General features: G+C 32.5%; 8 protein-coding genes, 2 long non-coding RNA genes and 1 other non-coding gene across 13 annotated transcripts; 6 read left to right on the top strand and 5 right to left on the bottom strand.

The window, feature by feature from the left end:
• Positions 1–45,026: 45,026 nt before the first annotated feature.
• On the bottom strand, positions 45,027–47,479 carry LOC107909299 (E3 ubiquitin-protein ligase RMA1H1). Its single transcript, XM_016836777.2, has 2 exons — positions 47,086–47,479; positions 45,027–46,014 (listed from the first exon to the last, which is right to left on the bottom strand). Exon 2 carries the CDS (start codon positions 46,012–46,014, stop codon positions 45,229–45,231), a length of 786 nt encoding a protein of 261 aa, XP_016692266.1. The 5' UTR covers positions 47,086–47,479; the 3' UTR covers positions 45,027–45,228.
• A 4,775-nt stretch (positions 47,480–52,254) lies between these two features.
• LOC107907781 (serine/threonine-protein phosphatase 7 long form homolog) lies at positions 52,255–61,636 on the bottom strand. Its single transcript, XM_016835098.2, has 5 exons — positions 61,609–61,636; positions 53,504–53,565; positions 52,682–53,397; positions 52,510–52,591; positions 52,255–52,401 (listed from the first exon to the last, which is right to left on the bottom strand). The coding sequence occupies exons 1-5, from the start codon at positions 61,634–61,636 to the stop codon at positions 52,255–52,257; spliced, it is 1,035 nt and encodes a 344-aa protein (XP_016690587.2).
• Positions 61,637–64,247: 2,611 nt separating this feature from the next.
• On the top strand, positions 64,248–67,149 carry LOC107909298 (serine/threonine-protein kinase SRK2G). Of its 3 annotated transcripts, XM_016836776.2 has the most exons (5): positions 65,546–65,639; positions 65,900–66,285; positions 66,462–66,536; positions 66,616–66,717; positions 66,809–67,149. In XM_016836776.2, exons 2-5 carry the CDS (start codon positions 66,166–66,168, stop codon positions 66,872–66,874), a joined length of 363 nt encoding a protein of 120 aa, XP_016692265.1. In that variant the 5' UTR covers positions 65,546–65,639; positions 65,900–66,165; the 3' UTR covers positions 66,875–67,149. The 3 variants fall into 3 exon arrangements, 1 of the variants encoding a protein (XP_016692265.1); XR_001687211.2 differs by lacking the exons at positions 66,616–66,717; positions 66,809–67,149 and adding an exon at positions 64,248–64,827 and having other exon boundaries at positions 65,919–66,536; XR_005910537.1 differs by lacking the exons at positions 66,616–66,717; positions 66,809–67,149 and adding an exon at positions 64,248–64,827 and having other exon boundaries at positions 65,900–66,536.
• An 8,545-nt stretch (positions 67,150–75,694) lies between these two features.
• Positions 75,695–79,692, top strand: LOC107909297 (uncharacterized). Its single transcript, XM_016836773.2, has 9 exons — positions 75,695–76,067; positions 76,615–76,755; positions 76,871–76,963; positions 77,056–77,182; positions 77,662–77,771; positions 78,345–78,425; positions 78,681–78,763; positions 78,872–79,151; positions 79,431–79,692. The coding sequence occupies exons 1-8, from the start codon at positions 75,744–75,746 to the stop codon at positions 79,089–79,091; spliced, it is 1,179 nt and encodes a 392-aa protein (XP_016692262.2). The 5' UTR covers positions 75,695–75,743; the 3' UTR covers positions 79,092–79,151; positions 79,431–79,692.
• Positions 79,693–82,976: 3,284 nt separating this feature from the next.
• Positions 82,977–85,326, top strand: LOC107909296 (GPI-anchored protein LLG3). The gene is made up of 3 exons (XM_016836772.2): positions 82,977–83,329; positions 83,415–83,471; positions 83,644–85,326. Exons 1-3 carry the CDS (start codon positions 83,248–83,250, stop codon positions 83,988–83,990), a joined length of 486 nt encoding a protein of 161 aa, XP_016692261.1. The 5' UTR covers positions 82,977–83,247; the 3' UTR covers positions 83,991–85,326.
• Positions 85,327–86,705: 1,379 nt separating this feature from the next.
• On the bottom strand, positions 86,706–87,857 carry LOC121214789 (uncharacterized). Its single transcript, XR_005910536.1, has 2 exons — positions 87,681–87,857; positions 86,706–86,926 (listed from the first exon to the last, which is right to left on the bottom strand). It is a non-coding gene; the product is annotated as an uncharacterized lncRNA (long non-coding RNA).
• Positions 87,858–93,726: 5,869 nt separating this feature from the next.
• On the bottom strand, positions 93,727–94,778 carry LOC107908213 (uncharacterized). Its single transcript, XR_001686930.2, has 2 exons — positions 94,406–94,778; positions 93,727–94,032 (listed from the first exon to the last, which is right to left on the bottom strand). It is a non-coding gene; the product is annotated as an uncharacterized lncRNA (long non-coding RNA).
• A 14,252-nt stretch (positions 94,779–109,030) lies between these two features.
• Positions 109,031–112,233, bottom strand: LOC107909295 (uncharacterized). Its single transcript, XM_016836771.2, has 6 exons — positions 112,089–112,233; positions 111,769–111,814; positions 111,274–111,460; positions 109,684–109,763; positions 109,453–109,530; positions 109,031–109,319 (listed from the first exon to the last, which is right to left on the bottom strand). Exons 3-6 carry the CDS (start codon positions 111,404–111,406, stop codon positions 109,218–109,220), a joined length of 393 nt encoding a protein of 130 aa, XP_016692260.1. The 5' UTR covers positions 111,407–111,460; positions 111,769–111,814; positions 112,089–112,233; the 3' UTR covers positions 109,031–109,217.
• A 737-nt stretch (positions 112,234–112,970) lies between these two features.
• LOC107909294 (putative uncharacterized protein DDB_G0290521) lies at positions 112,971–116,730 on the top strand. The gene is made up of 3 exons (XM_016836770.2): positions 112,971–113,355; positions 114,535–114,819; positions 115,324–116,730. Exons 1-3 carry the CDS (start codon positions 113,209–113,211, stop codon positions 116,530–116,532), a joined length of 1,641 nt encoding a protein of 546 aa, XP_016692259.2. The 5' UTR covers positions 112,971–113,208; the 3' UTR covers positions 116,533–116,730.
• A 19,265-nt stretch (positions 116,731–135,995) lies between these two features.
• On the top strand, positions 135,996–143,641 carry LOC107909293 (callose synthase 12). The gene is made up of 2 exons (XM_016836769.2): positions 135,996–141,461; positions 143,244–143,641. Exon 1 carries the CDS (start codon positions 136,143–136,145, stop codon positions 141,453–141,455), a length of 5,313 nt encoding a protein of 1,770 aa, XP_016692258.2. The 5' UTR covers positions 135,996–136,142; the 3' UTR covers positions 141,456–141,461; positions 143,244–143,641.
• Positions 139,096–139,176, top strand: LOC121215208 (small nucleolar RNA J33). Its single transcript, XR_005910937.1, has one exon. It is a non-coding gene; the product is annotated as a small nucleolar RNA J33 (small nucleolar RNA).
• Positions 143,642–144,179: the final 538 nt, after the last annotated feature.

Raw genomic sequence — 144,179 nt, 5'->3', positions numbered from 1 at the left:
GCATTCAGCAAGTTGATAAGGTTCTTAATCTTTATGTACACGTAAGATTAAGAAAATAAAGTTAAAGATTTTCAGAAACCCTTTTAAGGGTTTTGCATGTTTCTAAAAAATTGAGTTTAAAGTTGAAAATGTTGGGTTTAATTTATGACCTTAGTTGTAATGTTTAGCTGCCAAGAAAATGGAAGCTCTAACGTACGAAAAGTTAAGCTGATAAGGCAAAGAAGCATCAGATGAGTTTCTATACTTCATTTTCTAGTGTGTTATATGTTGACATGAATATGTGTAAATCCAAAATTAATTTCATGATGATGCATAATCTATACTATTTGAGAATGCTTGTGTACATAAGGTTGAGTAGGTTTATGGGTGCTCGCCAGTGTGTTGTTATGAAGGAAATAATTATAACCTTATGCTTGAAAGGTAACATATGTCATGATAAAATGTTCATGAATTGCATGTAATGCATATTTGTATATGTTGTGGAATACATATGAGAATTATCGATGGGTTAGATATAGTTAGGGTTGGGAATGACGATTCTGTTAGATACCGTCAAACGGTGTTACTGAGTGCAAATTGTAATGTGCGAAGCTCCGGGCCTTACGGAGGAGAAACTACGGTGTTTGAACATCAAGATTAGGAATGAAGAAATGGAAGAATGAGCAAATGGACAGGGAAATGAAATTTCTATTAGATACCATCAGACGGTGTTGCTGACTGCAAACTGTGATGTGCAAAGCTCTAGGACTTTGGGGGACACTTCAGTGTTCGAGCATCAATGTTAGATATGAGATGAGTCAATATCGATGGATATTAGGTTTCATAAAACAACACTATGACATCAATCAACATGTTCGGTGGGGCAACACCTCAAAAAAGGTTTAACATGTAAAACCATAGCTCGACTATGACAACATATGGAGTCTGCTAGGACAGTATACATAGGGCAGTCCATCAGTATCGTAAACACAAGGTAGTTCGCTAGGACATTAAACATGAGGATTATATTGTGTAAAACCATAACTTGACTGTTGCAACATATGGAGTCTCCTAGGATAGTAAACACGGGGTAGTTCGTTAAGATATTAAATATGGGGTAAAAGAGTGTAAGACCATGACTTGGCTATGAAAACCAACAGAATGCGTTGGGACATTAAACACGGGATAAACTACTAGGACGGTAATTATAGAAAATCACCCATATGGAGAAAGAGTTATTAGAATATGCAATTGTTGGCAAATGGATTTTGAGGAATTCATCAAATGAGGCAAAAGTAGTAGAAAAGAAAACAGTCTGCCAAAATTGCGATTTTGAAAGCTAGTAGGGCATAAAACTAGTAACTCAGCCAAAAATCAAACATGGGGAATGACGTGCCGATAATTATTTGTATATGGGTAAAGAAGAACTTATCTGTAGATCGCGGATAAGGAACCGTTATTGAGAGCCATCAAAGAAGTATTCAAGGAAGTTCTGTATGATAAAAGAAAACCTTGGAAGGTTATTGGGAGTTTTACCTCAATATAATGCTCATTGATGCTTAAGCTATGTGGGGATGATAAATCATCGGTACTCGTAATAGACTAATCGATAAAAAGAGGTTAGGTAAAACCCAATGACAAAAAAGGTACTTGAAAGGATAAATCGAGTGACATATATGTCTGTAAAGCCTATTCCTCATTAAAGGGATTATATTGCGAAGTACCCACCAAAGGGCTAGTTCTATAGGGAACTATCACATAAGAGAAATCATAAACTCATATAGTCACACAGATGACAGTCTGCAGAATATTGTAGGCCCAAACAGTTCCCAGCAAACGAATGTGTTACACTTATAAGCATGACATCTCGAATAAGACAGATTACAAGGAAGTTATCCAACCATTATTCATCCTTAGTGGGACTTAGTTCACTAGAGTGGCAAGGGGACCTCATTAGTTATCCCAACGGGTGGAATATCAGCAAGTCTTTTGGGACTATAGTAAAAAAAAAGTTTGCCAGGGATTAAACAGATTTGGAAAGACCACCAAAGGGGACATACTCGAAGGCCATTATAAGGGTAGGCCGAAAGACCATCTTATAAGGGCATGGTAGAGTGAAGAATTTACACTGAGAATAATTAGAATGAAGAATACATGTTAAGGAAGGACAAAGTTTGTGGATACAGCGATACATCCGATGAATCGTCAAGACTGATCAAGGGTTGACAGGATTGTCCAGGGGAAGATCGCTTAACGATCTATCTATCAATGGACAAGTTCAGAAACAGATTAGAGTCCACCACTTTGAGTTGAGAGATTTTCCAAAAATGATCCGAGAGTTAATAAGGAACTCGGTAAGGGGCTAAGCCAGACCGAAGTAGATCAAAGAGAGATAATTAGTGTGGTGGCATGCACATCGGAAAGGGTACCTTTAGAGGTTTCGCCTTGAGGCCAATGACATTGTATTTAAGTAGATTCCTTAGAGCCCGAAATTTTGAATTAGTAAACTTTTTTTCTAATTAAAGGGTTCTGTTGTAAGAACATTTAATAATAAATTTTAAAGTTAGTCTTTAAATATTGTTAAGTTAAAAAAATTAAGTTTAGTCCAATCTAGTCCATTTTTGGGCTAAAAGATTGTTAGAACAAAAGACCCAATCCATGTCTTTGACGTCAAGATGTAGCACTTTAATGTCTCGACGCAAGGCATCCATTTCCTGTTGCCATGGCTTTGCATGTACTCCATTGCACTCCTCTTGCAAGGGCATGTTGTTAACATAATCACCATAAAGGTCTCCTCATTCTGTTGAGCTGCTCTTGATGAAAAAGTTTTTATTCGTATCTGATATTCTTTTGTACCATCTACTCCTTCAAAACACTTACCTGCTCTTGTAGACTTACAAATTGTTGTTGTGGAGTCTCTTGGTTAAATAGGTTGGAAATCTCTCGATCTGACAGAAAATTGAGGTTGAAATTACTGTGTGTTTCCTGCTGATCTGAGTTGCTCAAGTTTTTGGGCTGATTCGCGAACTAATTCGTGAAGAGGTCAAGTTCATCGGGACGATTACTAGCCTCTCCTCTCACATTCTAGTTTGAAAAGGGATCTCTCGTTTGGGTAAGCCATATCGATCTATCTTCAATCTGAAATTTGGAAGGCTGTCCACGCTCACTGCACCAATTATTGATGATTCCTTTTTTCCCTTATCTCTCATGGGATTACTTCTCGTATTTATAAGGCATGGTTCTTTAATGGGATGTGTTAGGGGATAACTAGGTGTCATGCATGAGGACACATTATCCCCCTTAGACTTAATATGTATCCTTTGAGAGGTTCCTCAGAAAGGTATCATTGCAAGTGTACGAACAGGGAGGTGGTGAGCTAGTGAAAGTGGCGAGTAAACGAAGGTTGTGAACTAGCGGAGGTGGTGAGCTGGATGACATTCCTTCCTTGATCAGGTTGGATTCTGGATCACCCGGGCGAACCGAATTTCAAGTTTGTGAGGTATTATATAATAGTGGGTAAAAGTATTATGGGTTACTTATATTAAGAGGTGGATTGTATTTTGCTTCTTTTATTTAAAAAATATGTAAATTAGTTTCTATACATTAGATTAAAAAGAAAAATAATCATTTTGTTAAATGTTCCATCCATTTATCAAGGTTCATTCTGAAATTATTCCTTACATAATTATTAATAATTATAGCAAATCAATTAAAAGAACTATAAAAAATTATTAAACTATTTAAAAATTAATAATAAAAAATTGTATGAAAGGTTACTATCACATATGTGTATATATATTTGAATTATAAGAAATTATAAAAAAATTATTAAGTATAAAAAAACTATAAAAAAGGACTCATCAATTTCATTAATTAAAAATATAAACTTGATTAAAAAAGATATATATGTGTGCAGATGCAAATCTGAGCAGAGTAGGAAAAGGCCTTGGTCCCTCCCAGAATGAAAAAATTTTCAATTTAGTCCTCTTATAAATAAAGAATTTATAAATTAAAATATAGTAAAATTACATTGTATCCCCCTAAAAATATATATTTAGTCCTTTAAAAAATAATAAATTAATAAATTAATACATAATAAACTTATATTTTGATCTCTATTCAAAAAAAAAGTTATATTTTGATCTATGAAAAATTATAATTAAATTCCGACCCTTGCTAAAAAATTTCTAGATTTGACGATGTATGTGTGTATATATGTATATGTAAATTCTTTAAACACACTACATGTATATTTACGTAGCTTTATAGTTTTTAATATTTTTAAAATATTATTTAATAATTATTTATAATATCTTATAATTCTTAATCTTTTTTAAATACTTTTTTATTTTTATTTAATAGTTATTTAAGAAAGTGCTCCAAACTTGGACAATGGTTGCCTAGGTTCATTCGAGCTTAGAGAAGAGTTTGTCCAAGTTCATTCTAGACATTTGTTTTTAATAATTTTAATAATTTAATAATTTTTATAATTATTTGAATACAAGATAAACTTGGATAAATGGTTGTTTAAGTTCATCCTTTTTTAAATTATTATAAATAATTATTTATTTTAGGATTTTATTTTTAAATATTGGCAAGTCACTATAAGGTACATGTAGCATGTCACGTGTTATTTTTCAGTTACTCCATCAGCCACATAAGCACTTAATAGTAAAAATTGATAGAATTTTCAATAAAAGAATTAGTTTGCTTTTTAATCTAGTGTACAATGATTAATGTACCCATTTTTTAAATTAGGGAGATGCAATCCAACTCTTAATATAGGGTTTCCATAATATATCACATTGGATTATACTCTTTTTCTCAAATAAAAAATCAATTCTACCTTGAAAATTACCTTCAACATCATCATTTTACTCGAAGAGAATGATTAGTTTGCATATATTTTTTAATATATAATGATTAATTTATCTATTTATTAAATAAAAATATAATTTAATTCTTAATATAAAAAATTACACGATTCTTTTAAAAATTAAAGCAAAGCAAACCTATAAATCCATAAATATTATACGACATAAACATGCACGATACAAGTAAAATATCCATTAATAAAAGAAGATTGTGTTGTTAGTTGTTGAAGAAGATAGCATGTGAATGTAGAAGAGAAGAGATGCGTGGCTACAGCTTGAGTCAAATCTAGAAAATAATAGTTTAAATATAAATTAATCCCCATTTGAGTTGGATAGAACTTTGAACATGTTTTTCTTTACAATTCTATTTCATCTATAGTTGTAATACAAAGAATAAAGCAAAAGCTGAAATGGAAGCTGGGTTTCAATTACTTTTAGGATACCTATTTCATGTGTATGAGAAATTGATAGCCGGAAGTGGAGGCAGGCTAGGCTAGGGTGTTACATTTGGTTATACATCATATGAGTTGTTTAGCACATGCCACTTTTTCAACATCTAATAAACTAAATTAATACATAGCTGTTGGAGAACAACTCAATGTGATTCTCCCCTTTAATTTAGGTTTTCCTCTTTTAATAAATTTAGAATGTTTTAATTCCTATCAATTTTAAAAGTGAGCAAATAAAAACAATTAATCACGACGTTACCTAATTTTGATTGATATAATAAAAAATTTAGCCTTCGTTGTTTACATATCTTATGGAAATTTTGCATGTTAAATTTGCTAAATCAAGACTAAGTTGACAGAATGTGTAAATGTTACAGGCTAAATTTGTTAAATTAACACCATATTAACAAAATATGTAAACTTTGAGAGCTGAATTTGTTATTATATCAATAAAAAAATATGTACAATTGATGAAAACATTAACGTCATATTTAATTGTCCTTAATTGTTTACTTTTAAAATTGACACGGGTCAATCTTCTCTAATTTTTTTTTTTGAAAATGAATCAAGTTACTTAATATCGAAATTGAGAGAATAAAAAAAATTATTTACCCATAAAAAATGACTGGCAAAAAAATTTACCACCAAACGCACCTCAAAAACCAAAGTGTTAGGAACACCTCACTCCAATAAATTACGGGGCTACGATCATCACTATTTTAGCCCTATTATTGTTATTATTATGTAGATTAAATATATTTTTAATTATTATTTAATATAACATAATTTTGCATTATCATTTAATATAAATCTGATATAAATTTTTTAATATTTTAATTCTATTATACATAATATTAATTATTAATAAAACTACATTATTATTTAAAATTATACTACATTAATATCATTTCACATGGCATGCTACAAGTCGTTTATTGGTAAATGCTATCAGTCATGCTAATACATTAAATGATTAAATCAATCAACTAACTATTTATGTTAATAAAAATACGTAATTAATTATTTTTTAATTATTAAGAGTTTAATTATTTTTTTTCAAAGGTGTTTTTTACCATTAACTCTTATGAAGCCAACAAATCTTAAAAAAAAAAAGCAATTTCTTTGAACCTTTTCCAGTGAATCAACCGGATATTCTTTTACAATCTGTGAAATAAAATCCTACAAAAATATAAAATTTAACATTAAGTAAATTAAGCCAAATTTTTTACATAAAAATCATAATCATAATTTCATAAAACAATTATAAATTCTTGTTTTGAAAATAAGCTTCAAAATATGTATCACGAGTAAAGTCAGAACTGAAATATAAAAGAGAGAGTGAGTTTAACTACCTAGTAAGCAACTGAATTTTCCCTTGGCTGAGTTAAGTAAATACAAAAACATTTAAGCTAAATATCTTATTGAAAATATGTAATTGCAAAATTGACGAGTAATTTGTGGCAACACAGTTCAAAACATATTTCATGTCAAAGCAATAATAAATACAAATTAATAAATTATAAATATTCCAATAGATGAAAATTAACTCTCTTTTAATAGGTATGGTCAGTGAAAAATGTAAAAAACCACAATTAACCCCAATGCCAATGGGTCGAAACAAAAACCACAATAATCCTAGTGGTAGTTGGTTGAAACAAAAATCACAATTCACCCTAATGACAATGGGTTGAAGAAAAACCACAATTCACCTCCATGGCAATGAGTTAAAAATGTGGCATGGTTGAAACAAGTTTCTAAGCAAAAAATACATGTCAGCATGACCAACATTTCACCCCACTTCAAACATAACTCAATATTATATTTTTTCAACACACACTCGCGCACGCACATATATAGTATACTGAAAGCACAGTCCAATAACATATTTCTCAAAAACAATCATTCAAGCATGCTTAACATGATTTTCATAAAATATGGACAAAATATTATTTATCACCGACATAACATGAAACATTGACGGTTAATTTTTTTTGAAATTAAACACCAAATGAATGTTGAGTCACTTACCTGGCCTACTGAGCCGACACAAAAGCAATTATTTTCACAAATCTCTTAGTAACCTAAATTTAGGAATGGAACTTGAAAAATTAAAATTCAATCAAAAAATCAAAGGCGTAAGAGGTATGACTTTTCGTGGTAATCCTAAGACATTTTAGTTGTTAGCAATCCTTAACAAGTTAAGACACAATTGTACAATTTAATAAATCGAATTTAGAAAAATATTTACATATTGTAAGAAATTTCAATAAATTAGTCAAATCAATTTAATATGTTTCCAACCAAATAATATATGTATTCAAATCGAAGTATTTTTAAAACCAATTTAAAATAAAATTTTTGAAAATTCTAAAATAATTAACATCATAATCGTTTGTCTTACTTGAAGCCATTCAAACACAAAATTTACTTGATATTTCGATAATATGAAAGCATGAATTTAAATAATAAATGTAATACTAAAACTTAGAAACTCATTTCATCAAATTTGGTTACCAAAAGCCTCAAATTTGAAAGCCAAAGCATAAGAAATAATCACAAACTACCCAGAATTTCTAGGTTAACAGCCTAGCCTATTTTGGAGTCTCATACCTTTTAACAAAGGACTCATATGATCAAGATAGCAATATCAAATGAAAGTATAGATTTCATACTATGAAAAACATCTAAATTTCTTTTAACAAAGGACTCATATGATCAAGATAGCAATATCAAATGAAAGTATAAACTTCATTCTATGAAAAACATCTAAATTTCGAAACAAATGAACACCTGAAGGTGGATTTCTAGTGAGTCAAAGTCGTCTATTCAAAAGTGTAAAAAATCCACACATCAAAAACTTCAAAAATTATTCGACCGAAATGGATATCACACAACAATGTTGTCGAAACCTCTGAAATTTAACAAACTATAAAATTAGCCCAAATAAATACATGGATTTTATAAAAAAAATAGTTTAAAGCACAAGCGCTTTAAGAAATCTAAACTAAAACTCACCTTAATCGCTAAAATCCAATATCGATTTGCATTTCCTCTTTGCTAAGGTTAGCTTTTCCCGAATTGATAAAATACCCTCTAAACAAAATAACCATATGATTCTATTTTTTTCCTTATTCTTTTATAATTAAAAAATCCTATAAAAATACACATAAAGCTGGGCTTATAAACAAATAGCTAATGGATCATGAAATTAATTGGGCATTTAAAATAATATCCAATTAAAATTTGTTGCTATTATAGGTTTAAAGGTTAATTTTTTTTAAAATTTTAATTAAGTATTTTTTTCACCAAAAAAAACTAATTAAGTCATTCTACATTAAAACGCATCAAATAAATCCTTTAATTAACGGTTTTCGTCATTAACCATTACTATATCGCAAGAATTAATGGGATCAAATTTAGGAGTTTCGCTATTCCACAAAAGAGTTACTAATTCTACTTTGCAATTTGTGGTTGAAAAGGTTAGAGCCAACCTTTACAATTGGGATGCAAAGCAACTTTCCATGGCAAGCTGATTCACCCTAGCACAGTCAGTTCTTCTATCTATCCTGAATTATTTTATGCAATCCATGAAAATCCCGAAAAGGGTATGTGAAGAGGTTTAACGATTGGCAAGACAATTCATATTGGGGTCCAGGAGACAGAAAATGGCCTTGGTTGACTGGGGACACTTCATTTTTATTCAAATTAGGGTTTAATCTTGTCTCCAAGGAGAATGCCTTATGGGTTCGAGTATTGCGTACAAAATATAGAATGAAAGAAACAATTCCCTAGAGTATAACAAAAGGAAGTTGTTCAGCTATTTAGAGAGGACTTGCGAAAGTATGGCCTTTACTAAAAGAGAACTTATGTTGGTCTATTGGAATAGGAACCGTGGTCCGTCGTTGGGAAGATCCTTGGATTTAAAAAGTAGGACAGCTAAAAACACATGTGCTTCCCATGGAAAGCCCAAATACAGACGGTTTAGTTAGAGATATGGTAAGAAAAGAGGGAGCATGAAATCTGGAGGCGTTTAAAGAACGAGTGCCAGAAGAAGTAGTTAAAAATATTGCAAACATCCCTCCTCCATACCCCATTGCTGGCCCGGACAAAATCTACTGGGTATGTACGTCGAATGGGGACTTTTCAATTAAGAATGCATATCAAATGATAAAAGAAAGCACGTAGAATATGCGAGATACGGGGTGAAAAGTCGTTTGGAAATATCAAGGACTGCATCTTGTTCGCTTCTTCTTATGGCTCACTTACAAGCAACGTTTGTTTACTAATTAACCTTGAACGTGTACGAAGGGGTGTTGGTCAAAATGTGTTATACCAAGTCTACCATCAAGAAACAGAAGACACTTTGCATGTCCTTAGGAATTGTTAGGTTGCTAAATATGTTTGGAGGTATTTTGTGCCAGGAAATTGTCAACCTCAATTCTTCTCTGGTAGTCTCCCAAAGTGGATTAGGTCCAATATGGGGTATCCTGGGTGGCTGCTAAGGATTGATGTTTCGTGGATAACTTTTTTTGGTTTACTAGTTTGTCGCATATGAAAGAATAGAAATCTTTTTGTATTTCAAGGATTATATTGAAGACTGTTAAAAACTATAAAGGTTTCAGTAAGTAAGTTGGGCGAAACAGTACAAATCAGCCCATAGTTGGGACCTGCCTAATAGAAGCAATTTAAATTCTGAGTGTAATAACAGATTTTGCCCGGGTACAAATAATAAAAGGGCCCCAAATAAATACCAGTCCAATTACAACAAATTTACAAACGGGCCACAAAGCCCAAAACCAATTTAAAACAGTGGCCCAAATTCAGTGGCCCAAACCAAACACGGCTCGAAACAGACAGAAACCCTAGGGTTTCCACAGCGCCGCAAGCCTCCAAATCTTCCCCGATCTTCACCTACAAGGAAACAAACAACATATGGAAAGAAAATCATAGATTTGCAAATCAAAGATATCCAAATTTATTCTTTCTTTGATTTATTTTCATTCGATTATAAAAGGACACTGAATACATTGTAATGAGGATCGGATTTTTTTTACAAGAAACCAATAAGAATAACTAGCTATTATTTTTGCAGCAAACAAAAAGGTTCAATACAGAGAGCAAAAAACCGATTAAAAGGTTGATATTTATATTTTTTTATTTTATGTTTTTTTATCATTATGTGTTTTACAAACGAATAACATAAAAGTAAAAAGGAAGGAAACAACCTATTTGCTTTTAAGCGACGCCGTAGAAGGATCGACTCTGAGGATCGGTAGTCAGAAACCGAAGGGTTTCGTGCTTCATTCGCATTTTTGAGGGTTTTCAAGAAACTTCAAACTCAAATCGGGGTTTTAAAAGGTCAGAGGGACCGATTGCGGGATTTTTTTATTCTCCGGCCACCGCAGACGGCGGTGCCGGTGCCGGAGATCGACGGCCGGCGCGATGGCTGGTGATTGGCCATTGCCCAGATCCCTTTGCCGGACTAGAGGGTTGAGAGAAAAGGGGTTGAGAAGTTTCTTTAAGAACTGAAAAAATGATTTTTTTGAACTATTTTGTGGCTTAAATAGCCTCTTCAAAACGACGTCGTTTTGAACTTGGGTTAACCCGAATTCAACCCGACCCTGTTTCAGGGTCCACGTGTTTTATATGGAGGGGTTAATTGCGCTTTAGCCCCTCCGCCTTTGTTAATGTTTTACAATTAGGTTTGTTTAATTTTTTTTTAAAATTAGCCCTTTAATTCGTTTTCGATTTCAATTTAGCCCTGATTGAACGGCGCCGTTTTAGAGGAGAAGGGAAAATTTCCCTTCCAGCCCCTCTATGTAACTTGCTCGTTCAAATTAGTCCTTTTACTTTTATTTATTTGCGGATTTACCCCAGATATTGTAATTGCAATTCAATTTAGGTTTTTTTTATGTTCTTTTTATTTTATTAATTAATAGTGTAATTATTATTTTTATTCTAATTTTTTATCTATATATATTCCTTTTATATGTACATATATATATTTTTTTTAAAAACGAATATTTTCCTATTTTTTATGAATATTTTCATATATATGTATATATTTACGTTTTTAAGTGATTAAATACTCACCTTTTTTTTCTTTTTTTTTAAATATACTTATTTTTTATTATTTTATATATGTATGTATAATTATTTTTTTATTTTTTTTCATAAGTATATTATGTGTTGTATTTATATATAAATTCTATAACCTAAAATTTTATTTGTAAATTATATGTATATTTTTAATCTTCATAATTTCCATGTGTGCATCTTTTGATCCTTATTTATTTGTTTGTCATCCCATCCATTGTATAATTGTGTTTACATGTAATATTTTGCATGTCATGGATTACCTTTTTTTTATTCATTTGCTTATATTATTTTTATGTCGATGATGTATTTATTATTGTTATTATTATAGCATTTGTATGTATAAAATCAAATTACATCATTTTTTACTCAAATTTAAAGATAGAAAATTTTTTAAAATTGAGATAAATGTTTGTATTTAGGATTTTCAAGGGAATTGAGCCCTAACGTATTGGGTTCCGATTTTTCTTCGTTAAATCCGACAATCGAGCATTTCTCTTCAATCAAAAAAATAAAAACTCATTATTGGGAATTCAACACGTTGTGTCCTAACGTATTGGATGTGACGCATTGATTTCTCGAAATGAAGATTTTTTAAAATAATAAAGGAAATATTCCGAGTTTGGGATTTTAAAGGAATTGTGCCCTAACGTATTGGGTGTGATTTCTTAAATCTTGGATAAGTGGACATTCTTTTAAATAATAAAGGAAATATTCCGAGTTTGGGATTTTAAAGGAATTGTGCCCTAACGTATTGGGTGTGATTTCTTAAATCTTGGATAAGTGGACATTCTTTTAAAGTTTTATTGCACAAGTATTTTGGCCCAATTCATCTTTGGGGAAAAATTAGAATGTTGTGCCCTAACGCATTGGGTGTGGTATCTTCTTTCTGTGAAATAATAAGGGTCTTAATACGTAGCCTTTTAAGTTTTGCTAAAGATTACGTTTTTTCAAATTCTCGGCCTTAAGACACTAATCAATTAACTAGGTACCAATTTTTGGGGGTAATGAGGGTGCTAATCCTTTCTCATACATAACCGACTCCCGGACCCGTTTTTCTAAACTCGTAGACCAAAGCTGTTTTTAGGTAATCCAATCACACCTCAATAAAAGATTGGTGGCGACTCCCAATTTTCATTTTTTTAAAGTCGACAACCTAAAATTTTTATTTTTCAAAAAATGGTTTCGACAGCTTAGCGACTCCACTGGGGACCTTTTTTTTAAGATAAGAGAGTCGAGCCACAAAGTTGATTAATTTTTTGTCTTATGGTTGAAAAAATATTTTTTTAACAAAACTCATGACATCCTTTCGTATGCATCATCTTATTGTCTAAATATTGTTTGCATTATACATTTCATGAATTGAACAATATTACCCTTTTAAGTGGGAGTGAGAAATTATGCCTTCGTGAGGTTTTTACCTCCGTGTAATGTAGTGGATTGCTTTCGGGATACATCCGTACCTATGTCTTCGTGAGATTTTTCATCTCCGTGCAGCCATAGGGAAATGTATTCCCTTAAACTGAACTCGGTCCATATGAGCCTATAATGGGTGAGGATTGAGGAATCTGCTGGTTCGGGTACCTTTACTCTAGAAGCCAAACTTCATATAATTAACCTTAGGAATCCACCTTAGGTAGAATCATACTAAACCCTAGTAGATATCTAATTAGGGATCTTTATTATTTCTTGATTATATCTTGTGTTTCTATGTTATACTGACTTTTGGTGTTTTATTTGCATGACATGACATTTCATTTCATCATAAAAGGCGTCAATTCAAATTCAGTTGCTAGATAGAAGGCTTATCATGGAAAGCGGGTTTCTTGATAAAGTGGAGGACAATGCGGCTATTCGAACTTGGTCTGAAACAACGCAGCAAGAAAATGGTGATAGTTTGGCTGATGGGCATGTATCGGAGTTATGGGACTTTACGCATATTAGTGCAACTCAAAACAATTTGCAAGAATTGAAGGAAATCTGGGGTCAGTGGAGTGATGAGGTTAGACAGCTCTTTTATGATAATTATGGGGATCTACCTTATTTTTTTGATGTGAAGGTAGAAAAGCATTTGTTTCAAGCCCTCGCCCAATTCTAGAATCCTGCTTACAACTGCTTTACGTTTGGGAAGGCCGATTTAGTGCCTACGATAGAATAGTATATGGCTTTACTCCGTTGTTCAAAGTTTCAAGTGGACGGGGTCTATTCGAGAGCGGTAAATGTGCCAACCTTTTCCAAGAAGCTGATGAGTGTAACAGGAATGAATGAGCAGTGGGTTGTCGCACGAATTAAGCAAAAGGGGGACAGTAAGTGCGTTCCTTGGAGAGGCTTGAAAGATGCAATTATCACATACCCAGATGTAAGAAAAAGGTTAGATGTTTTTGCTTTAAGTATATACGGCTTGGTTGTCTTCCCTAAAGCCTTGGGGTATGTGGATGAAACAGTCACTGATTTATTCGACCGGCTCGATAAGAAAGTTACACCGATTCCAACAATTTTGGCAGAGACTTTCAGGTCATTGAGTGCATGCCGGAAGACGGGTGAAGGTAGATTTATTGGATGTGCACAGATCCTACTCGCGTGGTTTCACAGTCACTTTTGGAAGGTGGATAAAGTTTCATATCGGGTTTTCTCTGAAAATTATTCACTAGTAAAGGAAATAGTCGCTATGCCTAAGAGAGACGACATTTCGAATGAGAAGTGGATAGCAATTCTTTAAAATCTTTGAGAGGAGGACATTGAGTGGAGAGCTCCTTGGTTACTTCCAGATGAGATCCTGTATAGGTGTGGTAGTTTTGATTGGGTTCCCTTGCTAGGCGTTTGGGGAGCTACTGGATACGCCCCATTATTGGTGCTAAGGCAATATAGGTCAAGGTAATTTGTACCCGCGACCCAAGGGATAGCTGGTTGTGAATTTTCGTACAAGGATGATGGTTATAGAAAGAAGATTCAAGAGATGGCTAATGCATGGAAACAAACTCACCGAATGAAGAGGCTAGCTGTGGGTCCAATGACAACTCCTGAATATCATCAATGGTGGGCTAGGAGGATTAATGACAATACACCTAAGTTAAATCAGGAAGAAATCCAGTCAATAGAAGAGCATTTGTGAGTTATTCCTTCTGAGTTCGAAATCATAAGGCAAGATTTTGAGAGGAGAAATGCGGATTTGGAGAGAAAGATAGAGCAAATGGAGGCGGAAAAGACAAACTTAAGATTGGATATAGACGTTCAGAAGCTTGAAAATGAGAAGTTAAAGAAAGAGAAAAACAAGGCTGAGGAAGAGCTGGGTAGTCTGAAGACGGATTATAAAAAAATGCGTTTGTCAATGAGAACTGCTGGGCTAGGAAAGACTTCAGAACAATGGCGAGCAGAAATCCAAGAAGAAAAAGACAAAGCCGATAGATGGGAACAGAAATGTAAGGAGATGCAGAGACGAAATAAAGTCTTAGAAAAGAGTTTGTCAGAAAGCCAAAGGGAAAAAGGTGAACTAAAGGATAGGGTGGCTGTGTTGGAAGGATGTCTTCGTCAATATCGAAATCAAAATTTGGCAAGAGAGTTGAAAGCTAGCTTGAGCAAGATTGAAGAAATGAAGAAAAGAATTGAAGAATTAGAGACGGAGCTGCAAAATTGTGAGATCCAGATCAAGCACTTGAAAGCAAACGAGAGTCATAGTAATGAACAGCTTCACCATTTTTAGAGTCAAGTTAGAAGTAGAGATCATCTTATCGAGGAAGCTATGGTTTAGATTCGAGAAGTAGCTGACCATATACAGACTTTAGCAGTACAGGCTGACACGCTGAGTGTGAAGTATGAATTAGAATCGGATCGGGGGCAAGAATTAGCTTTGTTACTTAGAAAGATTCGATTTCTGGGTGCTAGGGCAAAGTCTTATTTGTAATTCACTTTATGTAAAGGAATTTAATTTCTAGTAAAGTTTTCTTATATGGAATTGAATCAAAATTGATGTCTTTTCTGCATTCATTTCATGCATTGCATTGTTTAATATGTATTAATAAATACATTAAGGGATTCTAATTAATCTAAATCACTCCTCAGCTAATCTGGAAACCAACCAACCTACCAAGCACTACTACGGTACTCGATCAAAAACCAAGGATATGGATAAAAGAATGGAAAAATTAGAACAAGCCCAAAAGGAAATGCAGGAGCTGCTTCAAAAGTAAATGAATGAGCAGCAAAAGATGATAAACAAAATGATGGAGTCTCAAGGGAGTATGATGGCTCAGTTAACTTAGTGGTTCAATAAAGGAACTGATAAAGGAAAGGGTTCTGTGCTCAATATTAAAGAAGGAGACAATGAGGGACTTGTCTATCCTCCAGACTTTACACCTCAACAAGTTGAGATGTACCCGCGTAGGTCCTCTGTTACCATTAATCCTCCGGGTGACGCTGCAACGCAAATGAATTTCCAGACGGGATCAGGCTCTAACCCCGGTGCTAATTTTGTTAATTCTGTTGTTCCTTATTTTGATGAGACGGCTGGAAAAGAAAAAATGAATGATGAATTATCAAAACAGCTAGAGGGAAAGTACAAATGGTTGAAAGAGAAATTTAGAACGATGGAAAGTGTAGAAGGCTATTATGGAATAGATGCTAAAGAATTGAGTTTGGTTCCGAATTTAGTACTCCCTTATAAATTCAAAATGCCAGAGTTTGAGAAATATAATGGAACCAGTAGCCCCGAAGCTCATATTACCATGTTCTCCAGGCGAATGATCGGTTACGTCAATAATGACCAACTCTTGATTCATTGCTTCCAGGATAGCCTCACAGGGGCAGCATCCAAGTGGTACAACCGATTGAACCGTACCCAGATTAATTCATGGAGAGATTTGGCACAGGCGTTCATAAAGCAGTACAGTCATATGACTAACATGGTACTTGATAGGATTACTCTGCAGAATATGGAAAAGAAACCAGGCGAAAGCTTTAGGCAATATGCGCAAAGATGGAGGGAGGTTGCCGTATAAGTTCAACTGGCTCTTCTAGAAAGAGAGATGACGATGCTTTTTGTCAACACATTGAAGGCACCATTTATTACACATATGTTAGGAAGTGCTACTAAAATTTTTTCCGACATAGTTATGAATGGTGAGATGATAGAAAATTCTATTAGAAACGGGAAAATAGATGGAGAAAGTAGCAGAAGGGCGGCCTCGAAAAAGAAAGAGAACGAGGTCAACAATACAAGTTCATATTCGAAGACAGTTACAGTGAATCAGCAGGAAAAAGTGGCTGTTAACCATCAGGGATCATCAAAGCAGAGATCTGATACAAGACAAAATACAGAGAAAATTTAATTTACGCCAATTCTAATGACGTATAGGGAGCTATATCGGAATCTATTCAATGCACACATGGTTTCCCCTTTCCACTTGAAACCACAGCAGCCTCCATACCCCAAGTGGTACGATGCAAATGCACGGTGCGACTATCACGCGGGAATTGAGGGGCATTCTATAGAACATTGTACGGCGTTCAAAAAGGTGGTGGAAAGACTTATAAGCTTGGGCATGGTAAAATTAGATGATTCACCCAACACAGAAAACCTGTTACCTGATCATAACAGAGTGAACATGATAGGTGGGAACATGGGTAGAAAGATCAAGGAAGACATATAAGAGGTGAAAATTCCTTTGAGGTGGGTCTGGAAAAATATGGTGGAAAGGGGATTAATCATCCCGAGTTCAGAGAAATGTTTCGAAAGGGTGGAAAATTACTGTGAGTTCCATCACGAGGAGAGACATAAAATCCAGGAATGCGCAGAATTCAGATCCTTGGTTCAAGACCTGATAAATAACAAGGAGATAGAATTTTATGAAGAAGTTAAGGAGGAGAGGAGCATTTGCACATCAGAGGCTTCAAAGGTTCCAAGAATAGTGCAGCCTGTGGTCATTATCTCACGACCCAAGAAGGATGAGGTGAGAGGACCACCAATGCCAAGGATCATAATAAAGAAACCTGCAACCTTTCCTTACCAAGATAGTAAAAAGGTCCCATGGAACTACGAGTGCAATACGACTGTCCCAGGAAAAGAGACGGCAAAGAGCCAGTGTGTGAGTACCAATCCAGAGTCTATGAAAGAGGCTATAATAGGGGAGCAAAAAGGGAAAGTAGTTGAGCCAGTGAAAGAGGAAGAAGCTATGGAATTCCTCAAATTTTTAAAGCATAGTGAGTATAATGTCATTGAGCAGTTGCATAAACAACCGGCCCGCATATCTATATTGTCCTTACTCTAGAATTTGGAAATACATCGAAACACGTTGATGAAGATGCTAAATGAGACCTATGTGTCCAAGGATATTTCTGTCAGTAAGCTAGATCGGTTGGTCAATAATATCAGTGCTGATAATTTCATATTTTTCAATGATGATGAAATACCTTCTGGGGGCATGGGATCTACCAAAGCTTTGCATATCACTGCACGATGCAAGGGGCGTATTTTCCCAGGAATACTGATTAACAATGGATCAGCTTTGAACATATTGTCGTTATTCACACTTAATAGGCTACCCGTAAACGGTTCGCACATGAAAACTTGTCAAAATGTAGTGAGGGCATTTGACGGTACAGAAAGGAAGGTCATGGGAAGAATTGAGGTACCCTTACTGATCGGTCTAACAGTTTATGAGGTAGATTTTATTGTGATGGACATCAAACCTTCCTATAATTGCTTATTAGGAAGACCATGGATACATTCGGTAGGGGCAGTACCGTCATCATTACATCAGATGTTGAAGTTAGTGTTAGATGGTCGGTTAGTGACAATAAAAGCCGAAGAGGATATAATAGCAGCTGTATCCAATGAGACGCCGTACGTGGAGACCAATGAGGAGTTAGTTGAATGCTCATTTCGATCTTTGGAGTTTGTAAATGCAATACTTGTTCCTGAAGGGAGCAAAATTTTGGCTCCAAAATTATCCAAAACCATAGAGATGAGTTTACAATTGTTGGAAGGAAAAGGAGCTTTACCTGGAAGAGGGCTAGGGAGATATCTTCAAGGAGGACTGAGATTCCAGTACTGAAAGAAAAGCAGGATCACTTTGGCTTAGGATATAAGCCAGATAGGGGACAGAAAAAGAAAGAAATAAAAAAAAGCAGGAAAAGAGAAGAGCGCATTTGAATGGGGAAGAAGCTAAGTGGGAGCCAATGATAAATCCCTACATATCAAAACTTTTGTATCTGGAGGAGTTATTTACCAGGAGAGAAGGAAATCGGTTGAGAAAAGCATTGAGGAAACGTTAGGAAATATGCACATCAATGCCATTCATGAGCATGAGGATGAGAAAAGAAGCTAGCTGGACATTCGCCCTTATGAGCCCGGAAGTGTTCTAGACAATTGGACTGCGGAAGAAATACCTAAAGTCTTTAGAAATGTCTCAGAGTAATGTTCAGAACAAACTTGTTGTTTTAGCCTAGAAATAACAAGAATTCTTTTGTGAAATAGGCCTATGTTTGAATATCATTATTTTAATAAAACATCTTTGCAATCTTTTTGAACAAATATTCTTTCATTCTTTCCATATATTCTTTCATCATTGCACAAATATTGTACATAAATTCATACATTCTTTTGTAACCCTATTAGGTCCCTATGTATCAATGACGTGAATGACGCTGTTACGAGCTCAGAATGCCCTTTTGAACGAAACGTGTGTTTAGAAGGATCGCATGATTTTGAAGGTGACGAAGATAGTGGTTTATCTTTGGACTTGTTGAGGATGGTAAAACAAGAGGAAAAGAAAATCCTACCTCACAAAGAATCAGTAGAAATTGTGAGCTTGGAGGAAGGAAAAGTGGTGAAAATTGAACTGAGATCTCTGCAAAGACAAGACGAGACCTCATTGAGTTACTTCAAGAATTTAAAGATGTCTTCGCATGGTCCTACCAAGATATGCCCGGATTGAGTGCTGATATTGTAGTGCATCGCCTACCTATAAACGAGGGTTGCAAACCCGTTCAACAGAAGCTCAGAAGGATGAGGCCTGATATTGTGCTCAAAATAAAAGAGGAGGTTAGGAAACAGTTTGATGCTAGGTTTTTGCAGGAGGTCAAATACTCTGAATGGGTAGCCAACATCGTTCTAGTCCCTAAAAAAATGGAAAAGTACGAATGTGCGTAGATTACAAGGATTTGAACAAAGCAAGCCCAAAGGACAACTTCCCATTGCCACATATTGATACTCTGGTGGATAATACAGCGGGATTTTCGTTATTTTCTTTTATGGATGGGTTCTTAGGATATAACCAGATAAAGATGCACCCAGAAGATATGAAGAAGACTACGTTCATTACTTTATGGGGAACATTTTGCTATAAGGTGATGCCATTCGGATTAAAGAATGCGGGAGCAACATATCAGAGAGCCATGGTAGCCTTGTTTCATGATATGATGCACAAAGAAATTAAAGTATATGTTGATGATATGATTGCCAAATCCAGAACAGAGGAGGAACATGTACAGGTCTAGAGAAGATTGTTTTTAAAATTAAGGAAATTTCAGCTCAAGCTTAATCCGACAAAATGCACTTTTGGAGCCAGGTCAGGAAAGCTGTTAGGCTTCATAGTCAGCGAAAAGGGAATTGAGATTGATCCAGACAAAGTCAAGGCAATACGAGATTTATCGCCACCACGTACCCAGAAAGAAGTTCGAGGTTTCTTGGGAAGACTGAATTACATCGTTCGGTCCATTTCACAGTTGACCGAGAAATGTGGTCCCATATTTTGCCTTTTGAAGAAACATAATACTGATGTCTGGAATGAAAAATGTCAGAAAGCCTTTGAGAAGATAAAGCAATACTTATCTAACACTCTAGTGCTGTCACCACCTAGCCTAGACAGACCCTTGATTTTGTATTTATCGGTGTTCGACAACTCTATGGGATACGTACTGGGTCAACATGATGCGACTGGAAAGACGGAAAAGGCGATTTACTATCTCAGCAAGAAATTCACTGATTGTGAAATGAGATATTCGCCTATCGAAAAATTGTGTTGCGCCCTGATTTAGACGACCAAGAGGTTGAGGCAATACTTATTCTATCATACGACTTGGCTAATCTCAAAATTAGACCCTTTGAAGTATATGATGGAGTCGACAGCATTGAATGGAAGAATGGCTAGATGGAAAATCTTGCTTTCTGAGTTTGATATCGTATATGTAAGTCAGAAGGCCATCAAGGGGAGTGCGATAGCAGATTTCTTGGCTAGCAGAGCTCTGGAAGATTATGAGCCTTTGGACTTTGATTTCCTGAATGAAGATTTGTGGTATGTGACAAATGTTGAAGAGGATCCCCAAGGAAATTATTCTTGGAGATTAAACTTTGATGGAGCATCGAATGCACTAGGCAATGGGATTGGGGCAGTCCTGGTGTCTCCAAATGGAGATTATCATCCTTTCACCAGTAAATTAGACTTTAATTGCACTAATAACATGGCTGAGTATGAAGCTTGCATCATGGGTCTACGGGCAGCCATAGAACGGAAAATCAAGACATTAGAGGTGTACGGAGACTCAGCATTGGTAATATACCAGCTAAGAGGGGAATGGGAGACGAGAGATCCTGAATTGATCCGTTACCGGAGATTGGTTTTGGGATTGATCGAAGAGTTTGACAACATTACCTTCTGTTATCTCCCACAAGAAGAAAATCAAATGGCGGATGCTCTTGCTACTTTAGCTTCCATGATTAAAGTGAATCAATTAGATGACATGAAGCCTATTCAAATTAGTATTTATGAGATCCTAGCCCACTGTTACAGCATTGAGGAGGCAGCGAATGATAATCATCCCTGGTACCAAGATATATTGCAATATGTGAAGAATCGCGAATATCCTGATCAGGCAACGGAGAATGATAAGAGGATATTGAGGAGGCTAGCCATTGACTATGTCTTAGATGGGGAGATCCTATACAAAAGGGGAAAAGATCAAGTACTGTTGAGATGCGTGGACGTTGAGGCTAAGGAAATTTTAGAAGAAGTCCATGAGGGTGTTTGTGGAACACACGCTAATGGATTCATCATGGCTAAACAGATTATGAGATTCGGGTATTACTGGTCCACCATGGAGGGAGATTGCATCAATCATGCTAAGAATGCCATAAATGCCAAATTTATGGGGATAAAATGCACGCGCCTCCTTCTCCTCTTCACGTCATGACTTCTCCATGGCCTTTTTCCATGTGGGGTATGGATGTCATTGGACCAATATCACCGAAGGCTTCTAATGGACATCGTTTCATTTTTGTGGTTATTGACTATTTCACTAAGTGGGTAGAAGCAGTCTCATATGCTAATGTCACGAAGTCAGCAGTCAGTAAGTTTTTGAAGAAAGAGATCATATGTCGATATGGAACGCCTGAAAGGATCATATCTGACAATGCGTTGAATTTGAATAATAGCATAATAGCGGAAGTCTGCGATCAGTTCAACATTAGACACCATAATTCATCACCGTATCGCCCGAAAATGAATGGTGCAGTGGAAGCAGCGAATAAAAATATCAAGAAAATAGTGGCAAAAATGGCTGAAACTTATAAAGATTGGCATGAGAAGTTACCTTTCGCTCTTCTTGCTTACCGAACATCTATCAGGACTTCTACTGGGGCAACACCTTTTTCGTTGGTTTATAGAATGGAGGCAGTGTTACCCATTGAGGTTGAAATCTCTTCCCTTCGGGTATTGGCTGAGTTAAAACTGGATGAAGCTGAATGGATCCAATCTCGATATGATCAACTAAACCTGATTAAAGAGAAAAGATTAAAAGCCATTCGTCATGGCCAAATGTATCAGAGGCGAATGATGCGAGCTTACAATAAGAAGGTTCATCCCAGAGAATTTCATGAAGGGGATTTGGTTCTGAAAAAGATCCTTCCTTTACAAAAAGATTTCAGAGGGAAATGGATGCCAAACTGGGAAGGACCTTATGTTGTGAAAAAGGCTTTTTCCGGAGGCGCTTTGATTTTGAATGAAATGGATGGCAAAAATCTTCCGAATCCTGTAAATTCAGACTCGGTTAAGAAATATTTCACTTGAATAAAGGGAGGAATCAAAGTGAAAACCCGTAAAGGGCGCTCTGATTACAAAAAAAAAGAGGAGAGGCCAAAGTGAAAACCCGAAAAGGGCACCTTGAGACCAAAGGGAGTTTGAGTTGAAAACCCGAAAAGGGCGGCTCAAACATTGTCAGATTAGGGCATATGATGATCTTGCTTCGCTAAAGTCAACAATAAAAGGATGGGCGACGTCTTGGAGGCATTGACAAAGTGCTGTAGATCCCCTAAACACATGTTAAATTTAGAATGGTTCTTGGCTTGTATGGAGAAGTTCAAGCGGCGATATCCAAAGTATCTAGTTTTCGTAATATTTGTACCAAGTTTGTTGGTTCTTGTAAAAACTTCATTTTTTCCTGTTCTTAAATATTTTTTCTTTTCAGAACACTTACTATCAATAAATTCTTGAATTAATTCATCTCTTACTCAGTATTTTTGATTATTGTGCCAGTATGTCGCATTAGAATAATGATTGATGGGCTAATTATCTTTCACAAAAGAAATTTTGTATATTACTTTGGGAATTTCTAAATAATTTAGTAACCTGAAACAGAGTTATTGTTTAAGAACACCTCAAGTTCAAAGATTAAAGAGCCTAAGAAGGAGAAGTCCAAATTAAGACTGCTTTTTCAGATTTGGTTGTCTAAATATCGAATGAGACAGCAAGAAGTCCTGATGGGGATGGAAGAAATCCCCTATAGAAAGGAAGTTCCTCATTTGGGCATGAGTATTTGATAGGACACCCTGAGAGTGGTGTAAACAAATTTCATAATCTGTATCCTTAAATTGTGATAGGAGAGAATTGAAGAAAAGCCATATATCCTTGGGTTACAGTGGGAGAACGATGGTATGAACTTTTGTGCCCTAATGGATTAAACTATGAGGTTTACAGTGGGGGCAACCTGGCTAAATGTTTCTTCAGAAATGCCAGTCGAGCAAGAAGGCGTTGTAGCACGTCAGTCACAAAGCGTTAATAAACTTCGAGTAATGACAACCTAAGCGGGATCATTTTCGAAAAAAATAAAATTTTGCATTCATGCAAACACCATTCACACATGTCTAGTTAGGAGCATTTGATACATTTTGATCATGCCATCCTAATCATTTAGGCATAATTATGTTCATTATACAGGTCATGTTCCCCAGATAACAGATCAGTGAAGATGACAGATCGAGTCTTATCCTCCTGAAGTTGCAGTGAGACAGACTAAAGATGGCAAATCTTATCTCCTTGAAGTTGCAGCGGAGCAGATTAAAGCCGACAATCTTATTTCCCTAAAGTTGCAGTGGAGTGGATTAAAACCTCAGATCTTATCTCTCTGAAGTTGTAGAGAGCAGATCGCATCTAGTCTTATCTCCCTAAAGTTGTAGTGGAGCAGACTAAGTAAGTAGGTCTTATCCTCCTGAAGTTGCAGTGGGGCAGACTAAAAATGGCAAATCTTATCTTCCTGAAGTTGTAGCGGAGCAGATTAAAGCCGACAATTCTATCTCCCTGAAGTTGCAGTGGAGCAGATTAAAACCTCAGATCTTATCTCTCTGAAGTTGTAGAGAGCAGACCGCATCTAGTCTTATTTCCCTGAAGTTGCAGTGAGGCAGACTAAAGATGGCAAATCTTATCTCCCTGAAGTTGCAGCGGAGCAGATTAAAGCCGACAATTCTATCTCCCTGAAGTTGTAGTAGAGCGGATTAAAATCTCAGATCTTATCTTTCTGAAGTTGCAGAGAGCAGATCGCGACTAGTCTTATCTCCCTGAAGTTGTAATGGAGTAAGACTAAGTAAGCAGATCTTATCTCCTTAAGCAGCAGAGGAGCAGATCGAAGATGGCAGATTTTACTTCCCTGTGGTTACATTGGAGTACATCGAAGCCAGTAATTCTACTTCCCTGGGCAACAGTGGAATAGATTGAAGATTGTAAGTCTTATTTCCCTGAAGTTGCAGTGTAATAGACTAGTGAAACAAGTCTTATCCTCCTGAAGTGGCAGTGAGGCAGACTGAAGATGGCAAATCTTATCTCCCTGAAGTTGCAGTGGAGCAGATTAAAGTCGATAATCTTATCTCCCTAAACTTACAATGAAGTAGATTGAAGCACTAATTCCTGTACCTCTAAAGATGCAGTAGGAAGGAATACCAAAATCCAGTACGACCGGGCAAAATTGTTTTTGGTCTTTGCTCTGTTCTCGTTACTCGACAACCAGCAAAGAGGGGCAGCTGTAATAACAGATTTTGCCCCGGTACAAATAATAAAAGGGCCCCAAATAAATACCAGTCCAATTACAACAAATTTACAAACGAGCCACAAAGCCCAAAACCAATTTAAAACAGTTGCCCAAACCAAACACGGCTCGAACCAGACAGAAACCCTAGGGTTTCCACAGCGCCGCAAGCCTCCAAATCTTCCCCGATCTTCACCTACAAGGAAACAAACAACATATGGAAAGAAAATCATAGATTTGCAAATCAAAGATATCCAAATTTATTCTTTCTTTGATTTATTTTCATTCGATTATAAAAGGACACTGAATACATTGTAATGAGGATCAGATTTTTTACAAGAAATCAATAAGAAAAACTAGCTATTATTTTTGCAGCAAACAAAAAGGTTCAATACAGAGAGCAAAAAACCGATTAAAAGGTTGATATTTATATTTTTTATTTTATGTTTTTTTATCATTATGTGTTTTACAAACGAATAACATAAAAGTAAAAAGGAAGGAAACAACCTATTTGCTTTTAAGCGGCGCCGTAGGAGGATCGACTCTGAGAATCGGTAGTCGGAAACCGAAGGGTTTCGTGCTTCATTCGCATTTTTTTAGGGTTTTCAAGAAACTTTAAACTCAAATCGGGGTTTAAAAAGGTCAGAGGGACCGATTGCAGGATTTTTTTATTCTCCGGCCACCGCAGACGGCTGTGCCGGTGCCGGAGATCGGCGACCGGCGCGATGGCCGGTGATCGGCCGTTGCCCAGATCCCTTTGCCGGACTAGAGGGTTGAGAGAAAAGGGGTTGAGAAGTTTCTTTAAGAACTGAAAAAATGATTTTTTTGAACTGTTTTGTGGCTTAAATAGCCTCTTCAAAACGACGTCGTTTTGAACTTGGGTTAACCCGAATTCAACCCGACCCTGTTTCAGGGTCCGCGTGTTTTATATGGAGGGGTTAATTACGCTTTAGCCCCTCCACCTTTTTTAATGTTTTACAATTAGGTTTGTTTAATTTTTTTTAAAATTAGCCCTTTAATTCGTTTTCGATTTCAATTTAGCCCTGATTGAACGGCGCCGTTTTAGAGGAGAAGGGAAAATTTCCCTTCCAGCCCCTCTATGTAACTTGCTCGTTAAAATTAGTCCTTTTACTTTTATTTATTTGCGGATTTACCCCAGATATTGTAATTGCAATTCAATTTAGTTTTTTTATGTTCTTTTTATTTTATTAATTAATAGTGTAATTATTATTTTTATTCTAAGTTTTTATCTATATATATTCCTTTTATATGTACATATATATATTTTTAAAAAACGAATATTTTCCTATTTTTTTATGAATATTTTCATATATATGTATATATTTACGTTTTTAAGTGATTAAATACTCACCTTTTTTTTCTTTTTTTTAAAATATACTTATTTTTTATTATTTTATATATGTATGTATAATTATTTTTTTCTTTATTTTCATAAGTATATTATGTGTTGTATTTATATATAAATTCTATAACCTAAAATTTTATTTGTAAATTATATGTATATTTTTAATCTTCATAATTTCCATGTGTCCATCTTTTGATCCTTATTTATTTGTTTGTCATCCCATCCATTGTATAATTGTGTTTACATTTAATATTTTGCCTGTCATGGATTACCTTTTTTATTCATTTGTTTATAGTATTTTTATGTCGATGATGTATTTATTATTGTTATTATTATAGCATTTGTATGTATAAAATCACATTACATCATTTTTTACTCAAATTTAAAGATAGAAAATTTTTTAAAATTGAGATAATGTTCGTATTTAGGATTTTCAAGGGAATTGAGCCCTAACGTATTGGGTTTCGATTTTTCTTCGTTAAATCCGACAATCGAGCATTTCTCTTCAATCAAAAAAATAAAAATTCATTATTGGGAATTCAACACGTTGTGTCCTAACGTATTGGATGTGACGCATTGATTTCTCGAAATGAAGATTTTTTAAAATAATAAAGGAAATATTCCGAGTTTGGGATTTTAAAGGAATTGTGCCCTAACGTATTGGGTGTGATTTCTTAAATCTTGGATAAGTGGACATTCTTTTAAATAATAAAGGAAATATTCCGAGTTTGGGATTTTAAAGGAATTGTGCCCTAACGTATTGGGTGTGATTTCTTAAATCTTGGATAAGTGGATGTTCTTTTAAAGTTTTATTGCACAAGTATTTTGGCCCAATTCATCTTTGGGGAAAAATTAGAATGCTGTGCCCTAACGCATTGGGTGTGGTATCTTCTTTCTCTGAAATAATAAGGGTCTTAATACGTAGCCTTTTAAGTTTTGCTAAAGATTACTTTTTTTCAAATTCTCGGCCTTAAGACACTAATCAATTAACTAGGTACTAATTTTTGGGCGTAATGAGGGTGCTAATCCTTCCTCATACGTAACCGACTCCCGGACCCGTTTTTCTAAACTCGTAGACCAAAGCTGTTTTTAGGTGATCTAATCACACCTCAATAAAAGATTGGTGGCGACTCCCAATTTTCATTTTTTTTAAAGTCGACAACCTAAAATTTTTATTTTTCAAAAAATAGTTTCGACACTGAGCATCTCGTAGGAAGTTGTTGGAATGATAGGGTTGTTGAATGATAGTTTTAGTTGCTTAATTTAGTTAGTTCTTTTCACCCAAAAAAATTTAAGTTCAACAGATAGTATATTATTGTGTGATAGTAAAAGCCAAAATGTGCGGCTAAAAAGCTTTTACATGTCCAGTATGTTATATAACATAATATATAAATTATAACATTATAATTATTATGTAAATATGTGTGTAGAGTAAGGAGAGGGGCAAATGTTTTTGAGTTTAAAAGAGTAACTTCTTACAGGAACGATATGCGTGCGGGCAAAACTGTAGGGGGAGGATAAGAAGAAGAAAGGAGAAAGTAAAGTGGGGGTGGGTGGGTGGCTTTTCTTTCACATTCATCCATCAACTTTCATTTACACAGATCGGCCAAGGTCTTCAAACGAACTCAGTTCATCGAACAGCAGTAACGGAGGCCGACTCGACAGTTGTTGATTGCCCGTCACAGAAGGAGGAAGGACAACAGTTGATCGGCTGCCAAAGAGTAACAACGGCTATACAGAACCTTAGGTTGATTCAAAGTTAAAACAATGAAAGGGTTCTTTATTGTTTTATCACAGTGTCATGCATTCATGGGATTACGTGAATCTTTTGCTCTTTTTTATGGTATAAATCTGAGATGGGTTTCTGTACATTTGATTCATGTTCATTTTAGTCCCCATGTATAGCACTGAATATGAAACTAGTACTATATAATATAACAAACAAGGTACAAAATTATAATATTGTCATTTCTGTCATTTCTATTTAATTTTTGTAATTTTTAATTATTCATTAAATTTGTTTTTATTTCGAAATAAATTTTATGAGGTTGATAAAAATTATGCTAAAATTTAGACTATTAATAAAATCTTCCCTTTTCAATATTTTAAATGGAAGACAAAACATTTTAACTGAATTATCTATTAAAAATTATTAATTATTTTAAAATTTTAACTATTCATTATATTTTAAATTTTAAATTTAATAGGATATATATTATCCAAAAATTTATAATTTTTATTGTCTTTTCTTACTTTAAAATAATTATTAAAATATTCTATAAAAATATTTATTAAAATAAAAATATAAAATTATCCTTTTTTATTTAATTATAAAATACAATTCATCAAAAATTAAATTTTTATTATCTTTTCTACTTTAAAATAGTTATTACATTTTTTTATAAAAATATTTATTAAAAATGTAAATAATTATTTAAAATTCCTCAAATAATAATTTAAAAATAAAAATACTGTTAAAATATATTTAAAACTTTAAGATAATGTTAAGAATTAAGAAATTAAAATTTTTTATTTTTTTATTTTTTTATTTGATTAGAATAAAAATGTTTTAAACATTTCAATGGTTAATACGAACACATGCATATTTACTGTACATATTTTTACTTGATTTCATTATAATTCATGCTTAATGAATTTTTTATTCTAATTGTAATTCATGAATTTTATTAATTATTTATATTAAATATATTTTTTAAAAATTTTAAATTTTGAAAAAAAATTAAAGTTTAATATGTTGTAATTTGCGTTAATTAGATTTTTAATTAAAAGGATTTTACGCTAATTTGATTTTATTATAATAAAGATTATTTATAGGTGAGTTTCTAAAACATTATAACAAATAAAAAATTAAATTATTTATAATAAATATATTTCATAAATAAAAAATTTAATAGATTTCATAAACACATTTTCATTTATGTTTAATCTAGGAAATTGTATATACCATATACATATAATAATTTAAGACATTATTTTTATCAAATAAAATATTGAATTACAAAAAGATAAAATAAAATAAATTATAAAAAATAATATATTTTAATTAATACATATAGTTAAATCCGTGTATGTGTATATATAATTAGAAATTCATTATGAATAGTTATCATTAAAGTATATTTGAGTTATTTATGTTTAGTTAAGTTTCCATTTTTACGACTTAATTGTAATTTATTATGAATATTATTGTTTTGTAATATTTTAATTATTGTGCCATTATTTAGCATTAAAGATGATAACAAAAATCACGTGTGGCATAAATTATGAACATTTCATCCCATCAAATTACGTTTTCTTAAATTTTTAACTTTTTTTTCTTTTAGTTTATTTAGGGTTTTTATCAAAATACTAAAAAATTAATTACGAAATTAACAGATTAATTACAAAGATGAAACTTTCTTAGAGCAACGTGTGAAGCGGCACCACTCTATAACTCTTTCCCGTTTCTACCAATCATTCGTAAAAAAATGTTTTTTTTTTTAAACTCTACTCTTAACCTTGGCAAATCTTCACCCTAACCCTCCCTAAACCGAGGCCTAATCTCAACTTTAACCGTACACATCCATACCGTCAACTTCAACCTCACCAAAACATCACCAGTATCAGCGCCAACTGACCATCACCAACCTTCCCCACCATTCTCTCTCATCTCTAAAGCTCTCGGTTCCCTTTCATTCACTCTCTCGATCTCTCCATCCTCTCCCCTCACCCCAGCAACTCCCAGCAATTGTCACCATCTCCAATCAAAACCAGTCATTGTTAGCATCAACAACCTCACCATTATAAAGCGAGACTTCAGGCTGATAGAATAAGGGTTCAATACACACTCCATGATCTATACATTTGTATATTTTAATGAATCTTTCATTCCAATGCTGAAACCATTTACTGTTCGATCAGCTTTATGCATTGTTTCCAATTTCAAGTCGTCTTTACGTCAACAATGTTTTTTCTCAAATTGTCTGATCAAAATTGTGTTTTATAATATTGTAAAATGTATATATATTACGTAGCTATATCAATAAATCTAAACATAATCAATGATTACAAGTTAATTTAACGCAACTAATTAATTAGTGCACACAAATATTCATATGGTGAAAGTACAACTTCAACACTAAAAATCTCATGAGATCGGCTCTTACCAATACACTAACAATTTATTTGTTTGTTTTTCTTATAGCTAAAAAGTCACACATGAGTCATTAAATTTATTAAAACTAGAATCTTTTGCAGGCTTTCGTTGGCTTTCAATTTTTTTTAATTATTTATTAAAATTGTAATATATATTAAAATAATTTATATGGATTAAATCTTAAACTTTAACAAAGTAGAGGGATCAATACAAAAATTTTATTATTATTTTATAGGGCAAAAAGAAACAAAAAAGACACGATGACAGTTTTTTTTTTTTGAGAATTGATGACAAAATATTTAAGGACCTTTTTTTATATAAATTACTAACGAAATTATAAACGGATAAATTATAAAAATAGTCACTTAATTATGTCTTTAGTTTTATTTTAGACATCTAACTACTAGTTTTTTCGATTTAGTCACTAACTTTTCGAAATCAAATATTTTAGTCGTTCTCCTATTAATTGACATTAAATGAGTGGTGAAAAGCTAACATGGGCATTTTTTATTGGCCTCCAATGTTTACATATTCTATTAGTTTGATCCTAAATCTAAAAAATGTAACAAATTTAGCCCTTAATGTTTACAAAATTTGTCATTTTAGTTCAAATTCTAAAAAATCAATAAAATTAACCCTCAACATTTACAAAATTTGTCAATTTAACTCTAATTCTAAAAATTTCAAAAAAATTATTTAAAAATATTCATTTTTTTAATATTCCTGAACATACCTCCAAAACCTGCTAAATAAGAAGATTATTTAACATCATTTGTAGTATGCTCATTTTAAACTAATGCCACATTCGTGAATATGGTAAAAAAATCAAGTTGACTTAAATCCAACTAACTGTCCTATTTTAAATTAATATCATATTATTTAATTAAATTCATCTAAAAAATTAACAATTTTTTAAACTATTACAAACAATTATTTTGAATTTTTTTTCTTATTTTAAAAATATACAGAGATCTAATTTTCGAGTAGAGAAAACAATGCAAAATCTTGAAAAGTTTTTTTTTCCCTTGTTTTTTTACAACTTGGACATGTCATCAATAACTTCCAAACTTGAGTAATCCAAGTACGCCAATCAAACGATCAAAGTCCCAAAAAATCTAGTCCAAGAATTGAAAATATGAGTTGAACCAAACCAAGATTGATAACTTTGTCGATTCCATGTCTCATGGGGATGTCCAACTTCATCTCTCTCTAATATTAATCAATTTATTTTGTGTCCATTTCTTTTTGAATCATTTGATATATTTTTCTCTTTTTTGTATTTTTTATTTTTAATGCATTTATTTTGGTTTTTTTATTTATTCTTTTTAGTTTTTAAATCATTTTTATATTTTTTTATCCAAAAATGAGAGCTTTTAAAATATTTTTCTTTTTTTAAACTTTTAGAATTAGAACTAAATTGACAACTTTAGTAAATGTTGAGGGCTATATTTATTGATTTTTTTAATTACAACTAAAATGATAAATTTTGTAAAAATTAAGGGTTAAATTTGTTAAATTTTTAGAGTTAGGATCAATTGATAGAAGGTGTAAACACTGAAGAGCTAAATTTGTTCTTAGGCTAATAAAAAAGGCCAATGTCAGCTTTTCGTCACTTACTTAACGACAACTCATAGGAGGTGATTAAAATATTTGATCTTGAAAAGTTGAGTGGCTAAATATAAAAAGTACTAGTTGGGTGACCATAATAGAATTAAAGGCATAATTGGGTGGTTATTTTTGTAGTTTACCTTTTATAAACATTGAGGTACCAAAAATCATATAAAAAAATAAAGCATGAAGATTAAATCTTAAGTTCGAGCGTAATATAGGACCAAAATTAAAATTTAACCATTTTTATGTAATCTAAATAAAATAAAGGGACCTTAATCAAAATTTAACCATTTATATTTATAAAGATTAAAAAAGGGAATAGCTTGGAAAGACTTCAAAGAAGGAAGGAATCAGTGCCTTCATTTTATTTAAAATCATTTTTTTTACAGATTAATTTATTATACTCTTTTTCTTAAGGTATCTATGCCAATAATAATTTGTATGGATCAAGTAATTGGATAAAATTTCATCTAACCCCTTTGTGATTCTTAGGTTGTCTTTGGATGGATAGTGATATTGGTTTCGGTAAAAGTTAAAACTAACATAAGTAATGAGATTGATTATTGCACCATTGAGATTAATACCATAGAAGTAAAGTTAAAATTAACGATTGAATATATGTTTGAATCTAAACGCAGCGGTGGTGATGAGGTGAATTATTTTAAAAGTACAAAATAATCATTAAGTACATTAATTTTTTAACATAATTGTACTTATAGCTTATTTAAAAATGTAATAAATCATGCCGGTTGAGTGTTAACTTGATCGGTGTCAGCATTATTGCCAGTACAGGAGAACGTGAGTTTAAGTGCGCTGGAGCACATTATCTTCTTATTTAAGAGTTGAGAAAGGACTATGAATAGTTTTACGAATTATATAAAAAAGAACAGATATGGTCAAAACCTATAATTAGCACACATAAATGAAATTTTTTAACATTTTCAAATCAAAATAATCTAAAAAGTTGTTAATTCAACAAATGGTAAACTAAAAATTGGGTTGATAATAAGGTATATTAGTTTATTATAGAATAATAATAATAAATTATTATTTAAAATTATTAGAGATTGAAATTGAGAGAATTTGTGTATATTGATACTTCAACACATTGTAATACAAGAAAATGTTTTATATATACAGAAAATTGAAGGCGGCTAACAGAATAACTTACCGCTAACTAACACTAAATAAAATAACTAATTGTATACTTAATAACCCCCTCGAGATGAAGCATGGATGTCAAGTAGGCCCATCTTGGACATGAGTAATAGACGACTTCAGTAAACACATCAGCTAGTTGATCAGAAGATCGGACGGCAAAAAGCTTGAGGAAACCAGCCTTGACTTTTTCGCGCACAAACTGACAATCAATGTCAGTGTGCTTGGTACGCTCATGGAAGACTGGATTGGGCAGCCTTATTGTCACACTAAAGAGCAATAGTAGAAATATTAGCATGAAGATCACAAAGAAGAGTAGCAAGCCATGTAAGTTCACAAGTGGCTGAAGCCATGACGTGGTACTCAGCTTCAGCAGAAGATCGACTGACCATAGGCTGTTTCTTAGACTTCCAAGAGATCAGAGCATCACCAAGGTAAGTACAAAAGCCGATGTTGTAATGACGAGTGTCAGAACAAGAACCCCAATCAGCATCGACAAAACCACGCAACGCCGAGGAGGAAGACTTAGGGAAAAAAGACCAAGGCCAGAAGTTTGCTTGAGATAAGCAAGAAGATGATATGCTGCCTTGAAATAAGATGTTAAAGGATCAAAAACGAATTGAGATAAACAATAAAAAGCAAAAGTAGTTTCACCATGTTATTAGGTTTGATCTAAGCACGAAGAAGATCACCAGAATCAGCAATTGGACGAGTAAGACAACCATCAATTTGTTTTGGGCTGAAAGAGCCATTAGCATTGATCTTCTCTAAGTGTTGTAAAGGACCATATTATTGGGTTTGATCCAAGCACGAAGAAGATCATCAAAATCAACAGCTGGATGAGTAAGAGAACCATCAATAAATCAAGTTTTGCTCTTAGCAGAAAGAGCCATTAGCATCGATCTTCTCCAAGTGTTGTATTTATCGCTGGAAAGAGGCTGGGACACAAGAAGCAAGGCGGGACTATCAGACTGATGAATGTAATATGGATTATTGCCATTAGAAAACTGATCAGAAAGATTGGCAGCATTGACACTAAAGGATTAACCATGATGAACTAACAATAAAAGAGAGAGAGAGAATGTTTGGAGAATAAGAAAACAAGAAGAGGAAAAAGAAAAATTATACCCTCTCATGCCATATTAGAGATTGAAATTGAGAGAATTTGGTGTATATTGATACTTGAACACATTGTAATACAAGAAATGGTATATGTGTTCATAAAACTGAACGCTGCCTAACTAAAATAACTAATTAATTTAATAAAAATATTTTACATTTGAAAATATAAAGTTCTTGAGTACTACGGTAAAGCATGCTATACTTTTAATAAGAATATACGAGTTTGAATTTTAAAGATAACATTGTTAGAAGAAGTAATCATAAACCCCTAAATATGAAAGATAAAACGAAATACCAAAAAATATAAAATGGAAACCAAGATAAAAGCGAGGGTGTAAACAGAAAAATGACTACCAATAAGATGTTGAAACATTTGACTGGAGCAAAAAGCTCCAGTGCAGAAAGTAACCCTCAGTGCGTTGAGTGAAGCTTCACTCGCGCTGATCTTTACAATCCAAACTGATGGGTATTGTGCGATTGAGCTAAAAAGTGTTCAAAACGTACCGAATTGGAACCAAACAGGCATCCTTACATATATTTCCTCCAAACAAATATATTTTGTATTTTACCTATTCAACAATCACAGCTAGCGTACACTGGTTTGCTAATTGTGCACGGTGCAAATTGATTTAATGGTCAGTATCGGATATTAAAGAAGAAAATCGTTTGAATTTTGGTTTACAAATTTATAACATTTAAAGCTATTTTATGAAAAAAAAATTAAATTGTAGAAGATGAGAAGAAGTTTACCATTTTGATTGGCAATAGAGGTGAGAACGATGTCATACAAAAACGATTTTAACTGTCAAATAACTTAAATGAAAATTATGAATAGTTTAATAACTATTTTATAATTTTTTTAAAAAAGTGAAATAACCAAAAGATAAACTTGGTAACAGTTCAACCAAAAGAAAAATATTTTAAATTTGATGATTGTTTTTTTGGGATCCAATAGTTTGGTAGGGATTCTACGAAGGGGTGGTGGCATTATATTTAGGTTGTCAAACGGCCAATGGCCATGATTAGTAAAAGGTGGCGTCATTGAAGCTTCCAACATGAAGGCTTTTGTTTATTTACAAATTAAAGACAAATGTTGCATAGAAAATCCCTTTCTCTTGCTTTTGTTTCCCGCATTTGCCTCAGTTCTCAGGATCTCATTCCCACCTAATGAATATACCAAAAGGGACTCTATATGGTCCACTTCTATTGGATTCACAAAAGTTGTCCAAAATTCTATTATTAAACTAACTATAATAAAATAATCCCAATTTCAGCTGCCTCCCATCTTTCTATTTTTAATTTTTTAAAAATATAAATATATATATATAGGATTTGGCTTATAAATTATTTTTTATCATTACAATATTAAAAAAATAAAATAAAACTGTAATACACATAATAAAAATGGAGATTTCCTTTTAAAGCCTTTTTAGCCAAGTCCAGCTGATGAATAGAGTATGAGCTGTGCCAGCGGTTTGTTTGATCAATGACTACTACTGCTACTAATCAGGCAACAATCTGAAAGAGTTTAAATTTTAAACCACTTGGGGCGCCTTTAATTACTAAACTAATTGTCTGTCTGTTATAGTGCTGTGCTCAATAAAGGTAAAAGCCAGCTAGCTGCTCCTTCATGTGTTAATGGGATGGGACCCCTTGGTTTACCCCTTTTATCAAACAAACTATTAAACTTCATTTAATTAATTTCATAGTTTTTTATATTAAAATTAGTTAACTAAGGCTCCCTTTGGATACAAAAAATCTCCCGTTTCAGTGCGTTTAGACCATTTTTTTGAAATCAATCGCACTGATATTGGTGTTTGGATTTTACCCATTGCCGCACTGGAGTCTTCTCATCATGCTGTAGTATCAGTGGCGCCACTGGAGGTTCTACATGCAGTGAGAATTTGCAACTCCATTTGAAAGATGGAAAGTACCTTTTCATCCATGTTTTTTACTTTTTCTTTTATCCTTTTACATCTAATTTTCTATTTAAGAATTTCAAATAATATTATTAATTTAATATATACAATCTTCATATTAAATTTAATAAGTATTTTTATAATTAAAAATTAAAAATTATTTATTATTTTAAATTATTTATAATTAAAAATTTCTAGTAATAATGAAACTTGTTATGTCTTATGTTATTATATTTTTTTAATTAAAAATCATCTATTTAGATACTTCAAAATTTGATCTAAGTATAATGTTACTATTTATGAAAATAATATTTATCATTGTTATAAAAAATATTTAACTTTAAAAAATTAAAAATAATTATCATTTTATCTAATAAATAATTTAAATTAATTATATAATTCATTAAAATATTGGAAGATACATTTTAATATTTTATTAATTTAATTTATAAATTCACATATTTTAATAATTTTAAAAAAGTAAAATAATTTAAAAACTTCTATTATATATCAATTCTAATCTGATGTCCTTAATAGTCATTTTTTATTCTTATCTCACCGTTACAGCTGCGTTTGAATCCAAACACACACTCCACCATTGTTTCTAATCTCACCGCTACAATATCCAATCTCACCGCTACAGTAACTAATCTCACCGCCACCGCTATTTTTAACCTCACCGGAGGTAAACACACCGCCCATCCAAACTAAGCCTAATTAAGGTTGTATCAAATAATTGCTCTTAAATTTTAAAAATTAGACATCTAAATTTATAGCCTCTTGAGCCCATAAATGGTTCCATTGTGGGGTCCAAGGATCACTTCCTACACTTCACTGTCATCGACTTTACTTCCAAGTCCAGAAAGAATTTTAAATACTCCTAATCGCTTCTTTTTCCTTTCTTTTTCTTGGTTAAAATATGTTGCCAGTCCCTATATTTTGACACAATTACAGATTAAGTTCCTATTTTACTCTTACCTTTTCAATTTAAAAATCTCAATCCAATCATTATTTTCGTTGATATTCGGTTAAATTTTTTCAACTTAATATGTTTATTTTTTGTCAATCATATGTTGTATCATATGAGGACAATCTAATCAAAAATCTAAATTGACAAATTTTGACAAAAAAATACTTATAATTTTTGTTATAATCAGTAATCACCGACTCGTGACCTGGATAGGTCCCACCAGAAGATCGAGTATAAGGCGAACCATGAGAGAACAGCAAAGCAAGCTCGCGGACCTAGCTCGCAAGGTAAGGCTGCAGATCCAGCTCGCGGGAACCTAAGGAAAGCATCGGTCTCAACTCCCATACACCCAAGGAGCTCGCATAAAGGACCGCGTGCTCCGTAGGCCGTCCAAACACATGTCCAACAGGCACAGAACCCGTCCAAAATGTTAATCCTAGGAACAAAAAGGACCGCGTGCTTCGTAGAAACATACCCAGTAGACCTGGAATTCGTAGAGAATGTCAATGCTAGAGATAGAGAATGTCGATACTAGAAGCAACGAAGTCAAAACAAAATAGTAGGGCCCAATCATGAATTGTAATAGCATCTGTAGCAACATGTATAAATACCCAAACACTCATATCAATAACACACGAGAAAAATATTACTCAACAATTTTAATTATTAAATTGATGTTTTCAAATAAAAGAATACTGAGAATTGATTTTATTTTAAATTTTAAAGTATAGAAACTAAACATAAAATTTTATCAAAATATAGGGACTAAAAGTGTATTTTAACTTTTTCTTTACTTCCAAATATAACTTCAAATTTTAAAAAAGTTGTACAGGAAATGGGACCATCGAAAACGGAAAACAACATCCCACGTATCTCTTTATCTCAAAGCGTAGCCCGCAATCAACGTGTTGATCACCAATGACATTACCCATCAGATTTAGGCCACGTGTCTCATGATGCGTTGGATCCCACGAGGCCTAACCCCTTCTCCCCCTGCTTAAAAGCGGCTCAGGGTTTCCCTTCCACCACTCTCCACCAACGCAGCAACCAAACTCTGAAATATACTAACCTTCTTTTTTTACATTTTGTTCGATTAGTCTTCTTCTCGGTATCGCTGTCATGGCTGGGTTCGAGCAGCGAATAAAGGAGAGAGCCAAGGAGCTCAAGGTTTTCTTCAAGAAGGGTGTGAAGATCGTGGGAGAATCATGCAAGAAAGGTTGGTACAAAGTCAAGCACATCAGAGGCTGATTCTTTTGCCTTCCATCATCTTGTTTTCTTTTCGTTTTCCATGTAGAGATCTTTGTCAGTCATCTTGATTTGGAGGGTTTTCTTTAATTTATTGAAGGATTTTATCCTGTTTTCTGCTTATTTTTTGTGCTTTTTTTTAGCATCTTATGAGTTGATTTGATTTTGAGATTATAGTTAACTGTTTCCGTTTGGCTTTTTTTTTTTTTGTTCCAACATCTGTTTTATGAAGGTGATCCCTGGAAAAATGTCTATTCTGTGAAGTTATTAATTTTTATTTGAAACAGATTATCGAATAATTACTGTATTTATTGCTATTAAAATAGAAAGCAACCATTTCTGGCATGGTCTTGGATCCGATTGGCAAATAACAAGGACCATATGCATGTAATTGACTCCTTTAGCTGGAATTAGCCATACTAGACACCTTCGTCAAACTTGTAAATTGTCCAGATTTTATAATTATTGGAAAATATTAGCAATTCTAAATTATAGACGGGATTTTTTTATTTCCAATTACACCGCCATGGATGCATGTACAATGTACTTGTGCAAACTTCATCGCAGTTAAATAAAAGTTAAAATATACTCTATTTTCCATAAATTTAGAATTTAATTCTATAGTTTTATTTATAAAAAAATTAGTCAATTTTCAAATTTTAAATTTAAAATGTAGTTATAATTTGAGTGTTAATAAATTCTTAATATAAAATGAGTAACATAAAAAATATATTAAATTTTAACTGATTTATATAATTATTTTTGAGAAGTGATATTTTAGATTTGAACCCAAATATGTAATGAACACTCTTTATTAATTGGAGTGCGGCATTCAGTTTTCCTCCTGCGCCTAAAATGAGAAAGACGTCTTCCACTTTAATCAGCCATTACTAGTCAGTAGTCACTCACTTCAACAACACCTGGGCGAGGCTGTTCTTGACTCAAACAGAGTATTTGTCAACTTAAATCCCTATTGGCATGAGTCCTACTAACGATGGCCACTTCCTATGATACAACTTCTGCCTCTCCTTCGAATTGCATGGAACAAAGTTGATTGGGGAAGTGTTTGAAATCTCAACATTGTACCAAATACAATGTCATGCCCTCTAACAACACCCTTTTCACCCAATATCAAATCTTTTCTACTAGTTGTTTTAGGCGGGGACTAGGGGTGATATCAGTTTGATTTAGTCGGATTTGTTTTTTAATGTTTCAAATCACCATCATAATTTGATTAGATTTAATTTTTGAACTTTTTCATATCAATTTTTAGTTTTGGATTTTTAATTTGGTTTTGACAAAATGAGATTTGTTTTATGATTTTTTAAATATTATTTGAGCGAAAGTATAAAAAAATTTTATATGACATTTTTAAAATATATATTTATATAAAACTTTTAAGTTATTTTAACTATTTTTTTATATAATGAAAATCAAAACTAATTATAAATTAAATAAAATTCCATAAACTGCCCAAATAACCTCAATTTGAGTTTTTTTTTTTCTTTTTTTTCTTACTCGACCCAAGTCGGGATGTGAAACTTTGGAACACATTCTTTTCTTGTCCCTTGGCCCTTCCTACTTGGAGAGCTTTGAACTTCGATGGTATAGCTTTCATGGATCCAACTTCTTGAATCGCCCACCCCATCTTAGAGACCTCAAGCTTCGACTCCTTGGTCCCCGAATGCCATCAAGATCAACTGTGATATGGCATTCCAGGTCTCAACCTCCAAGGCATAGCCCTAGCCCGTGACAGTCAAGGAAATCTACTGACTGGAGCCAACGCCCAAATGTACTTATCCTCTGCATTAGCGGTTGCCGCCTCAGGTATCAAACTTGGCTCCTCCCTTATTTAACTTCACCATGGCAATACATCTTTATTGATGGATGCTCTCTCAAGGAAGATTGATATTCCTTAAGACACCTTAGCAATTGTTGACGATATTCACTCATCTCTTCCTAACAATTGTAATGTGTCCTTTTGCTTTACCCCTCGTGACGAAAACTTATGATTAGATAGCTAGGAAATCTTTGTATGAGGCTTGTCCCCAGGATTGAGTCGTATGTCGACCAATAAGCTCCAACCTCTTCTGTTGTCACTCTTTCTTTATAATTAATACTATTGGAATATTGAAAAACAAAATACCCAACTTCTAGAAATCTGAAGTTTTTAAGCAGGAAAAAAAATAATATAACTAATACTGATATGAGGATCTTCCAAACATCTAAAATCTTATATATATATATAACCAATTCACTAATCCAAGTCCTAACCCCTCTACTTCGCTAATAGTACAAGAAGAAGCATCAAAAGATAAAATAGGTGTAACAAAAGAAGAGGTAATGATGGTTTGCATGTAATAAAGCCACCATAATAAAATGGCGAGTCGCTTTATTGGCATCCCATCTATTTTAGTGAGAGGGTAGATGTTGAAATTGAGATTTTAACATAAGATAATCGTGTAAGAGTACCCATACTCAAATTTAATGGATTTCTTCGAAATTAAAACATTAATAGCTTCCTAACAATCCGACTCCAGACCCACTTTCTCCATCCTCAAAGCTTTTAGCCATGACAAAAGCCTCCTATATAGCGATCGCTTCAACCACTTTTTGTTGGCCCGATGTACACTTTGAATAGCCACTTAAAAATAAGCCGGTCTCATTGCGAACTAAAGCAGCAAAGGAAGTTACATCGGCAATGCTATCACTCCAGCATCTACGTTACATAACCAGTCGTGGGTGCTGACCAATGTATAATAATCGAGAGATGGGAGGAGAGCTATCATTAACTCGGTCCAACAATCTCTTAGCTGCTTTCCAATCATGCAAATATTTACTTGCAAATGCGAGTATAATAAATCAATTATAATTATTTTTAATATTAAATTAAAAATAATGAATGAATGACATTAGTGAAGTAAATATGAATATAATCGACAGTTATGAACTATAAAGCTTTTAGTAATAGTTCAACATTAATATGAAAAATGAAACAAATGCGGACAAAATAATTCTCGTCCATCCACCTATAAATTATTTTCCTAATAATGTAACCAAGATTAACAATCACACAATTAAACACCATAGGTTTAACAGTCTGAGGCTACAGCCCGCACCCGCAGACAGGCTTTACCATCCATTATCGGCCTTGAAAACTTCAAGGCCTACGCCCTCCTCCTCCCAAACCCTCTCTAAACTAGACTGGATCACTCGATCCGACTCAAAGACTCGTCCGAAATATTAGAGGGTTTGGGTAAAAATTTAAGCTTGAAAAATAGAATTGGGTTTAGGAATGAGACTCGTTTTAAAACCGGACTGAGCTTCGGGTAAGGATTCTCCTTTCCCTTTCCCTTTCCAATCCCTATTTTCCCTTAATTCCTATCCCCTAAATTTTTCCTTTTTTATCGTTGCCGCCATTGCTGCTTCTCTTCATTTTGTTGCTTTTCGCTGATTTTAATTTCTTTATTTTTTCTGAAAATATAGAACGCGAAAATCTTTGATCTTTCACCCATTGTTCCCTTTAATTTCCTTTTCACAATCCTTCCTTTCCCTTTAAATATACGATTCCTTATTTGAACCCAAATTTATTCTCTTTTTACTACTTTTGAAAGTTTGGGTGTTTTTGGGTGTTTTGCTTTTTATTCATTTTGATTCCATTTGGATTCAATTCAGTCGAGGGAAAATTTATTTGGATTCTCTCTTTTGATACTCTAGACTTTGTTATTATTATTAGTTTCAGATTGTATATTTTTATTTATTTATTATGAGTTATTTTTAAATGCATATACGTGTTTTAAATATGTGATTTCCACGTAAAATTTCTAATATAATTTATAATATAAGGCTCCGTTTATTTCACTGAAAATGGCTTCCGGAAAATGATTTCTAGAAAACGACTTACTTTTCTGGAAAAGCTAATATTTTCTGGTGTTTGGATGAATCTGTGTAAAATATTTTCTTTTGTTTGGCAGGTTCTTTAAAAATATTTCATAAAAGTCGTTTTCAATTAAACAAACATACATTTGAGATTTTTTTTATTTTTCATTGTTTAATTGAGTTTATTTTATATCTATAATTTTATATTTTACATTGTTGTTAACATATATTAAAAATATTTTGTTAAATTTAGGTTCATTGCAACGATCATTTTTTAGTTACATGATTACCAATTGAGTATTTTTTTTATTTAAAAATGTGACATTAACAAAATTGACAAAAAAAAATCAACAATGTCAACAGTTGGACTTGATTTTCAAATCTGGAAAGTAAAGGGAATAAATTCTTGAAAATAAAAGTACAGAAACTAAATTGTAAATTTGTGAATAGTATATAGACTTATGACATATTTTAACATTTATACTACAAAACATTTATTATTAATATATTTATAATTGTAATAAATATTTCATATTAAAATATTAATATTGATATTTTCAATAATATGTGAATAATATTATTTAAAATTATTATTTTTAAAATTTACTATTAAAATAAAATTTAAATATTAAATAATTTATTAAAAATAATTAATTATATTAATTATATTAATAATTTATTATATGACTAAATATAAATAATTAAATATGTATGTTTAATAATATTAAAAAATATAATATTTTAATAATTTTAAATATTTTTAAAAATAAAATTAAAATTTATTTATCGATATAATAATATTAAACTTGATTTAAGTTAATTTTTATATAAAAGTAAAATTATCTATTGAGGAGCTCTTTTCCGGAAAATAACTTACGCTTCTCAAAAGGGTAAGTCATTTTACAAGAAAAAAAGTTTATCTTCTGTTGACCTGTAAATCATTTTCCGTTGATCAAGCTGTTTTCTGTGAAACAAACAAAGGAAAATGCAGAAAATATTTTCCGTAAAACCTTTTACATGTAAACAAACGGACCCTAAAACTTAGGAATATGTAAAACTATTTATATCTTAAATTTTAATAAAAATACTTTTTCAAAAAGAATATTTATTTACTTTTTTTTTACAAACTTTATGTTATTTACTTGTAAGGAATCTAAAATACTTATTTTGAAGAAATTTTAAAATCATATATCAGATCAGAGCAATACAATACCAATATTTAAGTCAATTTCAAATTATTTATAATTTAAGTCTGATATGTATTGATATCGGCATGTTTTGACGTACAATTTTGAGTTTATCGATGTTTTTAAATAATTTTCACATATATTTTTATAATCTAACTTTTAGTTTTTTTTTTAAATTATATATACATTTAAATATTTCCATATATATATATTACAGTCTATTTTTTAATGATTATATATTATATATGCACAAAAATATATCTTAAATACATTCATATGAATACATTTACATGTAAATATAAATTTTAAAAGTATTAATGAGATTCAATAACTTAAGTTAATAACCATCAATATTAAATGCAATCATAGAAAATTAAAATGATTTAAGATAAATTATTTAAAATATGATTTAAAATATCAAAATTTTATGTCAATCGGTACGAAATCGAGACATTCTAAAACCATTGAAAAGAAATATATCAATTTAGGATCGAATATGGGATTTTAAAAAAAAAAAGGTTAAATTAAGTTTAAAGCTTTTAAAAAATTATAAAAATGCGGTCATCGCTATACGTTACTTTTTTTTATTTTGGAAAACTTATACGTTGGCTTTCACATTCGATAGATTGTGATGGATACTTCTAATTCACGTTTTGTGGTGTTGAAACGTAAATGCAAATCCTTATATTAGTTATTGTAAGAAAATGAAAGGCCAGCAACCCCCTGCACGGAAGATGTCATTCTCATTAATCATCTCACCTCACCTCACCTCCATCATGATGATGATGACAATTGGGAAAAGAAAAAAAAGTACTGTGTTTCTGTAATATGTTGTGGGCAGGCAAACCAAGCTGAGCATCTTATTTCATTTTGTTCAATTAAAAGGAAAGCAATGACGTTGCCTGTGTGAAACAGACTGAACGCAGCAACCCTGTTTTGGCCCCTTCCCTACTCTTAGCCTTAGGCGTCAAAATTGACAGCCCCCAAACCCCCTTCTATTCAACTAACTATATTATATAATTATATATAGAAGAAACAAAAAAGAAAAACCAGCGGATCTCTCTTTCTTCGAAGTTTCTTACTCCACTCATGATTATCGATGGTCTACAAACGCGACCTATAGGCATTAGTTGCCGCTACCCAATCCTACCCTTAAACTACAGCATAGTAGTTAGCGTTTAGTAGCAGCAATTTAATATTACTTCTCATAATCATTTTTTAGATATAAAAAATATTTTTGAAATAAAAAAGAGTTTAGTAATGCTTTCATTTCAAAGTGGTTATTATAAATAATGCTAAACTAACCCTAAATAACATTGATGAATTACGTAGGCAAATTTTATTTAGAAGGGAATTACATAATCAACTTTTTTGAATAGGTATTGTAAGCTTGTAATTTTGTACCAATATGAATGAGACACGCGGCTGGTATTCTATATGGCATTCTATCTAAAATTTTGTACAAATTTAAAGTATTTACTGGATTAATATTATCATAATCAATCTCATGCTAAAATTCCTCAAAAAGGTAAAAGAAAGCTATTCATACAATTTGTATTAAAATATTAACCGAAAGGTGCAATTTGAAGTGAAAATGATGTGACAACTACATCATTTAAAACCTGAATCCTTTTATTAGGTAAAGCGTCAACAATAATTCTTCAAGGCTACAACTTATCCAAGTCTAAGCTATGAATGAAGATACAAATTTGTACAATCTCTCTTCAGTTATCCAACAGCCAAAAACTTTACCATATTATTGATTTTCTTTATATATAATTATTGTTGTTCTTCAACATTTTACAGTCTTGAAAATAACCCTAAAACATACTAACAGGAGATGGCCTCATTTATACGTCCGGCTGAAATTTTGTATATTTTTGGTCTCCTATACAGGTATACTTTGCCAACCAAAGCAGAGTATACAAAATCAGAACAAAAGAAGACAGAAGAAAATGCAGCAGCAGAGGAAAAAACTTATTCTGCTTAGTGACTTATCGGCTTGCATTAATTGCCTTCTGATCCTACGACTAGTAGTCCCCCCGAGATTGTATGAATTCGGATATGTATGTAAATCTGTTATCGAGTTCCCAAATACCCTTGTGTATACCATCTCACTGAACATTCGGGTCACCGGATCTAGTACATTTATCATCGTGCCACCTGGACTAAGCATCGATGAATCAGGATAACTGCCCTGTTGAGCATAGTAGATTTGTGGTTGATATGAATAACCATGGTGCTGTACCGGCTGCTGAAACCGTAGATTATCAGAACTATTAGGCGACCTTATTGAGCCAACACCGTAAGTAGGAGCAAGAGGTCTCTGTGGTATGACTATACCGAATTCGGGAGTGTTGTCTGTTGATGCCTTAGTTGTTTGGCCCCTGCCATAAAGAGGAATCAGTGTGGTATTTGAAAGTTCAGCTTTGCACACAGGGCATTGCTGCTGTTTCTGGTCTAGGTTATCAGTGGAGATGGTCGGACAATGAAGCCATTTGTAAATGCAGGGCCAACAATAGAGGTGACCGCATAGAGTAACCACCGGATCCTGCACCGAGTCTAGGCAGATGTTGCAGTCAAAACCAGCAGAGGGATCATCATCGGAACCTGTGAACGGACCTGGTGAATTCTCCCACTTGTCCAAGGATCTTTTCCCTTCTGTACTTGGAGGGTCATAAGCTTCATTATCTTCAAAGTACTGTTCAACGTCCATCTACAATACATATATATATGCAAAAGAAATACCATATTAGAATCATTAAAGTATGATAGTTCCAACTACCAAGTTTGATTAACAATTATTTCAAGTTCCTTTGTTATTATCCTCAAGCAAAACTAGAACATTAGATTATGCAAGACGACATCTTTGTTCTATAATGAGAAATAGAGGCACGGCAGGTGATAGTTGGTAAGAAATGGCTTATGCATAATTTGGGAAAAACCAATGTCCACAAAATGCTACCGTATCTTTATGTGCTCAACAACCCCCTTTAACTACATGAATACTACTACTCTTCCAATGGTGGGTCACCAAATCTACTCAATTTTTTTCTATATTTGTTCTATAAGAAATAATAGCACAAAACATTTATTTTTTCAAAACAACTCAATGCAGAAAGTATGCTAAATTTTATAAAAGATTAATTCTGGTTGTGAAATTTCCCCATTTTGGTGCCTAAAGAATGAATGACCTTGCATGCTGTTTACAACTTTCTTCTCTTCTAAAATACTCAAAAAAAAGAAAAAAGAAAAACTTTATTCAAACCAATTTCCATCAAACCTTGAGATTCTAAGGACTTCACGTTTTTCCCTAACGATGATTTACCAGAAATTTTAGTAGATTGTTAAAGCATTAAGCTAGATCCATTCTAAAATCCGAATACAGGACAATAAGCAAATAGAGATAAGATAAGAAAGTTGAAAAAGATAAAACACCCAATTTCAGATTTTTTAAGCTACTCTTTTTTTTTTTTTGAAGCGGGTGAGGATTTCAAAGAAACTTAAAATTCAGCTTTCAATGGCCTAACCCCAAGAATGCAAGTTCAGCCAAAAACCAGAAAAATCTCTCCAAAGTTGTGAAAATATTATCAAAAGGAATTCAACTTGGAAAACCAGAAAAATCTTCCTCAAGCTTAAATATAGAATTAAGCTCTTTTTCAACTCTTGATAATGACAGAAACAAGAAAGAACCCAGAAAAGAAAAAAGGAGAAACGGTGAGGAATTGATATGGAGTTATGGATAAACTTGAAAACAAAATGCTGCCCAGAGAATAAAAAAACATACCAGCTAGTTGACAAGTCTCTTTTACGTGAACTTTGATCAACAGAGAGAACTTTCTGTTCTTTTTTTTTCCGAATGGAGAATCTAGCAAAACTCTTGTTTGAAAGAAACCCAAAACCACAACACACAAATATAATCCGAAAAACAAAAAGAGATTGAATAGTTGAGTTGAGAAGGAATACGAGTTTTTAAAGGCTTTTAAACAAATGAAAGCAAGAGAGAACATGCAAGCTTAGAGGAATCGATTCGGCTCTGCTTTATAGATGGAGGCAAATGCATATCATCATAAAATAATGATAATTTTTTTTTCTCTTTTTAAATAATAAGTGGATTAAACAGTCATAAAAAACAATTAAAAATGACTTTGCTATTGTCGCACGGCGAGTTTGATGGCTCATGATTCCCGCTATCTTACGTGGCACTCTTTCTTTATATATTAATATTTTATTGAACATATCTTGTTTTGCATGTGGTCAAAGGTTATATATATTATACATATGATACGCGTATTTTACTTTTAACATGTCAAATAACTGTACTGAAAAATTACATTAATCATCCATGACCCTTATTAATATTTCATTTAGGTCCAATCGTAAATATTAAAAACATGTGATTTAGGTCCTATTTCAGTTTATTGAATAAGATGGAGGGTCCAATGAATATTGTCTCACGCTACAGTATCTAATCTCACCGCCATCGCTGTTTTTACTCTAATCGCAGGTAAACGCACCGCCCATCCAAACTCACCCTAAGGGGGTTTTTTATTTACCAAAATATATATAATTTTTTTATTTACCAAAATATATAAAAAAATAAAAAACAGAAAAAAAAACCTGAACTGATTTGACAACTCCCTGGGTGGAGGGAAGCAGGTTGGCGGCACCAAACAAGGGAACCCTGTTGGCGGCACCAAACAAGGGATCCCTGTTGGCGGCACCAGTCCTGCCAACCAGATTGGCGGCACTACTCGTGTTATAAACACGAACTCTGTCCAGCTGAAACAAGAAAAATCAGAAGAAAAAGAAAAGAAAGAAGAGGTGCTGCGGAAAAAAAGAGAGAAAGAGAAGAGAAAAATAAGGTATTTTTTTTAAAATAATTGATTATGTTATTGTTATTGTTTTGTATAATTTGTATTTTTTTTTGTTTTAGTTTAGTTATTAAGATTAAAATCAATAAAACTCAAATTGATAGTTTTAGTTAGGGTTTTATTATCAAAATATTACAAAAAATAAAAATTTTATAGTATTATTATTATTATTATTATTAAGATGTTACTTAGTATTATTGTTAGTAAAAAACTAATATTATTTTTATAGTTAGTTATTAATAATTTTAGTTAGTATTATTTTGTATATAAAATTATTAATATTATTATTGTGTTAGTTATTAGGATTAGTGGTTAAATGGCTTTCATGTACAAAATTGAATATTGAAACATTAATTTTTTTATTTAAGTTATTTATTATCCATGCGAGATGTTTTACGAGATTTTGTTTATTTTTTGACAGATTAAATATTGAAGATGGATGCTAAGTTTTTTGTATGCGTTTATTTCGACAGAGTCATCTTGACAACAAGTGTTGGATGTGTATGTGAATGTCAGCAACAAATAGCAATGAGATTTAATAGAAATGTCTCGTTTGATGAAATGAAGGCAAGGATTAATGCAAAAATTTTAAGACGTTGTGGGAGAAGGATAGTAAAAATTTTCTACAAGTTTCCAGTTTCGACAAATCCAGTCAAATTCGTCGAAATGGAACTTGCATACGACGAAGACGTTGAGACAATGGTCGATCTCTACTGTGGGAATGGGAGTGACAAGAATGCACCGATTCACTTATTTGCTGAGTTAGTCGGTATGGAGCAAAATGCATCTGGTGAAGAAGATGGGGCTGAAGAACCGCGGATGGTGGCTCCAATACCATACGTTGATAGTGAATCAACTATGGGTGGGATCGGTATAGACCTGAATATTACACCCGATGTTGATATGGTTGGTGGTGAAGAAGAATGTGCTTGCGAAGAAGGTGGTCGCGATCATTGGGATGAAGAGGTCGATAGTGACGGTGATCCCGATGTGGACGATGTACCTGATGATATCGACAATGAAGATATTAACGCTTCTTCGATCGGGGAGCAGATGCGGCATATTTTGATACACAATAATCCTGGGCCACACATGTCGCTCATAAACCCCGACGCAGTGTATGTAGCTGAGTTCCCAGAGTACCCTGAAATAGTTCATCGTCACAGGCTGGCCGTAACATCTGATGATGAGGAGTTATTCATAGGCCAAAGATTCAGCTGTAAAGAAGAGTGCGTATAGGCCAGAGATTATAAAGTCACAGTGTTTACTCCGACAATATATGTTGGGGAGTGTTGGAAGGCAGCGGAAGGCTGCAATTGGAGGGTGGGAGCTGCATTCATTAAAAGTTCTCAGATGTGGGAGATACGAAAATTTGTTGGTTCTCATACATGCACATCAACACGTATGACAGAAGATCATGGAAAACTTGATTCAAAAACAATCTGTACGTGTATCATGCCAATGGTGAAAGACATGCCGACCATTAAAGTTTCGGTACTGATTGCCGAAATGCAAGCACAATTTCAGTATCGAGTCTCATATCGGAAGGCATGGATTGCTAAACAGATGGCGATGGAGTAACTGTATGGAGATTATGATTCATCATATAACGAGCTTCAAGGTTGGATAGCTGCTATGCGGGAGTATGTACCGGGGACTGTGATTGAGTTACAGGGAAGACCATATTACGGCCCGGACGGCCAGTTACAGTCAGTAAAAATGATTTTCCATAAGATGTTCTGGACGTTCGATCCATGTGTGCGGGCATTTGCCCACTGCAAGCTACTTGTGCAGGTAAATGAGACCTGGCTGTATGGAAAATATACACAGATCCTACTTATTGCGGTTGCTCAAGACGGCAACAAAAACGTGCTCCCGATAGCATTTGCTATCGTAGATAAAGAGAACATGGAGTCTTGGGAATTCTTCCTCACAAACCTGCGGAGGTATATTATTAGCAACGATAACATTTGCATCATCTCTGATAGAGGGAAGGGTTTAATTGCAGCAATTAGGCATTCCGGTGTGCCGTGGAGATCCGTTTACTGCATCCGTCACATTGCGGCTAACTTACACAAAGATTACAAGAACGCAGATTGGAAGAGACAAGTCGTGGCAATGGGTAAATGATAACCTTATATTTTCAATATAAGTTGTAATGTTTCATGTTATCGAGTTACTAGAACTTATTTTTTTAATACGTATGCAGCGTACGAGTTAGAGCCACATATGTTCCGGCAAAAAATGATTCGACTTGAGAGTGACATGGAGGGTCAAACAAACACATCTTTCCGATAATGGTTGGGCACAATGGAGCCATGGCAATGGGCTCAAAGTTTTGACGAGGGCTTTCGTTATGGCCAAATGACCACAAACTTAGTCGAGGGGATCAACGTTGTTTTGTTAAAAACACGTCATCTTCCGATTGCATCTGTATTTTCTGCTACTTTCTACAGGCTGGCTACTTTGATGCCAAGAATGGGTCAGCAGCAAGTCGACCAGATTGAGGCGGGACACGTGTTTGTCGAACATGTCAGGGATACAATGGTCGCAAACCGTCGGTTGGCGAGGTCAATGAATGTAGAAATATATTCACGACAACTGGAAACATTTCGAGTTACTGAGAGCATCAGTCGTCGACCTGGTATACCAACTAGGTTATACAGAGTTGATCTCCGGAACCGACGGTGCGAGTGTAGAAGGTTCGACACACTTCATTATCCCTGTGTGCATGTCGTGGCAGCATGTGCTAAAGTTAACGTCAATGTTGAACAATATGTCGATGATGTGTACACGCTGGAGTGCACATTGCGTGTCTGGGAAAATGAGTTCCCCGTCTTGCCTGACCTATCAACGTGGGAGGTACCTCTGACGACTTTCGAGCTTCTCCCAGACAGAGGGCTGCGGAGGAATCCGAGAGGTCGTCCGCAGTCAAGTAGAATCCGTAATGAAATGGACATCAGGGAGAAGTCTGACGGAAAGCGTTATGGAATATGCAGGTTAAGTGGTCATAGTCGGAATAAATGCCCTAACCGAAACTTTCATGTTGGACAGTCGTCCGGATCGGGTCGTAATTGACCTAATATTGTAAAATTTTTATGTGTAATGATAAATAACTATACAAATTATTATGATTACATTGTATCCAAATTAAGTTATAAAATAGTATATGGCGTTTGGAATTATTAATATTATATCGAAAATGGAGGCATATAACCTTAAATTAAGCTTTAATATAATGCAACTTTAAAATAATTAAATTGGTAAAAAGAAATTGAACAATAACCACAATAACTAAAACTAGAATAATTAAATTAGAATTATTAAATTGATACAAAAAAGTACAAACGTGTTAATGTACAAACATGTGCCATACACCCCTAAAATTGATGGTTCGATAGTGTAGTCCTAGCGGTATACCTATTCGGAGGTCGACGGTCACATTCTGGGTGCCCGCGACGACAGACATTCTCATTTGGCGCAGATGGTGGTGTAGTAAAAATAGGGAGGAAATAATTTTGAGCAGGTCCCTCGTTCGGCAGCGACGAACGTGATGCACCTGAGGGAGTCCCATAATGCTGCGGATATGGGTCGGATGAGTAGGATCCGAATAGTTCAAAGTCGTATGCATATTCTGGCCCTGAGAGGCTCGGCAAATTGTCAGTGCCTGACAATTTCGAATGATAGCTATTTGAACCGACAAATCCAGATTGTTCCGGATCTGGCTGGGGCTCCTACTCGAGCTCCGGTGGTTCCGAAGAATAATATGCCATGGGATCTGCATCATGCTGGGCCACTGTGGCCGATCCCCCATGTAGCTGCATGTGTGGGGGGATAACAACCGACTGGCCTCCGTATAAATATGGCTTCCCACAACTAAAGTACCATTGCATATACTCTTCTGATGGTTGCGAGTCGGTAGCCATAACCATCTGAGGACTTCGATGAAATCGATCGTTCCACAACGCCACAAATTTCCGATGCTTAATTCCTCAATCTATTATGGACTTTCCTCTCTTATTCTTGCCGTGAACTTCTCCTACCTCACACGGCGGATCCAGGATAGGTTGGATGAAGCCAAACTACCGTAGCACCCGATCCTCGTGATACCACTCGACCATGTTAAAATTTATAATTGGTGCGCTAGTGCACCATATGTACGAATGTACGTACGCAGACGAGGGTACCACGGTGGTAATTTCTGGCGTTCGGTACGGCGTCCATATAAACTGCATGATTAATAACATGGTTATAATTAGCCATAACGTGTGCGTAAGATATAGAAAGTAAGATGTCATGAATATGACTATAGCATGAATATTATAATAGCATCTTACCCCATCCCGAGCATACTGTTCAATCATGAGGCGATATAGCGGGACATTATACGACTGCCCGATCCCCGGACGACCACTCCACCTACAAAAAACAAATATAGCGTTTAGAGTTGGTTGGTAACATTGGTCAATATATTATGACTACAAATAACGAGAAGTTATATTTTATTACCTGTTCAGCAGTGGATAAACATACGGTTGGTGTCTAACCGATGCCAAAAATGGCATTCGATACAGTGCCCAGAACTGCAACAGTGAGAGGCATCCGCCAATGTCGCGAACTTTCGGATCTGTCGCCCGACAAAGCTCTCGATACAAGGCTGCTAACACAGCTGAGCCCCAGCTATAGGAGCTAACACTGGACAAGTCAGCTAATAGGGGCAAGTACATCAAATGCACCTTGTCATTGCTTGCATCAGGCATGATTTCTCCCCCTATGATATGCATGATATACGCTCGAGCAGCGCACATCAACTCGCCTTTAGTGGCTGTCGCTGATAATTGTCCATACTTGGCTTTCAGCCATGTAAATTGTACGCCCGAAAAATATGACTCACCGTCCCCTGGTGAGTCTCCTAGAAGCTGATAGCAAAGTGCATCCGGATCGGTAAATGCAGATAATCCCGTTACGGGACTACAGTCAATTGGGAGCCCAAGCTGCAACGCTACATCCTCCAATGTCACTGTGCACTCCCCGCACGAAAAATGAAAAGTGTGGGTCTCCGGGTGCCACCGCTCCACTAGCGCAGATAATAAATCAAAGCGCAAGATGGTGTACCGGATCTGTGCTACGGACCCAAATCTGGCTAGCTCTAAGTACGGCATCAACCGTGCATCCGGAGTATTCTTCAAAACACTCACACGGCCCTTTAAAACTCGGTACGAGTCCTGATAGTGTTAAATTACAGAAAAAAATTTACGATAACATTATTTCTTTGTACGTCTATCCTTTTTAAATAAATAGAACCCATGATTAATAAATAATAACTCATACCGCGTTATTAACCGCATCAGATATGTGGCTTTTGCTGCTAATCAATGAAGCCATTGCGATGCCTGCAAGTTGAAAAAAAAGTTAGTTAAAAACTCTTACTTCGGCCATTTGTTCGTATTTTTTTCTCCGCATTTTATTACTTTAAAATATCTTCATTTCTAATTTTATAATTTTATATAATGTTTGAAATTTATTAATTTAGTGTGTTTTTAAAATTAATTTAGTGAAAAAAAACCATTATCCCTGCCATTTACTCGTATTATTTAGTTTATTTAGTGTAAAATTAATTTATAAATTTAGTGTGTTTTTTTTCTTCTGTTTTTTTATTTTTTTTGTTTTTTACTTTTTTTATATATTTTGGTAAATAAAAAAAATTATATATATTTTGGTAAATAAAAAAGTTATAATATTTTGGTTATTTTGGTTATTTTTTATATTATTTTTTTATAAAACCCATAATAAAACATTAAAAAAATAATAAAATATTAAAAAAATACCAAAATATTATATATATTTTTTATTTACCAAAATAAAGAAATACTAAAAACGGGTTTTTTATTTGGTGTAAGAAAAAAATCCTTATCCCTGCCATTTGCTCGTATTTTTTCCCGATTTTTATTACTTTCAATAATTTTTTTTTTATTTTATTACTTTATATTATTTCATTACATTTTTTTAAAATATTTGTATTAACTATTTCTCAATTTTTTAAAAAGTTAGTAATACACTATTATTTTGGCCATTTGTTCGTATTTTTCTCTACTCATTTTATTATTTTAAAAAATATCGTCATTTTAAATTTTATAATTTTATACTTTTTCAGTGCATTATGTTTAAAATTTATTAAAGATATAATTTTTTTCGCATTTTCTTACTTTCGGTGAATATATAATTTTTGTTTTTTCTTTTCGTATTTTATGTTTTCTTAAATATATTTCTTTATGATTTTACTTTTAATGTCATTTTCCTAACAAAACTAATTTCAACATCCTAAGTCAATTTCATAAAAAAAAATTCCTAATCAACATATAATGTACATACCATGAATTTTTTCATGCTAAATATATCTCAAAAATTATATATCCTAAATAAATTAATAAAATACGTAAAATATACTTAACATTATTTTTTAACACACAAATATTACAAAAATCTTAAATTAATAATAAAAATTTCCTTATTTTCTTTTTTTTCCTTCCTTCCCTCTTCTTCTTCGTTCTTTTTTTTTTCTCTTCTCTTTTCCTTTTCTTTCCTTATTTTTCTTTCTTTCCTCCCCTCCCCTTTCCTTTTCTTTCCTTCTTTTTCTTTCTTTCCTCTCCTTTCCTTTTCCTTCTTTTTCTTTCTTCCTTTCTTTCTTCTTCTTCCACTCTCCTTCTTCCCCCCACCAACCGACCACCCTTAAATTCAAGGGTGGTGCCGCCAACAGGGATCCCTTGTTTGGTGCTGCCAACCTGCTTCCCTCCACCGAGGGAGTTGTCAAATCAGTCCAGGTTTTTTTTTCTTTTTCTGTTTTTTTTTCTTTTTTTTATTTTTTTATATATTTTGGTAAATAAAAAAATTATATATTTTTTAATAAATAAAAAAAAGTTATAACATTTTGGTAATTTTTTATTTTTTTATATTATTTTTGTAAAAAACCCCACCCTAAGGTAACTTCGCTTTGAAAGTGATATTTACTTTTTCAATTTCTTCCTTTCCTGGACAAATTATTAATATTAGTAAAAGTAACCGTAGTAAGAATATTTTACTATGTTTTGGTAAAAGTTAAGAATTTTGATGACTGTTTTTTTAATGGTGGGTTGAGGTGTAGAGCTGCTCATGGGCCGGGCCGGGCCTAGAAAAAATTTTAGCCCGAAATATGGGCCTAGAATTTTGCCCAAGCCTGGCCCGGGAAAAAATTCATAAGCCGGGACCCGGCCCGGCCCGGCCCATTTTTTTAAATAAATACCAAAAAATTATTTTGAAAATTAAAAAAATTTATTTTAAAAATATTTTAAAATTAAAAAAAATTAAAAAAGCATTTTAAAAATATTTTAAAAATATTTTAAAATTAAAAAAAATTTTAAAAAAGTATTTTAAAGTATTTTAAAATTAAAAAATAAAAAAATAAAAATATTTATTATATTTGGGCCGGGCCCAGGCCAAAAAAGTGGTGCCCGAGGCCCGGCCCGTTTTTTAATCGGGCCTCATTTTTTTGCCCAAGCCCATATTTCGGACCTATATTTTTACCCAAACCCTCCCATATTTTGGGCGGGCCGTCGGGCCGGGCCGGGCCGCCCGGCCCATGAGCACCTCTATTGAGGTGTCAAATGGTGTGTTTTACCTTTTACAACGCTAAACATCCGGTGGAAAAAGCAAAGGACATTGAAGTACTTTTCACACCTATTTTAGTGTTTAAATAATAACAATGCCCTATAATTTTTTTATTATAAAAAATTCAATCATTTTTACTGGTAAAAACTGGCAAAGACCGGTTTTAACAATAGGAATGGATGAAACTTTTAACAGAATGACTAATTTGCTATTTGATTTAATGTTTAAGGACTAACTTGCTCATTTTTTGTGTGAAGGAGGCTCCTAATACAAAGCCTTCCTAAACGAATAAAGTAAAAATCTTGGCACATACTATATGATTGAGTTTAATCCCACTATTAAAGCAAGAAGCGTTGATGGGTTAAAAATTTTGAGATTATTTCTTTAAATCCGAACATTAAACAATCAGTCTGTTTTGAAAGAGCCCCTCCAACTTCTTTATAATTTTCTTTTTCAGTATACTTGTATTAGCAGACATAATAAAATACGAAAATGAAGCTAAGTATTTACGCAATTTTAGGCTTAGACGGTTAGACTCATCAACCTTTTTTTTAATACACACATCATCATATGAATTAAATATTTAAGTTATAAAAGTATAATATTATTATATGATATTTAAAATTTTAAAGTATTCAAATTATTTTGAAATTATTTTGTCTACAAAAATTAGTAAAAACTTCTTGGTCCTTTTGATACGCTATCATTCTAAATATTTTTAATCGGTTTATCCGTGATTAAAAGAAAACAATGTGTTTAATTTTCTTTTTCTCTTATATTATATAATGTCTAATTTCATCGTTACTGGAATCTAAAGAAAAACACACCCAATTGTCTCCCTTGACCAGGTAGCCGTACCCTCAAAACTAAAAAAAGGAGAAGAGAGAGCCGTAAAGAGCCATCCCTCATTTATACAATAATTAATTTAATATGGCAATTAAAAAAAACACCCGATCTCATCATTCGCACTTATTTTTTATTTGGACTTTGTTTATTGACAACCTTTAGGTTTTTAAAATGTTAGGGTTTGTTTAAATAATTGTATTATACCTGTATCGTACTTTACCTCATCACTTTTCTATTTTTGCTAGTCTATCTCTTATTACAACCCTCATGGGAGATAAGAGTTGAAGATTTAATGAACTCAAGATTCACATTTGATATGGATAGAATACATGTCACTCGTACATTCTATATATGTTGTTCTACCATGACAGACTATACCTAAAAGGTGACATCTCAAAAATAACCAAATAGATGGACTATCTCTCTTCTTACTCTTGAACCCCAATCTCTTCAAACAACTCATATTTTAACCACCTTCACTCACATGTATATGACCTTCCACACCATATATATAATAGATGGAATAACTAAACAATATATATAGTTGATGTATAGAGACAAACTATAATAATAAAATTTTAATTGAAAGACTAATTTATTCTTTATTTTAAGTACATAGATTAATTTATTTATTTTTTATTAATACGGCATAGATACCGTATAATTTAATGCATGTTAAAAAGGATAAAGCTTTTCCAGAATAAAGCACAGTAATCGATGCAATGGTTGAACCTTGTTGTCAAGCCAATGGTTTCCAACATTCTACATGCGGCACTCAGTAAACTTTTAGGTCTTCCCACAGCCATGATCTGATGTAATTGTTTCTCTCTTTATTTTTATTTTGAACAAATTACTCTTCTTAACCTATATTTTATTCTTGAACACAAAACAAACAAATACGAAACCAAAGGAAAATACTAATAAGACTAGGCCCGACGTTGACTATGAGCAAATCTTTAGCCAATTGGTTAGAGGTGCCCCATGCTCCTGCTGTTGCCTTTGCATTCACATTTGTCCAATTTTAACTATTGAGTTCGCATCTCGAGGTCGAGAGCCAGATTCTAACAAACCAAGGCAAGGGGGCTCCACTACTCTGACTCAATATGAGCTTTTCTACCAAATTACCCCAAAAATTAAGTATTTACAAAAATAACTCAATTTCAAAATCAACGAAAAGAATAGTGGTGGAGGGAGGTGTCGGCACACCATGGCCGACACCCAAGTAAATCGTTCCCCCATCATTGGTTGTTGATTGTTGGGGGTTTAAAAATTATTATTTTTGGTACCAACACTATAATGATCGACATCCGTATGTATTTTTTGACATACCTTAAAAAATATAGATATTCTATGATTTTACAATTATATATATTTTTTAATAGGTGCCGGTGTGTTAGAACTTGAAGTGACCCGAATCAGCTCAAAATGTTAAAAAAAAATTCATCTTTTTTTGCCTGAAGAAATGAGGAGCCCTGGAACTTTTAAATGTAAGTCCACACTTTTGATAACATTGCTCTCCTCTGTTTTTCTATTCTTTCTTTTTGGCTTAGGGCGAAAGGTTAGCAAGGAATAGTGAAGGTAGGTTTTGATGGTCTCTATAAAATATATCATATATATATGTTAAAATCATAGGTGACATATATATATATTTGGTTTAAGGAGTTAATGTATGAAGCTTTTCATTTAAGTTTCTGTATCCTACAAAAAAATTGTTTTGTTTCCCAGGCAATTTAGTCGAATGTATTTGTTGTTTTGATGAAAAAACCCTGCTGCTATTGTTAAAATTTTGAACTGGTGCTGGCCACTTCTATGTCAATATCTATTAAAATAATATTTTTTAAAATCATAAAATATTTATATCTTTTAAAGGTGTTTACAAATTTTACATACAGGGCCAACACCAAAAAATATATTTTTTTTTAAATCTCCCAACAATAAGCAGCTAATGATAGGGAAATGATTGACTCCACTGTTCAATTTCAACTAATTCTTATTACTGTTTTTAAAGTTGGATATTTTTATAAATATTTAATTTTTTATTAATTTGTTTAAAAAAACAAATGGTTTGAAGTAGCGCTCCACAACTCACATTTTTAAGGTTTGTCACTTCAAGAGAGAGTCACCGTGTCAGAAAGGGGAGTGGCTGGTTGGGGCGGTGACAAGCGCAGCAACACGCTCTACGATGCACCGTTATGCTACTACGCGCATCACAATATCTGGAAATCTTCAGCTTGCCCCGTAACTGACCTCCACGTGTCTTGGAATGTAAAAAGGAATTGTCAATATGAGTACCGCGTGTTCTATTTTTATTAGCTACTAATGTCAATAATAACGTATGATTGTTCCAACTCACATTATTTTAAACATGTTGACTTTTTTTTATTCCATGGATCACCTGGTCAAAGTTATTGTTCTTCGTTTTAAATAAGAAAAATTTGGAAAAAGGTGTTATCTACTTTACACACCCACACTTGGAATCTGCTTGCCAAAAGGTCATTAAAAGATTGTATAAAATCCAAAATATATCTAATTCCGTCACTCTTATGAGGACACTTCCAATAAATTTTGTATTTAAATCTAAAAATATTAGGAAAAAGGAACTTAGACTTTTAAGTAGTTTAAAATATGTAGACCAATAATTGATAATTAAAAAAATCCCAATTGTTTTTCCATTCAATTTGTTCAAATGAGATGGAAATATTGGTCATGTATGTTGAATTTGAATAGCAGCCCTTAAACTTATCAAATAATAACCATAATGAATCAAACTTCGAAAGTTGAAGGGCAATGGTGGGTGCAACATATATTTAGAGAAGATAATATTATTGCAGATTATCTGGCCAAGTTGGGTCTTACTTGAAAATCAAGCCTACAAATCTTTGATGCGATCCCTAATGAAGTATCGGGCATCTTTCAACAAGATAAAACGAGGGATACTTTTTATCCTTTCAATTTGATGTGGTTTTATTATTTTATTTTTCACAAAAAAAAGAATAGAAAATTTAATCACCAGAAATTAAGCTACACCACTCAACTTAATGGATGAATATTCACGCCAAACTTATATATTTTTGGGAGGAGTTTTTAAATATAATTAAAACCATATATTCCATCAATTAAAATTACAATTAATTTGAAATAAATTTTGTTGGTGTGTTGGTTTCATCCTTTTGTGACTAATTATGGGTTTTTGATTTTTTAAAAACTTACATGAATTTTAAATAGAATTTAATTTTTAATATAAGAAATTCATAAATTAATGAAGATGTGAAGTCCAATAATTATATTAATATTATAATAGAGTGAGATGCTACACTTTGGGAGTATCCCTTGGTCATAAATCTATAATGTGACATAAAATATTTCTTAATTTGCTTGTATACCTTTATAATATATAATATATATAGCTCAACAAAAAATTTATACGATAAAACACAATAGGTCAAGTTCTAGTTATATACATTGAAAAAATGGCACAGTTTAATTCAACGATGAAAATTCCGTAGACTGGTCGATCAATTACAAGATATTTGTGTAGTTCGGTTCTATATAAAATATCTAGCATTGTTTGAATTGGTCTAACTTGTAAAAGTAGATTACATAGTGAGTGAAAATATTATGTAATAAATATTTTTAAAATTTTTATATAATAATTAAATATGATTTTGGTTAAATTGTGATTAAAAATTATAATGTTTTCAGTTTAAATATCATCTTGCATCATTTTTAAAAAAATTTATATGAAATTATAAAATTGTCTTAAAAATAATATAGATTGTTTTGTAAAAATAATGGGCTTTTAGTAAACTTTTCATTGAGTTGGAGTCAGGTTGAAGCGTGATACTAACTCAATAGTAAATATCAAAATAAAGCTTTGATTGTCGAAGTGGTAAAAAAAAAACTATATATGTTAGTACTTAGTGGCATGAATTAAAATATTCACATTTATAATTTTTTATTGTTTTTTAATAACAAAAGAGACAAAAGTATAATCATAATAATATAATTTTGTTAAAATAGGTAACATTATTTTAGTAATTTCATTAACTGAGTTGATGTCGAATTGACTTGAGTTCATACCCATTTAGGTGTTATTTGATAAATTAAAATTTGAATGTTGAATTTTAGTATTGAACTTAATTTATATGTTAATAAAATCAAGTATGGAATGTAATTATGTTATTTGATAAAATTAATCTTAATTATTTATTTTTTAAAAATTTAATCTTATTAATATTAGCATATAAGATTAACTTCTACCATTTTCATAAAAATTAAATATCTCAATTCTAACCAAATAAATTAAAATAAAAACATTTATAACATCAAACGCACTTAAAAGGACAAGACGGCCCACAACACAAAAGTACAGAGCGTAGGCAATCTAGAATGGTATATTTGGATTTGACAGCCAATTGCCTTTTTTTCATACATACTTGTATAATTGTATTACAGATTTACATATACACAAGCTAAGATTTACATTTTTCTTGACCTTGAAAATTTTTAGAATAAGTGAATGAAACCTAGAAATTTAGAAATGAAATGAAGAAAATCTTAAACTAATTTAGGTGAAAGTAGAAAAATCTGACAATGAAAAACAATACATTTATTTAATTTTTTATTTTCCTATTTTTTTAGATATTTCATTATTACGTTATCAATGACACGTGGCACAATCACATGTTACCTGTCAAAGACTTAAAGAACATACAAAATAGTACCAAATTAGTTGACAAAATCAAAATCATAGGTATCAATTTATAAAAAAGTGACAAGTTCAGGGATTAAATGAATATTTAAGTCTATGAAAGAAAAGATTTTCCTCATGCTAACATTGGCACACATCATCATGCTTTTTTTTTTGTCATTTTATTAAAATAATTAAATTTTAGTTTTCGTCTTTCTAATATGCTTAAATTTGAGATTGAGTCTTTACAACCTACCTGTTGACACGTTGCACACACTCGCCATGCTCTTCCTTTTTTTCATTTTATAAAATGGTTAAATTTCAATTTTAGTCCTTTTAATACGCTTAAATTTGAGATTTAATTATTATACTTTAATTTCTAATAAAATTTAATCTTCTATATTTTTATAATATTATTAGTTAGTTCTAATGGTTAATATCATTAACTTTTTAATTAAAGTGTTACGTGGATATATATAATCTAAAAGTGAAATTTTAAATTTTAAAAGTACAGGGATTAAATTCTTGAAAGTAAAAGTAGGAGGATTAAATTCCACATGTATGAAGTATAGAGACTTAGAGTCATGGTTGTTTGAATCCGGCTAGCAAGTTAGACTGGGAACTAGCTAGGGTATTGGTTCGAAGAGAGGCATCAAACTAGTTGAATTAGGTTAAAAGAAATAATTGAACAAGGTTTTTTTTAATATTTTTTATTTTATGATTTTTAATGATTTATTTAATTCAACTATATTAACCAATAGCCTAATCAATTCAACTATCGGTCCAATTTTGAAAACATCACCTAAAATATATTTTAATCTATAATTTGACACAAGCATATAATCAACTCCACACGAATCATAGTGTAGATGATAATCTATATAACTATATGAAAGGAAGATGATTTACATTCCTCCATCTTACACGTGGCAAACCATGCGGTTTTTTCATTGCATTTTATCAAAATGGTTAAATTTTAGCTTTGGTACCTCTAATATGTTTAAACTTGAGATTTAATTATATACTTTAATTTCTAGTTTGATCTTTATAGTTTTAAATATTATAAATTAGTCCAAATAATTAATATCATTAATACTTCAATTAAAAATTATGTGGTTATATATAATTTAAATATCCTAAGTCTTTGACATTAACAACCACTACACCAAAACAGGCTTTTAGCGGCATTTTTAGCGGCGTTTGGATAAAAAACGCCGTTAAAGATCGAGCATTAGCGGCGCTTTTTGGAAAACGCCGCTAAAGATCGAGTATTAGTGGCGCTTTATGAAAAACGCCGCTAAAAACAAGCATTAGTGGAGTTTTCCAGAAAGCGCCGCAAAAAACCTAAGCCTGACGACGCCGTTTTCTGAGCTTTCGGGGCTTTAACGGCGTTTTTGGGGAAGCGCCGCTAATGCTCATGGTTTTAGCGGCGTTTTTGGGTAAGCGCCGCTAATGCTCAGGGCTTTAGCAGCATTTTTGGGGAAGTGCCGCTAATGCTCAGGGCTTTAGCGGCGTTTTTGATAAAGCGCCGCGAATGCTCTATTTTTAGTGACGTTTTTTAAAAAGCGCCGCTAATGCTCAGGGATTTAAAATAATTTAAAATATTTTTTAGAAATGGAAAAAATTAAAATACTATTATTTAAAATTATTTTAAAGTTTTTTGGATACAATACTGATTTTTTAATTTATATATTAAATAATTTCTTATATAATCGTAAAAGAGATAGTATTAATTTTAAAATATTGAATTAATTATCACTCTAGTTTAGAGTTAAGGTTTAGGTGTTACCATTTTAAGGTTTGTGGATTATGGGTTTAGAGGTTATGGTTTATGGTTTACGGTTTATGGTTTATGATTTAAAGGCTGGGGTTTAAGGTTTAGAGGTTATGTGTTAAGGGTTTATGGTTTTAGGGTTTAAGTTTATGGTTTAGGATTTAGATTAACTAGTGTTTTCTAATTTATATATTAATTAATTTCTTATATAATTGAAAAAGAGATAATATTAATTTGGTTCTTCAAAATCGTGTGAAGATTTGGTTCTTCAAAATCGATATAAGCTATATCTGGCCAAGGATATCCCCATCTTATCCCATCCCGGTTCAGTATTTTTAGTGCTTGGTTCAATTTTTTTTATCCAGTTCAGTTTTTTGCGTGTTTTGCCTTGCCCCCGCCGTGATCAAATAATTATATATGGATTTGGGGATTATGGTTTAAGGGTTGGGATTTAAGGTTTAAGGGTTAAGAGTTAAGAGTTAGTGATTTAGGGTTTAGAATTTAGGGATTTAAGGGTCGGGTTAGGATTTAGGGTTTAAATTAATTAGTTTTTTAATTTATATATTAAATATGTTCTTATATAATTGTAAAAGAGATAATAATAAATTTAATATATTAAAATTATGAGTATAGTTTATATTATTTAAGAGATATATAATAGATAGACTTTATGTATATTGAATGGCTAATTTAGGGTTTAAAGTTTATTTGAGATTTGTTAAATGATACAATTTTATACAATCAATTAATACTTTTATATTTAAAAATATTCAATCTAAACCATTTGATATATTTGATATGGATATATAGGTAATTATTTAATTTGGATAGGACCAAATTATAAGAAAAAATACAAAAATAAAAATGAGATAAAAATAATATGGATATATAGGTAATTATTTAATTTAGATAATTCTAACTTAATAATTAATTACAACCATTTTATCATTTATTTTCTTATTAAAATATATAATATTTATTTTAAGTGTACTTGATTTTTTATTAATTTTTAAGGGGTTTAAGCAATAGCGGTGTTTTTATAAAAAACGCCGCAAAAAATTCACTTTTAAAAATGGCGCCGTTTTTATAAAATCCCTTCTTTTTCCCTTAAGCGATAGCGGCGTTTTTGTAAAAAATGCCACAAAAGAATTTCGCTTTTAAAAATGGCGCATAAAATCCTTCTTCTTTCCCCTTTTTTTTCCCAAAATTTCAAATGAAATCCCACCTGAAATCTTTCTTTCTTTTTTCCCTATTTTATTTTTCCCAAACCATTTCTCCTTTATTTTTTGCCCCCAATTTCCCCAAATCGACAGCCCTCTGCATCTCCGTTGGTCCTGCCCATTTTTGCAGCCTCGACTTAGGTGAACAAAATGACTACCTCAAAGGCATCGTCACCGATGTTATCCATGACCCAGGCCGCGGTGCGCCCTTAGCTCGCTCATGTTCCGTCACCCATTCCGTTACAAGAAGCAGAAGGAAGGATCTGTTCGTCGCCGCTGAGGGTATGTACACCGGACAGTTCGTGTACTGTGGTAAGAAGGCCACCCTTATGGTCGGAAACGTGTTGCCTCTTAGATCTATCCCCGAAGGAGCTGTTGTTTGCAACGTCGAACACCATGTTGGTGATCGTGGGGTTTTCGCTCGGGCTTCTGGTGATTATGCCATTGTTATTAGTCACAACCCTGATAACGACACTATCAGGTCTCTAATTTCATATTCATATTTTAATTTTAATTTTGATTTCGATTTATTTGCTTTAATTATATGCCTTGTTTATACCCTGATAACTCTTGTTTTAACTTTGTGCTTCCATTTTTACAACATGGACTCAACTAGTAGGGAGAACTAGAGAAGACATTATAGACAATGTTTGAGTATTTTAGCTATGTATTTAGTCCATCTTGGAAAAGCTAAAACGTCTTATAGACAATGTTTAGTTTTGAATGCTAATGGACTTAAATTGAATGCATCTTTCATGACTTTCTGATCTCATCCTACACGGAGTTCGGATTCATAGAGATGATACATTATTTTGTTTTTGCACATAGCTTATGGCATCTTCTTTTGAAACAAAAACCGAGTATTTACCTTAATTATCTTATCCTTTATTTCTGTCGATAACTGCATGTTATGTCAATGGAAGCCAATATTGTTCATTGGGAATTTAAAAACAGAAATTGTCTATATTCTAATGCTTGTAAAACCATTTGCTCAGTCTATCTTTGCTAAGTTACTAGCCTTGAGTTAGCCTGCTAATGGACTCACATCAAAGTCCTCTCGGTACTCTTGTTTTGTGCTTTTTATTCACGGAGTTACAGAGTTATCGGAGAAGATACATAAAAAAACTGCCTTTGCATATTCTATAATCTCATAGACGGATAATATTTGATATTTGACAATTGCAATTATTATTTTGCAGCTGAATTGTTTGTTAATGGGGAGATTGTTCAACGATCACCAGAAAGACAAAGGAGGGTGGAACTACAACCGCAAAGGGCCCAAGACAGACCAAGGTGCAAGTTTATGCCTTTGTATGTGTTCCAATAAAAATTGGACAAAAATGTATAACCCGATTCATTACTGCTCATCTTCTCATATTGGAGGCAATGCACTTTATTTTTGTTAGTTTGTGAATATAAAGTTGGTTCTAAAATCAATAACTGACTGCATTTCACGTTACTATCAAATTCATTAATTTTTCTTTGATATATGGGTTTTTGTGCATCTCGATGATCGTACAACTTATTTGTAGTAACGTGCTTTATTGATGTAGGATTGCTGACAAATCATAGGTTTACACTCAACATGCTTATATGAGACCTCTTGGAGTTGGTATGTCTATGATTTCTTTAAAATCTTATGAATATGATTTTGTTTTAATTACTTGTATTTGCAACAGTAGATTTTTTTTATAATTTTTCAGTTAGATATATGCTAATGTATTTCTAAGTAACTTTCTCTAATATGTAATGACAAAAATGGAAGCAATATCGTTCTACTAGTAGTAGTAGTAGTCATAGTAGTAGTTATTGATGTAAAATGGAGAAATATGAGGTGGTCAAAGATTTGGGAGCCGGTAATTTTGGGGTTGCTCGACTTCTCAGACACAAGGGTACCAAAGAGCTTGTTGCTATGAAATATATTGAGAAAGGTCACAAGGTTTGTTTCTTTAATGTCTATTATCTCTCACTTGTTCTTGCATTTTTTGGGGTATTATTAATCCTGTTCATTACTTCATTACTTCATCACTTCAAATTACGTTCTTCTTTCTGTCTCTTTCTTTTGAATGCCAAATCGGTTGATTGAAAGCTTAGCTTAGCTGTGTTTGTTTGCAGATAGATGAGAATGTGGCAAGAGAGATTATCAATCACAGATCTCTTAGACACCCTAATATAATCCGGTTCAAGGAGGCAAGTATCGTCTCTTGCTTCATTTCCCTTTTAAAAAATTTAGGATGTTTCTATTTTTGATGGGATATGAATGCTGTAGGTGGTCTTGATGCCTACCCATTTAGCAATTGTGATAGAGTATGCTGGTGGTGGTGAGCTCTTTGATCGAATTTGCAGTGCTGGTAGATTCAGTGAAGATGAGGTCCTTTTTCTATTTCTATTTATATTCTTTTCATTCCCACTTTTTATTTTGGAAACAAAATTTATTTTAGTGCTTACTTGTATTTCTTCAGGCTAGATATTTTTTTCAACAGTTGATCTCTAGTGTTAATTACTGTCACTCCATGGTGTTAAGATGAAAGCAGCTGAGGAAGCCTTGGAAGCAAAACAAAAAGTAACAAATAGCTTGTCTTCTACCTGTTCTTTTTTTATTATTATCATGTTTTATAATTTTGTGACAAATTGTTCTTGGTACTCTGAAGATATTTATGCAAAATTACCCTACGATTCTATTGTATTTATACTGCATGGCTGCACCATGTATTTTTTAACTAGTTTGATAAATTTTATGTGTGGGTGTTTTATTTTTTGTTATTGTCTGTGTAACTTGCATCAAAAACCTACATTTGAGCTATCTTTCCATTGTTTATTTTAGTTTTGATTCTAAATTTTTATTTTTACTTTAATATTTACGACAACTTGAGTTTTAACTTTTGGATTTTAATTGTGTTATTAATTTACAGCCCTAAATTCTAAAACTAAATTCATTAATTTTTATATTTAGTTTTAAAGTTAAAATTTTCATAGAAAATTTAATTTAAATAATATTTTTATTTATCCTTAAAAAGTATATTTAAAGTTAAAATTTTAAAAATAAAACATAATATAATATTTATCATAAAAATAAATATTATTGGATTAAAATAATTATTTTTAAAGATTATGTTTTTAGCGGCGTTTTTGCTAGAAGCGTCGCTAAAGGTTTGTTCTTTAGCGGCGTTTTTGGGAAAAAGCGCCGCTAAAGGTCATGGTCTATAGCGGCGTTTATGGAAATAGTGCCGCTAAAGGTCTTGGTCTTTAGCGGTGTTTGTGGGAGAAGTGCCGCTAAAGGTCGTGGTCTTTAGCGGCGTTTGTGGGAAAAGCGCCGCTAAAGGTCTTGGTCTTTAGCGGCATTTCTAGAAAAAAACGCCGCTAAAGTTAACGACATGTTCTTTAGCGGCGCTTTTTCCGGCGCTTCTCAAAGCGCCGCAAATACTTTTAGCGGCGCTAAAAAGTGCCGTTAAAGACCTAAAAAAGCGCCGCTAAAAGCCTGTTTTGGTGTAGTGACGTGGCTTCTCATTTCTTTTATATTTATATTGTTTTTTTTTACATTATAAACAACGAGCAAGTTTCAATTTTGACCCGTAAACTATACTAAAACTTGAGATTTAATTTATATATTTTATTTCTTTTATAATTTAATCATTCTACTTTTATAACCTTATTAATTAGTGTAATAATTAATATAGAATGCTCGGGTAAATTTTAAAAACATTATTCTAATAGTCTCGGGTTGTGTGACAGTGTCTTATCCTGAGTGGGTTGTTGGTTGGGTTCTTCGCCAGGGGGATAGATGGATGGTTGAAAGGGAACTTTGAGACGTCGTTTATTCACAACACTCACCAATTTAGTTGGAGCCCCTTGTTCCCAGTGACCTGTTGGTTATTGTGGAAGGGTCGCAATGACTTCGTCTTCTACAGTTCTAGTAGTAGTATGGATTTGGTGGTAGCAAGTATACCATGGGCTACGAGCTTCGAGGTTGCTTCGATCCTTAATCGATTTTCAGGTTGTCGTCAATCTCGCCTGTGTTGGCAACCATCGTGTGAGGGCCGGGTCAAGCTTAATTTTGACGGATCGTTGTCCGAACGCCTACGCAGAGCTAAAGTGGGCGGAGTTGTACGCTGCAGTTGTGGGGAATGGATAAAGGGATTAACAATGACAGTTGGGTTTCTTCTGTGTTCCATATCGAGGCAAGAGCATTGTATGAGGGGTTAAAGTTAGCATGGGATCTGGGGTTCCGGAATATTGAGGTGAAGAGTGACAATGCTCTTCTCATTGACATTGTTCGGAGTGGCGGCGCGGTGGACAGCAGCTTCACTGAGCTACGTTGGTACATGAGTTGTGTGGGCGTCCTTGGACTGTGTATTTGCGGCATGTTGGCAGAAACCTGAACCAAGTTGCTGACCGTTTGTCGAGGATCGATTCTGCTAGGCTTAATGATTTGCATGTATTCCGTGTGCCTCCAGTATCGGTTAGGCCTTTGTTGACTCTATATATGAATGGTTATCTGCATGAAGTAAGCAAGGACCAAACTGGTGTGTTGTAGTTTGCTCTGGTATTTGTTGTGACCGAAAAAAAAACATATATAATTTCCAATGGGTATTTTTAGAAAAATACTAGTAAGTATTTTTAATGATTTTTTAGTTACATTGCTACTAAATGATTATATTTTTAAAAAAAATTTAAAATATCACATCAAATAATTTAATAAAAGAATTTTAACCATGATATTAATTAGACCTAAATTTTTAAGTCCAAAAAATAAAAGATTATATTCTCAAAAATAAGAATAAAATAACTAAATTTAAATATACAAAGTATATAAGGATTTAGAACATATTTTAACACTCAACTTTTTTACCCTATAATTTAACACAAACATATAATCAAGCCTAAAAGGGGAGTATCCATACTATATATATAAGGCTCTAAATGATATTGTGTAGCGTTCTTTTTTTCTTTTTTCTTTTTACTTCTTTTGGGTATTATCTTTTTCATTCCTTAATTATAATTACATTTAAGATTTAATTATTATATTTTAATTTGACATAGTTTAGTTTATTTTTATAATAATATTAGTGTAATGACTCAAAATTTAGTGATGTTAGATATTGTAGTTTTGAGATATCGTTCTTGTAAACTGAGTTCATAAATATTAAATAAGGATATTACCGAAGTTAATATAAAGATGAATTGAAATTTGGTTAAGTAAATTAGTTGAAACTATGGTTAATTAAGGCCTAGGAACTAAATTATGAAAGTTTCATCGCTATAAATTTTTAATTAAGATAAAGCTTGAGGACTTAATAGCAATTATCCAAAAGACTAAAATGGTTAATAAACCAAATATTAACATATTTTAGTGGATGATAATGATGATAAGTATTATTTAAATTAACAATAAATTAACTAAATAAACCTTAATTAAATTTATTAATTAAAATTAATTAAAAGTTAAGTAATAAATAATTAACAAATGAAGTGGGAAGAGAGATGAAATATCATTTGACCATACTTCTTCCCCAAGCCGTAGAAACCAAAGAAAATAAAAGAAGAAAGTTTTAAGTTCTCAACCATTTGACCATATAATTTCAAGCAAGTCCCTAGTAATTTTTTTTATGGAAATTGAATCATGAGAGCTTACTTTAGCTAGTCCATGTATCAATTTGTGAAATTGTTAAAAGTTTTTGAAAGTTATCGTTGTTGAGAAATGAATGAAATTGGTGTGAATTTGATAGAAATTAAGCTTATATTATGAAAAGGACTAAATTGTAAAGCTTAATTGTTAGTTTTGTACATTAGAGACCAAATTGAATAAAATGTAAAACTATTATGAAATTTTGGTAGGAATAGAAAATAGAAGTTCCCTAATGAATATATATGAAATTGGATTTTAATCTGAAGCTTTAAATTGAAAGTTATGCTTGTCTTGGGTTGAGTGACTAAATTGAATAAATTACAAAATATGTTTGGCTTTGTATTTGAATGTGATTTGGATGGATGGAAATAAATGTTGTGTCATTGTTGAATTATTATTCGTAGATAAAGACGACACCAAGTTGTCGAGAAGGAAAGAAAAGACAAGAGCCGACGACAAGTGAGGCGAGCTTTCAGTTTGTATTTTTATGGTTTAGGATCAATATAATTATTGCATACTCATGTTAAATTTCATGATTTAGTGATTAGGTGAGTATATAATGATTTAATTGATATACGATATTTTATATGAAATTGAGTTGAAACATGTTATATGTGATGAAATTAGAAAATTTGGGTACACTATTAATTGTTCGGACTGAGTTGAATATAGTTGGCTTGTCGTAGGATTAGATTGTGTACGGATCTATACTTCGATTTAGCCGATAATGCACTTATGTGCCAATATATTTGTTTTGGTTTATCCGTGGTGCACTTATTTGTCAATTTATTTGCTTCGATTTATCTGATGATACACTATGTGTGCCAATATGATTGCTTCGGTTTATCTGAAGATGCACTATGTGTGCTAGTATGATTGTTTTGGTTTATTCGATGATGCACTATGTGTGCCAATATATTTCCTTCGGTATATGTTATGGTGCACTACGGTGCCAGATTGGTGTGTTGGTTGGTTAATTTGTGCATTTGTCTTGAGTCCAACTCCGGTTAATAGGGAATATAGAGCATGAATCAGATGAATGATATTGGTTAATTGAATTGATAATACAATTTGGTATTATAAAAGAAAAATAGATGGGCTCTATGGTAATTTATATGAAATGTGATTGAATTTGATATATTTGACTACATATGAAATGTGATATAGGACAACACATGAATAATTGTGTGGGTTGATTTATATGAGCCCTGAGGGCCGCATTGAAATTGAACAAGTCGATAGACTCAAGAAATATAATTGAATTGTAAAACGAATGATTAAATAACATGGAATGAAAATTGAGATTGAATGTCATATTAATGCTATATGAGTATACGTAAATGAAAATGGATATGGTTGCATCTTATTTTAGAATGCATGATATCACATGTTTATTTAGGTTATTAATTGGAATGGTGTGTAAGAATGACATTTGAGTATTGAATTTGTAAATTGATTTAGTTGAGTTGTAGCATATTTGAATTGAATTTTTATATTGACTAGGTTCATTTTGTGACTTGAATCATGGAAATGTCATCAAGCTTTATTGCTCAACGTACGGTTTGTTTTCTCCGTGCGCAAGTTTAGGTTAATCCCGTGGTTTCAAGAAGTGAATCCAACATCCAGCCAGAGATTCTCAACTCAACAATGTTTGTATAATCTTCTTTTTGTTTAAAGTATGGCATGTACCTAAATTGAGTCGATTTTTGATATAATAGGTGATTATGTTTATATTGAAGCTTAAAATGGTAACTTAGAAATGGTCAAATGATGGATTTGTATATGTGAATATGGTATTTGTTTTGGTATGTATGTATATACCATATTCGAATATATGAATATATGCCTATATAAGTCTTTGAATTAATTGTAAGTACGAATGGTATATAGAAAAATATATATACATTGTTTGAATACTAAACATGAATCAATATGTTTATGTTATAGAAAATATTTGATGATATGCGGATTATAAATGTAAACACAAAATTCGAATATATATGTACATTCATGTATAATCTTTGAGTTTGATTAAAAGTATGTATATTGCATTTGCATAGATAATTTCGAATAAGTATATATATATGTGTGAGTTGAAACATATACGTATATATGTTTGAATAGGTTTTGAACATATTTCAAGGTGTGAATGTTAAATATATATATGGGTAGTACTGCATATGTACGGATATACATGTAAAAGTTAATTTCGAATAGGTGGATATATATATAAATATAAATATATATGTTAAGTTCTTGTATTGAATTTAGTTAAGTAATAATATATAAATATATATGTGTGTTTATAAATTTATAAGTGTTTGAATTGAATTGAAGACATGATTTATAAGCTTTTAATTTATTGGACATGAACTACAATGAACATGTGTTTGTTATAAAGCATTATTTGAGGAAATATTTTGTATATGTGAAATTGAAATTTGTGATCTGAATCGGGCTATAAGCCTAGCAGGCTAAGTGCCGGTGATCTGAATCAGGCTATAAGCTTAGCAGGCTAAGTGCCGGTGATCTGAATCAAAGGAACGAAGTTATTAGCTTAGATTATTTTAATATGTTCGAATGTGAAATATATATTATTTAAGTATAATGGAAGTTAAATATTATGATGGTAGTAGTTGAATCTATAATATAAAGATATATATATAAATGTATTCGGTTCAATCATTGAATTATCAAGTTTGGAATTGGTGATCTGAATCAGGCTATAAGCCTAGCAGGCTAAGTGCCGGTGATCTGAATCAGGCTATAAGCCTAGTAGGCTAAATGTCGGTGATATGAATCAGGTTATAAACCTAACAGGCTAAGTGCCGGTGATCTGAATATGTTAAATTAAGTGAATATATACATTTGATATATATATAAATATACAAATGATTTTGGTTTATTTTAACTTAATGATGGAATAAGTATAAGTATATATATATATGAATTTTTGCTCATGATTTACTAAGCTTAAATAGCTTAACGTGTGTTGTATTTGTTTACCTCTGTTTTATAGATTTTGAAGTCACGTTACGAGTTCGGGGATCGTCAGCTTAGTCTATCACACTATCGACCGTCTTTTGTATTTTATATATTTTGAATTCGAACCTATGGCATGTATAGTCTAGTTAATATGTTTAATTTTGGGATATGTGAATATGAGCCATGTGAAAATGGCTTACTTTGTTTTGACCTATTTTGGTGTTTATGCATATAGTTTTAAAGGTCATTAAAATGGAGATTTTAATTATACATATTTGATTTTAGTATAAGCTATGATAGATAAGTAAGTGTTATTTAATCTGTTGAACTCCATACTTTAAAATTTTATTTAGTTTGATGTTCATTCATTATTGCTTTCGATGTATATATAAAAAAAATTGAAGTTAACTTACATGCTGTTCGGTTTGTACTGCATGAGGGAGTTAAAGTTGAACTTAAGACAAATTATTAGCTAATTAATATGCTGCTGTTATATTATGAAGCATTGACTGTCCAAATTAGGGCATAATTATGGTATTTAGATAATTAATATGCTAAGGTTGTGATGTGAATCATTGGTTGTCCGATTTAAGACACTTATTGTATTTTAGTTGTTAAATGTTGCCGTTAGGAGGAGGATTATTGCTGTCCAAAAAAGTGGCATTGTTGTGTCTATTAATGTTTTAATATCTGGTCCAATTTTGAAAATAAATTGTTGACTAATTTTGGTAATAATTATTTTGGGTCGGATTTTGATTGGTAATGCCTCGTAACTCTAATCCGGTGACGGACTCGGGTCGAGGTGTTATAAACATCCAGCCAGAGATTCTCAACTCAACAATGTTTGTATAATCTTCTTTTTGTTTAAAGTATGACATGTACCTAAATTGAGTCGATTTTTGATATAATAGGTGATCATGTTTATATTGAAGCTTGAAATAGTAACTTAGAAATGGTCAAATGTTGGATTTGTATATATGAATATGGTATTTGTTTTGGTATGTATTAAAGGTCGCAATATTGGAAATTATATACGTGAATGCTGAATGCATATGCCAACTTGAAATATCAATGGTAATTGTCATAAGTGTTTAAGTTAATATATATGATTAGGTAATATAAAGAGATATATGATGAGATATACTAGGAATGAATATTTGAGATCGACATATTTGGTTGAAATGGTGATTGTTATCTACGTGAACCTTGTGGGTATCATTTAGAAATAGGCGGTTACTCGCGATGTTGGGTCCTTGTCATCGCAACGAGACCAAGTCAGTATATCGTGTCGCGACGAGGAACCCTCGAAGTCGCAACGTAAACCCAAGATTTTGAAAACGTTACAATTTGGTTCTAATTCGACCTCAAGTTTGCAATAGAGCTTTTGTAAGTTTGTATAAAACCCGAAAATGATTGCATATCATATTATATGCATGTATTGCTCGTAATTGAATATATTTGATTGTAGTTGCCCTGACAACGAGTGTGACATCCTGTAGCTCAAAACCAATGATCGAGCCAAATATGGGGTCTATATATTAAAAAGAATGTGTTTTAAAAAAATTATGTACCTATATATTAAAAAGAAAGCCTTTTTTAAGAATTGTTTTTTGTTGATGACATGTGTACAACTTTTTTTTTCTCTTTCTTTATCACTATTGGTCAAGTTGTAAATTTAATCCATCTAATATGTTCATTTTTTAAATTTAGTATTTATATTTTAATTTGAAATAATTTGGTCATTTACTATTACAATAACATCAATTAGTTCAAATTAACTTTAATTGTTCCAATAATAATGTTGACTTTAATTTTTTAAAAAGAATATTTTTAACACAAAATCTATTTCAACATGATAAGTTGGCATGAGTATTTTGAGAAAAAAAATTGATTTTAATATTTTAACCAAAATAATTAGGGTGCCATCTATTTGTAATAACTGTTGATATTAAAAAAGTATAGGAACTAAATTATGTCAAATTAAATTATAGATACTAAATTTTAAATTTAAAAACAATTGTAAGAGTATACCCATAATTTAAAGTGATTCAACAAATAGTGTAAGCTAAAATTTAAAAAAATAAAAAAATTATAAAAATTATTTTAGAAAATTAAAAATCATTATAAGTATTAAATTTTTTAAATCTTTTTAATTTTTTTAAAAATACACGTGAACTGTCACATGGATGCCACATTAACAAAGCTACTAAACGTTAACTTTTTCATCCAGTTGAGGTAATCTAAAAAACAGTGCAAGTTTAATGGCTAAAAGAGACAAAAAATTAAATGAATTGTTAAAATAATATTTTTGTAAAGTTGGAGGGGCAAATAAATTATTATGCCTTAAATTATTGATTCGTTGGATGCTTCAAATTTTATTTTAAATTAAGTGGATTTTTTTAATATTAATCTCATTATAGGTTCTTTAACATATCTGCTCTTTTTGATACAATATCTAAAACTACCAATAGCCCTCCTCCAACCCTTAAATAGGAGTATAATGCGCTTTAGCACACTCGAATCCATACCCTCCTATACTTACAATAATATTGTTGCGAAAAGAATTATGAATATAAGTAAGTTGTATAAATAAATAAATAAAATTAACGAATTCAACTTGATGGATTTGATGTATGAATCTCTAGAATTTCTACTAGGCCCAGCTCACATTTTCTTCATAGAAGGCCCGAGTTCTTAGGGCCAATAAACAATTCCCAATTATTAAAAAATTAAAAAAAAAGGAAAAAAGAAAAGAAAAACCCTGAGAAAACTCAGCCGAAGTAACAATGCTGAGCAGCGCCAGCAATAGGGTATTGACATTTACATTGCAATTCTCCTCATCTCTCAAATTCTCACCCAAAACCCATATCGACTATCGACCCGGGAGCCTTCATAGCTCAATCATGAGCTCTGCTTCTCGTTCCTCTCCAAGAGAAGCCCTATTCGATGATAGTGGTTGCGGTGGCCCCATCACGTTGGAGGAATGGCAGCGATGGGGCTGCGTATCTCCAGTACCAGCAATGGTAAATGCTGTCATTCAGGATTTGAAGCTTCTGGAGAATAATATTGATGCCCACATGGTTTTTGGTGGTAATGGTGGTAAATTACAGGTTCGCCATTCAACCTCTCTCCCCGCCCCCCGGCATTAACAATATATATTTTTCCTTTGGCATTTGCTTTTGATTTATTCATTTTTTTTATATGCAAGGGAAACGTTTGTTCATTTGCTATTTCACTTTTGATATCTGAAACGAGAGAAAATTGGTTGAAGTGTGTTTCAAGGACTATAGCATTAGGATTACACAGGGCGTTTCTTTTACAGATTTTCTACCTTTCGATATGTCTTTGTATTTGGATCATTGATATTATTGCATCTAGAAGACAATTTATATTTGCCAAGTTTCATGGATGTCAAATGGGTTGAAGTCAATGTACTGAGTCTGAGATTTAAATTACACATATGTTAATAACGCAGATAGACTAATGGTTATCTGTTTGCCAATAATTCATTCCCTTTGCTACATTGTTGTTCTTTTTAATCATCATATATTTCCAGTATTGCTTCTCTTCTAGTCTTTTTATTAGTGATCATTTAACCATTCAGTGGTAGGTTGTTATTGCTTTTTCTTACTTATGGTCTATGGCGATGACAATCAGGGGGATTTTAAAATCCAGGAGGATAAGAAGCACAGAGCAAAATATGAGACATTGGCTGACTCAGACAAAAAGTTCCAGTTCTATTCTGCTCGGCAAATAGCATGCAGGTTGCTCGGAAGTCGGGGCTATCTCTGCCAGAAGGTATGTGCTGCTTTTCAGAGCTTTCATTGATATGTTTCAGAGAAGAAGAGCAACCTTTAGAAGTATTTTCCTTTTTTTTTTTTTCCATATTTGATGATGAATTAACAATTTTCAGTGTTGGCTTCCTATGGAAGATTGCATGTGTTCAAAAGTCAAGCCTTCCTCACTATGGCATGGCATAAAATTTTGGGTGTATATGCACCCAAAGGTTAGGATTTTGTTTTACCATTTGATATTGACGCTTCTGATTGATGGTATATTTGTATTTATATCATCAAATGTATAATCTTCCTTTTCCAGGATTTTCTACGGCAGAACAACACTGGCAAGTTGTTATGGCAAGTATTTGGTGTTCAAGCTGCAACTTTGTGTCTTTATGGAATTTCTGAAGATGAGGAGATCATGTGGAATGCATTTAAGGATGCAGGTTTCTTTTAGCCTTCTTCTAAAAAAAGGGAAATATTGCAGTATTGATGGGGTAAATTATTTATGGATAATGTGGTTGTGTTTTAAGCTTATTTAGGAACAGATGGAATTACTTTTGGTCCATTAGGTGTGTAATATAGTAAAATCTTTATTCTTTTCATTGTACTTATGTATCCAAATTCTTGTCTTTGCAACATAATCATCTTTTATTGCATGTAATATAAACTATCATCTGCGCTTTTTGACTGAGGGTAACATATATATGGGTTTGCCTTTCTCATATTGTTCATTTGTTATTATGAATCAAAGACTATTAGCAAACTATTTGTCAAAACATGATCATGAATTTTTGATCCAATATTATGTGTGAGCTCTTATATCTTGTCTTGTTGATGCTCTGTGTCTAAAGTTTGTTTTATGTACATTTTGGTGTTAAAGAAAGGTCTTCCTAGTAAGTTTTGGTTTTCTTTGAAACCTCAGGAAAAGCCAAGGTTTGGTGCCTTTATCCAAACCACAACAATGCACCAAAGACAGTTCAGGATGCCTTTAGCCATCAATCTTCAGCAGATATGGAATGTGCATATTCGTTGGTACTCTCCTCTTACATGATAAATCACTCTTTATACAACTTTCTTGCTTTGCATTTTACTTGATGATATTTGAAGAGTACTTTGTTGATTTTGAAAGGGCGGTGATTACTTCATTACTAAAGGTCATATTTCACCAAACATTACAAAAAATTTGCATGGAAATGCTGCTTGATGATAAGCTATTTCAGATATAATTTTGTTTTTTTTTTTTGGATTCTAATTGAACTTTTATATACTTGTCTTATCCCATTTCCAAAAACAATTTGGCTTGCAGTTACTGTGTTGGTTCTTTGAATTCTTCATGACAATATGCTTTGTCTGAAGTATCTTTTCTCCATATGCTTAAAGCATTGGAGGAAGCCATTTGGAATTGGTTAAAGTAACTATGACAATAGTAATATCTGAACCTTACTGAGATTGTATTTTACAAGTGACTGAAACAACTTAATTGATAAAGAAATGGTAGCCAAGTGCGGAACGCTCTTGCATTACAGCACATCTCAGGTAAAATACAACTTGTAATATTTAACTTTCATTTCTTTTTGTAATTGTTATGTTGATTTTGTTCCACAGACAAATAAAGATAGACCTCTGAATTTTGTTTTGATTGATGGTACATGGAGCAATTCTGCAGCAATGTTCAGGCGTGTAAAGGTAATTTGATTAAGCATTTTATTTTACATTTGCTTTTGTCAATAGATTGCTCATTGAGTTATGGGTTATGCCTCATTGGTTTAGCCTTCATGATTGACCTATAGTACTAAACTTGTAATGCATGGAGCTTATAGGTGCTTGTTTCAGGTGTAAATAAGGGATGGTTCTCTCATTGTCTAATTAAAGCCTGAACCTATATTCTTAATAACTTTCCTGGACTGCTATTTGAGAGCTTGATGGAAATGTTATTTGTAGGAGCAAGCAAAGTTGGCCTGGGGAGAGGAAGACATCCCTTGCATATCTCTTGCCACAGGTGCATCTGCAATGCATAAGCTTCGGTAAATTGCAAACCACTTGCTTTTCACAGGCATCTGCTTTTTTTTATTCCTGAACCCCTTTGGATCTGTCGAAGTATATACTAACAGTTTATGTTGTTTTGAGAGCAGTCCTCAACCATCATGGGACCGTACTTGTACAGCCGCAGCAGCTATTAGTGTTCTTGCTGAGCTGCAGCTTCTTCCAGAGTGCAGCACCCATGGATTGGATAAACAGGCTGAAGCAGTTGAAGATGCTCTAGTTGTCTTGTTAGAAGTACTGACGACTCGACGCCTTCGGATGGGCAGGTCCATCACTCGTAAAGTAAGACACTCTAGGGACATTTGTTAACAGCCAACCAATTGAATGAGATACCTGAGGGTGATCAGAAGCAAGCTTACTCCAATTTAGGTATGGATTTGTATTTTGATTTTGATGATTTCAATTTTTTTTTCCTCCGATTGACTGTTCACCAAAGACCAAGTCCAAGTGCTAATAGACTAGGTAGAGATGCTAGGAATAAACAAATACAGTCTCTGTTTGAGCTATTCATTTTTCCATTAGATGGGTAACCATCATTTAAAGTTATGGATCAATAGTCAGTTGTTATCCCCTGTCCTTTTTATGGCCAAGTTCTTTCTACAAATAAACAAATTATTGAACATTAGCATTGTTTCTTGTTTCTTACAGGGTTCCTATAATCGGATTCAATTGCATCAACAACTACTGATAGATATGTAGGGAGGTGTCAAGTAACAAGCTGTGCATTGACTGCTAAGCTCTTCAAATTGTATTTTGATATATAGAGGTAGGTATCTCTATTTCATTGTAAACTTTGCCTACAAGGCTTTTTATTCACAATCTAGTATTTACTGCTGATTGCAAACTGGATAGAACTTGCTTTATTTGAAATTTACCACAGTTACCAAGCAAAGAGTTCACTTTTTTTCTATCTGTGTCCATGTGTAATAACATAATTTAGATGTGGGTAGGAAATGTGATCTTCTAAATATATGGGGAAAAAAATTAAGAAAGTGTATACTCATATCAGCAATTACCTACTTTTTCTGATTCCACAAACATTAATTAGAGCTAGTAAGGTTAAAAAAATTTAACCTAAGGGGAAAGTATCTTGGCTTTGTAAAAAATTAATCTTTGTTATAGCCTAAAGAAAGTTATTATTGTAAAAATCTAGTAAGTCTAACATATATTTGCAATTAATCAGGTGGTGGGAATTGATAAAAAAAAGTTATTGTAAAACTTTGAAATAGAAGTTGTGTATATATAGATATGTTTACTTACTACATTTTTCATAGTAGTTAAAAAGTACTTTAATTAAAAAAAATTATAGGATGAAAATATTTAATAAATTGATTAGGTAGTTTTTAATGTTGTGTGTGGCATGTGATTTGATACACTTATTTTTTAATTCATAAAATAATATATTTGTAATTTCAACAAATATATTTATACTAATTAAATTAGAAGTAATTTAATTTATAATAAAAGTTGATAAAAAATAATTGAGAGAAGAAAAAAGCAACCAATAGTAAAATATTAGTTGAATAGATACAATAAAATAAAAACATAAAATTAATTTATAAAATTAAAACAAATAAAAATCTAACCATATAAAATAAAACAATTAATTACCCACCAATCATTTTCGTTTAAAAAAAAATTAAAAGTTGATTTGGCATTAACAACCACATCAACAAAAGCTAAGATAGCTAATCTAAAATAATGTGTAATTTAATATGAATTTCAACTCTAATTTATACCTATATATTAAAGGAATGTGAAAAGGAACTTCCTCGTTATTACATGTTGCACACACCAGCTCATCTTTTCTTTTTTTAATCATTATATTTTAATTTTTAATATAATTTAGTCTCTATTTTTATAATTTTATTAGCTAGTTTAAATAGTTAATATTGTTGGCTTTTCAATTAAAATATTATGTGGTTATATATGATTTGAAAGCGGAGTTTTAAATCATAAAGTTGAAATATTAAATTCTTGAAAATAAAAGTTGAAGGACTAAATTCCAAATATACGAAGTATAGAGACTTAGAACCATGATTGTTTGAACTGATTAAATCGATCGAGGTACTGATTCGGAGAGAGGCATTAGACTGGTTGATTTGTGAATCGATACGAGTTGGTAGAACTAGACTAAAAAATTGATTAAATTGTTTTTTTTAAATACTTTATTTTTATGTTTTTAATGATTCATTTATTCGAACTATAAGGACAAGTGGTTTGATCAGTTCGACCACCGTTTTAGTTCTAAAAATTTTGCTTAAAATATATTTAGTCTTCGAATCATTACTCTATAATTTAACACAAATAAATAATCAACCTAATGTAAAGCGTGAGTAGACGATACTAGTTAAGTGATAATAATTTTAAAAATGGTTAATATAATTATAATTATTTGACATTTTTATACTAATATTATAATCAATAAAAATTATAAAATCTATCTATTAGTCTTATATTAAATATTGATAATAGAAATATTATTAATAAAATAATAACAATTATTTTAATTTTATATAATATTAATTTGTTTTGTAGGTTTAAAAATAATGGAAACATAGTTAACACAAAATACTAGTTTTTAATGAATCAATTGTCATTATTTTAATTTCTCAATTAGATTCGAGTCTGAGTTATTTGGGGAGCCAAAATTTTTATTGAATCAAATTAATTAGATAGCATCTATCCATAAAAAAAACAAATTTTAATTTAATTATAAAATATAGAATTAAATATAATTACATTTATTTTCTTTTAGGTTTTCACATATAAATTCAATTCATACATTATAGATGCTATAAAAATATTAATATTATATATTTTTACGTTCGACAAAAAAATTATATAAATTTTACAATGTTAATGTGACACCTTATACACGATCCAGTCACTAGATATGAATATGCGAGTAACTTAAATTATCTCAATTCATTTCATAAATAATTTGGTGTTCAATCTTATTAAATTTCATTCGTTCTCAATTAAGTGCATAAATATGATTAATTAATTAATGTTAAATAATCTCAAATAAAGTGTTTCAAAGTTAAATGGGACTAAATACAGAGCTAGGATTCGAATTTGAACTCAATCCATTAAATTTAATAGTGCGTCCCGAGACATTGAATTGTTCATATCTTGAGACTTAGTCTTTTATGTCATGGAACATAACGCTCCTGTTCCAAACTCCTAACTTTGATGTTTGGATGTCTCGAGACAAAGAGATTTTGTCCCGAGATATGACAACGTATGTCTTGAGACATACTTAACATATTTCGGAACCATTACCCAGAAATACTTAAAATAGTCATTTTATTTTTAGGTATCTCGAGACAATGATATCCTTATTTTGAGACCAAATGTTAAAATGCGAAAAGTGTAATATCTAAAGCATGGAAATGATGTCTAAATGCCATATAATTCACACCTATTTAACATATATAAAAACATATCCGAACATCTTAACATCAAGGCAATCAATGCGTTTCAACTTAGCCTAATTGAACCAACCACCAACTTGTGCAAAACTAGTCATTTAACCAAATATACTTATATATGTATGCCATGGGATATGTAATGCCAAAATCACGCAACCATTCAACCATGCATCATTATAAATATTAAAAATCGAACATCATAAGGAATCCAAAAATACTATCTGACAATTTAAGTACAAAGGATTGTTGAACTGAGAGAGTTGATGCCATGGATGTTGTCACACTCATGATCGCTTCTAGTACTATCATAATTTGAGGCATGTGCACGGAAACAAACAAATCCACATGTTGAGTATAGTGATACTATCATAATTTGAATTCAAACCTAACAACATTAACCTCGTAAACATACTATAAATACTTTATTTCATATCATTAAATCAATTCTACCATCTAGCATTTGATCAACATCATGAAACCATATTCCTTTCATGATCAAAATCAGAATTATATTTGATTATCAGGATCAAAATAACATTTCATTATCAGGATATATCATTATTTACTTTTAGACCCTATTAACATTTCATTTTCATTTTTTTTACCGAGTAAAATAAAATAGTCAAAAATCTCTAAAAAATCGATGGTGAATTTTAATGGTGTTTGCATTTTTAAATACAAATATATATAAGTAAATAATCCATAATAATATTATTTTATGGCCCTAACATTCTAAAAACAAATTATAACAATATCTTCCCAAAACAATTACGGTTAAATGTTTTAAAACTAAAAACCAACACATACATTGGAAGCGAGCACCGGTAGCTTAAATTGCATTGGATTTGTATCCTGAATTTTCCAACTTTTTTGCAACATTTTCCTCTCCTCCCCTCTTCCTTTCCCAAAACCATCCCCAGAAGGAAAGAGAGTCGAGAGGAAAAGAAGAAAGGGAGATTTGGGCTTGCTCGCGAGAGATCTTTAAAAATATATTATTTTAGGTCTCCCAGATTCTGAAAGAAAAGCAAATAATGGGTCTAAATTCATTGAATCTAAGCTTTTGGTTTCTTGTTTGCGTTTTCCGATTTGCTTCTGCATCCACCCACGTTTCATGTAATCATTTCTTCCCTTTTTCATTTCCCATGTATGTATTTTAGGTTGATTAATTCTTATAAACCACATAAACATTTACATGCAGATGATGCCTTGGTAGCTCATGAAACTACTGGGCGTAACCTACTTCAGGCTACAAAGTGTACGTTCCCTTTTCCTTGGAAAAAGAAACGAAAAAACTAAAAATATTCATGTCTATATTCATCAAAATCATATTAAATGTCCTGCATTGTCTTTATTATGGATGTGAAACAAAATAATTTATCAATTTTCCACGTTAACCTTGGTATAGCATTTATGGTTTTGATGCGCAGCATGCGATGAAGACTTTACAAAGAAGAATTACACGATCATAACAAGCCGTTGCAAAGGACCCGAATACCCAAAGAAAAACTGTTGCGGAGCGCTCACGGATTTCGCTTGCCCTTTCAGCGTAAAAGTCAATGATTTGAACAGTGACTGTGCTCGAACCATGTTCAGTTACATCAACTTGTACGGCAAATACCCACCAGGACTGTTCGCCCATTTATGCCAAGGGGGGCAAAAAGGTCTGTCTTGCGATGCTGATCCCCCTGCCAGTCCTGCTACCCCCCTCTCTACCCTTCCTGCTTTCCTCTTCCTCACCTCTGCTTCCCTTACCATTTTCTCTCTCTTCCTTTGAAAGTTCTTCGTATTAATTATTTAATTAAAATATTCCAACTGTACGCTTCTATATATCTATTCCCTCTGTCATCAATCTAATTTCTCCATTTTCTTCTTCTGTAAGGATATCCCACACAAATTCTTTACTATTTCATCTATGCTTCACTTGATCCTTGGCTTAATTTAATAAAAAAACATAGTCCAATTATTTAGATAAGCATGATCGTTTCCTCAGTCCCTCTCCATTTGTTTCCTTTTTCTTACAATAAGATGAACAGTGAACACAACATCAAAATAAAAAATTATCATTCAACCTACCATTTTTCCATCTAGAAGATCTGAAAACAATAAATTACCTCATTCTAGGCAAACGAAACAAGAGTGTCTTCAAGGAAATTTCGGCTAATATTCAATATCTTAAAGCACAAAGCTTTGATTTCAATGTCCCAAACTTAAGAGAAAAAGATTTAAAAAAACGTTGTTAGCTTGGACATGGGAATTCGCTTTTCTTGAGCTTAGCAGAACAAGTGTACACAAAAAGGCCCTCTCCTAACTTCTTCCCCAATTTCCAATTTACTCCTCAACTCCTTCAAAAATCCAAATCCTTTATCCGGTTCAACCCCATCCTCATCCTCCTCCGTCTCTGCAATTCCCACCTTAGGCTTTCGCCGTCTCAACACCACCTGGATGTGTTTTGCCGGAGAAGGAGGCGGCAACGAGCCAACGATTTCTTAAGAAATCTCAATGGCATCAAAGGAGTTTTGGTTTTGGTTGGGTGAGCCGAACTCGGAGTGTAAGTGGGAAGAAAAGGGGTGGTCGGAGGCAGGAGCGACAGAGAAGATTTGGGTGGCTGAGGAAGGGTAGGATAGTCATTCCGGTAGTTTTCTTTGGGTTTTGAATGCTTGGAAGCAGGGATTTAAATTGCGGTCGCGGTCGCGTTTTCGGTCGCATTGCGTTTATCGCGGTTGCGTACATAACGGATGCTATTGCGGTCATTGCAGGTATCGGTCGTGAATTTTACATTACTTATTGTGTATTGCGAGTATAACGGGTTTCGACATTAACGGTTTCGGACGGTGCCGCTACCGCTATATAACGACCACTATTTCAATAACGGACCACTATTTAAATCCCTGCCTCCCATTGTGAAAGGAAGAAGAAGAAAACACTCAACAAGAAACTGTTGATGTTTAAATTTTTGCAGAGATCTTTTATGATGTGTTTAGCTTATTGTAAGAAAAAAAAAAAACAAATGGAGAGGAACCGACAAAACAAACAAATATATTTGTAAAAGATCCACGTCAGATTTCCCTATCCCATTTTAACTGCAGGACCAAAATGATTTGACCGTCAAACTTGATGCTTAAATTGTCGATGTGTCGAGTACAGTAAAAAATTTAGGCTATTTTTTTTAGATTTAGGTCCAATCTAAAAAATAAACTTAATTTTTTTTTTTAAATTCGATCTGAATAAAAATGTTAAGATCCAAATACGGCTCTGCTCGCTCATAATTAAAAGTTTTTATATTACTTTTTTATATAAAAATAAATTTAAAAAATATAATACATCAAATACACTAAAAACATTTAAATAAATGTTTCTCAATCAATGGATTTTTTTTTAAATATACTTAAATAGTATTAAGATAAGTCTAACTTAACAAGCAAATACCTCTATATTAGTAGCAAAATCAATAATAAAATAAAATTTATACAATATTCAAATAATAGCAACAAAATAGTAATAATATAATAGTGAAATGATAGAAAAATAATGAAAAAAAGTGACAACCCAATAAAAAACAGTAGCATTTTTTTTCTTCTAAATTTGGGTCAGGATAAGCTCGAACCAAAAAAATCTTATCCAATGCCTGGTCCATTTTAAAAATGAGTCTTGTTTTACATAAGATTATATTATTTGATGATATTTTTATCTTTTTATTTAAATAATTATGTAACAATTCAATAGTCAGGAGTGTCGGAAAGTACATTTTCGGGACTCCGTTCCCGTAAATTAGACTCGTAAATATTTTTAATAAATATTTACGAAATTAGTTGTATAGTTAATTAGATTTTGGTTAAGTGAATTTGCATGACTTATAAGTTGTTAAGGTGTAGAGATCAAATTGTATAAGTATTAAAAGTTGAATTATAAATTAAAAATAATTAAGGGACTAAACAAGCAATTATACTTTTGTTTCTTTAAGTGGATGGCATTAATGATGATTTTATTTTATATACGTTAAGTTATTATATATATAGGTTATAATATGTTATAAGAAATATATATGTTATAATTAATAAAATGAAATAAAATGTATAAAGATAATAGTTATAATAATATAATCGTAAGCGGAAGCATGCAAATTAATAGTGTAACACCTCCTAACCTCAAACCGTCGCCAAAACAGGGTTATGAGGCATTACCAGACATATCAAACAATTTACAAATAATTCTTAAATAAATAACCAACATATTAAAATAATTTATAAATACATATAAATTTCACTAATTGACTCCATTTATTTTTTTTATAAAAATTTCGGCAGCATTTCTGCTTATTTTTACATAAAACCCCCTGCAAAATTTCAAAACATAAGCAACCCAATTCCAGTATTTTAATCAAGGCATTTATATACTTAAATCTTACTTAACATATTGACATAACAACTTAATTAATAAAAATCCTATTATCATTTCTAATTAACACATAAAACTAATTAAGCCATTTCAATTTGATACCAATGCCATAAAGGACTTCTACCATTTTACTAATATAATCATCAAAACACATAATATCTTACTTTACAACAAAACTATATAACATACCAAAATAACCATCATAATTCTTATGTACATGCCACTTTCATTTAAGGAATAAATCATCACCAAAATCTCTATGCAGGAGTCGGGATTGTCCTGGATGCTGAACCAAAACTCTGACCCCTTTTCAACCTGCGCACGGAAACAACCGTACGCTGAGTATTGTATACTCAGTGGTATTACCATAATTCAAATTATAATAGAAATAAAGAATTATAATTACCAAGCATGTAACTCTCCAATTTCTTAAATATCAATTTATTCATACATTTTCATTATTTGACAATAACAATACAATATTAAGCTATTCTTCAATCTCAATCACCTATCATAATTTTAAATTTTCTCATATTCAATACGGCTATCGATCAAATTCATTTGATTTTCTCATTTCAATTATTCACCCTATTAACAATCTGGACTTTGACGGATACACGGATTCCAACCCAAACACACCAGTACGACACATTGTGCCTAAAACGGTACATAGTACCTGATCAGTATACGACACATAAGTGCCTGTAACGACACACGGGGTGCTTGAAACGACACATAAAGTGCCTAATCGGCAAAACCGATAAATCCCGTACTCTTCTAAATCCTATGGCATGCCAATTATATCCGACTCAGCCCGACTAGTTAATAGGGTATATAAATTTCACAATCTAATTTTTACTTTTATTTCAAGAATTCATTTTCAATATCAATTATACTTTTTCCATTCACTAACTAAAACACAGTTCAATACCAACACATATTTTCCTTATTCAATTTAATTTTTCCAAATTCAATTCAATAAAGTTACTTACCTTATTATATGCTTACCATACACATAATTTAAATTTAACATCAAATAATAAATAATTTGAATTATAGTAATACAAACCGAAATTCTCTTCGGATTTAATCATCGACGATCTTTTCTTTTCCTTTTGGGGCCGATGCTTCAGGCTCAATATTAACTATTAAACTCCAAGCTTCAAATCCCTAGTTTTCCCTTTTATTTTTCTTTCCCCTTCCCTTTCTTTCTTTTTCGTCTGTTCTCTGTTTCTTTTTAGCTATTCTGTTTTTTCTTTTCTTTTATTTCATTTGTTCTTTTATGCATTAGTTAATAATAAGAAAATGTTTTATTCACAAATATCTTTTACTTAAATTATAAGAAAATGTTTTATTTTATTACAAGTGTGTTTTTATATATTTTACACATGTATTATTTTATCACCACACAATTGTCTTTATCTTATTTGTTTCCTATAATATATTATCTTAATTTTAATTAATATAATTTATAATATTTTTATAATATAAATCAAGAAAAAAAATCTAAGATTTTTCCATCTATTGCCGCCTAAAGTTAAGCCGTTGGCTTATTTACCTATTTAATCCCTCTTATTTTATTTTAATCCATAATTAAACTTTCACTTCTATTGTAATTTAATCCTTTTTACCAATTACTCTTAATTAAGCTAAATTCACCTATCTAAAACCTAATTAAACACACAACTAGTCTAGTAAATATTTCTAATAATTATTTTTGAACTCAATTTACTAAGACGGGCCCGATAATGTACTTTTCCGATGCCCGTGAATTTTTGGGTCATTACATTTCTCCCCCTTAATAAATTTCGTCCTCGAAATTTACCTGAAAAGAGATGAGGATATTGTGCTCTCATCGTCTCTTCTGGTTCCCAAGTCGCTTCTTCCACACTATGAATTCTCCATAAAACTTTGACTAAAGGAACCCATTTATTTCTTAATTCTTTCACTTCTCGAGCTAGTATCTGAACCGGTTCTTCTTCATAAGTTAAATCAGATTGAATTTCAATGTCTCCAGTGGGAATGATATGGGAAGGATCCAATCTATATCTCCGAAGCATCGAAACATGAAAAACATCATGAATTTTCTGTAATTTTAGAGGTAAGGCTAATCGATACGCAACAGGCCCAATTCTTTCTACAATCTCGTACGGCCTAATAAAACGTGGACTCAATTTTCCTTTCCGACCAAATCTCAAAATTTTCTTCCATGGCGAAACTTTGAAGAATACTTTATCACCAACGGAATATTCAATATCTCGTTGTTTCAAATCTGCGTAAGATTTTTGTCTGTCGAATGCGGCTTTCAGTCTATCTTTAATCATTTTAACTGTTTCCTCCGTCTCTTGAATCAATTCCGGCCCAATCACTTTTCTTTCTTTTAATCCTGTACAACATACTGGTGATCGACATCTTCGACCGTATAGTGCTTTATATGGAGTCATCTGAATGCTAGATTGGAAACTATTATTATAAACAAATTCTGATAATGGCAAATATCGTTCCCAACCTGACGCAAAATCGATGATACAAGCTCTCAACATATCTTCCAAAATCTAAATTACCCGCTCAGACTGTCCGTGAGTTTGCTGATGAAATGCAGTGCTAAAATTAAGCCGCGTACCTAACGACTCATGTAACTGTTTCCAAAATCTTGATGTAAATCGAGGATCCCGATCTGAAATTGGTGATACAAGAATACCATGTAATCTAACAATCTCTCGGACATAAACCTCGACAAGCTTCTATAGTGACCAGTCTGTTCTAACTACTATAAAATGAGCTGACTTTGTGAGTCGATCAACTATTACCCAAATGGTATTCTTTTTACTCACTAACAATGGCAATCCAGTAGCAAAATCTATGGTAATGCAATCCCATTTCCACTCGGGAATAGTAATGGACTGTAACAAACCTGTCGGTACCTGATGTTATGCTTTTACCTGCTGACAAGTCAGACATTTACCAACATACTCGACTATATCTTTCTTCATTCCTGGCCACCAATACAGTTCTCGTAGATCACGATACATCTTCGTTCCACCAAGGTGTAAAGCAAAAGTACTATCATGTGCTTCTCGGAGAATCAAATTTTTAATCTCAGAAGTAGCTAGGATACAAATACGGTTCTGAAATCTCAAACAATCATACTCATCAATACTAAAATTTTCCACCGTACCATGCTGTACCATTTCTTTTTTCTTCATCAACTTTTCATCTTTTGGCTGTGCTGCTCTGATTTGATCAAACATTACTGGCTTAACTCTTAACTCAGCTAACAAACTTCCATCATCATTAATACTAAGCTGAACAAACATTGCCCGTAATTCAACCACTATTTTTCTGCTCAATGCATCTGCTACCACATTTGCCTTTCCTGGATGATAATCTATAACACAATCATAATCTTTCAGAAGTTCTATCCTCATCTCTGTTTCAGATTCAACTCCTTTTGTGACAGAAGATATTTGAGACTTTTATGATCGGTATATATATAACAATTTTCACCATAAAGATAATGCCTCCAAATCTTTAATGCAAAAATAACAACTGCTAGCTCTAAATCGTGTATCGAATAGTTGCGTTCATGTGGCTTCAACTGTCGAGATACATAAGCTATTACTTTTTCGTCTTGCATCAATACGCAACCCAAACCATTCAAAGAAGCATCACTGTACATTATGAAATCTTCCCCCGACTCTGATAATGTTAGAACTGGTGCCTTTGTCAACATTTGTTTCAATGTCTCAAAACTTCTTTGACACAGACCATCCCAGATAAAAGGAAAATTCTTCTGTACTAACTTGGTCATCGGTAATGCTATCTTCGAAAATCCATTTACAAATCTTCTGTAATACCCAGCCAAACCAAGAAAACTGCATACCTCAGATACATTCTTTAGTGCATTCCATTGAACAATTGCTTCAATCTTCTTCGGATCAACTCTGATTCCATCTGCCGATACTACATGTCCCAAAAATACCACCTCTGATAACTAGAATTCACATTTGCTGAGCTTTCCATGCAACTGTTTTTCTCGCAAAATCTGTAACACAGTTCTGAGATGTTGATCATGCTCTAACTCTGACTTCGAATAAACTAATATATCATCAATGAAAACCACCACAAACTGATCTAAATACGGTTGAAAAATACGGTTCATCAAATCCATGAAAGCAGCTGGAGTATTAGTCAACCCAAACGGCATCACCAAAAACTCATAATGACCATATCGAGTACGGAAAGCAGTCTTTGGCACATCACTTTCCTTTACCTTTAGTTGATAATACCCGGACCTCAAATCAATCTTTGAAAATAATGATACTTCATTCAACTGATCAAACAAATCATCTATACGAGGCAATGGATACCGATTTTTGATTGTCACTTTGTTCAACTGCCGGTAATCAATACAAAGCCGCATTGATCCATATTTCTTTTTAACAAACAATACCGGAGCTCCCCAAGTTGAAATGCTCGGTCTAATAAATCCACAATCTAGCAAGTCCTGTAATTGCACCTTCAACTCTTTTAATTCAGTGGGCGACATTCGGTACGGAGGTATAAAGATTGGTGTTGTACCCGGGTACACTTCTATAGCAAATTCAACCTCTCTGTCAGGTGGTACGTCCGGTAGTTCTTCAGGAAATACATCTAGAAACTCACATACAGTTCTGATCTGACTACACTGACTTCCAACTGAATCAGAATTAATAACATATGCCAAATACGCTGAACAACCCTGCTGAAGTAATTTATTAGCTTTCATCGCTGAAATGATACGTGTCATGCCACTGGTACGGATGCCATTCACCTCAATTCTGTCTCCATCCTCTGTCTGAATACTGAACCTCTTTTTGTAACAATCCAAAATCACCCTGTATTCGGATAACCAATCCATACCCAATATTATATCAAAATCACCGAAAGGCATAATTAACAAGTCAACGGAAAACATTTTATCATGTATCATCAACGGGCATCTCCGGCATACTCTATCTACAGACACAGTTTGTCTCAAAGGGCTAGAGACTTCTATTAAAACTCTAGACATTTCAGATTTCAACTTGCCCAACTCAACCAATTTTGAATTAATATATGAATGTGACGACCCTGGATCAATTAAAGCATAAACAAATTTATCCAATGAGGCACTAGGTGCCAAACTGGTTTGTTGGTTGGATCTGTATATTCGTCTGAGTCTGAGTCCGAATTGTGTTAATAGGGGTAATTAAAGTTCTATTATCGATATTGAATGGCATGGTATGTTGAATGGAAATGAGATAATGATTTGAAACATGAAAAATGAAAAATGAGATATGTTGTGATTAAATGAAATACATGAGTTATGTACTCATGAATTGAATATGGAATAAATAATGCCATTGTATAAACAAATGTGGATTGATATGTGAAAAGCTATTTATATAAAAAGTGATGTGAATTGAGATATTTGTTAAATAAATCAAATATGATAGCATGCGAAAATAGAGTATAGTACGAAATGATATGGTAATATGCATGAATTTGAAATGATGGCATAATGGCATACAATAGTTGTGAGCTTAGACAATAGTATGTTTTTATAATTCAAATTATGCATTCTTGTATCATTATGTATTTAATTGTTCGGATTATAGAAATATCACTGAGTTTTACTCAGCGTATGATTTTGCTTTCCATGCGCAAGTTAGGTACTTCTCTTTTGATCGCCGACTCAGCATCCAACAACGATCCCGATCTCAAATGTGGTGATGTTTACCTTTTGTGATGACATGTACCTAGGATGTCTTAAATTGATAGTTATTTTATGAATGGTTTGTAATAAAGTTATAAGTATAATGTTAGGCTGAGCATATGTTTATGTTTGGAGCCATAATTTGACATGTTATTTTGAACAAATGCTTGTTAGGTGTATGTGAGTTTAAGTTGATGCTTTAGGTAGTTACAAGCTAGGTTAAAATGATTGGTTTTGGCATGTTTAAAACTTTGATTTGAATGATGCATGGATGAAATGTTTTGATGGTATAACTTGAGGTACCAATGATGGTACATTGGTTAGACACCTAGAACAATTGTTTTGGCATGTTTGATCATGTTTTGAATAGGTTAAATGATTGATAATTGAGTTGCTTAGTGCCCAAGTAAGTAGGAAATGGTAAACTTGAGTTTTAAGGTACTTTTGGGTGCACACGGCTTGGCCACATGGGCGTGTATAACACACGGACAACACACATGGGCGTGTGACCCAAGTTAGAGAGTTACACGGCTTGAGACATGGGTGTGTGTCTAAGCTGTATGAGGCACATGGCCTGGCCACACGGGTGTATGACCCCTATAGTTGAATTTTTTAACTTTTTCCTCAAATTTTCAAATGTTCTCGATTTAGTCCTGAATCGTTTCTAAAGTGATTCTAAGGCCACGAAGGCCTAAATAAGGGACAATATGCATGCTTAATAATAGATTATGTTGTAATTATTGAAATGTTTTGAAATTAATAATTTAGGTAACTTTTATTTGATAATGCTTTGAAACCTTATTCCAGTGACGGATACGGGTTAAGGGCGTTACAAACTTTTTTACATAAGGTTAGATTTGATCCAATGCTATGTACATTAATAAAACATTGATTTTACCATCAAATTAAAATTTTATTTTAATATAATACTTACATTTTAATTGTATTATTCATACTTCATTACTTTCATAAATTGCATATATTGAAGATGTTGTTAATTAGTTGGGGTCTTAAGTCAACTCAATACTAACTCAATATTGATCACAACATCATAATAAACAATTGTAACATATTTAATATTATTAATATGATACCACGATAAATATGATAAACAATTACAATGCATTTATTATTTTTAATAATATATATTTATATGTTTAAATGTCACTTTATTCATACTTTAATCTATTTTTTTATTTTAATATTGTATATATTTAATGTATTGTTCTTAATTGATTTCAAACCATACATTTTATTAATTATTATTTTTTTTAAAATTAATTTTTATGTTCTAAGTATGCGTTAATTTTTATGTATTATAAATTATATAAAAAAAGAATATGTTATAAAAATAGAAAATAAATTACGCCAAAGCTCATATTTCAAAACTCATAAATTTAGGAAGGGCATCCAAATTAAATAACATGGATTGTAGTTTCATCTCTTTCTCCTCTTAACAATCTACGAAAAAGCCAAATAGGTCACACACAAAAAGAAGAAGAAGAAGAAGAAGAAGAAAGCTTCTGAATAAAGGTAAAATTTGAAGCTTGTGGTGATGGGAATTTTTCCTTTATCTATGAGCAGTGATCAAAGTCTCAATGAACTTTAACCCATCAAACCTCGGAGCAAATTTCTCGGTTAAGGTTGATTTCTTGATTGTAGAATTTTCATTTTCTGTCTCCTTCTGCAATATTAACCAACTTCAACCATCATCTTTAATTTTTAGAAATTAATGAAGTACAGTAAAAATATAGACTGATTTTATTTTCTAAGGACTAAAAGGAAACAGGGGAAAATTGATGTCAAAATAATCGTGTAAAAATATTTGAAAGATTTCATGAGACGGGGAAAAGATAAAAAACCAGAAAGATCAAATGTTCAATTTGAGATTATGGAAATCAAAGAATCAAAACTATATATATATATATATACAAACACACACAAAAAAAGAATTCTTGGTCATTATTTTCTTGGACAATTTTGTTTCCGGAAAAAAGAAGAGAAACCCAGTTTTCAGAGAGTAAAAGAAACGCAACATAAAGTGGAAAGATTTTTACCTCGCTTGTAAACGGAAAATTGGAAGTAAAAGCAGAGATTGTAGCAGCGAGAGAAGCAGAGAAGAGGGCTGACTTCTTCATAGTTGGGAATAAGCAATCAGGTTCAAAAGACCTCGGTAGAAGCGAAAACAAGAAGGTTATTTTCTTGGGTGGGAAGTTAAACGAGTGAAGAAAAATGGTGAGAAAATATTGGGCGCTTGCTTGACGGCTTTGATATAAAAGTGGGGAGATTCCAAGTTGGTTAATGGTAATTTGGAATATTTACGCGGCAACCATACGCATCTTGGTATTTTTGCCTCTTGCATTTACCTCTTTGCCCATCCAATGCTTCTATTGCTTTGACAATTATTTCTACTACCATTTTCTTATTGGATTCCCTTGCTGTTACATCTCATCTCAACTTAATATCGATTCGGTCAAAATTTTATAAAAAAAAATAAAAATTTAAAATATGCATATTAACTCAATTTTAAAATATATTAAAAACACGAAAATTAAAACATATCTAAAATTTATAAAAGATAATTTAAATTAAAAACTCATTAAGCCATTTCAATAAACATCTCATTGTTATATTATATATTTTTTAAAAATTTATTTTTTACTAACACTGGATAAGCAATAATATAATGATTGATGAAGATTTCTTTTCACTTTTCAAGTACTGCCCATGAGTAATGCAGAAAGAGCAGATTATGGGTGGATCCAATTTTCCATTCAAAATATAATCTCAAATTTTTTTAAGAAATTTAGAAACATACCAATTATGAAACTGATTAATATATTACCCATACAATATAAAAATATATATGCAAGCTTGATGTGGCAAGCCCCATACCTCAAAAAAATACGTTGAATCTCCTTACCAATTTAAATTTTACTTGTTAAATCCAATATCAACGATGCTGAGATAGAATATTTTCACCATTCTTAAAAAATATAGAAATAAATCATGAATTAAAATTAATGTAGATAGAAAATATTTTAACAAAACATCTTACAAATCCCTGCATCTTGCATCTTGCATCTTAAGATCTAATCAGATATAAATAGGGTTTTATAAAAGCTTTGCATATAAGGCATTAAAGGCTTGAAGTGCATCTACTTAAAAGTAAAATATTTATAATAAAAAAAAATCAAAATGAAAGAATATGTTGTTAACCTTTTATAAAATGGAAAATTTTCAACTATGTGGTTAATTTATGACCTCATTTTTAAATAAAGATTTCATAATATAATCGAAAATCCATCTGTTTGTGGTGTTTTGAACTGTTCTTTTTGTTATTAATTTAATTTAATTTAATTTTTAAATTTTATGACGAAGAAAATAAATATTTTATATATTTTTTAGAAACACTACATAAAGTTATAAATTATTTTTACTTAATTACTTTATTTTATCACAATAAAATCTAAAATTAGTATAAAAAATGAAAACTATCGAAATCAATTTATGTTTAGAATAGAGAATAAAAGCTTTTTCTTTTGCATTTGAAAAACGTGGAAATTTTCGTAATAGAAATTACATAAGGTAATTTTTGGCGGCACGTAGATGAATTCAAAGTAAAACTCAATGATTGGGAGGCACGTGTACGGTCCAAATCAGACCATTCCATCAACACGTTATTCCCATGGGAAAAGTTCTCCGATATGTTCATATTGGATCGTTAGCAGTGTTTAAATTTAAATGGTTTGAACCGAGTTACAATTAATTAAATTAATTGATTTTTTTTATTTTTTAATCGTTAATTAAATTAAAATTTTTTTAAAAAAATTAATAGAATCGAAATATTTCGATTAATTTGATTGGTTCATTGAATTAACTAAAATTTATATGTTTTTGTTTTTGTTAAAACGAGTATAAAACATATCAAACAAAATTGATAATTTTTATTTAATTGAATTAACCAAATTAAAACTACAAATAATTTGTATTATTAATTATTAAATTCGGTTAATTATCCGATTTCGAACTGAATTAACCGATAACCGAACTTTCTTAACTAACTTTCGACTGAATTAGATCAATTGACCAACTGATCAATTAAATTAAATTAATTCAATTTTATCAAAATTTGAACACCCGTATTTTCACCACAGTTACCTAAAAATATCCTTATTTTTATTTCAAGTTGAAGACACACACAAAAAAAAGACCAGTTGAAAATGAATATATGCATTAATAAATAATTATTTATTGACTTTTAAGAAAACTATCTAATATTTTTTTAAGCAAAAAAATAAATTAAAACGTATTGTGACGGGTGAATTTCTGGTGATCAAATTCTGCTATTAGGTTTTGTATTTTTTGTAAATTATAGATTAGTATATGTATTTTAAGTTGATTAACTTCAATTTTTATATTTTTTGAAATTTAAAATTTTAGTTTTGACTCAATGATAATAGTTGAATTTGTTTGGTTAAATTATGTTATTAATCCTATATTACGCACGTTCATCGATTGGATTATTCTTAGTCGTTATATTTTTTTGAATTTCAAAATTTTAGTCTTAATACTAACGATGATCGTTAAATCTATTAACTGATTTTTTGTGAGTAATATGTGAAAATAACATATAGCATTACACATGTGATATTATATGTTTGACATATTGAATTTTAAAAATAACATAATTGAACTTAATGAATTTAATAGTTATCATTTGGTTAGGACAAGAGTTTTCAAATTCTAAAAGTATAGGGATTGAAAATGACCAAATTAAAGAACACGTACTAAATTCATAATTTATGCAAAGTATAAGGTCTAATAGTAGAATTTTACCATTTCTAGTAGTTAAAATGTTATAAATATAAGGGTGCGTTGGGTGCGGAATTTGTACGAGGAGTTTCATTTGTATTAAGGTTTTCAAAATTCTAAAAATAAAAATACTTATTTAAGTAAATATATTAAAGAATTTCAAATTTTCTGGGTAATTTTAATAGCTCAAATTCCTTTTTCAAATCCGACCTAAATAGGTGGTTTTTCAAAATTCCTCTTAATTTTATTTGATTTAATACAAATTATCCCATTTTAAGATAAAAACTTAAACATCAAAAATTATTTTATTTAATTATGATATATATTTTTTAAAATCTTATTTTATCAAACCTATTTATAATTTTTTACATATTGAATTTTCTTATTTTATTTATTTTATATATAATTATTTTTAGTTTGTAAAATTTCATTAACCTATTTTTTTCTAAATCAATTATTTATAGCAAATCCTAGCTTTTTAAATTTATGAATTCTAAAATGCTAGCATTTTAAAATTTTCCAAAAAAAATTAAACACACTCTAAAATTGTGTTTTGATAAGGGATATGAAGGAAGAATTTTATTTTTATCAAGGTTTTAAAAAATAAAAAATTCTGAAAAATGAATTACTTGTTTTTTTAATTATATTATTACTTTAAATTCAGAAATAAAACTAAAAATCCCCCTTCCGTGACCTTTTTTGTTTACAAAATAGACAAGCTTTTCCAACATGATATACATAAAAGCAAGAGAATATAATACCTTCTCTGACATTTTTTGCTTTTTATAACTTGTACATTGTCATAAAAAATCACTTTTTCTAACTGTTGACACCATTTTTTTATGAAAACGGGATCAATTTGGGTTTTGAAAAATGAAACGGGAAAAACGGGAGTCGCCACCAATCATTTTTGATAAGGTGTGATCGGGTCACCTTGAAAAGTAGTTGTTTTTAATAAACGATTTGATTTTATTAAAATAACTATTTTGGTCCACGAAATTCAGAAAAACAGGTTCGGGAGTCAGTTACGCACGAGGAAGGATTAGCACCCTCGATACGCCCAAAATTGGTACCTAGTTGATTACTTAATGCCTTAGTGTCGAAAAACTGAAAACTTTAAAGAGATTTAAAATACGATCCTAAAAAAAAAACTTGAATGACATGGATTAAAATTTAAGAGGATATTTGGCTATTTGGTTAAACAAGAAATCGAAACCCAGCACATTAGGGCACGTTCCTCGAATTTCCAAACGCAAAACATTGCCTTATTTTGAAATTTTTGAAAGGATATTTGGCTATTTGGTTAAATGAGAAAAATCGAAACCCAGCACATTAGGACACGTTTTCTCGAATTTCCAAACGCAAAACATTGCCTTATTTTGAAATTTTTAAAAGGATACTTAGCTATTTGGTTGAACGAGAAAAATCAAAACCCAACACATTAGGGCACGTTTTCTCGAATTTTCAAACGCAAAACATTGTCTTATTTTGAAATTTTTAAAAGGATACTTAGCTATTTGGTTGAATGAGAAAAATCGAAACCCAGCACATTAGGACACGTTTTCTCGAATTTCCAAACGCTAAATATTGCCTCATTTAGAAAAATTTTCCTTTTGAAGTATGGTGTTAATATGCATAATGGAATAATAAATATGATAATGTGAACGAAAATGATATGAGCAAAAACGAATAATAAAAACAAATCAATCATGTATATATCATAACAAATAAATAAATAAATAAACTAAAACATGAAAAATTGACATATAAATAAATACATAAATGAACATAAAAAAAATAAAGGAAGATAGATGGAACTTATAAAATATGAACATGTGTATGTACATATAAGGGAAGTATATATGTATGTATATACATAAAATTATAAAAATATTGTAGAAACCCAAATTTGCCCGGCCCACCAGAGAAAATAAAACAAATCAAACAACCCAAAAACAGCAAGCCCAATGGGCCAATCACCTAAAACATTTTAGCAAAAAACCTAATCCCCAACCCTAGGGCGCCGCATCCCTTGCTGCTCCCATGTGCGCCGTACGCTGCTGCCATACCTGCCCTCTGACTCCCTGCAAGATGAAAGAACACGCAAAGCAAAGACCAAGCATTAGAAAATAACATTTTATTGTATCATTTTGAGGGATAAAAAGGGCCAAATATCATCTCAAAGGGAGGGGGGCTTTTGTTTTTTATTTTCGGTACAAAAACCGACTGAAAGAAGAAAATGAGATTTTTCTTTTTACTTTTCGGCAAAAGCCGAGTTTGCTGTAAAAGAAGAAGAGTTTTCTCTTCTTTCGTTTTGCTACGAACGTTTGAAATAAAAAAACAAAAAAGCAAGTTTAAAGTTTTTTTTCTTCTTAGATTCACATTTTTATCTCTTATTTTTTTTATTTATTTTAGATATCAATAATATAAAATAAAAGAGAAAAAAAGGAGAGAAAAATTTTACCTTTGAATTTTTCGGCCACCGTGTACGTGCCCTAAGGTGTTGGGTTTCGATTTCTCATTTAACCAAATTGCCAAATATCCTCTTGAATTTTAATCTATGCTATTCGAGTTTTTTTTAAGGATCGTATTTTAAATTTCTTTAAAGGTTTTAGTTTTTCGACACTAAGACATTAAGTAATCAACTAGGTACAAATTTTTGGGCATATCGAGGGTGCTAATCCTTCCTCGTGCGTAACCGACTCCCGAACCCATTTTTTCTAAATTTCGTAGACCAAAATCGTTGTTTTAATAAAATTAAATTGTTTATTAAAAACGACCACTTTTCAAGGTGATCCGATCACACCTTATCAAAAAAGGATTGGTGGCGACTCCCGTTTTTGCTTTCATTTTTCAAAACCCAAGTCGACCCCGTTTTTCATCAAAAAAATGGTGTCAACAAATATGAAAATATATATATGAATTATAAGATATAAAAATATAAGTATTTACATGTATATGTATATAGATTATAAAATCCAAAAATATATAAAATATAAGTATGTGTGTTATAAAAACATGAGTATGTACATAAATTTATAATAAGATGAAAAATACATGTATATATGTATTTTTAAAATTATTATATAAAAAATATATATATACAAGTAAGCATATACATATATATGTATGTAACTATCATAAAATATAAAAAGTATATATAGGTATACAAATATATGAATCATAAAATACAAAGAGCATATACAAAATATATATTTTGAAAGTATAAAGGATGTGTAAGTAGATATGTGTAAAAATTATACAATATACATAAAAATGTAAGTATGTATATATACATATATATTAATAAATTATAAAAATAGGTAGGTGGATATGCATACATATATATTACAAAAAATGTATATATGTAAGTATATATAAATAAGTTATAAAAATAAAAATATATATACGTATATATAAAAGAGCAATTATAATAATAACAATAATAATAACAACATCAAATTTGTCAATTTTAATAATAAACTAACCAAAATAAAGGAAAAGGACTAATTAGCACTCCAAAACAAGCTTTGGGTCGAATCAGAAATAAATAAAAGAAATAGGACCTATTTGAACGCGCGAAAAACTTAAGGGGGCAAATGGGAAATAATCCCATCCCCCAAAGCACATAATTCGAAAAAGGACAGAGTTGAATACGCAAAGAAAATCATGGGGCCAAATTAAAAATATGTAGATTTGATTGCAAAACAATTAAAAAGAGGAAGGGCTAAAATAGCAAATTTCCCTTCTGCACAAAACGCGCAGATCCTTGGCGGAACAGGTTGGGTCGCCCGCTGGTCCTCCTCACCAAAACGGCGTCGTTTTAAAAAGTTTATTTAAACTAATTTTTTTAACAAAATTTCATTTGGAAGCAGAAATAAAAAAAGTTTTGCTTATCTGTTTCTGAAAAAAAAATGGAGTCCCCTCTCGAATCCGGCCAGATGCGCCACCGTCGCCACGTGCGGTGGTCGGAGGCGCACAAAACGGGCTTTTCAGCCCTTGCCTCACGGTGTATCAAAAGGCCGAACCCCTTTACCCTAGACCCAAAAAAAATCACAAAACTGTGTGAGAGAGAGAAAGAAGGGTTTTAACACCAAATATATATTTTAAATAAAAATCTGTTAGATTCGCGGATTGCTCAAATCAAGTATTAAGGTACTCAAGCTTGACTTGATCGATAACTCAAGCTCTTGAGCTTTACATAACAATAACCATATCAAATTTAATTTTTTTTTCGAATTGAACTCGAGTAGTTTGCAAATACAAATGTCTCATTTACACCCGTAATTGCAAAGTGACGAAAGAGGTTTGGACCGACAATGATGAATATACAAAATGTGTCAAATATTTGTAGCCAAGTATCTAAAAACTTATATTATGACCAAGTTCCCACTACCAACCTACCACCATAGATGAAGAACATGAAGAAGAGAACATTGAGACATGAAAAAAAGGGAAAAGAAAATATTAAAAGAAAATAAAAATAATTTACTTGAAAAAGTACATGGACTAGTTGTACAATCTAACCTAAACCCTAAAATCATATAAGTGAAGCTAACCTTCCACATCATATTGTTTTCACACTATTAATCATGTTAATCGCTCCATAATTATAGCTTAAAAAATAGATATTGTTAATCAATGAAGTGAAAAAAAGGGGAAGTAGATAAATGTTTTGTGAAAAAGGAAGGAACGAAGGTTGGGAGGAAGTCTCAATTCTCTTTAGGGAGAAGGAGATTTGGTAGGTTGTCTACTTGAACTTGTGAGCTATTTGCATTGCACTTTTATAGTAGAGGACAATTTTGGCTACGTGTCCTAAATTTGTTGACGTAGAAATTTGATTTAATACCTTCGGTAGTGACGTGATGTGATGCTCTAGGATGGAACATGTTAGGGTATTAAGGTATGAGAGCGTGGTTTAGCTAACTGAAGCCTTGAGCAATAACTTCAATTGTTAGTTAGGTAATTCTGTTAGTAGTTAGGTATTGCAGTAGTTGGTTAGGTATCAGTTAAGTCAATTGTAATCAATTCATTTTCAGTTAGTGCATCAACTGAGAAGTTAGGCCGATTGTTAGACTGAATTTCTTAGCTGATACATTAGCTAAACTTGTATAAATGTGATGCTTAGTCCTCTTGAATTATTAGAGCTTATGAAATAAAAAATGTAGACTCTTTCCTCCTTTTCTCTCTTTTTTGTTTTCTGTGTACATTCAAACATAGTGTAACTAACGGTTAATTACTTTGAGTTTTCACGTGACCCTCATATAGTTTTAGTGTTAACAAATATACATAATTCGTTAGATTGAAGTTTACGAACTAACCATTGATAAGATGTAAGATCCGTTATACAAAACATAACAACTATAATCCTCACATTAGTAACTTTACAATAATTTTTAAAACTTCAATAACTAAATATATATTTTTAACAGATATAAGGCACTAAACTTATAATTTACCTAAGGTATAATTATATTTATAGAAAAATGGTACAAGCAAACTGTCATCGATGGGGGTTGAAATGATCAATGATGAAAGCAAAGAAATCGTGAGAATTGAAGCCGACAAAGAAAAACAAAATCATGCCCACAAACTGGGTCGGGACGAAGACAACTAAAAAAACATACAAGTAGCTGTGATGTTGGGATTTACTCGTTCTCTGCTGTATGCATTATGTAATTTTTGTGGACAATAATTTAAGCTGCGGTTTAATCATCATCATCATCATTCATGGATGGATTGAATGTTTTGATGTGATTTGATTATTGACGAATAAAAACTAACCGTTTCAATCATGATCTTAGTCTTCATCCTCATCTGTTAAACTGTTGTTTTTTCTTTCCATTTGTTCAAAAGCTATCAATTATTTTTGGTTGACATAGCTTGTAGTATATGCATTGGCAGAATCATTGTCCTATAAAATTATGATGTGCTTTCTTTTCCTTACATTATTACATACAGCAGCATGTGAGGGTATCGCCAAAGCAATCAGTAATGTTGCTTTTCCTTATTTTACTCCAAGTTTTCTCCAAATGGAAATTGATTTTTATATACTACATTTTATTATATTTAAAAGCAGGTGAGTGAGTTAAAATAGTTTATATTAAAAATATTTTAATAAATAATTATTACTGAAGTAGCGAGAGTTTTTTTTTTATAAAAAATTGTTAATCTTGCGTTGAAGTTTTAAATCATATTTTTTTCAATTGCTTTATTTGAAGATTATATAAAGTAAAGGTATTTTAATAATTTCACAATTGAGTTTGTGTCGAGTTGAGCTATAAATTGGCGTCTAATTGACCTATGATACTTGTTCAATCAAATGCTCAATATACAATAGGGTCAGATAAATGAAATACAATAAGATTTAATATTTTCTTTATTTATTCAGAAAGAATGAATTATTTTTTGAGAGTTTGATGGACAACTATAACATAGAATCAAACTATTACAAAACATACATCGCAATTATAAATAATGAGATTCGAACATGATTATTCAAGAAACTATAATCTTCGCTTTAACCAACAATGCTAATACATCATTGACGAAAAAGAACGAGTTATTATTTGAAAGGAAAAATTTTCATTAAATTTAATATCATACTTAATTATATTTATATAAAATTTTAAATATTAATAATTTATATCCTACAAAAGTTGATAAATTTTGTTTTTGTTTTTTTTTTATATATATTATTCTATCATGTTATGTGGGGTGATGAGTAGAGGGAAGGTGGAGATGGTATTTGAGTGGGAAGCTGAAGCAAAATTATTGTCTGGTTTGTACATCAGATGCCACTATTAAGAAGAGGGAGTAAAAAAACCACGTACACCAACATAGCTTTCAAGTCAGAATATAATGGGTGTGATGTGAGAAACATTATCGAATATAAATGCCCTTTCTTATGACCTAATAACCTCAACACTACCATTTACTTTTGCAAATGAAAAATGCATGGCGTCACTTAGCTTCCTTTCCCCATTGTGGATGAATGAGTGGTTCGTGGAATATACTACTTGCCCATCTATGTATAATATTCACAAACCCTCCAACTTTATAAACCTCATTTCAACTCTTCATTTAGTTTTTCTTTTAACTTTTAAATTCGTGTTATTTGTTAAATAATTCTAAAATAAATGAAAAACTTATCGACTACTCACTGTGCTGATATGATAATAATTAATTTTTAAAAATTATAAAATTCAAAAAAAGTTATAAAATTTATTTAAAATTTAATTAATTACTAACATGATATATACGTGGATATCACATCATCAAAGATAATGGATGTGAATTTTTTCATCCATTTTAAATAATTTGATAAATAATACAAGATGTTAGTTTAATATCTGAAAAATAAAAAACTAAATAAATTATTATAAATTTTTTTTATATTTAGTATTTCGAAACTTACGCATCCACATTCTTGAACATCAAAAGATGTGGAATCTTGAAAACAAATAAATTATAATCATCCGCATACAAAATTATAATCATGGGATAAAGGCAAGTTTTACCTCTGTTCTTTGATAAAATTATGAATGTGGTACTTATACTTTTAATTTGTTATTTTGGTACCTGTACTTATATTTTGTACCCTACTCTGATGATATTAAAGTTTTGGGCTCGGGTTTTAGCATTTTTATCCGGATCGGGTTTGGACAAAATTTTAGACCCATTTTTTGGGTTGGCTCGAGCCTAGCAAACGGGCCTAAATTTTTAGTTGAACCCGGCCCAGCTCGGCCCATGCACACCTTTAATTGCTATTTATGGAAAAGATGGAATTGATCAGGGACAGTATGGGTGAACAAAATTCGATTCAATTTGAAAACTTGATAAAAAATTCAAATTTTGAATTAAATAGTTAGAGTTAATCAAGTTATTCGGATCAACTTGAATAAAAAGTTAAGTTTTTCGGTGTAACTCGAATATGAATTACACAATTCGAGTTATCCGAAAATCCAAATAAGAAAAAACAAAACTACGTCGTTTTGATAAATGCTTACCTTGCTAAAGTTAAAAGTCAAAATCATGAAGTTAAAAGGCAAAATTATGTCATTTTAATAAATGTTTACTTATAAAGTTAAAAGGTAAAACCATTATGTTATTTATGTAGTTTAATAATCTTGTACTTCGTCTATTAGTTAAATAATCGGTCCATGTAAACGCAACATTGAGTATAAATAATAGGATTCGTTAACTCGACTCGACTTAACTCAATTCTATTTGAAAAAAAATTAAATTGAATTCGGTTGTTAAAATAACATTCGTCAACTCAACTAACTCAAAAAATTTGGCTCAATCCGACTTAACTAGATTGAATACTCATCCCTGGGGACTGACAGGTGAAAATTTTTCCCATTCATTTTTCTAGGGTTCAAAAAAAAAAAAAAGGTTAAAAATTATTTTGCCTTCCTTTCTATTCGCAGATCATTTTTCCATCTCTCTATCACTGCTTTGATCTCCATGCTTCCATACCTCAACAGAACAAGAAATTAGTGCTTTGACATCATTGCCTTGTAGTAAATCCGATTCATCCAAAGCCAAATAAATAAATAAATAAATAAGGAAGGCAAGACAAAAGAAGAAGAAACCGATCTTGGCCTTGTCTGGTTCTGTTGCTTGAACTTTAATACCAAAAAAACAGTGATGTGCTTTTCTTATAAAAACACCACCGATTTTTCACCTCCAAACCCTAACTAGAGAATCAACATGAAACCCAACCATTGAAAAAAGAACAGAAGACAGAAGAGGAAGAGAAAGAAGGATCCAGGCCATGCAAGATTCACCCAAATATAAGTAACATAGTTAGCAAATATACTTTGTTTGGGTGCTTACAAGATTCTTCTGTCAATCATTTGTTTAGTTTCGGCTACGACAGTCCATTCAACTCAACACTAGTTTATGCATCAAGGTGGATTTCCGAGTTCCATAATGTATAGTTATTAGGTGTGGATTTTAGTCCAATTTAATTAGTTTAGTTTATAGTATGTTATATTTGTAATTGTTTGGTTCTATTTTAGTTATAATTTGATGAGTCCCAACATACTTATAAATATAAGGATAATTGTTAACCCAAGCCCTGTTAAATATTGTCCCAGTCATCCAATCAATAGAAGTTTTGGTCACCCCTATAAGCCCAAACCTCCTTTAACACAATTTGGGCACTCCAAACATAGAACTGAAATCCTTTTTAAGTTTTAACCTAGATTAGTTCACTTTTTATATTTTTTTTTTCAGAAATTTATTTTTCAGATTTAAAAATATAAATTCAATTGTTAAATTTTTTCATATTATCACATCATTTTATTGTTACATGGTTGCAAGAGATTGTTTTTTATTTATTTCAAAATCACAATTGGATCCAAATAGCAGAGGGACTAAATTTATAGAAATAAAATAAAGAGACTAAATTCTAAATACAAACAAAAAATAAGGGTTTGGATCCTATTTTAACCCCTTTTTTTTATACAAAGTGGGTATAAACTAATTTGTTGATATTAAATATTTCGCATTTCTGGGCATAGCTATTTGAAAGTTTTTATTACACACACAACTTGAGACTTTCAAAAATTTTAGTGCTTTTTTTATTGTTATTATTAAAATTTGGTAAGAGAATAAACAGGGGGCTGTGAATTTCTTGATTGACTTGAGAAATTTTGTATATTATTAAAATGATATTTTATTTTATTATTAGAAAAACAATAATTACTTCTACTTATCACAATTTTTCTAATTTTTAACCATGCACAAACCATTACAACGATATGAATTGAACTAAGATTTAATTGGTAAAAAATATTTTATTAAAATCGAACAATATTAAATTGCAATTTCAAAATGATTTAATTTATTTACGTATGAGTTACATATTTCTGAAATTAGAATAATGTTTTTTTATTAAGAAAAATAATTTTATTAAAACTAATACAATTTTTTTTGTATTTATGTTAAATTACATTTTTAAATTAATTGATTTACTTGTTGAAGACAGTATAATTACTTTTTGACAAAGTAAAGTTCATCATGAAAAATGATAAATTATTTGTGAGAGATTTTTTTAATATAAAATTCAAATATTCTGATTTCCTTTTTGACAAACAACACATGATTTGTTCACATTTTACTTTGCCTTAAAAGTTCAAATCGTTTTCTTTCCTGCAACTTAAAAATTTTATTTCAGCTTCTCATTTAATTTTTTTTTAATTTTTTTGTTTTTGAATTTCAACTTTTTATCATATCACCTTAAACTAAATGAAAAGATTAATATTAATTAATTTTATTAGCGTGATATACACGTAAATTGTGATATAAATGACATTTTAACATTTAATTAATTTTTAAAATTTAAAAAAATATATATCTTTTATAATTTTTAATAATTTTAGCCATTCTTAATTTTTAAAAATTAGGTTTTATAACTTTTACTGAAATTTTTAAAATTTTAAATATTAATTAAAGATTGATGTGTCATCCACTTGTATGCAACAAAGTTAAAAAAAAATTAACTTTTTCATTCATTTTGGGGTGATTTGATAAATATCGTAAGTTTAAAGGCTAAAAATAGTAACAAAAAAAAATTAAATGGAGGGTTAATATGACCTTTTTTTTCTTTTGTAAAGTTAGAGACCCAAATAAATCATTATGCCTTTAAACTAATATGATTTTTGACCCAAGTTGGCATCGGGTTAATTGTTATTTAGAGCTTAATTATTTCTATAATTAATATGTTCTTTATAAATATTAATTATTTAAAAATCTTATAGAAAATTATAGAAATAATTGTTATTTAGAGCTTAATTATTTCTAAATACAAACTAAATTTAGAACTAAAATATGTTCTTTATCCGATTAATATATTGGAATTTAGTTTGTTTACTTATTTGAATTTAAAAATTCAAGTCTAATTGTTACCTCTATTAAAATTCTTCTATTAAATTCACCTGTGTGACATTTTAAAATTAATTTTTTTTAATTTAGTAGTGAAAAAAATAACACTAAAAATGTTGATATGGATTTTTTATTAAAAAAACTCATCATGATAACATAATTTTTTTGTTAGAATAATACTATTGAGACAAATTAATATTGATATTTTAATTGAAATAATTAAAAATATTAATTATTTAAACTAAAAAATGATATCATAAAAGTATATAAATTATATTAGAAATTAAAGTATATAGATTAAATATCAAGTTTTAGTAAATTGTAAGGACCAAAACTGAAATTTAGGGTCTGTTTGATTGGCAGTAAAATGTTTTCCGTAAAATGATTTCTGGAAAATGTTTTACTTTTCTGTAAAATGATTTACTGGAAAATATTTTCTAGTGTTTGATTGAATCTGTGTAAAATATTTTCTGTTGTTTGACAGATTTCCTGAAAATATTTTCCGGAAAAGTTGTTTTTACATATACTAATAAATTTATATACATATTAATAAATTTTTATATTTTAAATTATTTTTACATATATTGCAATGATTTATTTATAAATAAATTTTTTATTAATAAAAGTTTTTTATCTAATTAAATTCCAAATGTTCATCTATTTGTAGATTATACCGATTTGATTTTACTTCTTCATTATTAAAACATTTATTTGTATTTAAATTTTATATTAATTTGATTCTACTTTTATCCAATCTGATTCTTGTGATACATATATTTAACATGGGATTTAAATTAAAATAAAAAATACTGTAATTATTAGAAAATTTCATTTTTTTAAAAACTAGTATATTGTATTAACTCGTACTAAATGATATGTCAAACTTAAATTGCTACATTAATATATATTGGGTAACTAATGCAAGTGTAATATGCAATTAAAAGCTAGAATTTAAATGTTACCAACACAAAAAATAAAGACGAGATAATAAAAATTATTGAAAAAGAAAAGCAAAACAGTAATCCATAGCACAACAAGAAACTAGTTATATTGTTGTTCTCTTTTTTCTATCCAAACCCAAAACAAAACATCAAAACCGCATTTAGTACTACCAAAGTCTTTTATGGTTCCATCTAAGATTTGCAATAAATGAATTTGAAACTACTTAGGACCAATGTCTTTGAGAGCACATATCTGCTCTTCCCCCATTGCAGACATAACAGACACAACCAGGTCTTTCCCCTCAGCAAAACCATCCATGATCTGCAATCACACCAAAACACATGAATGTAAAATTATATAACTACCATCTTCATGATATGTAAATTGGAACCAACATTTTTTTTTGTTCTAGTATTAGATACACTTGAATTAGTATGCCAAGAGATTAACTTACCTCCTTACATTCTTGTTCCATTTCCTCATACGTCAATGCTAGCTTCTTTACCACATTTTCTTTTGTTTGTTCAATTGTCTGTAAAAGATCACAGAAATAGTAGTTAAAACCATCCACTATAGTTACCATATCTGGACTACAAACAGCAGCGACATACTTTTGCAAAGACTTTCGCTCATGTTTCACATTTTTATCAAAGACAGTTAAGGGCAAAGTAAGCAACCAACTAACCTTACTCAGTAAATCAGAGAGTTTTTTCATCTTGGCCTCCATCAATGCAATATGTTTCAGACTGTTAATGTCTTGTGAAACTGCAGTAGACCCATTTTGTCAAGGTCCTTGTGAGCCTTTTGCAAAATGTTAGCAAATAATTCATTTTTAACTTTTAGGCTGTTAGCAAAATATTTCAAGTACATATCAAATAATTCCGTCAAAAATCTCAAACAATAATGCCTTTGGGGTTCTGGCAAAGTGAAAAGCTTGACATGTAATTGCAATGGATCTTAAAACCCACATTACAACAATTAAAACAGAAGAGTACTCTGAGGTTACAAATGAATTCCAAATCCAAATTTTCAAATTAATGTTTCCAAACATAGCATAAATGAACACAATCACAGCATAAGAATTTATAGCCAGAACCTCATAATATTTTTCATTCTCAAAATAACTAATTACTTTGAAAGTAACCAGCAAGATAAGATGTTTACAGTGACAACATCAGATGATACAATAGCAACATGTTTCTTCATTTTTCACTCTTGAATTCAACTTGGTCATGCATTTGCCTAAAAGAAATGGAAAACACACATTTCTAAGCACTGAACTGAAGAGGTTGGAGTCACTACAACAAAAAAAATGTCTAGCAATGATGAACATAATCAAAGAGGTACAAGTCGTGTGAGTTAAGATAATGTCTAACAACCTGGTAAAATTATAGCAGCACATATATAAAAGAACAATACAGTTCAGCTAGTACAACATGAGAAAAATGACTATATTTTCCTAAAAGAATATGGGGTTCAATAAGGTTCCCCGCATCATAAGGCCAGGAAATTATAGAAGAAAAAGACAGAAATCGATGAAATATAAACCTCTCATTTGCTTTATTATTATATAAAAAAAAGACAAAAATCATTCACAAAAGGAGTGTGAGGAAGATTTTCATATTTGTATGCTACAAGGCGATTTTGTGTGATTTGCTCAGTTGAAACTTTGTTTTCAGCACAATGTGACAAGTCAACATGTATTGTTTTGCTTAGTGATAAATAATATGTTTTTTTTAAGTAACATCAAGGAATGAGCATGATTTCTTGAAAACCAAGTCCTGCAAACAAGTGAAGCCAGAGAAAAGACCTTATGTAACACCATTAGACCACAGTCCATGCACAAGAAAACCAAACAGTCTAAAAAGAAAGGAAATATTAATAAAGGAACTCAAAACGGACATTGACTTCTCTAAAAAAGGATCTCAGCTCGTCCAATGACTTCTCAAAACTTCCATACATTCTAATGGATAACCTTAGCCACTTCGAAATATGTGCTCTATTCTAATGACTGAGATGATTAATTGGGATAAATTTGTATCCGAATTCGAAGCCATACTCATACAGCCATTCATCTTGAATGAGGCACACCCTTACTCTATTTGCCTATGGTAATAATTTCATAGTGCTAAAATCAAAATGGACAATTCAAGCAAAGCAAATCACTGATACAGAAATCAAAGTTAACATACTGAAAAATAAAAAGAAAGAGGACTGTCTATGGTTAAGGAAATTAAAATAAGCATCAATTTTATTATGACTAGTGAGGACTTACATGCCATCAATATGACATTCACCATTGGGGAAGGAGCAATTGCAGGTGACAGTACTGTTGTTAATGGCCTCAGGCACATTTGGCGGCGGCGGTGGAGTAAACCAACTTGACTTATTGTTGCAAGGGTTTTCATTGTAATTCCAATCCTTCTTCCCAAGTTCTGTTGCTATCTCACGAAGAGCTCTTACTGCAAACCCAGAAAGAAAAGAACAAATATTTGAGAAGCAATTGGAGGAACTAGTATTGGGTTGGTACAAATTTACAAGCAAATCACAGGATAATTCTAAACACTCAAGTACATACTCAAATGAACCAAACCTGCAATTTACTGTTTGGTTGAGATTAGTTAAGAAACAATGAAAGAAAAGTGGACTGGAACAGAGTAAAGTCTTGGAATATGAAGAGGAAATTTCCAATATCAGCTAGTAAAGAAATACTGTTAATCTTTAACACAACCTGAAGCAAGAAAGAAGTTGCAAAGCTGTGCTAACTTACCTTCATAATCTGGAGGATAGGGCGGCTCCACTTGGGCTTCAACCATCTGTATATAACCAAAATATAACCAAAACATCATCCAGCAAGAAAAGTCGCCCAAATAGGAGGCGAATAGCCCAATAGATAATCTGTAATCTTCATCGCCTACTATACTTTCTCTCAATTTGATGACAATCAATATAATTTATTAAAATAAAAATGTTAGAAATCAAAGAACGAGAGAGGAAGAGAGGAAACAAAACAGAATATGCTGAGAAGAGAAGATGAAGAACAGAAGAAGAAAAAGGAATGAAAAACGGAAGAAGAAGAAGGAGCCTTACCTGGATTAAGGAGGAACCGGAAGAGGTCCTTGACCAAACTGATTTGCAATCCAAGGGGAAGGGAAAAGGGAAGGGGAAGGGAAAGGGGAAAGGGTAGAAGAAGGCATCATTTTCCGGAAAATGTCTTACCGACTTCAAAAGCGTAAGACATTTTTTTCAAATTTGTAATAGGTTTTCCCGCGTTGCGGAATTGGTTTTACAAAAGGAAAATATTTTCCTGCTATCAAACACTGGAAAACGTGTAAAACCAATTCCGGAATTGGTTTTCCCCTATCAAACACAGCCTTAGTTAATATCTTATAATGCAAAAAAAGTAAGACAAGCCTAAAAGAACTAAAAAACCATGTATCAAATCTCTAAACTCTAAACTATTTAAATTATTTCTAACTACGTAATATTTTAATAAAAATAATTATATTAATTATTTAAATTAGTTAATAACATTATAAAAAATATAAAAATCAAATTACATTATAAATTAAATATAAAAATTAAACCATAGATCAAAAAATAAAATTTAATATTTTTTTTATAATGTTAAAAAGAAAACACCAAATGTATTGGTGCACCCAGGGGTCGATGGAGAGGCCTTATTATAGGTGTTGCATTTCTATGATCACGTAAGAGTTTAGACATTGTAAAAGAATATCAATAATTTGTAAGATAAAGTGAAGCTCAAAATTAACTCACTAAATCATCTTATGTATGATTGGAGGTATGGGAAGCAAATTAATAAATCATTTAAAATGAAAACAGAAACAAAAATAAATTAAAATAAAGTGACATTATATGAATAATACAAAAAATTAGTGTAAAAAATGAGAATAGGAATAAAATAGAGGACTAAATGTGAAATAAATAAGAAAAAGAAAGTCAGGGAAAGGATCATCATTCATCCTTATCTAATTGCAACAAACAAAAAACGTTTCTCCACTTTCTCTCTGTTTACCTATAAATTTAAAAAAAAAAAAAACTTTCGAAAGAAAATTCCTGCCTTGCAGAAAAGCTCATTAAAGCCTTCCATTTATTTAAAAAAAAAATTGTTATCTCTTCCAGAAATAGAAATAGAAATAGAGAGAGAAAACTAATTTTACCGTTCGGATCTGTGTTTCTGGGGGAAATGGCATCTGGATCATCGGGTCGGGGAAACACGGGTAATTCCAAAGGGTTCGATTTTGGGTCCGATGATATTCTTTGCTCCTATGAGGATTACGGCAACCAGGAATCGTCTAATGGCAACCACACCGAACCCAACAGCTCCAATAAGGTATAACTGCAATTTTATTTCTAGGGTTTTCTTTTGTTGTTGTTGTTGTTGTTGTTGGGGGTAGAAAATTTCATATGATTTGGGTTTAATCGAGCATTGTTTTGTGATGAATTTTGGATTTCTTTTCCCTTTAATTCTGTCAACATGATAGACTGTTTGACCTTAAATTAGTAAAGATTAGAACTTTTCTTGTTCTTTTTTTTTTAATTGTAAATATTTGTAATGAATTTCGACATTCTAGGTTCTTTTTTCCCCTTTTATTGCTTTTTTTATTATTTTTTGGAATGATTGTTGGGCTTTTCGTTTGTTTTTAGAAACCTAAAATATATATTTGAGAATTTTCTCGCTTTTATTACGACTCTCATGGTGACATAAGGAGCTGAGATTAATATGAGATGAAGTTAATTATCTAGTTAATAATTTTATCAGGTTATTTTTCTCCTAGATACAAAACTTTTACATGATATTTGAATGCATACTTCATTTTTATGAAATGAAGAAACTGTTTCACAGTTGCATAAAGTACAATCATTCTGTTGGCTGAAGTCCATTGCAAGTTATCTTTGGTAGAACATATTGCAAGTTATGTCACAACTTTTGGTTTGGTAGAACATATTTTGATCCAATATCGAGTTATCTTTCATCTTTCGATGAAATAAGTCCTCACATCTTAAGAACACGCTAGGGTTATTGAATAATGAGCTACAGATATGTGGTTTGATATCTGTCGTTGGAGAGGGAGGTCAAGGTCCACTATTTTTTAGGTTTTTGTTTACTCGTATTAGTGTGTGTGTATTTATTAGAGCATTCAATTCTTGATCCTAAGCCTTTTTCTTTGTTGTTTTATATGTAAAGCTTGACCAAGAACAGGTAACATGCAGTTCCATCAAAGTTCCAAAATCTGTAATTTAGGCCTGGAAAGTTGTCATACTTCATGTTATTCAGTTTATTCAATCCTCGCATGATATTGGATTGAGCCTATGATGAATTCCTTTGTGATATTATAGAAGAATCGAGACATGTTGTCTTTAGGGTTGCATTGCATTTCAATCTATTATGGGGAAAAATCATCCACACTTTCCTTTTTCCATTCTGCCCATTGTGTTTCTGAGCTAGTGGCATAGTGGCCCTTTTGCTTAAGAGTAAATAATTAATCTTGTTATGGTACCAACTCTGCAGGAGTTTCACAAAGGAAGAGTGGCACGTTCAATGTTTCCACCTAGTGGATACAGTCAGCCGGAAGACTCTTTCTCCTCAGATGTGGCTGCTACTGTTGAAAAAACCATGAAAAGATACACAGATAATCTCATGCGCTTTCTTGAAGGAATAAGTTCTCGATTATCACAGTTGGAGCTATATTGCTACAATCTTGATAGATCAATTGGAGATATGCGAGCTGATTTAGTTCATGGGAATGGAGATGCAGATTCAAAGCTTAAATCTATTGAGAAACATCTACAAGAGGTGAGTTCCCCTAGAACATCCTATATTTTCAGATAAGGTGGCTTAATCTATTAATTGGCTATAAGATGCACCACATCTATACGCTCAATCCTGATAATCAATCGGGTCTGCTTTCTCTCCCTTTGTAGCAGTGAGATGCTTATATGATCCTTATTTTTCTTTAAAGCAAACATGTATTTGTCTTTGCTTACAAAGGTACCGATCTATCGTCTAAATTGGAGCTAGCATAAAGGAGAAGTTTGATAATATGATTGGAAAAAGAACTGTATTTTATATTGAGTGCCACCTATTATTATAATTTATAAATTTCAGTTTCTTCAATTGTTGACATTAAATTATTCTTCATAAAAATGTTTTTCGGGACAATGATTAATTTAGGCTCTGGTTAGGTTCATTCTACATAGATCTGCATGGAGAGAAGATACTCATAGTACGATATCATGCATGTGTTGAGTTCCATTTCACTCAAGCTATTTACTTTTCGAGTATCAATGCACATTGTAGGTCCACAGGTCTGTGCAGATCCTAAGAGATAAGCAGGAGCTTGCGGAGACTCAGAAGGAGTTGGCTAAGCTACAACTTGCACAGAAGGAGTCTTCTTCCAGCCATTCACAATCTACTGAGGAGAGAGTATCACCACCTGCCTCTGATCCTAAAAAGACTGACCTCACATCTGAGATGCAAAACCAACAATTAGCTCTTTCCCTACCTCATCAAGTAGCATCACAACAACAGCCCGTGGCGGCACACTCTCAAGCCCCACCTCAAAATTTGACCCAACAATCCTACTACATGCCTTCAAATCAATTATCCAACCCTCAAGCTCCAGCTGCTGCTCCTTCTCCAGCCCCCGCCCCTAACCCTAACCCTCCCCCTGCCCCAGCACAAAATCAGCACCCCCCGAGTCAATATTTGACTTCTGATCCTCAGTACCGACCGCCTCAGATACAAGACATCTCTAGGATGCCAACACAGCCTACACAAGCCCAAGGTAATCAGGTCCAATCATTCCCTCAGTATCAGCAGCAATGGCCTCAACAATTATCACAGCAAGTGCAACCGCAGCAGCAGTCCTCTATGCAACCACAGATGAGGGCCCCATCAACACCAGCTTACTCTCCCTACCCTCCAACTCAATCAACAAATCAATCTCAACCAGAGGCGTTGCCAAACAGCATGGCCATGCAGGTCTCATATTCTGGACTTCCTCAACCCGTGTCTAGCCGTGCTGATACCATTACTTATGGGTACGGAGTACCTGGCAGAACAGCTCCCCAACAACCTCCTCAACAAATCAAAGGCACTTTTGGAGCACAACCGACTGATAGGTACACAGGACCTGGCTCCAATCCCACCTTTCCTCCAGGAAGTGCATACATGGTATATGATAGTGAAGGGGGTAGAACACATCACCCGTCCCAGCAGCCTAACTTCACACAGGGTGGGTATCCCCCAGCAGCAAATGTCTCTCTTCAGACTCAACCAGGTGCTGGCCCTAATGTTATGGTTAGGAACACCAACCATCCGCAGTTTGTTCGCAATCATCCCTACAGTGAGCTGATTGAAAAGTTGGTGAGCATGGGTTTCAGAGGTGATCATGTTGCCAGTGTGATCCAGAGGATGGAAGAGAGCGGGCAGCCTCCGGATTTCAATGCTGTGCTTGATAGATTAAATGCACATTCCTCTGGTGGTTCTCAAAGAGGAGGATGGTAAAGCGCAATCGCATACCTGAGTTGGGCTTTGGATATTATTCGAATAAAGGGTGGTAGAGTTCTCGTTTATATGTTGGGAGGGATATGAATATTTGTATGTTACCTCATAATTAAAACTTCTACTGGGAAATGTTTGCTTTTATTTGGGTTAATTTCAGTTTTATTATCTAATGCAATAACCCCTGCAACTTATCTTAAATGCCTGTTGCGATGTTGTGTTGGGTTTGGTTATTTAATAATTGAATGCAAGTGGTAACAATTTCAGTGTAAATTTTGGAAGATTGTTCTTCAAACTTGAGTGAATCAAATCCTGAAACGAATATATGAAAACTTACAATCAAACCTTGAATCAAAGATATGAAAAGTTCGAGCAAAAAAATTTTGGATAAATTTTGCTATTAGTCTTTATACTCTACAAAAGTTATGAATTTAGTCTTTATATATTAATTTGATCATTTTTAGTATATGTATTTCTCAAAATTTTAAAATTTCAATTCTCACCAAACAATATCTATTAAATTCATTAAGTTATATTATTTTCAAATATTAATGGGACAAACAAATTATCATATGTTCAATATCATGTTAGCTTATTATTTCTAGATATTACTCACTAAGAATCATGTTAATAGGTTAACTATTATTATTCGTGTGAAAATTGAAATTTTAAAATTCAAAAAGTACAGAGATTTAAAATGATTCAATTGAAAAATATGAACTAAATGTCCAATTGTAAGCATAGTATAGGACTAGCAATTGAATTTAATCAGATGGATTTAACTGATACTGCTTGGATCAAGACTAAAAATTTAAAATTTTAAAAATATTGGGACTAAAATCGACCAATTTTCAAAAAGGTACGGGGACTAATGCCTGTCCATCTCTCAATGCCCAAAGTTCCACTTCTACACTAGTTGGATTAAGGATGTGACAGAAAGAACCAATCACCCATCGCCCTAGTGATCACGAATAATTGCGCGCACCTGCTTTACCCGGATTCCTGAAAGGTGATCCATCATAAATTTATTTGAAAGATCCCATTGGAGGAGTTTCCATTGCACTAGAACAAATTCTAGAAAGTTAAGATTATTCATAGGGGGAATGAGCAGAAAATTCCCCCGCACCAAGGATTATTCGTTACACAAAACCCTGTAGAAGTTTAGGTTTTGAAAAAAAACTAATGCATTACAACTCAAGCAAATTTTCCATAGGGCGAAAACAAAGACAATGAACCAATGAATTGATGGATGATAGACCTACTCTTTTGAGGTGACATTATCTTGAATCCATTCCTCCCAATTTCTTAGTTAAAGAGGCCTAATCCGATAGTGAGAATAAACAAAATTCCATAGCTACTAGACAACATGACATTCTCGAAACAGATGGATAATAGATTCTTGTTCACTTGAGCAAAAATGGCAAAGATCTACTATATTCACACCTCGACAAAGCATAAAAGATCGGGTTGAGAGAGGTATCCATCCATATTTCCAAAGGAAGAACTTAGCTTTGAAGGGAGATAAGCTTTCTAGATTAAATTCCAAAGAGTTATATTGTAATCAGAAAAGGTGACATGGAAGGGGCACTATGTGCCTGGATGAAAGAATATGTACTTGCAAGAGTAAAATATCCAAATTTTGAATGACCCCAACAAACATATCCAAGCCTAACTCATGAGGTGAAATAGGGGTGTTTGTGCTCATTAAGATCCCAGCTATTGCGGACTTGTTCGAAAGACCAAATCTCCTCAAAAGAAGTTAGAAGTTCTTGTGCTAGATGATGGAAGGGGCTCTCCTCGACCAATTATCACTCCAAAATTTCACAAATCTACTGCCTTAATAACCCATCTTATCCCTGATTCAAGGAAGTGGCTAATCTTTCTCAAGGAAGACCATATCAGAGATGTTATCCTTAATAGGGGCGGATTTCTAAGGTCAATGAGATATTTTTATATAAGGATTCTGTCCCAAATACTATCTTTTTCCTGAATGAGCCTCCAATCAAGTTTAACTAACAAAGCTTGATTTTTTCTTTTAGGATACCCAAACCTCTTTAAGCTTTAGATTGTGAGACTAAATCCTACTTGATAAGGTTGTCATGATTTGTTAGAGCATCGCTTCTCCAAATAAAATTTTTGTTGATTTGATCCAGGTGACTATGAATACTAGTAGGAAGCATGCAACATTGCATGTAATAATTCGAAATAAAAGCCAATATCGAATGGATGGGAATCAACTGTTGGCTTTCTAAGCATTAAGCTTATTCCGAACTTTATCAACAATAACTTCGTAGTCGAGTTTAGAAACTCTCTTCATGTGCATAGGAAATCCAATATATTTCCCCAAATCCAGAGTTTCTTCTATACCTAAAGCAGGAGATATACTTTCCTTTCTAGAGTTGGCGTACTTGGGAGAAAAAGGCACCATGATTTTTCAAAATTAATGGTTTGGCTAGATTCAACCATGAATTGCTGGAGAATTCGTCAAATAGAGGATATCGTATTGTCATCAGTTTTTTCTAATAATATGACATCATCTGCAAATGATAGATGAGAAAGCCAGGGTACACTTTTAGAGGCTCGAATGGGAGACCAATCCTAAAGATCCATCGCTCTTTGGATCATCAAGCTAAGGAACCCATACAAAGGATAAATAAGTAGAGGGATAGAGGACCACCCTGACAAATTCTTCTAGACTGTTTGAAACTATTCAATTTAGACTTGTTCGAAAGTATCGAAGTGGATGTTGTCAAAATATAGTTCATCATTAACTTTACCCAACTAGGTGAGAACCTAAAGTAAGTAAGGACCTTTTGAATAAAGCTTCATTCAAGTTTGTTATAGGCCTTTTCTAAAACAACTTAATACTCATCATTCCTTTCTTCCACTTATATTGTGAAAGAGAATGGCAAATGTCGTGTACTATCATTGCATTATTCGAAGACTGACGCCTAGGGAGAAAACTGTCTTGAAATGGAAATACAATTTTATTGAGCATAGGTCGGAGACGCATAACAAGAATCTTCTTAATAATCTTATAGGAAGTATTGCATAAACTAATAGGTCTAAATTGAGAGATCGATGCAGCATCTCTAGATTTAGGAATAATAGCAATTAAAGTTTCATTTAGCCCGTCAGGGATTGAAGAGGTCTGAAACACCTCTAAAATTAATTTAATCATTTTATGTCGAACCGTTTGCCAACAACATTAATAAAAGAATAGGTGTAAACCATCTAGTCTAGGAGCTTTAATAAGCTTAAACAACCAAACCGCCTTAGCTATCTTAACCTCAGAAACCTCCTCACATAAATGCAGTTTATGTAACACCCTTAACTCGAATTCGTTGCCAGAACAAGGTTACAAAGCATTACCAAAATTTACAAATTAAATAAACAGGTATTTCAAACATTTCATATCATATAGCATTCATGTCAAAAACCAATCAAAATCATACATATTGTCCCTTATACGAGCCATTGAGGCCCAAAATACACATTAGAAACAAGTCGGGACTAAATCGGATACTCAAATTTTTTTTTAGAAATATTGAAAATTTTCAAAGCTGTAGGGGTCACACGGCCAAAAGACACGCCCGTGTGGACATTCAAAATAAGGACACACGGCCATGTCCCAGCCCGTGTCTGTGCTCATGAAACTCCCTAACATGGGTCAGACGGCCAAGCCACACTCCCGTGTGCTAGGCCGTGTGAGCATACTGACTTGCACCCTTAAGAAGATACAAGGGACACACGGCCGTGTCACCTGGCCGTGTGTCACACATAGCTAAGACACATGCCCGTGTCTCTAGCCGTATAGACGAAAATAACTCATTTTCCAAGCCACATTTCTCATCCAATTCAGTATCAACCTAAACACAACAATTTGCATGTAACCAAGTTATAAATAGACATTCAAAACAAGCCAAAATCAAGTCTTAAACATGAAATATCACCATATACAACCTATATGCCCTTAGACACCTCAAATGACAACTTAAAAACATATCAACCAAGTATCCAAACTTACCTAAATGACCAAATACATATATGCATATTCAAACCACATTTTACTTTCTTTCATTCTACCATATCAACATACATCAAATATGATAAGGCCACATATATATATACATCAAAATATACCAAACACAAGCTATATAAATGGCTAGCCTCAACAAAATATTTATATGCCAACAATGGTCAAATTAATCTATACATGCCATTATAACTGGAATTAATTAACCAAAAGTACCAAAAGAGCCGATGGATAGTGTGAAATAACTCCGACAAGCTTCCAACCCGAACGAGCTTTCGAATTATTATAAAACACGAAAAATAACATAGAGTAAGCATTTAAGCTTAGTAAGTTCGTATAACAAATAAATTAACTTACCATTCAATCACATTTAAGGTAAGCATACAAAACATATCCAAACCAATTTAACCAAAAACCTGAACACATATCTTTAACATGTTAGCCATGTAAAACACATATAATAGCCAATAAACATGGATGGACATAACCACTAAGCAAGTTTCATATGCATGTATTATCCATTTCATGTTTCAATATATCATGTAATATTATTCCCATGTATTTCATGTATTTACTTGTAATAGTTCGTATCGAACTCATATTGTCTCATAATAGAACATTGCCTGTTAAACCATTTGAAATATCATTGGATACTCCGGTAGCACACACGAGGTGTATTGGACTGAAATCTGTCAATTCATGTACATGTATACTCATAATCGGTAAGCTTTCACGAGCTGCAAATCGGTAAGCTTATACGAGTTGTAGTGTGTCCGCAACACATACAGGACCTCAACCAAATCGGTAACTCTAATGACATGTCATTTGTATCCTATGAATTCCTAAGGTTCAATTAGGACTCAGTAATCTTCAGATATGCGATCAGTATTTATACATGGCAATTATACAAATCACATACATATAATTCAATTTAAAACATATAAATATATAATTTAATTACACGAACTTACCTCGATAAGTGTACGTAGATACGGAGACAACTAATCTAATATTTTCTCTTTGCCTCGATCTAACTTTGTACGAGGTTTGACAGGATCTATACGAATGAATTTAACTCATTTCAATATAATTTTCATTAAATTTAATCCAACATGAAATTTTGGCAAAATTACCATTTTGCCTTATACTTTTAATTCCTTTGTAATTTAGTCTTTAAGCTAAAAAATGAATTTCATGCAATTTAATCATTACTCAAGCCTAGTCAATTTTTATACATATTAATAGTGGCCCATATGTTTCACAAAATCCACAAATTTTACCATAAATTTATCACATTTTTAATTTAGCCACTAATTGATGTTTTCATCAAAATTCTCTTTGTAACTCCCTGAATTTGGGCCTAGAAGGAATGGGCCTTAAGCGTAGGATCAGCTAGGAGACTGCACATAAATGTTTATGTGTGCAAGAAAATGACACAAATTTCTTGTTTGCTTTAGTGGCTAAGTGATTTAGGAAGAGTTGAGAGTGTTGGAGAAGTCATGTGTTCAAACTTGGGCTTTAACAAATTTTTTGATTTTTGCTCTTAAGTGAATCTTGGCCTTAGCTTGAAGGCTTTCTAAATATTTTTGGTGAAATCATGACACTAAAAGAGCTTGTGGTCTAGTGGCAAGATGGTGTGCTGAGGAACTGTGAGGTCTGATTTTTGTCCTTCATTCCCTTTTATTCAATTGGTATTCCCCTCTTTAGCCGAGTAGCACTTGTTTTTCCTTTCATAAACCCTTTTCGGTTGCTAGGATTGACTCATATCTTCTTCTCCTCTTTTTCTCTCAACTCTTCTATCCTTCTTGTTTGGCCGAATCTTGTCAAGGCCTGACCATCTTCCTTCTCTTCTCTTCTTTTCTGATCCTTGGCCGTTTCTTGCTGAAGGTTTGCCTAAAACCCCTTGGTCTATTGGCAAGTGTTACGGTTTGTTCTCCCTAGCCGAACCTTATTAGGTTCTCCTCTCAAAGGTTTGACTTATGTATCTCTTAGGCTGATCGTTGGTGTCTCCTCTTTTCCACCATGGGGAATATTCCATTAACACTTCTTTGTTGTAAGAATGATGCTAGGGACTCAAGTTTATAACAAGGTGTTAGACCAACTACTTATCCCTACAAAGGATATCTCTTTTATTGGTAAGTGCTTTAAGTCCTAGATGTATTCATATGGGATTGTAGATTTTTTTGCATCGGTTTACGATTTCGTGTGAAGGGAAAGCATTGGAGAGAATACGTAGTTTTGGAACAAGAAGGGTACTGCGATAGGTTGTTTGGTAAGTAGTTATGATTTGATTAAACGTTCCAATGTTATGATTATAGATTAACGATGGTTTTAGACTAATAAAGGGTTGTGTTTTAACCATAGACTCTCAACTTTAGAAGCATCTCGGCCACAACTCCTTATAAGTGTGTAATTGTACACACACATTGATTAAACTATAATTCGATAAAAGCCAAAAAGCCAGAAAATGCGACACTTGATGCCACACGGGTAGGCAATCGTACGTATGATAATCCGAACCCACGAAACATGAGCGTTTGGCTGTAGAGGTCACCATGAGCGATCTCATAGGCCTAGGCCGTTTTGGGCCACGTTGGGCTGAATATTAGGCATTGGGCCCATTTACACCGTTATGACCATTTAGGTTATTTGGGTCACTCGAGGCAACTGTAGACCTTTGAAAAGGTTGTAAAATGACTATAATACCCTTGTAGGGTAAAATGACCGTAATGTCCCTGTAGGGTAAAATGACCGTATTACCCTTGTAGGGTAAAATAACCATAATACCTCTATAAGGTAAAATAATCGTAATACCCCTGTAGGGTAGAATGACCGTAATACCTATGTAAGGTAAAATGATCGTAATGCCCTAGTGAGTAAATGACTATTTTGCCCCTCGAGGTCAAATGATTGATTTGCCTGTGGTTAAATGACTGATTCGTCTGTGTTTGGTATGATTGATTTGTCTGTGATTTGAATGACTGATTCTGAGCATGGCATTCTGCATACATGACATGCTGTATGGGGTTGGGATACTGTTATGGAGGAAGTATTATATTGGTGGCTCTGCCACAATTACTGTTACTGGTGGCTTGACCACATATACTATTACTGGCAGCTTTGTTGCGATACTGCCGCTGGCAGCTTTGCTGGGATGCTACTGATGGCTTTGTGCCGATCATATTATCGTTACTGATGGCTTTGTACTAATCATATTACCGTTACTTATAGCTTTGTGCCGATCATATTACCATTACTGATGGCTTTGTACCGATCATATTACCGTTACTGATGGTTGTGTACCGGCCATATCATTGCTACTGATGGCTTTGTGCCAATCATACTACTGTACTGATGGCTTGTAGCCATTCTGTTTATAGCTTATAGCTATCCTGTTTACGGCTCTTAGCCATTCTGACTACTGGCAGCTATGCTGCGATATTGGTGTGAGGGTTGCGTGGGTCGACTCTGTCCCCACATGGTGTGTTGGGTTGGTAAGGGTGGTGTGTTGGCTGTATTAGAATGGGTTTGCATACTTGCACCATACTGATACTGTATTGGGCTTAGGTCACACTGTTTCTGTATTGGGCTAAGGCCCACACTGTACTGTTACTGTTAAAGGGCTCTGGCCTAGACTGATTCTATTTTGTATGTCAATTGTTTGATAAGGGATTACACACTTAGTTTTCACAAACTCACCCTTCTGTCTAATTGTGCAGGTAATTCCCAGCCTTAGGCGATTCGGTGCTGCGAGAGACTTGAAAGTGGCCACACAACTGCTGTTGTTTAAATTTGCTTCTATTTTTATTAAATTTTATGCTAGGTTTTATTTTTGTAATAAGGCCTCTAAAATTTCTAGATTATAAATTCGGGATTTTATTAATTGTGATTCTTATCTGCTAGATGTAGAACCCGATTTTCCAAAACAATAATTATTTTTAAACGCTGCGTTTCCGTAACTCATTTTTTTTAAATATCACATTTTCGTAAATCATTTGTTTTAAATTAAGCTTCAGCAACAATAAGGTTTTGAAGGTAACAACTTTTCTTTAATAAACCTCGATTGGAAATAAACTAACGTAAACTGAGGTTTTGTACAAGTTTTAAATGGCAAGAAGGTTGAAATTTCAAGAAAGATTTTCAATGGAAACTCGGTTTTCGAAAAACACTTCAATGTGACCCGCCAGATTCGTGCCTAACTTCTAGGCTAGATTTGGGGTGTTACACTCTTTACAAAAGTTGTTTATCTAACAACAACCATTCATTTTATATCATCAAACTTCAAAACTCAAGTATGCTTATCAATAGCAAAACCCTCATACTTTAACAGTTTTACAAATTAACCCCCGAGTTAGCTAGATTAAGCTACAACGATCTCAGAAACATAGAAATCGTCAAAAATGGGACAAAAATACATACCTAATTGAGCAAAATAAGCTTGCCTAAATTTCAAGCTTCCATGGCTAAGTTTTCTTTTTTTTCTTTTTTAAAATTTTGATGGAAGATGATGATAATAGTTTATTTTATTTTATTTATTACAACTTTAATCACTAATTTCCAAAATTAACCTTAATAATTCATTCAATTTCCAATGATGACTACTCATGCTTATCCACTAACAACTTTATGGCTAATTACTATATAAAGACCTCCAATTTAAAATTCTATAGCTATTTAATACCTTTAGTTATTAAAACATAACGTTTGTACTTTACGCAATTTAGTCATTTTTATCAAATTAAGCATGTAAACGGTAAAATTTCTTAACAAAATTTTTTACAGTGTTTCTATCATATTGTAGACCATAAAATAAAATAAAATTGAAATTGGATTTGTACTCTCGAAATCACTGTTCCAATTTCACTAAAAATGGGTTGTTACAGTTTATCCGAGTTAGGGATTTGCGACTAAACAATATCTCCACTACTGATTTGACCGGAAGAAGCAATGTTAGAGGTAGTAAACAACTTAGAGTAGTTCATGACAAGAGATTCCAGGCCAGGCCTATCAGTAACCCATCTACTAATGAAGTCATTCAATCCTACAATTTTATTCGAATTCCTTTAAACTAAAATAAATAGATTGAAAAATCTAGTATTTCGTTCCCCATCAATAATCCAATTGACTCAAGATTTCGAAGCCCAAAGGAATTTCTTTTCTTTAAGAACATAACCCACTTCCTTAAACAGAGAATTATGGAGATCTATAAGAAAATTTGAGGGGGATTTAGTTAAAGCTTTCTCAGCCCCTAATAAATGGGCCAAAAGTAGGCTCTTCTTCCTAAAAACGTTACCAAACGTAGATCTATTTTACTAGGCCAAATAATTCATGAAAGGGGAAATAGTGTCTAATAGAGAATAATATGAGTTAGACAAAGAACTATCAAGAGTGTGACTAAATTCAGGATGATCAAACCACATTAATTGGAAACGGAAAGGCCCATTTCGTTTTTTCCAAGTACGATTGTTAAGACAAATAAGCAAAGGACAATGATCTGAGCGAACCTGAGGGAGATGCGTAACCAAATCATTTGGGTACTGTAACCTCTAGTTAGGATTCGCAAAAGCGTAATCGGTTCTTTCTTAGATAATATCAGAAAGATTACGGAGATTTTACCAAATGAATCTTGGGCCCTCATAATACTAACTTCCTTAATAATTTGTTCAACAATTTGGGGTGTATTGGCATCAACTTCCTCATCCATTTCTTTCAAACTATCCAAAGGAATTGCTGATAATCACCAAACTCACTCCCAAGGAGTGTTTCTTTATAAGAAACGATACGGTGAGGATTTGAGATCCCATGGTCTAGAACCTAAACTTTCTTGGTGCTTTAGAGAAGTTCCTCCTTTTCCTCAGTTAATAAATCGGCAGCAGGTGCAACAGAAGAATGAACGGTCGTCATCTTATCTTATCTTCCTACCAAACTATTATCTGCGCCTAAATTAACTTCTTACTAATTTTAAATCCTAACAAAAGACACCGCTGCGTGTTTGTGTGTGTGAACTCATAATACGATTATCCCTATCCTAACCTTCTTCAACTTTAGGTAATTGGTGGCATGTCTTAATAGGATTTTAATTAACTAATTATTGTGGCATTAGGTTGGTAACCCTTGACCCTGTATGGGTTTTCAAATTTCAATATAGTCAAATCCATCCTACCTACCCACCCATTTCATATAATCACCATGAAAATAGAAAAAAGTGAATAATAATGAAAATGGAAAAAAGTAAAGTCGTTACATGACACGATACCATACCCCTTCTCTTTTCCCTCAGCTTTTTCAAAATTTTATACAAAAACGTGATCCCATGAGAATAATTTAATCAAAATTGGCCAACCCACCCCCATGGATCTAATTGAATACGGCATGGAATGGAACTTCACGTGCTAATCCTGCCTGGACCTCTTCCTCAACACATGCTCATGCTGCTTCTTTCTTCTCAATTCATAATGCTCTCGAATTTTATGCTGTTAAGGGAGAAATCTAAGGAAGGGTCTTGTTTATTTTCTTTAAAATTAAACTAGTTTCTAGAAACAATTTTTTTAATTTAATAATATTTGTGTATTAATATAAGTTTTTGAAAAAAAATAATTATCAAATAATATTTTAAAATTAAAAATTATAAACATTTTCGATGTTTTGCTTTTTAAAAAAATTGTATTTACACAAAAAATAATTTTGCTTTGACTTCTGCTCTTAAAGATCAATTCCAGATATGAATATATTATGTTCAACTTGTAAACAAATGGGATTGCTGGGTTCTTCCTAACCTTGGTATCTGATATTGATTTAGGGATATTTTCACTTTTTGTCTTCTATTTCTATGCCTTGTGTTCTCATTCTCCATGAGCTAACTAATCACATTTTACCAAACAAAAAAAAATTCAGTGTCTGCACTTTTGTGCTTTGATTTAATGCAATACAAATATATGTTGAAGCATTTATAAAATAAAATTAAATCCCATAAAAAAATTTTGAACAATCTTAATCTTTAACAATAATATCAATGTCTACTATCGTATATATAAAATAAGGTTTTACCTGAGATATATTTTAGAAAGGAATATCAAAATTTAGGGAAACAATAACTTAAAAAAAATAAAATCATTTAAAATTATATTTTTTTAAAAAATTAATTATTTTTTTCTAAAAAACTCTTAAATTAAAATTAAAATATAATGGTTTTTCTTTTAGTAATCACATCCCATCAAATTGAACAACGAACATATATTATGAATGGAAATTTGGATACTGAAATAGTCTAAATTACATGGAGCACATTAAAATAATCCATAGATTTGAGAGGCTACTACCCCCAAAATAAAGCCATATATCCTTTAACACCTTGGAACTTCGATTCTGTCTCTATATGGAAGACATGTGAGCCCCAATTTCCATCCATTTTCTCTTTTTTAAGGCTTTAACCACAGTTATTATACAAGATTCCTAAATATTGCTTCAAAGTTTAAAGCATATAATCAGAGGTAAAATTAAAATTTTTTTAGAGGGTTCAAAATTAAGTTATATTTTTTATAATAGTGAAAATATAATTTTACCATTTTAATGGCTTATATCTTTATAATTTTTAAAGTATTAAATCAATGTAGAAACTTAAGTACAATTTTATCATTATAAATTTAAAAATTTAAGAATCCTAAAGGAAAAGTTTCTATTTTAGGGAGGTAAACCCCTGCCAACCCCTGAATTTGCTACTGCATGTAATCACATTGTATTATAAATGAAAAAAAATTGAATTTAAAAAATTAAAATTAAATATAAAATGATTATCTAATACATAAATATTTCTTCTTATTATATAAAAAAAAGAAAGTTAAAAAGCATTTGATCTCTGTGTCTCCCTTTCTTTTCTTTTTTTTTCAATTTAAAATTTCTATAAATAATATATCTTCATTTATCAATCAATAAATTGTAGGGGTTTTTTACAAAAATATTATAAAAAAATAAAAATTTACCAAAATATTATAACTTTTTTTATTTACCAAAATAGATATAAATTTTTTATTTACCAAAATATATAAAAAAAACTGCAAAAAAAAATCTGACAGATGTGACGGCACCTTTGTCACGCCAATGGCATTGGCGGCACCAAAGGTGCCAAAACCATTGGCGGCACCAATGGTGTCAATGTCATTGGCGGCACCAATGGTGCCATACTCATTGGCGACACTATTCGTATTATAAAACCGGGATCTGTTCAGCTGAAGGGAGAAAAATCAAAAGAAGAAGAAAAGTTGCTGCGGAAAAGAAGAGAAAAAGAGAGAAAAAGAAGGTATTTTTTTTAAAAATAATTGATTATATTGTTGTTATTATTTTCTATATTTTGTAAAAATTTTTGTTTTAGTTTAGTTATTAAGATTAATAAAACTCAAAACAATAGTATTAGTTAGTATTATTATTATTGTTGTTGTTGTTATTGTTGTTGTTGTTGTTAGTATTAAGATGTTATTAATGTATTAAGATGTAACTTAGTAATATTATTGTTAGCAAAAAACTAGTATTAGTATTATGGTTACTTATTATTTTTATTTACGAAAATAAACTAGTTAGTAAAAAACTAGTATTATTATTATAGTTAGTTAGTTAGTTATTATTTTTAGTAAAATTAATAATTTTAGTGTGTATTATTTTGAGTATAAAATTTTTTTAAGTAATTTAGTTACCGTTCGAGAATTTTTATGAGATTTTGTTTTTTTTTACAGATTAAATATTGAAGATGGATGCTAAGTTTCTTGTATGCGTTTATTTCGATGGAGTCATCTTGACAACAAGTGTTGGATGTGTATTTGAATGTCGACAACAAATAGCAATGAGATTTAATAGAAATGTATCGTTCGATGAAATGAAGGCAAGGATTAATGCAAAAATTCATAGACGTTGTGGGAGAAGGATATTAAAAATTTTCTACAAGTTTCCAGTTTCGACAAATCCGGTCAAATTCGTCGAAATAGAACTTGTAGACGACGAAGACGTGGAGACAATGGTCGATCTTTACTGTGGGAATGGGAGTGAGAAGAATGCACCGATTCACTTATTTGCTGAGTTTGTCGGTATGGAGCAAAATGAAGATGTTAATGCATCTGATGAAGAAGACGGGGCTGAAGAACCGCGGATGGTGGCTCCAATATCATACGTTGATAGTGAATCAACTATGGGTGGGATCGGTATCGACCTGAATATTACACCCGATGTTGACATGGTTGGTGGTGAAAAAGAAGGTGCCGGCGAATAAGAAGGTGGTGGCGATCATTGGGATGAAGAGGTCGATAGTGACGCTGATCCCGATGTGGACGATGTACCTGATGATATTGACGATGAAAATGTCAACAACGATGAAGGCATTAACGCTTCTTCGGTCAGAGAGCAGATGCGGCGTATTGTGATACACAATAATCCTAGGCCACATATGTCGCTCATAGATCCCGACGCAACGTATGTATCTAAGTTTCCGAAGTACCCTGAAATAGTTCATTCTCACGGGCTGGCCGTAGCATCTGATGATGATGAGTTATTCATAGGCCAGAGATTCAGCTGTAAAGAAGAGTGCGTATATGCCATTAAACGGTACAACATGAAGATATCGGTAGATTATAAAGTCTCCGTGTCTACTCCGACAATATATGTTGGGGAGTGTTGGAAGGCAGCGGAAAGCTGCAATTGGCGGGTACGAGCTGCATTCATTGGAAGTTCTCAGATGTGGGAGATACGAAAATTTGTTGGTCCTCATACATGCACATCAACACGTATGACAGAAGATCATGGAAAACTTGATTCGAAAATTATTTGTACGTGTATCATGCCAATGGTGAAGGACATGCCGACCATTAAAGTTTCGGTACTCATTGCGGAAATGCAAGCACGATTCCAGTATCGAGTCTCATATCGGAAGGCATGGATAGCTAAACAGATGGCGATGGAGCAACTGTATGGGGATTACGATTCGTCGTATAACGAGCTTCAAGGTTGGTGACTAACGCGTGCCAAAAACGGCATCCGATAAAGCGCCCATGACTACAGCAGTATGAGGCATCCGCCGATGTCTTTAACTTGCGGCTCTGTCCCCGACAAAGCTCTCGGTACAGCGTTGCTAGAACGACGGAACCCCAGCTATACGACCTAGCAGTGGAGAAATTAGCTAGCAGGGCAAGTATAACAAATGCACCCGTACGCTCGAGCAACGCACATCAGCTCACCTTCACTGGCGGTCGCTGATAATCCACATATTTTGGCTTTTAGCCATGTAAATTTTATGCCGGAAAAATATTTATCACCATCCTCTGGTGACTCTCCTAGGAGTTGATAGCAAACTGCAGCCGGATCGGTGAATGAAGATACTCCCGTTACGGGACTCCCGTCAATTGGGAGCCCAAGCTGCACTGCAACATTCTCCAAGGTCACCGTGCACTCCTCGCACAAAAAATGGAAAGTATGGGTCTCCGGACGCCACCGTTCCACTAGCGCAGATAATAAATCAAACCGCAAGTCAGAGGACCGAATCAATGCTACTGACCCAAATCCGGCTAGCTCCAGGTACGTCATAAATCGTGCATCCGGAGCTATCTTTAAAACACTCACACGGCCCCTTAGTACTCGGAACGAGTCCTGATAGTGTAAAATTACAGAAAAAATATTACGATAACATAATTTTTTGTATATACTGCCTATATCGTTTTTAAATAAATAGAACTCCTGATTAACAAATAATAAATCATACCGCGTTATTAGCCGCATCAGATATGTGTCTAATATCGCTTCGTATCAATCGAGCCATTGCGATGCCTGCAAGTTGAAAAAAAAGTTAGTAAATAAATCTTACTTCGGTCATTTATTCCTATTTTTTCTCCGCATTTTATTACTTTAAAAAATCATAATTTCTAATTTTATAATTTTACATTATTTCAGTGCATAATGTTTTAAATTTATTACTCTAGTGTGTTATTTAAATTAATTTGGTGTAAAAAAACAACCCTTACCCCTGCCCTTTGCTCGTATTATTTTCTCGATTTTTATTACTTTAAATAAAAATATATTATTCTCGTATTTTATTGTTTTATATTATTTCAGTACATTTTCTTTGAAATATTTTGTATTAATTATTTCTGAATTTTATAAAAGTTAGTAATACACTCTTACTTCTGCCATTTGTTCGTATTTTTTTCTCCGTATTTTATTACTTTAAAAAATATCATAAACTTAGTCTTTTATAATTTTACATTATTTCAGTGCATCATGTTTGAAATTTATTAATTTAGTGTGTTAAGGGGGAATAAAAGAAAATAATAAATAAGCAGGGATTAAAAGGTAATTAGCCACATATTTGTGCCGCCTTTTTTTCCCCTCCATCACCCCTTTTTTTTCTCTATTATTTTGGTAAATAAAGAAAAAGTTTATAAAATTTTGGTTTTTTTTTTGTAATATTTTGCTAAAAAACCCGCAATAAACCATTTCCTCTGCCCTTTGGTCGTATTATTATTTTCCTGATTTTTATTACTTTCAATAAAACTATATTATTTTCGTATTTTATAATTTTATATTATTTCAGTACATTTTGTTTCAATTATTTGTATAAATTATTTCTGAATTTTTAAAAAAAATTTACTAATACACTCTTACTGCGGCCATTTGTTCGTATTTTTTATCCGTATTTTATTTTTTTTAAATATCGTAATTTTTTATTTTATAATTTTACATTATTTCAATTTATTATGTTTGAAATCTATTACATGTGCATTTTTCACATTTTTTTCCGCATTTTATTATTTTCGATAAATATACAATTCTCGTTTTTTCTTTTCGTATTTTATGTTTTCTTAAACATACTTCTTTGTCATTTTACTTTTAGTGCTATTTTCCTAAAATTTTAATTTCAAATTCCTAAGTAAATTTCATAAAAAAAATCCCTAATCAACATACAATGTACATACTATTATTTTTTCATTCTAAATATATTTCATAAAATATATATGCTAAATAAAATAATAAAATAACTATAATGAAATAACATAAATTTTAAATACACAAATGTTACAAAAAAAATTAAATTTATACAAAAAAAATTAAATTTATAAATAAAATTACCTTTTTTTTTTCCTTCCTTCCCTCTTCTTCTCCTTTCCTTTTCTTTCCTTCTTTCTTTCTTTTTTCTTCTCTTTTCATTTTCTTCTTCTTCTTTATTTCTTTTTTTCTCTTATCCTTTCCTTTTCTTTCCTCTCCTTTTTTTCTTTCCCTCTCCTTCTGCCCCCCACCACCGAACCCCCTATTATTAACTGGTGCCGCCAATGGTTTTGACACCTTTGGTGCCGCCAATCCCATTGGCGTGACCAGGGTCCGTCACATCAGTCAGATTTTTTTTACAAGTTTTTTTTATTTTTTTGATATATTTTGATAAATAAAAAAATTATATATATTTTGGTAAATAAAAAAAATTATAATATTTTGATAAATTTTTATTTTTTATAATATTTTTGTAAAAAACCCAAATTGTAGTGTATAATCAAGAGAGTGCAAATCCCCCATTTTTGACCTTTCATGGGCGATAAACTATATATGTTTTTAACCTAATTTTCAAAAGAAGTTTTTTATACGTTATTTTTTTATCCTTTATTTCTATATACTATAAGACAGCTCTTATGCAAATGTGATCTAAATAATATTTTTTAATAATATAAAAAAAAGTAGTGGATCTTTCTAAGTTTTCTTTGTACCCATTAGTGGAAAAAAAATTATTCCAAGAATAAATAAAACTATTTAATAATTCACTTTAATTAAATCCCTGTACTTTTTAGACTTTTAAAATTTAATCTCTCTATTCTTAAATTTAAGAATTTAGTCACTTTACTTATTTAATTTAAAAAATTAAAGACCAATTGATAACATTATTAACGAGTTCTAGTTAAATTTAGTTATGCTTCATTTTAATTATGTTGTTTAAATTGGATCAATTTAGAGATAGATAAAAAGTCGATTAACTAATGAATCAATATAGACCAATTGAATTGGATTAAAAACTTATTAAATCAAATTTTATAATTTTATAATAAATTATATATTTTGAAATTTTTTGATAAAAAAACTCTAGACATAAATAGATTTTTATTTACATTTTTGAAATCGTGGTTGCTTATAAATGAATTTAGCGCGTAAAATTGATGTGGGACATGGAAACTGCTTGCAATGGAAGAGAGCAACTCGTCAACTATTGTTTGTTATCTTTTGAAAATGTCCTCGTGATTCGTACACTTGTGGCGGACAAAGTCTCGGGGGAATTTCGAAAAGCTCTGGTCCCAAAAAAAAAAAGTATTTACTGTTTGGTATATGATTTCAGATAAACATGAATTTGAATGTGTAAGAAAAAGAAGAAGTTCAATTTTACTTTTATGACATCAATATTCAATGTATTAATTCAACTAAACAATTAACAAGAAAAATCTGTGCCATTTAACGGGAAAGATATAGGTGCAACCAATTTTAACTACAATTTCTATTCTTAATTTTAAAATGTATATTATATTGAATCTCATGTGATGGTGTTCATTGTCTTAGATATGATTTGGATTTCAGTCGCGTTAGTTGTGTTGGTTATTCGAACTTTCTTTATTATTGTAATTCACCAAAAAAACAAATTGTTTTCTAATTTTTCACTTAAAATTTTACTTATTTTAAGAATAGTTTTTTTTTAATTATATAGATTAAAAAACTATCTATATTAAAATTTTCAAGTTGATATTTTTTGATACAAATTGGATTAAAACATATTATAACTTTAATTGAATTATTGTGAAGTCATCTTCAGATCTACCTATTGACATGCTCCTTTAACTAATTTAAAACACAATTTAAATAATAAGAGTATTAAAAATAATTTTAAACATAGATTAATTGCACCAAGTATCTTTAAATTACGGTCTAAATTTTAAAATATTATAATTAAATCATTAAATGATTAATATTACATTTAATGTCAATTTAAATCTAGCGTGTACTTATCACTTAAATTACTTTGATTTGAATTTGTAATAATAAATTTTACTTTGTTTACATTTCAGATCTAATGTATATATTTCCAATTTAAACTAAGTGTTTTTGAAAAAGTTGAATTTTAAATTTAAAATTTAAACTGATGTGTAATGCCTAAACAAATTGTTGATGTTAATTAATATAATACTAGTATTAATTTAATGACTTAATCAAAATATTGGATGATAGTTTAAGGTGGTGGGGGCAGTTCAAACTTGTTCATGTGCTTAAACCCCAAAAGCGCTCCGCTTCATCTCCCAACTTTCAATGAGATAATTTGGTTATTCACTTTCTCTTCCCCTTTCCCTGTTAAAAGAGGGTGTTTGACCTTAGTCACTATGTGCTCTTTTTTATTTAATAAAAACTACATAGTAAATGAATGCATGATTTTTTTAGACAACTTTATTGAATTTTACTAACTTGTAGTGTACATAACATTAAAGAAGATTTTGAAAGCAATAAATACTAGAAAATGATATATAGGTGTAAACATAAGATTATTAACATGAACCCCCACGAAATGAATCACATTATTACTCGTTTTGTGGTTACTCATTTTAGAGATTGATTAGGTGAGTTCCTAATCTAATATCTGGTTGAATTTAGTAGTATATCGATCAATTTTTTTTTAAAAAATATTAGTACAATAAATCCATCTTATAAGCTTTTTTTTTTGGATAAGGATGAATTATAATTTGATGGTAAACAAAAATAATTTTCATTGTAATAAGCTTTTAGGTCATTTTTTGGGAAAAATATTAGTAATTTGATTTTTATATAAATATAAATTTAAATAATACTAAATATTACTATATTGATAAAAAAATTATTTTTAAGTATTAAAAACATTTAAAAATATTAAATATTAAAATCAAACATTATAATTTTCAATATTATCAAACATATACATTAAATAGTATTAAATATATATTTTTAGCAAAAAAAGTATTTAATCATATAATAAATTAATATTTTATAGTATAAAATATTGAAAAATTATGTTACTATTTTAATAATATAAAAATGAAACTTTGTTTAAATCCTATTTAGTTTCATTTATCTATTTTAATTTTATTGTTGCATTATCCATTCTCATATATAAATATAAATATAAAAATTAAAATTTAATTATATATTAATTATTTTTGAATTTATATAAGATACTATTTATTATAAAAATAATCTTATTATCAAATAAATTTTCGTTCCCAATATTTTTTTTAGAAAATATCATCTTATTCTAATTTCCCAATATTTCTAAAACTATTAAGAAAATAAAAAATTCCCATTAGACTCTGGAAATATAGGAAAACGCCAAAAGAACAAAAAAAAGAAGCTATCGGTTAAAGCTTCAAAATATTCACTTTACCAAAAATAAAATAATAAAACATTAAAAAAAGTTAAACGCGTAATAAACCCGCCCAATCCCGCTATCTCGGTTTATTTGGGCTTTCTCTTTTCAAAAAAAAAAAAAAAATCTAAACCGGCTACAACATCTTTCAAAGTTCAAACTCCCTTATTATTATTTTTTAATGCAATGACTCTCCGTTACCGTCCCGGCAGCCAGTCGGGCCCACCACGAACGGCGCGTGAAGATGAACCTTACAACATAATCCCCGTCCACAACCTACTTGCCGACCACCCTTCCCTCCGTTTCCCAGAAGTACGGGCCGCCGCCGCCGCTCTACGCACCGTCGGAGATCTGCGCAGGCCTCCTTATGCTCAATGGCAACCTTCCATGGACCTCCTGGATTGGCTTGCTCTCTTTTTCGGTTTCCAACACGACAACGTCAGGAACCAGAGGGAACATCTTGTGCTCCACTTGGCTAACGCTCAGATGAGCCTGACTCCTCCGCCGGACAACATCGACACCCTCGACCGTAGTGTCCTCCGTAGGTTTCGCCGTAAGCTTCTCAAAAACTACACTAGCTGGTGCTCTTATTTAGGCAAAAAGTCCAACATATGGATCTCTGACAGCAGCCGCTCTAACTCTGACCACCGGCGGGAGTTACTGTACGTGGGACTATATTTGTTGATTTGGGGCGAATCTGCTAATCTTCGTTTCATGCCTGAATGCATCTGCTACATCTTCCACCACATGGCCATGGAGTTAAACAAGATTCTCGAAGATTACATCGACGAAAATACTGGTCAGCCTGTTATGCCGTCGATATCCGGAGAAAACGCGTTTCTGAACTGTGTGGTGAAACCCATATACGAGACTGTAAAGGCTGAAGTGGAGAGCAGCAAGAACGGAACAGCTTCGCATACTGCTTGGAGGAATTATGATGATTTGAATGAGTATTTTTGGAGTAAGAGGTGTTTTCAGAAACTCAAGTGGCCGATTGATGTGGGCAGTAATTTTTTCGTTACTTCCAGTAAGAGTAAACATATCGGGAAAACTGGGTTCGTTGAGCAAAGGTCTTTTTGGAATCTTTACAGGAGTTTTGATAGGCTTTGGGTGATGCTGTTTTTGTTTCTTCAGGCGGCTATTATTGTGGCTTGGGAAGAGAAGGAGTATCCTTGGCAAGCATTATCAATTAGAAATTGTCGGGTTAAGATTTTGACATTGTTTATTACTTGGAGTGGGATGAGGTTTTTGCAGGCTTTATTAGATGCAGGGATGCAGTATAGCCGTGTGACGAGAGAAACCTTGGGTCTCGGCATTAGGATGGTGTTAAAGGTGGTGATTGCTGCTGCATGGATAGTGATTTTTGCAGTTTGTTATGGAAGGATCTGGCAGAATAACCATGGTAGAAATTGGACAGCTGAGGCTGATAGGAGGGTGCGCCTCTTTTTACAAATAGCCTTCGCTTATGTGTTACCTGAGTTATTGGCATTGGCTTTGTTTGTGATTCCTTGGGTTAGGAACTTCATTGAGCAGACAAATTGGAAGATCTTTTACCTGTTGTCTTGGTGGTTTCAGAGTAAGAGCTTTGTTGGTCGGGGATTGAGGGAAGGGCTAGTTGATAATGTTAAATATACTCTGTTCTGGGCACTGGTTTTGGCTACGAAATTTGCATTTAGTTATTTCTTACAGATCAAACCAATGATTAGACCTACGAAACAAATGTTGGATCTTAAGGATGTGCCCTATGAATGGCACGAGATTTTCGGTGGAAGTAACAGATTTGCTGTCGGTTTGTTGTGGCTGCCTGTGGTGTTCATTTACTTGATGGATATTCAGATTTGGTATTCAATCTATTCTGCCTTTGTGGGAGCAGGAGTGGGGTTATTCCTGCACTTGGGTGAGATTAGGAACATTCAACAGTTGAAGCTGAGGTTTCAGTTCTTTGCCAGTGCAATTCAGTTCAATCTGATGCCTGAAGAGCAGTTATTGAATGCCAGAGGAACATTTAGGAGCAAGCTTAATGATGCTATTCACCGGTTGAAGCTGAGATATGGGCTTGGGCGTCCTTTTAGGAAGCTTGAATCAAACCAGGTTGAGGCTCACAAGTTTGCTCGGATATGGAATGAGATAATTGCCATTTTCAGGGAAGAAGATATCATATCTGATCGAGAAGTTGAGCTGCTAGAGTTGCCCCAGAATTCTTGGAATGTGAGGGTTATTCGCTGGCCATGTTTGTTGCTATGTAATGAGCTGTTGCTTGCTCTCAGCCAGGCAAAAGAGTTGGTTGATGCTCCTGATAAGTCGCTTTGGAATAAAATTTGCAAGAGTGAGTATAGACGTTGTGCCATGATTGAAGCATATGACAGTATCAAGCACATGATGCTTGAAATTCTCAATGTCCAGTCTGAAGAGCATTCCATTCTCACTGTTCTGTTTCAAGAAATTGATCATTCTGTCGAGATCGAGAAATTCACCAAGACATTCAGAATGACTGCACTACCCCACCTTCATATGAAGTTGATAAAACTTGTTGATATTTTGACTAAGCCCAAGAAGGATGTGAATCAGGTGGTTAATACTTTGCAGGCCCTTTATGAGATTGCTGTCCGTGATTTTTTCAAAGACAAAAGGACCATTGAACAGCTAAGGGAGGATGGATTGGCTCCTCGTGACCCTGCTGCCATGGCTGGATTGCTGTTTGAAAATGCTGTTAAGTTGCCTGACCCCAGTGATGAGAAGTTCTATAGGCAAGTTAGGCGCTTGCATACAATTCTTACCTCCAGGGATTCTATGCAGAATATTCCTGTTAATCTTGAGGCTAGACGAAGAATTGCATTCTTTAGCAACTCGCTCTTTATGAATATGCCTCATGCACCGCAAGTAGAGAAGATGATGGCTTTTAGTGTCCTTACACCTTACTACAACGAAGAAGTGCTCTACAGCAGAGAACAACTCCGAACTGAGAATGAAGATGGGATTTCGATCCTATATTACTTGCAGACCATATATGATGATGAGTGGAAAAATTTCATGGAAAGAATGCGACGAGAGGGAATGGTAAAGGATGATGAGATATGGACAACCAAGATGAGAGATTTGAGGCTGTGGGCATCATACAGAGGCCAGACACTTACACGCACTGTCAGAGGAATGATGTACTATTATAGAGCTCTGAAGATGCTGGCTTTCCTTGATTCTGCATCAGAGATGGATATTAGAGAAGGGGCACGAGAACTTGGTTCAATGCGGAGAGATGGTGGTTTGGACAGTTTCAACTCTGAAAGGTCACCTTCTTCCAGAACTTTAAGCAGAGCAAATAGTTCTCTGGGTCTGCTATTCAAAGGCCACGAGCAAGGCACGTGTATGATGAAATACACATATGTAGTTGCTTGCCAGATTTATGGGGCTCAGAAGGCCAAAAAGGATCCGCATGCTGAGGAAATCCTGTATCTGATGAAACAGCATGAAGCTCTTCGAGTAGCCTATGTTGATGAGGTTTCAACTGGGAGGGATGAGGAGGAGTATTACTCTGTTCTTGTGAAGTATGATCAGCAATTAGAGAAGGAGGTGGAGATCTATCGTGTCAAATTGCCTGGTCCGTTGAAGCTTGGAGAGGGCAAGCCAGAAAATCAAAATCATGCCCTTATCTTCACCCGTGGTGGTGCTGTTCAAACTATTGACATGAACCAAGACAACTATTTTGAAGAGGCATTGAAAATGCGCAATCTCTTGGAGGAATACAAACAGTACTACGGTATACGAAAGCCGACTATCTTAGGAGTCAGGGAACACATTTTTACTGGTTCTGTTTCATCACTAGCTTGGTTTATGTCAGCTCAAGAAACAAGTTTTGTTACTTTGGGACAACGTGTCTTGGCAAATCCTTTGAAAATTCGAATGCATTATGGCCATCCAGATGTCTTTGACAGGTTTTGGTTTCTGAGTCGGGGTGGGATCAGTAAAGCTTCCAGAGTGATTAATATTAGCGAGGATATTTTTGCTGGCTTTAATTGTACTTTGCGAGGAGGCAATGTCACACATCATGAATACATCCAGGTTGGCAAAGGAAGGGATGTTGGGTTGAATCAAATATCTATGTTTGAAGCCAAGGTTGCTAGTGGGAATGGCGAGCAAGTTCTCAGCAGAGATGTCTATCGGCTGGGTCATAGACTGGACTTCTTCAGGATGTTGTCATTCTTTTATACGACTGTGGGGTTCTTTTTCAATACGATGATGGTCATTCTTACTGTATATGCTTTTCTTTGGGGCAGACTTTACCTAGCTCTTAGTGGTGTTGAGAATGCTGCGCTGTCTAGCAGCAGTGACAACAATAGAGCACTTGGTGCCATCTTAAATCAGCAGTTCATCATCCAACTTGGTCTCTTCACTGCTCTTCCAATGATAGTGGAGAATTCCCTTGAGCATGGATTCCTTCAAGCTATCTGGGATTTCATAACAATGCAGCTTCAGCTTTCATCTGTTTTCTACACCTTCTCCATGGGAACCCGAACTCACTACTTTGGCCGGACTGTCCTTCATGGTGGTGCAAAGTATCGGGCGACTGGCCGTGGTTTTGTTGTTCAGCACAAGAGTTTTGCAGAAAATTATAGACTGTATGCACGTAGCCATTTTGTAAAGGCTATTGAGCTTGGTCTCATACTTATAGTTTATGCATCTCACAGCCCTGTAGCTAAGGACACATTTGTTTACATAGCTTTGACTATCTCAAGTTGGTTTCTGGTCCTATCATGGATTATGGCCCCTTTTGTATTCAATCCTTCTGGTTTTGATTGGTTGAAGACTGTTTATGACTTTGATGAATTTATGAACTGGATTTGGTACCGTGGTGGTGTGTTTGCAAAGGCTGAACAAAGCTGGGAAAGGTGGTGGTATGAGGAGCAGGATCATCTAAGGACAACTGGCCTCTGGGGAAAGCTACTGGAGATAATTTTAGACCTTCGATTTTTCTTTTTCCAGTATGGGATTGTGTACCAGTTGGGTATTGCTAATCACAGTACCAGTATTGCTGTATACTTGCTTTCTTGGATCTACATTTTTGTGGCATTTGGAATTTATCTGGTAATCTCATATGCTCGGGACAAATATGCAGCTAAGGAGCATATATATTTCCGGATGGTTCAGTTCCTGGTCATCATTCTTGGAATACTAGTTATTATTGCACTGCTTGAGTTTACAGCCTTTAATTTTGTTGACATTTTCACCAGTTTATTGGCTTTTATTCCTACTGGCTGGGGACTTATATCAATCGCTCAAGTACTTAGACCATTCCTGCATTCTACCTGGCTTTGGGAATCTGTGGTTTCTGTAGCTCGGCTGTATGATATAATGTTTGGAGTTCTTGTTATGGTCCCTCTGGCATTTTTGTCGTGGATGCCTGGATTTCAGTCAATGCAGACAAGGATCTTATTTAATGAAGCATTTAGCAGGGGCCTGCGAATTTTCCAGATTGTTACTGGGAAAAAATCAAGTGACTCATAGTTTGAGGTAATTTACCAGCAATTGTCTGTTTTATAGTTTCTTTTGCCAGAGATATTTTAGAATGATCTGGTGGCTGATTATTTATTTATTTAGTTTAAATGCTAATGGGCAATTTGGCTAGCAAGTATAATTATACTTTAGCATAATGCTGTTTGGTTAGGTTCACTAACGTTTCGCTTTTCTTTCTTGAGTTTTTATTGTTCATTTCATAAATGAGAAAAGACTGCGGTTTTTTTTCTCTTCATATTTGTGGCTTCTTTGTTTATAAACGTCTTTAAAACTCTGAATTCCATTCAATTGTCTCCTTCTGCTTCGGTGCTAATTTTCTGTATTATAATGATACTAGATGCAATGGGTTTTATTCTTTTCTTTTTTCCAGCAAATTGATTCTGTTTGTGGACTATGAGCTTTTTATGCTTTTGCAATTGCATTGGCCATCCCCTTTTTTTTCCACTTTCTTTCTTCTTTCCATGTTTGGTCTTAGTGATTCCTATTCATCTCTTAGTTTCTTTTATTGGAATAAGTTGGGGCTAGGTTGGTTCATGCTGCATCCGAAGCTCTGTTGCGTTTTGTTTTGAATTTGACTTATTATGTAGTAGGCTGCAGATAATGGTTATACTTCATTAGGTCATGGAAACGGATGGTGAGAGGTTTATGGAGTTTTTGTCTTTCTTGCCATGACTGCAAATTTTTCTAGTGTTTTCCTGTTAAAACCTTTGCTGTCTGCTGGAAATATTTATCTTTTGTTTAATCATGGTTCATGGCCATGCACCGCCTTTCCATAAGGCCCCTCAAGACTGGAATCTCATAATATGCCTTGCCTTTAGGTTTGTCCTGTTTAGGGTCCACTATCTTCTATTCAGGGTGTTACTTGATGGCTACCTGAGAATTAATCTGTGTCAACTCCAAGATTGTCCATATGCCCTGAATAATTTCAGTCCAAAAATTCAAGTAGCATTTATCTATAATACATTTGTATGCTGCAGTTGTGGTGTGCATTCCATTTCGATAGGTACATTTTGTCCTTAAAGGCTTTGTTTTGGCAGTCAGTCAATCCATGTTTATATCTATCTGTTGAAGTTCAGAGTTTAAAACCTGTGACAAGCTTGAGATGTAATGATCCTCCTCCAATCATTCTCAAGTCAGTGTAACTGGAAACATACATAAAACCGCGTGCAACCTGTCCTGTAAATTGTCTTATCATATTAAGTTTCTACTCTGTTATCACAATTGAAAAGTAGCTATCTCCTATCAGGCAAATGGTACTTGGTAAAGTTCTTGCAGTTTTTCCAGTTCATTTCAGACTGAATTTACCCTTGAAACCTAATTTCTAGGCAACTTGTCCTAGAATGTGGAATTACCTTAGTTTTCTGATCTAAATATTGTTAAACTTTAAATCATGCAATAGAAAAGTCTAAAAACCAGATAAACTGTTTATCATTGGTGTCCTTTCAGGCCTTGATGTAGTATGTCATCTACTATCTTCCAAGTTTCTTGGGACATGGCTGATTCATGGCATGATGGTTGACCTGCTAAAAAAAATAGCTTTAGAAGAAATTTGTATGATTTGGTAGTCGGGGCCTTTGGGCCTTTGGCATGCAACTTGGGTGCTTGCTGAAGCTGTCACCATGCTGTGTCCTTTATAGACATGCAAGCCTGCAGAAAACTAGGCCATTTGTTCAAACTTCGAAATGCTTGTTAATGATTTTCTTGGAACATTTTAACTAAACAGAGAATTCCAAGTGATGTCATGGATTGCTCATAGTTTCTTGGCATTATCTTTTGCAGGTTGGTATTATTCATCATGAGAGACTATCTGGACAAGAGTTGATTAGGTAGATTAAAGTGCTTGGTTCAATGGAGATTCTTGTAAGACAGAAGGTGTAGCTGCCATGGCATTAGTTTGATTTTGGACTTAGCGGCTGGGGAGGATATTGCCTTCATGTTTTGATATATTGTTCATAATGGCTAGCTTCAGCTTTGTTTACTGTTTACTGTAATTAAGCTTTGTTTACTTAAATTACGTGCTTTTTTCATTTTTTTTAAACTTTCCCAGGTTTCCAGAGGTACTGATGCTCTTTATGCAGTGTTGTTGATTGCGAGTATAGCTTTGTATTCTATAGATTGTTGAGAGATGGTAGTATATTTGTTATTCTTTTGTCTGAAATACATCATTTGTTCACTCACTACCTGTCTTTAATTTTTATTTTTTTTAACAAAATGATAAAGAAGAATGTCATTTGGTCCTTGAAACTATTTTAGCCTGCATTTCGGCAATTAAGTCGCCTCCTCCGCATGATGTCGATGACTTTTCCTAGGACCAACACTATAAATTCTCCACAAAATCTGCATATGAAGCTATTGATGATTACCAGGTTGATGAAGGTGATAGGAGATGGCAGTGGATATGGTGAATCCGAGTTGGCTGATATGTGGGGATGCAATTGAATTGAGGGCATCAACCATGTGCTTCGCAGTTGATTTATCTGGCCGAGGACTATTAAAGCTGACAAGTTGGTGGAATTTATAAGGTTGGAGGTCAAAGAATGGTTCCTTGCAAATCTTGCTAATGAAAGTGAGGATTGGGATATACGTTTTGGAACAATAATAAGATGATTTTTTTTTTTGTACTGATTTTATTAAGACAATAGATTTTGATGGGGGAAGGAGGGTGAGGGACACTGGCTACTGGTCGGCTGACTCCCACCAACGCTGATTGCACCA

Source organism: Gossypium hirsutum, chromosome D02 (assembly GCF_007990345.1).
Source record: "Gossypium hirsutum isolate 1008001.06 chromosome D02, Gossypium_hirsutum_v2.1, whole genome shotgun sequence".
In the NCBI taxonomy this organism is placed as follows: Eukaryota; Viridiplantae; Streptophyta; class Magnoliopsida; order Malvales; family Malvaceae; genus Gossypium; species Gossypium hirsutum.
This window is presented reverse-complemented; position numbering and strand designations above follow the sequence as displayed.

Excerpts from the sequence above, each read along its gene's own strand:
- LOC107909294 (XM_016836770.2), top strand. The coding sequence starts at position 113,209 with ATGGCATCTGGATCATCGGGTCGGGGAAACACGGGTAATTCCAAAGGG. Across the intron at positions 113,356-114,534 it reads AACCCAACAGCTCCAATAAG|GAGTTTCACAAAGGAAGAGT; the intron begins GTATAACTGCAA and ends CCAACTCTGCAG. Across the intron at positions 114,820-115,323 it reads TTGAGAAACATCTACAAGAG|GTCCACAGGTCTGTGCAGAT; the intron begins GTGAGTTCCCCT and ends TGCACATTGTAG.
- LOC107909295 (XM_016836771.2), bottom strand. The coding sequence starts at position 111,406 with ATGAAAACCCTTGCAACAATAAGTCAAGTTGGTTTACTCCACCGCCGC. Across the intron at positions 109,764-111,273 it reads GAATGTCATATTGATGGCAT|TTTCACAAGACATTAACAGT; the intron begins GTAAGTCCTCAC and ends GGTCTACTGCAG. Across the intron at positions 109,320-109,452 it reads TGGAACAAGAATGTAAGGAG|ATCATGGATGGTTTTGCTGA; the intron begins GTAAGTTAATCT and ends GTGTGATTGCAG.
- LOC107909299 (XM_016836777.2), bottom strand. The coding sequence starts at position 46,014 with ATGGACGTTGAACAGTACTTTGAAGATAATGAAGCTTATGACCCTCCA.
- LOC107907781 (XM_016835098.2), bottom strand. The coding sequence starts at position 61,636 with ATGGCGAGTGTGTGCAACGTGTCAACAG. Across the intron at positions 53,398-53,503 it reads CTGATGCGGTTAATAACGCG|GACTCGTACCGAGTTTTAAA; the intron begins GTATGAGTTATT and ends TAACACTATCAG. Across the intron at positions 52,592-52,681 it reads GTTTATCCACTGCTGAACAG|GTGGAGTGGTCGTCCGGGGA; the intron begins GTAATAAAATAT and ends TGTTTTTTGTAG.
- LOC107909296 (XM_016836772.2), top strand. The coding sequence starts at position 83,248 with ATGGGTCTAAATTCATTGAATCTAAGCTTTTGGTTTCTTGTTTGCGTT. Across the intron at positions 83,330-83,414 it reads TGCATCCACCCACGTTTCAT|ATGATGCCTTGGTAGCTCAT; the intron begins GTAATCATTTCT and ends ATTTACATGCAG. Across the intron at positions 83,472-83,643 it reads CCTACTTCAGGCTACAAAGT|CATGCGATGAAGACTTTACA; the intron begins GTACGTTCCCTT and ends TTTGATGCGCAG.
- LOC107909297 (XM_016836773.2), top strand. The coding sequence starts at position 75,744 with ATGCTGAGCAGCGCCAGCAATAGGGTATTGACATTTACATTGCAATTC. Across the intron at positions 76,068-76,614 it reads GTAATGGTGGTAAATTACAG|GGGGATTTTAAAATCCAGGA; the intron begins GTTCGCCATTCA and ends GATGACAATCAG. Across the intron at positions 77,183-77,661 it reads GAATGCATTTAAGGATGCAG|GAAAAGCCAAGGTTTGGTGC; the intron begins GTTTCTTTTAGC and ends TTGAAACCTCAG.
- LOC107909298 (XM_016836776.2), top strand. The coding sequence starts at position 66,166 with ATGGAGAAATATGAGGTGGTCAAAGATTTGGGAGCCGGTAATTTTGGG. Across the intron at positions 66,286-66,461 it reads ATATTGAGAAAGGTCACAAG|ATAGATGAGAATGTGGCAAG; the intron begins GTTTGTTTCTTT and ends GTTTGTTTGCAG. Across the intron at positions 66,537-66,615 it reads ATATAATCCGGTTCAAGGAG|GTGGTCTTGATGCCTACCCA; the intron begins GCAAGTATCGTC and ends TGAATGCTGTAG.
- LOC107909293 (XM_016836769.2), top strand. The coding sequence starts at position 136,143 with ATGACTCTCCGTTACCGTCCCGGCAGCCAGTCGGGCCCACCACGAACG.